This window comes from Solanum lycopersicum, chromosome 10, assembly GCF_036512215.1.
Source record: "Solanum lycopersicum chromosome 10, SLM_r2.1".
Classification (NCBI taxonomy): Eukaryota; Viridiplantae; Streptophyta; class Magnoliopsida; order Solanales; family Solanaceae; genus Solanum; species Solanum lycopersicum.
In genome coordinates, this window is record NC_090809.1 from 32,575,459 (window position 1) to 32,719,637 (window position 144,179).

The following is a 144,179-nucleotide window of genomic DNA, read 5'->3' on the forward strand; positions in this document are numbered from 1 at the left end:
AATACTACGTGTCGATTCGTGACACCCGATCCATATTTACTATCCTGGTACCGGAACGTGGCACCCGATCCCCTAATCTCACTACTTTCGTTCATCAAGCCTTCTTTTATACCAAGGTATCATCATTAACAAAGTAGATTAGGGTTTTTCAAGATTTAGGATTCAATAGCTTCATCATGCTTATTTTATCACAATTATATAATCACATTTATGCAAGCATACAATTAAGCATATAGAAGGGTTTTCAACACTACCCAATACATATCATTCGCTATTAAGAGTTTACTACGAATAGCTTAAACCAAAACCTACCTCCACCGAAGAATTGTGATCACGCAATCTACTTCTCCAAAGCTTTTCTTTCCTCTTCGTTCCTCTCTCTCTCTCTCTCGCTCGTTTCTCCCTCTCTCTCTGTTCTTTTTCTTTGTTTTATTCAAACCCTCTCTCTTTTACCCTAATTAGCATAAAATTAAGTATGAAAGATGGTAAAAGTAACCCACTAATTAATCCAAGGTTATCTCCTTTAACCTCCAAGAAATTGAATTATTAACATTAAACCCTAAATTAAATAATTATAAGCAGGAATAGTCCAAAACGCCCTTAAGTATTCAACAAAATTTCGACCCAGTCAGGGTCACGCATCCTGTGACGGCCCATCGTTCCTGCGACGGTCCGTCCTACTGAGTCGTCACAGAGTTCAGAGACTGAAATTTACTGAAGGGCCTGTGACGGTCCGTCGTGCCCACGACGGTCCGTCCTGCCATATCGTCGCGAAGTTCAGAGAGTTGTTCTCAGTACCCAATTTTTTCAGAATTCTAAGTGTTTTGGAACGACACACCCTCGACGGTCCGTCGTGCCCATGACGGTCCGTCGTGGGATTCGTCGACTCAGACTGTAATTACCAGAAATAAGCTCTACTGCTCAAAATGACTAACAGGTCATTACACTATTCTGGCGAACAGACGCTAAATCCACCCATCACAATCCTCTATTCCATCGAAACAACATCAACAGAACCACTCCATTTTTCTTGTCATCCACCAGCAAAGCCTCCAAATCGCCACACAAACCTTTCCGACCACCAGAACTCTGACTAAACTACCCCATCCCTCACCCATTTCCTCTCCAAAAACAACAGGTCACACCACCAAACAGCCAGCCAACCACCATGTTTTCCGACCAACAACAACAACAACCAGCGAGCTGAGAATCCTCAACTCCGGCAATCTTGAAATCAACTCCAAAACCACCGCAATCCCTTCCCTTTTTCATATTTTTTTTGTTATTTGTTTGTTTGTTTTGTTTCTACTTACATCTATTTCAGCTCTAATTGCTCAGCGAAACACCAAAGCTCGACCAACCTCCATTCCTCTTCATTTTGTTCAAATCTTGCCGGCAAAGACTTACCTCCGGTGAGCCTCTTTCATTCTTTGCCTTTATGCATATTTGAGTCTATATTTTGGTTGCTAAATGATTTTATCTACTGTTGGTTTCGTTTTTGATTCAAAATTTTTGGAAGGTTCTTGTTTTATTTATTCTACTCTTTTTTTTTTTAGTTCTGTTTGTAAGGTTAAGTTTATTGTTTTATGCTCTTTTTAGCTGATTCATTTTTTGGCGGAATGGTCTGGTGGACCCTTATACTTGTATCAATTTGAATGTTGAATTTTAATAACTTATACCTTTGTCATTTAGACCCTTACACTCAATTAAAATGAGACTTTTAAGCCCCTTCAATCATGAGTGTAACTCACTTTGCTTTATATTGTTGACAAGTCATATCCACATAAGATAAATTAATGCCATATCATAATTATTTCATAACTATTTTAAAAATTATTAATCAAAATTATTCAATAAAGTGTAAAATAATAACATTTTAATTTATTATTGTCATTTCTAATTCTCCCTATTTTCACTATTTCACGACCAAAAGAGCCATCGCCCGGGGTCATCGCCATTTTTGCCGGGAAAATCACAAGGAAGAGAATAATTCAATGTAACACACCCTTATACTCGGCTGTAGCAGCGGTTGCATCCGTCCAAAACCCTCTAGCATTTTTCACTCAAAACCCCTAACAGAAAATCCCCAAAACTCGAACCCACAACAAAAATTACTCAAATTTTATTCGTCTTGCAGTTCATGGATACGGAGATAACATTTTTCTCCCCACATTTTGACTCTACAACCAACTAATCTTTCAATTTCAGAACCTCAGAAGTGAACTTAGAAAAAGCTACAAATTAATTTAAGTAAAAGTTAGGAACTGAAGCTTAAGCTCGTCGTCTTCCTCCTCTTCTCCTCTCTCCATTCCCGTCGTGGAACAATCGTCGCCACCAGCAAAGAAAGTCGTCGCTACCCCAACCATACTCTCTTACTCACCATCTTCACCTCTGTCATTGAATAGGTAATTTTTAAAACAAAAAATACCCAATTCCCGGCGAGCACCACTAATTTTTTTATTTTTCTTTGCTAATTATGTTCAAATTTTTTTTGCCCAATTTCATTTTTATTTGGGATAAAAAAAATTAAAACAAAAAAGAAGTTGGAAAGGAGCGAAGAAAGGAAAAAAAGAGAGAAATCGAGGTTTGGGAGGGGAAGAATAGGGAAAATGATGATTGAGTAGGAAAAAAATGGGGATGGGTGGGGAGAAGAAGAAAGAAATGAAAGAAAAATGAAGATAATGATAAAATGAGGTTGGGGTTGGGGTGGCTGAAAAAAAGTAGTGTGGGGAAGCAGATGGAGTTTTTTCCTTTTTAAATTTATTATTTCCTTTTTTTAAAAATAATTTAAAATTAAAAGTTAAAATTTTAAATATGATGTTCACTTGCTTTTACAAGCGTGTGACTACACTCTTTTGCCAGCTCATCTATATTAATGTCACATAAGGATGATCAATGGTCAGAGGGGTTTAATATATTTTTTTATGTTGAGTATAAGAGTTGAATTGACAAAATGTTAAGTAGAAGAGTTCGCAATACAAACTTGTACAAATATAAAGGTCCATCAGACCATTCCACCTATTTTTTTTCATCTTATAATGTGGAGTAATAATTATTAGTTCTTCATTTACATTATTTTAAGAGTTTAATTTTGGTGACTTGTTGACACAATTTTTATTATTATTGAAGTCGTTTTCATTTTATGTGAATTTATTACTAATTGTATTGGCACTGTTAAGTTGAAATCCATTTATTTACTTTATTATATATATGTGTTTCGATTCATTTACTTATGGGCCGTTTTGTTACGGTATAAGAGGCATTTTATTCATGTATAAAATATTGAATTAGTTTTACAATGTTTGGTAAAAAAATTTTATTAGGTTGAAAAGTCAACATGACTTATACTAGGTTTGGTTGCATTTTTTTAATCTTACATAATACCAACATAACTTATGAGGAAATCTATGTATAAAGTTATGCAGGGTAGAAGGTGATATAAGTTATGTGGGTATTAGTTATACATGTATTAAAGTGATAAATTACATATTTACCCTATTAATTTATTTTATTGTTTGTAATTGGAAACTTTATTATTTTCCTATATATAGGTTTGTTGTTTTTATTTCTTTTTTATATTTAGACCATTTTTATTTCTTTTAATTTTTATTTTTTAATTGAAAACTTTATTGTTTTCTATCAACATGTGTTGTTTTTATTTCTTATTATATATGGATTATTTTCATTTCTTTTTGTATACTTACCATTTTGATTGATTTTCAAAGATAAATATCTTTTTAATATTCGAAATTGATTGTATATTTTTTAACGGTACATATGCTAATCAAATATTAGCATTATATATTACTCAATACATTTCACATTTTATTAGTATGTATTATCATTTTGTAAATAATATATATATTAATAATTTACAGCAAGTTTATATTCAATAGTTAGTAGCGGTTTTGGTGACCACCATTACCTGGACCACCGCGTCCTCCAGAATGACGACCTCTTCCATAACCACCTCTACCTCTAACATTTGGAGGTCTGTAACTCTGTTTTGGACAATACTTCTTAATGTGTCCAGTCTCCCCACATCCATAACACTCTCTGGGTTCAAGCATAGGTCTCTTAGAGAATTGTTGACTGGTCTGAGGTGGACCCCCAACTACAGTCTGTAGTGAAGACTGAATTGGTCGGACCGAGTAACCTCCTGAACCCTGTCCTCTAGAGTAAGAACCATTAAAATCACCTCCCTTTCGAAACTTTTTGATGTAGTTGCCATGGTGAAGTCATCTTGCTTCACTCCCTCTACCTCTATCACGAAGTCTACCACTTCTTGAAAAGATTTCGCTGTAGCCGCTACCTGTAAGGCTGAAATCCGCAACTCTGATCTCAACCCCTTCACAAAACGGCGAATCCGCTCTTGTCGACTGAAACATAGTTGGGTGGCATACTGGGATAATGCACGAAACTTAGCCTCATATGCAGTAACCGACATCCTACCTTGCTCTAGGCTCAAGAACTCATCTCTTTTCCTATCCCTCAAAGTCCGGGGGATATACTTCTCCATAAACAAGCTAGAAAATGATGTCCAAGTCATAGGTGGTGCCTCTGTTGGTTGACACTCAACATGTGACCGCCACCACATTTTGGTGTTTCCTTGGAACTGATATGTCACAAACTCAACACCAAACCGTTCTACTATACCCATCTTGTGTAGTAGCTCGTGACAGTCAACCAGAAAATCATAAGCATCCTCAGATTCAGCACCCTTGAAGACTGGAGGTTTCAATTTCAAGGACTTACTGAAAAGTTCATGTTGATCATTAGGCCCTGTAGTCAGACGAGGAAACGTGCCTATTTCTAATGGAACATCCATGCGGGGAGCCACAGTAGCCGCATGTTGTACCTCCGGAGCCTGAGCTGCTGGTGCAGAAAATACTGGAGGTGTTTGACCTTGATCAGATAACCCACTAAGATAAGCAAGCACCTGATTTATCATCTCTAGGGTAGGCTGGGGTGGAAATCCCTCATTCTGCACTTGTTCATTTTCCCCATCCTCCCCTCCTCTTATTACTTCCTCAGTCGGTGGAGGAGTCACTGCCCTATTATCAGATGGGCTAGGTGCTCGTCCTCTTCCCCTAGAGGACGTCCTCCCACGACCTCTTCCACGGCCTCTTGCCGCTAGTCTTCCTCTATCTACAGCCCCAGTGGCTGGCTCAGACGCACCCTGTTCCGCCGGTGCTGGTGTTGGCGCGGTTGTTGCTCTAGTTCTAACCATCTGCGAAATAGAGTGAAGATGGTAAGATACCAATTTGTATCACCTAGATACCAATTGGTATCCCCAAGTAATAGCACGAAAGAAAGAAAGAATGGAATTTTTCCTAAAGTCTTATAGCCTCTCAAAGAAAAGTAAAGGCGTCCCCCTACCGTTCCTTAAGACTCTACTAGACTCGTTCTTGTGTGATGAGACCAAGTGCATCTCCTTGGGGTGCTCCGGTTTTGTTTGTGAAGAAGAAGGATGGGAGTTTTCGGATGTGCATAGACTACCGGCAGTTAAACAAGGTAACCATAAAGAACAAGTATCCTCTTCCTCGCATTGATGACTTGTTTGATCAGTTACAAGGTGCTTGCGTCTTCTCTAAGATTGACTTGAGATCCGGTTATCATCAATTGAAAATACGGGTCACGGATGTGCCAAAGACTGCTTTTAGAACCAGGTATGGGCATTACGAATTTGTAGTGATGTCTTTTGGTCTTACGAATTCTCCTACTGCGTTCATGAGTTTGATGAACGGGATTTTTAAGCCATATTTGGATCTCTTTGTAATCGTATTTATTGATGACATACTGATATACTCTAAAAGTAAGGAGGAACATGAGGAGCATTTGAGAATGGTATTGGAAATGTTGAGGGAGAAAAAGCTTTATGCCAAGTTCTCTAAGTGTGAGTTTTGGCTAGATGCGGTGTCCTTCTTGGGGCACGTGGTTTCTAAGGATGGAGTGATGGTGGATCCTTCTAAGATTGAGACAGTGAAGAATTGGGTAAGACCTACTAATGTATCAGAAATAAGGAGCTTTGTTGGTTTAGCTAGCTATTACCGTTGATTTGTCAAGGGATTCTCTTCCATTGCTTCCCATTGACGAACTTGACTAAGCAGAATGTTCCATTTGAATGGTCGGAAGAATGTGAAGAAAGCTTCCAGAAGCTCAAGACTTTGTTGACTACCGCACCAATCCTTACCTTGCCAGTGGAAGGTAAGAATTTCATTGTCTATTGTGATGCATCCTATTCGGGTTTGGGTGCAGTGCTAATGCAAGAGAGGAATGTGATTGCTTATGCTTCAAGACAATTAAAAGTGCATGAACGTAACTATCCAACTCATGATTTGGAATTGGCCGCGGTAGTGTTTGCATTAAAGCAATGGAGACACTATTTATATAGGGTTAAGTGTGAGGTCTATACGTATCATCGTAGCCTACAGTATGTCTTTACTCAGAAAGATTTGAACTTGAGACAGAGGAGATGGATGGAACTACTGAAGGACAACGACATCACTATTTTGTATCATCCGGGGAAGGCGAATGTTGTAGCGGATGCTTTAAGTAGAAAGGCGGGAAGCATGGGAAGTCTAGCTCGCTTGCAAGCTTCTAGACGCCCATTGGCTAGAGAAGTTCAGATTCTGACTAACGACCTTATGAGGTTAGAAGTAAATGAGAAGGGAGGATTGTTGGCTTGCGTGGAGGCAAGATCTTCGTTTCTTGACAAGATCAAGGGAAAGCAGTTTAATGATGAGAAATTGATCCGGATCCGAGATAAAGTGTTGCGAGGAGAGGCTAAGGAAGCACAAATCGATGAGGAAGGTGTTTTGAGAATTAAGGAAAGGGTATGTGTACCCTGCGTCGATGATTTGATCAACACTATTCTGACAGAGGCTCATAGTTCAAGGTATTCGATACATCCGGGTGCAACCAAGATGTACCGTGACCTAAAGCAACACTTTTGGTGGAGTAGAATGAAGCGGGATATTGTTGATTTTATTGACAAATGTCCAAACTGTGAACAAGTAAAGTATGAACACCAAAGGCCCGGAGGAACACTTCAGAGAATGCCCATTCCAGAATGGAAATGGGAGAGAATCGCAATGGACTTCGTGGTTGGTCTTCCAAAGACGATGGGTAAGTACGACTCTATTTGGGTGATTGTTGATAGGTTAACTAAGTCTGCTCATTTTATTCCGGTTAAGGTGACTTACAATGCCGAGAAGTTAGCCAAGATCTATATCTCAGAAATCGTTCGATTGCATGGGGTTCCACTATCCATCATATCAGATTGAGGTACGCAGTTTACTTCTAAGTTTTGGAAAACATTGCATGCGGAATTGGGTACTAGGTTGGACCTTAGTACTGCGTTCCATCCTCAGACCGATGGTCAGTCTGAGCAAACGATTCAAGTGTTGGAGGATATGCTTCGCGCATGTGTGATAGAGTTTGGTGACCATTGGGATAGCTTCTTACCCTTAGCGGAATTCTCATACAATAATAACTACCACTCAAGCATTGATATGGCTCCATTTGAAGCATTGTATGGTAGGAGATGTAGGTCCCCCATTGGTTGGTTTGATGCATTCGAGGTTAGACCTTAGGGTACTGATCTTTTGAGGGATTCGATAGAGAAAGTGAAATCTATTCAAGAAAAGCTTCTAGCGGCGCAAAGTAGACAGAAGGAGTATGCAGATCGGAAGGTTAGAGACTTGGAGTTTATGGAGGGTGAACATGTCTTATCGAAAGTTTCGCTCATGAAAGGGGTGATGCAGTTTGAAAAAGGGGTAAACTAAGCCCAAGGTATATTGGTCCCTTCGAGGTTTTGAAGCGCATAGGGGAGGTGTCTTATGAGTTAGCCTTGCCTCCAGGGCTGTCCGGAGTACATCCGGTATTCCATGTGTCGATGTTGAAAAGATACCATGGGGATGGAAACTACATCATCCGTTGGGATTCCGTTTTGCTTGATGAGAATTTGTCTTATGAGGAGGAGCCTGTTGCTATTTTAGATAGAGAAATTCGCAAGTTGAGATCAAGGGAGATTGCATCCATCAAAGTTCAATGGAAGAATCGACCAGTTGAAGAAGCCACTTGGGAGAAGGAGGCAGATATGCAAGAAAGATACCCACATCTGTTTAAAGTTTCAGGTACTCTTTCTCGCCCTTGTTTTCCTTCTTGGGATCGTTCGGGGACGAACGATAGGTAAATTGGTATCTAATGTAACGACCTGTTTAGTCGTTCTGAACAGCAGATTTTATTTCTGGAAAAACAGGCTGAGACGACGGAACCCACGACGGACTGTCATGAGCACGACGGACCTGTCGAGGGGTCTCGTTTCAAAACACTTAGAAATTCTAAAATTGAGTGCTGAAATCGACTCTCTGAACTCTGTGACGGACCTGCAGGATGGACCGTCACAGGCACGATGAACCGTCGTGATCCACCGTTTCAAAACACTTCAACTCTTGAGAATTTGGTACAGGGAACGATTCTCTGAACGTCGTGACGGAAGTGCAGGACGGACCGTCGTAGGTACGACGGGCCGTCACAGACTCCTTAAGGAAATCGAGAGTCTGATGAACCTGCATGATGGACCATCGCAGGCGCGACGGGCCATCACAGGTTGCGTAATCCCAGTCGGAGTCGGATTTCTGGTTAAGTTTAAAAGGGGCGTTTTGGACTATTCTTGCTATAATTATATATTTCGTGGGTTTATATTAATAACTCAATTTCTTGGGGGATAAAAGAGGTAACCTTGAGTTAAATTGTGGGTTATTATTGTCATCTTTTACACTTAATTACATGTTAATTAGGGTAAAAGAAAGAGGGTTTGAATAAGAAAAAGAAAAGAACAGAAAGAGAGAGAAGGAGAATCGATAGAGAGAGACGAACGAAGAGGAAAAACACAAGGCTTTAAGAAATTCTTGCTTGATCACTAGTCTTTGGTGGAGGTAGGTTATGGTTTCTCTTACGATATTCGTAGTAAACTCTTAATAGCGAATGATATGTATTGATAATATTGTAAACCCTGCTATGTGCTTACTTGTATGCTTGCATGAATGTGGTTATATAATTGTGATTATATAAGCATGATGAAGTTATTGAATCCCAAATCTTGAAAAACCCTAGTCTCTTTGTTAATGATGAGGCCTCGGTATAAAAGAAGGCGTGATGAACTAAAATAATGAGATTGATGATGCCTTGGTAAGAAAGAAGGCTTGATGAATTGATAGAAATAGATTAGGGGATCGGGTGCCACGTTCCGGTACCAGGATAGTATATGAGGATCGGAGTGTCACGTTCCGATACCAGGATAGAATATGGATCGGGTGCCACGTTCCGGTACCAGGATAGTATATGAGGATCGGAGTGTCACGTTCCGACACCAGGATAGAATATGGATCGGGTGCCACGTTCCGGTACCAGGATAGTATATGAGGATCGGAGTGTCACGTTCTGACACCAGGATAGAATATGGATTGGGTTCCACGTTCCGGTACCAGGATAGTATATGAGGATCGGAGTGTCACGTTCCGACACCAGGATAGAATATGGATCGGGTACCACGTTCCGGTACCAGGATAGTATATGAGTATCGGAGTGTCACGTTCCGACACCAAGATAGAATATGGATCGGGTGCCACATTACGGTACCAGGATAGTATATGAGGATCGGAGTGTCACGTTCCGACACCAGGATAGAATATGGATCGGGTGCCACGTTCCGGTACCAGGATAGTATATGAGGATCGGAGTGTCACGTTTCGACACCAGGAAAGAATATGGATCGGGTACCACGTTCCGGTACCAGAATAGTATATGAGGATCGGAGTGTCACGTTTCGACACCAGAATAGTATACGAGGAGCGGAGTGTCATGTATCGACACGAGAGGAATAAAGATAATGAATCTTGAAAGATGTTAATATACTCAATCTAATGAACCTAAATCCCAAATGAGTATGATGAGGAGGCGTGAGTCCTCATTGATGAGCTTGGTGTTGTAACCAAGGGTTATGGTAATTGTAAATGCTACATGTTGAGTATCATAGTTGATTTTATGATATTACTTGGTATATGCTGTTTTCTATTTTGAGTTGGCCGATGATACCTACTCAGTACTTGTGTTTGTACTGACCCCCTACTTTCATGTTTTCTTCTTTGTTATTTGTGGAGTGCAGCAAACGTGCCATCGTCTTCAACTCAACCGCAACTCTAGCCAGTCTTCATTACACCGGATTTCAGGGTGAGCTAATGTTTCTAGCTTGGACTGGATCTTCCTCTTCATGTCTTGATGCCTTGAAGTTCCGGCATGGACTAGCTTTTATGTATTTTTTTTTAGTTTTTTAGAATACTCTTAGTTTAGTACTTTGATCATAGATGTTATTGTGGTGATGACTTCCAGATTTTGGGGATAATAATAGTTATTGATTTTATTAATGAGTTTAAGTCTTCCGCATTACTTTATGTTGATAGTACATTGAAATGTTAAGGTTTAGATTTGGTTGGTTCGCTCACACAGGAGGGTAAGTGTGGGTGCCAGTCGCGGCCCGATTTGGGTCGTGACACTAATCAAATATTAGCATTATATATTACTCAATACATTTCACATTTTATTAGTATGTATTATCATTTTGTAAATAATATATATATTAATAATTTACAGCGAGTTTATATTCAATAGTTAGTAATTCATGTATTGTAATCTCTACGTAACTAAATAATATCTACATAAGTAATATCCACACAACTTATACCCGCATAATTAAACCCAACATAACTTAACTTGCATAAATAAACTCTGCATAACTAATGTCTGCATAAGTAATATCTGCATAGCTAATACCTGTATAATTAAACCCTCCATAGCTATTTCCTGCATAACTAAGTCCTGCATAATTAATACATACATAATTAAACCTGCATAACTAATACATGCATAACTCTAACCAGTAACCAAACAGCCCCTTATTGTTATCGTGTCTTGTCCTAGTGTTTGCTATTTTTTATTTCTTTGAACTAATATCATGGTTATTTTTATTAAAAGAGAGAAAAATAAAAAGTTCCCAATAATCTATATTGATATTTTTTTTATCAGTATTTAGTTACTATGTTGATGTTTTATTACTATCGAATGTCTACTGTTGTTTTTAACTTATTACATATTTTTAATATTATCTCTTGTTGGTTTAATGAGATTTTGTGTTTGAGACCTCAACATTTTAAAGGCGGAAATTTAGTTTAGATTTATATATTTTGTGTTAAAAGTGGCCAATGAAAAAAAATTTCCCCGGTTTTGAAGGTCTTTTCATTTTAAAAGACGAAAATTTAATTTAAGTTTATAGATTTTATTTGTCAAAATTGGCCAATGAGAAAATCTCTCTGTAGGTTTTGAAGGCCTTTCCATTTCAAAAGATGAAAATTTAATTTAAGTTTATACATTTTAGTTATTAGAATAGGCCAATGAAAAAGCTCTTCGTCGATTTTGGACTTCCCATTTTAAAAGAAATAAATTTTGTAATGCTCTTCCAATTGTTATGGTTGTGTTGGCCTCTGTTCATGTTGACTTAATTTAGATTGTTCTATTTCATTTCGTTTATTTATTTCATTGCTATTTCTATTTTGACTGTAAATTTGATGTTCGTTTTATTTTAATTAATAGTTTATTGTTTTATTTGTGATATTCTCCATTGATTCTTAAGTTAAATTATTAGTTTATAATTTATTTTATCTATTAGTTTATAATTTATTTTATCTCATTTAATGGCTGCCTTATATTTTATTAGTTTTTTAATTGTTGATTTTGTTCCATCTACACTTGTAACAAGAGATAAGATTATATTATTTATTTACTATTATTTTCATACTTTATTTTTAAGTTAATTTGGACATCTTTTTCTAAATTAGATTTTGTGCTCGTTTATAGTTAGTTCTTTTAAATTTTATTTTTATATAATTTTACGCACATTCTAATTTTTTTACTTCAAGTTGTGTTACTGTTTTAGTTGTTATTTAGTTATTGTTGCATTTTATTGGTTGTATTTTGCATTACTTCTCGTTGGTTTTATACGCTTTCGTGTTTTTGGAAATATTATAATAAGATTGGTCAATGAGAAAATTTCTCCGTCGGTTTTAGAATCCTTCACATTGTAAAAAACTGAATTAAGTTTAAGTACATATTTTTGTATGATAAAATTGGCCGATTAAGAAATTATCGTCGATTTCCAAGGCCTCCCATTTTAATAAGACGGATTTTTATTTTTAAATTGTTATTTAATTTATTTATTTTTGTCATATATATTTGATACTAACATTTTTTCTAAGTGTGTTTACTGGTACCTCGGAGTTGCTTCTCATCGAAGTTATTCCAATGAAACTCAAATGTATTTAATATTCATTATTGTGTATATCATTGACGTTAGACAAACATTAGGCCGATACTTACATTATTATTTTATTTTATTATTTGTGTTATTGCATGTTAATTGTACTTGTATATTATTTTTATTTCCTCCTCAATTTGAAAAAAAGAATTCAGTCGGGACCCACAATTGGGAATTCCGAAGGGTACCTAACACCCTCTCTTCGAAATAACGTAAGTATATAGTGTTTGTAATTGAATTTGTCGATGAATTTTGTGGTACATTTTGTTATTGACTTCAATTAATAGAAATACTAAAAAAGAATGATCCAACTTCACAACAATAAAAACAATCAAGAACGTAACTTTATTTCTATATACAATAACAATTATCGTAATGTTATATTCTAAATATTGAAAGTATTTATTAAAAAAATAATTTTAACTCCACAACAATAAACACAATCATGAAAGAAATTTTATTTTATATATAATAATAATTATCGTAATTTATATTTTAAAGTACATTAATTATTATTTTTTTGATTCTACACTCCTAATATTATGTCGTAAAGAAAACTCTAAATCTTACCCCCATAAAATAACCAATATACTTTTCTCGGGTTATTTTTTCCTAATTTATTTATTTATTAGTTGTTTTCTTCCTTTATATTTCTCAACTAAATCTTTTTCTATTGATATTTTCTTTTATGGTTTTTTTAACTCCTTATTTTTCTTTAGTTTGAATTTTCATATTCATAAGAATTTGAATGTATATTAACGTTTTTCTCTTGTCAAATTTTCTCTGTTAAATAGTTTATTATATATGATATCAAGAAAATATAGAAACGAAAATTTTATATTTTTTTAATCTTTCAATGAATACATTATCAAATTATTGATTTCTTGATAGTCAGATATTATTCATTCTTTTAGTCACGAAATTTTATATTTTCTTCAAATTAATTAAAAAAATAGTGATATGTCATTTAGAAGACTATTTTGATATGATCAAGATACGAATTTAGTGGTCGTATTATGTAGCATAATATTCAAATATCTTTACGCAATAATCCTTTAAAGATTTTCCTGGAACAAAATATTAACTATTCATACACATTTTATTTTTATTAGTTCAAAATTTTCTTTAAAAAATATGTAAAAACAAGCTTGACATTTATTATTGTTTGTAAGAAGTTAATTAATAGAAACTCTTCATTTTAACAAAATTACAATAATATTCTTATGGACCCATGACAGAAATTAAGACATGCATGAATTTTTCTAGATTTTTCATTTTGACCATTAATTACACTGTTTTGTCCTTAAATGATATTAAAATTACTAAAATGTCATCGGTCGTCCTTCTCATGGCTCTTCTAAATAATAAATATATAGTAATAACTAGATAATTGAAGGCCCGTGAATGAGCCCAATATAATTAATTGTCCTTACTATTTTATTTTATTTTACCAAAATTCACATATTATTTTATTATAACTTCTAAATTTTCTAGCATTCAAAAAAATTACAAAAATCAACTATCATATACATTTCTCTTCTCTGTCAGATACATCACTATTTTCTCTTGAATACATCTGCATCCCCTCTTGAATACATCTCTATCGTCTCTTGGATACATCTCTCTCTTCTGGGGTACATCCATATTCCCTCTCAAATATAGCTCTCTCCTCTCAGATTCATCCGTGAGCTATGTGTCTGCAAGTTTCCTGAATAGCAATGTATCATGACCGATGTATCCACATTTCCGATGATAAATCTAAATTTTTTATAATTTGAAAAAGAGTAGAGATGTAATGTAATTAACTCTCAAACTATGAAAATTTATGTCATTTTAACTTTAATTTATGTGACATTTTTCTCAAGAATGATGTATTAATATATTTAAAACATTTTGACTTTAAAATAAAATTTTATTCTTAAGAAGATTTATAGCCATATGAACATCTATGGTTTGTTTTAGACCACAAGTTTTAAAAATATATATTTTTTAAAACATTACATAAATCGAGATGGAGTGAGTACAAACTTTAGTTAAGTTTTTTTTTAAAACTACTTTTCTCTTTAACAAAATTTAAAATGAAAATTCTAAACCTTTTTCACAATTGTATTTTATAGTTTTTTTAATCAATATATAGTCGATAAGAACCAAAATTGTAATATAAATAAGGTAATGAAGTAACATAATTCTGAAATTCAAGTATTGATATTAATTGAGAAAATATTTATTTATAGATTGTAAAGCATTCATAATCTAATATTTAATATTCTTCGTACTCTCGACTAATAACACTAATTTATCATAATTCAAGATTGTAAGTAGAAATTAAGACAAAAAGTGCAGATCACTATTATATGAAGGTCAATCCGTAGTTTATCTATTGTCGAAGTTTCTCAAGTATATGATATATAATTGTCACGACCCAAAATGAGTAGTGAGCGGCACCCACACTTAACCTCCTAGGTGAGCGAACCAAGGAATTCAATCCCAACATATACCAAAAATTCAACTATAAATAACAAAATAATGCGGAAGCTCCAAAATTTATCAACTACCATTTCCCAAAACCTGAAAGTCATCACAACAAGGACATCTAATCTCCATTTACTAAGTCTAAGAGTATCAAAGACAACAAAATAAATGCAATAAAGTAGTTCATGTCCGAAACTAAGGACATCAGGTAATGAACGAGAAAATCTAACCCAAGCTCGAATGAATAGCTCACCCTTGAACCTGATATGCCGAGACTTGATAGAGTTGAGGGCAGTCAAATTCTCCGGTACACTTGCAACACTTCATAAAAGGAAAACAAAGAAAAATACAAGTAGGGCTCAGTACGAGGCAAGATGTACTGAGTAGGTATCATCGACCAACCCAAAATAGTAACTAATATACAAAGAATAATAGTATAAAATCAACTATAACACTTCATAGGTGACAAGCAATAAACAACATGAACAAGTGACAACTGAAGCAAGTACGTAACCAATCGTAATATCAAGCACACACGAGGACTCATGCCTCCACACCAAGTTCATTGGGAAATGAATTGTTTGAGATTGAGTACATTAAATTAATTCAATATCCTTTTCCTTTCATGTTACCGTGTCAGAACGTGACACTCCGATCCAATTATACCATGTCGGAACGTGACACTCTGATCCAATCATACCGTGTTGGAACGTGACACTCCGATCCAATTATTAATACTACCCACTAATTTTATAATTATAATTACGAATAGTCCAAAATACCAATTCGAAATTTGTCGGAAAGTATTTTATGAAATAACAAAGTCTAATATTTAAAACGACCAAATGGATCGTTACATTAATTCTATGACAAAATTAATTTTTCATCCCATATATTTATACTATTTCAAAATTTATTCCGTTAATTGGTATGTACTTAAACTACAATTATGCGGTCATTACTTATCAATTTTTACATCATCAACTCTACATTCTTTTTTTATCTGTTTAGAATTGTGCTATTTTTATTTTCTTATTTAAGTCACAATTTTGAAAGATAAAATAAATATTATGTTGGATATAAAATATGTTAAATATATTTATATGAATACTTATGTTTAAAAAATATTATATATATTAAAAAGGAAATTACATGCATGGATTAAGATAAAATAAATATTATTTTTGAGATAAAATATGTTAAATAAAATTATATGAATACGTATGTTTGAAAAATATTGTATATAATTAAAAAGAAAATTACATGCATGGAAGATTGCAGGATTATACTGAATATATTGTAGTAGTAATAAACATAGATGAACGATAAATTGTCAAGTATAAAATAAAATTATTTTCACATTATTATTATAATCAAACAAATACAAATTGATTTTTTAAAATAAAATAAAATGAATTTGTGGGTCACACATGAAACAAAACTTTTTGTGACTTTTGAAAAAAAAATTGAAAACTTCTAGAAAACTATTTTGACAATTAATTATACAAAAATTGTCATTGATCGTCCTATCATGGCCCTTATATATAACAGAATTATATATATATATATATATATATATATATATATATATAAAGGGTGAAATATTTAATAAATATATTAAAAGACTTTGATGTATTCTTTTAAAACTTATATCTTATCCCTAAGTTTTTAAAATGTTTAAAAAGCCCATGATACCCCACACACTTTCACACTTTGGGAAAAATGATAAATATACCCCTAAATTATTGTAAATGATAAGTGTTTATCTTTGTTATACTTAGAGCTATCAAAACGGGCCAACTCAGCCCTACCACGCCCAAGTATCGCAGGCCAAAGAATTTGAGGGGTCGAGGAGGGCCGACCCTTCATTTCAAAGGGCTGTAAAATGGTCAATCCGTCCCAACCCTAGAAGGGTCAAGGGCTGGGGTGGGCCAATCTTTCTTTTTTTGTTTTTTATTTTATTTTATGTCAAATCAATGTCACAAAAAGTATCATTGTTTCAATAAGTCAAATAAAATCTAACAATAAATATTTAAAGAGAAAGATAATAATCTCTTAGGTTAATAATATATGAAAAACAAACTAGTAAACTAAAGAACACTTCGAATTAAAACTTCAGTTAGCAATACATAATTGTTGAAAGTATTTTGTTAAATGAAATAAAGAAACTAATTACCTGTTCAAGCCATAAGACATTCAATCACATATAATTTAAATAGCGTTTATAATTCAAGTCTTATATTCAAACTAAATGATAAAGAAATTCATGAGGTAAGCTTAAAAAATCTCCACAAAAACTTATCACGTATCCAACAGTATTGTATCATCTTCTTCAAGAATATTTCAATCCTCGTGTGATAAAGTTTTATTAACATCTCCATCTCCATCTAAATTCATGTGCTACATTATTTGGTTAAATATTAACAAACAAGAAAACCATAAAAACTAATAGTATCATCACATAAATAAATTACCTCTTTGAGCTTGGATGAATTCGTGCAATCAATTTCAAGTAACAATCAATGTTTTGCACATTTTTATGATTAATAGAACTTCTATATTTGATAAGAATACGACCACCAATGCTGAAAGTTGACTTTGATGCAACAGTAGTAATTGGAATACTAAGTACAACACGCACCATCACAGAAAAATCAGGATATTTTTTACTATAGTCCTTCCAATACATGATAACATTCTTTTCTCCAAACTGTCACGAACCAAACCGGGTTGCGACTGGCACCCACACTTACCCTCCTATATGAGCGAACCGACCAATCTAACCTTAACATTTCAATATAATATCAACAGAAAGTAATGCGGAAGACTTAAACTCATTAAATAAAGACCAATTCATTAACTTCTAAAATTCAACATCTATTATTTCCCAAAATCTGGAAGTCATCATCACAAGAACATCTACGATCAAATGACTAAACTAAGAGTATTCTAAAAGCTAAAAATACATAAGAAGCTAGTCCATGCCGGAAGTTCAAGGCATCAAGACTTGAAGAAGAAGATCCAGTCCAAGCTAGAAGCATTAGCTCACCCTGAATTTCCGATGTAGTAAGACTGGCTTGAATTACTGTTGAGTTGAAGACGATGGCACGTTTGCTACACTCCACAAATAAACAAGAAGAAAACATAAAAGTAGGGGTCAGTACAAAACACGGGTACTGAGTAGATATCATCGGCCAACTCAAAATAGAAAACAATATATACCAAGTAATATCATAAAATCAACTATGATACTCAACATGTAGCAACAGCAAGTACTATATCATTAAAAATTACCATCAAGTTCACACATGAGGACTCAAGCCTCAATACCATACTCATTTGGGAATTATGTTCTTTAGATTGAGTATATTAACATCTTTCAAGATTCATTATCTTTATTTCTCTTGTGTCGGTACGTGACACTCCGCTCCCTCATATTCATTAATCCTCTTGTGTCGGTACGTGACACTCCGATCCCTCATATTCATTAATCCTCTTGTGTCGGTACGTGACACTCCGATCCCATAAATCTACGTGTCAGTTCGTGACACCCGATCCCCTAATTCTACGTGTCGGTTCGTGACACCCGATCCCCTAAATCTACGTGTCGATTCGTGACACCGATCCCCTAAATCTACGTGTCGGTTCGTGACACCCGATCCCCTAAATCTACGTGTCGGTTCGTGACACCCGATCCCCTAAATCTACGTGCCGGTTCCTGACACCCGATCCCCTAATTCTACGTGTCAGTTCGTGACACCCGATCCCCTAAATCTACGTATCGGTTCGTGACACCCGATCCCCTAATTCTACGTGTCAGTTCGTGACACCCGATCCCCTAAATCTACGTGTCGGTTCGTGACACCCGATCCCCTAAATCTACGTGTCGGTTCGTGACACCCGATCCCCTAATCTCTTTCTATCAATTCATCAAGCCTTCTTTCTCACCAAGGCATCATCAATCTCATTACTTATGTTCATCAAGCCTTCTTTTATATCAAGGCATCATCATTAACAAGAGATTAGGTCTTTATCAAGATTTGGGATTCAATATCTTCATCATGCTTAATATAATCACAATTATATAATCACGTTCATGCATGCATACAATTAAGCACATAGCAGGGTTTTACAATACTACCAATACATATCACTCTCTATTAAGAGTTTACTATGAAAGCATGAAAACCATAACCTACCTCCACCGAAGATTAGAAATCAAGCAAGCAAATTTCCAAAGCTTTGTGTCCTCTTCGTTTCTCCTCTTTCTCGTTCAACTTTCTCTCTCTTTCTCTTGTTCTTTCTATTTTCTTTATCAAACCCTCTTTCTCTTACCCTAATTAGTATATAATTAAGAATAAAAGATGGCAATAATAACCCACTAATTAACTTAAGGTTACCTCTTTTAACCCCCAAGTAATTAGGCTTATTAACATTAACCCACTAACTTTATAATTAAGGCAAGAATAGTCAAAAACGTCCCTTAAAACGTATCAAGAAATCCGACCCAGACTGGGATTGCGCAACCTGTGACGGGCCTTCGTGCCTGCGACGGTCCGTCCTGCAGGTCGTCGCAGAGTTCAGAGACCCAAATTTCCACCAAGGGTCTGTGACGGTCCGTCACACCTGTGATGGTCCGTCCTGCCATTTCGTTACGAAGTTCAGAGAGTCGATTTTCAGTTTTTCTAAGTGTTTTGAAACGAGACCCTGCGACGGTCCGTCGTGCCCATGACGGTCCGTCGTTGGGTCCGTCGCCTCAGCCTGTTTTTCCAGAATAAAATCTGCTGCTCAAAACGACTAAATAGGTCGTTACACAAACTTTTCAAGATCAAGCTTTGGTTCCTTTAAATAAAGATTCAATTCCAATTTTTCATCATTACAGACAGATTTGTACTCATGCTTTGAACTCTTATAAATAGAAGGTAGACTAAAATATGAAAATTCATATATCAATTAATAAATAATAGCAATAAAAAATAATGTCATTACTATTACTATATAGAGTACTACTACTAAAGAAGTACCACTACTCTGTTTATTCTACAACAGTACGAGTACTACTACATATACTACTACAACTGATACCACTACTCTGTTTATTCTACAACAGTACGAGTACTACTACAACTAATAATAATACTGAAAATACAAAACTAAAAAGAAACAAATATATAAATAGAAGCATTTAATTTACATCAAAATAAAATTATTTACGTCAAATATTCGTATTCACTCCTTTAGACTTACTTCTTGCTTCACTTGATGTATTCAAAGCATTAGAAGAATCACTTGCACCATTTTGCTTAATTACATAATGATCATAGAGTTTGTATAACTTATTCTTCACAGCTTTTATCTTGTCTTGGAAAGAAACTGGATCCAACTTAGTGTAACAAAACTTTAAAACTTGCAATTTCATGCGGATCAAGGATTGCTCCAAACGCAAGTACTACACTACATAAATTTCAATAATTGTTAAATTTTTCATGCATTTTGTAGCCATTTACTTAATAACACCATCCTTATTATTCAAATGCTCTTTGAGAATGCATTCAAATTCTCTATATTTGCATAAAATATAAGTTGGAAGTTGGATAACTTGAACAAGAAATTAAGTTAGTTGTCTCATAAAAAGGCTTCAAGAATTGACATATTTTTTCTATCCTTCTCCATTGATTGAATGTAGGACAATAAGAATAATTTCTATCAATCAGATGTAGACTAGCAAAAGCCTTTTCATACTGAAGTGCATTATCAAACATTAACTATGTCGAATTTCATCTAGTGGACATATCCAAACGTAAACCAAGATTGGTTTCAATTCCAACTTCCTTAACACGTTGCTCAAACTTGTGGTTTCTCCAATCCGATCCTTCAACATAATTACACTTTCTCTAATTGCAAATAAAGAATCACTAGCTGCTTTTAAATATTTTTGAATAATCAAGTTCAAAATATGAGCGGAACATCTCAAATGAAAGAACTCGCCATCACATAACAAACTCTTTTACAATCTAAGATGCCCTTTCAAAATATCTTGTAAGTTATTATTGGCAGTGTCATTATCCAAACTGATTGAAAATACCTTCTTATCTATACACCATTCTTTCAAAATAATGTATAGTAGTAGCTAATTCAACTCCAGTGTGAGGTGGATACATGTTAAAAGTTGTACAACATCAGCCCCTATTGTTTAGTTTAACTAAGTCTGCAGTATAGCTATGTTTTAGCTTTCAGTTGGTAGTTTTTTTCTTTTCACGTGATAGTTTTTCTATTGTGTAGTATTTGCAGAATTGTGTTCCTAATGTTTAGGTGAGTTGGCTTAGTGGAATTACAGTAGTGGTTTAGTGGGAATATGTTTCCATAATGTGTAAACCTATATAAGGCTACATAGCATATTGAACCAAATCATCCAGTAACAATCTCTGCAACAAAATATGGCTATCTTTTATTCTTCCTGTTATTTCCATTTTCAATTATTGACTTCTCTATCAAAGTTGTCTTCATCATTTGGCATCAGAGCAAGGTTTAAAAGAAAGAAAGAGAAGCGACACATCTATTGCGATGACTGATTTACAAGCCATGGGTGGAGTTAATAAAATCAACCATCAGAATTACAAAACATGTATGACTTCCTAAGTGGAAGGTCAAGAGTTTTGGGAGGCCGTCAATGGAAGTGAAGTCAAACTAGGTGAATAAGACCCAAATGGGGCATTGAGAGAATGGAAGATTAAAGCAGTAAAAACATTATTTTCCCTCAAGATGACCATCGAAGAAGACGTGTTGGAACATATACGAGATGCTAGAACACCAAAAGCAGCTTGGGATGCGCTGGATGCATTCTTTTCAAAGAAGAACGACACAGGACTACAACTTCTAGAAAGTGATTTATTGTCGATAGCTCAAAAGGATATGAGCATCGCACAATGATTTGAGAATGGCATACGACTACAACTTCTAGAAAGTCGATATGCCGTGAAATTTCAGAATTGGAACCAACAGCTCCAATCGGGGAAATCAAGAAGAAACGAATAATCATTTATTGTTTGAGATCTGAGTAAAGAAACATTGTCATTGCAGTACAGGGATAGAAAATTCAACCATCACTTGTGGAGTTTGAGAATACAATTGTTGGCCAAGAAGCCATGTCTAAGCAAATGGGCGAAATTTCACAAAAAGGTGAGGAGGAAGTACTCTATATCAACAAAAGAAGATGGAAATCCAAGAAGTACAATGTATTTGGGATGAAAAGAAGTAATGATAAGGAAAAAAAATCATCAAGGCGAGGGGAATTATCGTCCAGGGGGAGCTACAATGAACTATTGGGGAAAAAACAAGAGGTTTGAAGGGAAGTGTCGTCACTGCGAAAATAAGGACCACAAGGTTGTTGAGAGCAACAATGCAACCACTTCTAGTCCAAAGGAAAAGAGTGAAGATGATTTGGATACTGAAGCATTTTTTGTTGTAGAACAAGAGAAGTAAGCTCTTATGTAACAACCTCTAAAAAAATTGATTATGAGAATGATCTGATCATTTACTCAGGGCGTTCAAATCATATGACTGACAACAAGGAAAAATTGCAAAATCTAACCATGTACAAGGAAAGTCGTGAGGTGGTGACAACCGATGATACAAAATTATCGATAGCTCATATCAGTAAGACTGTAGTGTCATCAAATAGTAGTGCTGATCTGATATTGCTTAAAATTTTTTATCATGTCCCAGGTTTGAAGAAAAACTTTCAATAGCACAACTAACATCTATGGGTCATTTTTATTCTATTTGGTCCGCAAGATGTAAGAATATATCGTGATCTTGAGATTAAAAAAGAGCCAATGATGAAGGGACAAAGATTGAATTCTGTCTATGTAATGTTGGTACAAACCAAATATATAGACAAGAAAAGGAAGAATGAAACTACAGACTTATGACATATGCGGTTGATCCACGTTAGCTACTCTAAACTAAGTGTCATGATTGAAAAGTCAATGTTGAAAGGTCTTCCAAAACACTCAGTAAGGAAAGATGTTATATGTGCGGGTTTCCAGTATGGTAAAGCACATCAGTTGTTGTATGAGGAGTCAAATATAAGGCCAAGGAACCATTAGAGTTAATTCACTCTTATGTATTTGGACCTATCAAGCAACTCTCTGTTTGTGGGATGAAATATATGTTAACCTTCATTGATGATTTTTCTAGGTATGTATGGATTTATTTTTTGAAGAAAAAGTTTGATACATTTTCAAAATTCAAAGACTTTAAAAAGGTTTGTGAAGTAGAAGTTGGCAAGAAAACCGTTTGCCTGCAAACTGAAAATGGTAGAGAATACACCTCATATGAATTCTCTTAATTCCTTCAAAAGTATCAAATACGTTGTCCACTCACATGTCCAAATACGCCATAACAAAATGGTGTACCAGAGCGAAAGAATAGACAACTAGCAGAAATCTGTCGGAGCTTGCTTCACGCAAAAAATATTCTGGGACAATTTTGGATGAAAGCTATGAAAACTGCAGCTTTTGTGATCAATAAAATTCCCCAACATAGGTTAAGTTTTCGTTTAGTTTTTGAGGATTTATGGAATGTGAAACCATCAGTTAGCTATTTTATTATTTTTGGATGTGTATGCTATGTATTTGTTCCTAATCATTTACGTAGCAAGATGGACAAAAAGGTTGTTAGGTGTATCTTTTTAGAGTATGATAGTCAATGAAAAGGGTGGCGTTGTTGTGACCCAAACACGAAAAAGTGTTACACTTCTCGAAATGTGATATTTGATAAAGCTTCTTCATGATGGTCTTCAAATAAGGAAATCCTGCTAGATTCAAATGTTCTCAAAGATGTATTGGACTCGTCCCATATCCAGCTAAGTCTAGGCAAAGCTGAAGATGAATCTAACAAAGATATTTATGAAGAAGGCTTGGCTCAAAATCCTTGGCAAACTGGTGTTTATCAACAACAAAGTGAAGCAGATGAGCTAAGTATAAATAACACACCCAGTCTCTTAGAAAGTCATCAAGGATCAGAAAGCTTAATCCACAGTATGCCAATGCCGCTGCCATAGTAGAAGAAGAATACAAAAATAACCAGAGAATTTTGAGGAAGGATTCAAAAATCCAAATTGGATCAAATCTATGAAGGAGGAGATTCATGCGCTTAAACTGAATCAAACTTGGGAGCGCGTGGTAAAGCCAAGTGATGTCAAACCTATTTATTGGAAATGGATTTATAAGATAAAACGTCACATAAATGGGTCAATTGAAAGAAACAAAGTTCATATTATAGCCCGAGGCTTTTCTCAGCAATTTTCACGACTGGAATCTAGACCCCAGACGATACCGGCGTCGTTGACCTCATATAGGTCGCAGACAAGCCTACATACGTCATTCTTACTTCATCTAGGTTAATTTTAGCTGAAAATTTGAACTTTTTGTTTTCTTATTTCATGATAAACATTTTAAACTTAATATCATAGGCGTTCACAAATCCACCATCTAATATAGAGATAATCAAAAGAAAGAAAAAGTTCTTAATTGCATTAAGCGTATTCTTGCCAAAACGACACCAATATAAAGTTTGAAATGAAAGTGGAAAAAACACTAGTGGAACATTATCCACTAGATAAATCCTACATCTAAGCTAGATAATAACGGTATACATCCTCGAAAGCATGAGGGCCTACCAAGTCCAGATGAAAGCTCCATGTCGAGATAGCTGCCACGTCAACCTATAAGCTCTAGCGTCCACCTGTGTCGGCACCTAAAAATATAGAGTTGTATGGGATTAGTACACTTTTGTACTAAGTATAGGCATATGCAAGCACACACCAAGGACATGCATGAGTAAGAATAGCTCTTTCCTAACGACATGATTATGGAAAATCAACTCAATGGACTTGCCAAATTGGGATTAGGAAAGTTAGTGACCTTTCAAAATTTGGATTAGGAAAGTCATGCCATAAGAGTAACAGGCATCATCATACTTATCATATTGCACACAGCACATAACATCTTGCACATAGCACATAACATAGTGCACATAACACATAACATTTTTCATATCATTTGTTCATATGCCATGAGACCTTGGAATCATGGACTTGACATCAAGACTACCCAAAATGAGGGCTCAACATATGGGACCTCAACTAGGGAGCCTTCTTTAGAAAACTTAGATTCTGCTTCATTCATACATACGTACTTCATTTCATTTCATTCATAGGCTAGTGTGAACACCAGCTATACCTAGGATGTAGTTTAAGACTTTCATCGGGTTCGCTGTGCAATGCAAGAATGACCTAGTGTCATTAATTGAGTCTATCTCACCTCTTGATTATCTTATCCTAACACCTTTGGTATCATTCATTTCATTATGTGCATCATTTGACGCTGGCCTCATTCATTTATTGGGAACTTTAACTTTAACCGACATAGATCATGTGAGCATCATGAAATTCAGTGTCTCCCCCTCACCAAAAACAAGTGGAATCACTGGCCAAAGTGACCCACAACATGCTAGCTTACATGGGAATTGAACCCCTCTAGATCCCTATATTAGCAGTATAGGTTCAAAGACTAGGAGATATAAGGAGACCCATACCCGTTATGCCGGATAGTCTCATCTCATGAGAGTTATGTGAACCTTTGCCCTTTCCGAAACAAGGCATCACCGCTCATAGATAGTCTATCGGTGCTCAGTATAAAGTTCCATTACATTAAGCTCATACATCACAAAATTTGTCTTCTACCATGAGATTCATAGAGACTGATCTCTTCATTAACTTTACACTCTCACAGGTGAGTACGTTTTGGTAACATTTACTTAGGCTCATTTGAGATTGGTTTCTTCTTTTACATTAGCCTCATATCATGTTGTCACCACATTCGTTGACATTCGCACATTTGCTCTTCATAATTACTCACCCTTATTTACGCGAATGTTCATTTCATCATATGTCAATGCACTTGGCCATTTAGTGTGTTTCACACTCTTACTTAACCCTTCTAGGGTTTCATCATTTAATTGTTCATTTCATCATTTCATTAATCATTTCATCATTTTATTGTTCATTTCATCATCTCATTGTTCATTTCATCATGTGCCAATGAACTTGGACATTCAATGTGTTTTACACTTTTACTTAAACCTTCTAAGGTTACATCATTTCATTACATATATTTTAGGTTCACTTATTTTTAAACGTATGCTAGACTTATGGGTCTATACATACAAGCCATGAGGCTTCGTTCGTAGTTCATTTAACTGATTCATATCTTTCTAAGATTATGTGGGACAAGACTTATACATCTTGTATGTATGCCAAGATCTCGATTTCGATCTAAGTAGGCAGCATTAGTCTTGAATATTTGATGCACGTATGACTTATGCATCAATACAGAATTTGGGCAAGGGCACCCGGTTTGGAATGCCTTGGACAACACCTTTATTTTTCATTTATTTTTATTTTGGTCCACATGGCTTGGGGACCCAAGATCAAGCCCCAACGCCTTTATTTTCTTTTAATTTCTTTTCTTTATATTTTCTATCTCTTGGTTGAGGGGTTTTGGGACCAAACCCCCACAACCCATTTTTATTTTAATTTCTTTTTCTATAGCTTCTTCGAGTTGACCATGAGGTTGTGGGATCAAACCCCCACAGCCTCATTTTATTTTTCATTTAACTCTCCTTTTCCGCCTAGAGGTCGTGGGTTCGATCCCCACACCTCACACTTATTTTCTTCTCATTTTTCTTAAGCTTGACCTAGAGGTTGTGGGTTCGAATCCCACTCCTCTCATTTCTTATTTTCATACTTTATTTTCCAGCCAAGACCATGGTTCGAATCCCTTCACCACATCCCTTTTTACTTCTTTATTTTCATATTTTTTAACATGGTGAGGTCAAGGGTTCAATCCCCAGTGATCTCACATATTTTAATTCATTTTTTCATAACATGAAATTTCCCCTAGCTTTGCCAAAACACAATAACAAGATGCTGGAAATTTTTGCAGCCTATTTTCTCACTTCTTTAACATTAAATGTTTAGACGTTTTAAGTAGTTTTTAGTGAGTTCTTTAGGTGCATTTTCAAGATTTCATTCGATTAAGAATTGCACTCAAATCAACATCTTTAATTATGAACATCACGATTTACATAAGCATGTGTGCATGAAATACAAAGAACCAACATCACATTTTAGAGCCTTAAACCGAGGCACATAGTTATGGTTCACATTGCACACACATGCACATAGTTTCGGATCACATAGGTGATCCTTCATAATATTTCAAACGCACATTCATGAGCATATTCATCACGAAAACACAATACACGCCTAATATCAACCAGCAAACATACCTAACCTATGAATCATTGGGAGCTAGTGACAGGGACATGCAACGGGGAACAACTTTAGTTTTCGGAATAGATTCGTCTGAACCTTAGAGGTCTCTTGGGAAAGGGACAAGAGTGAATAGAACTCATACCATTTTGATATTCAAACCTCGACTTTCTGCCCAAAAAATTTTCAAAACACACGTCTAAGACCAAAAGTCCAACATTCCACTCGACAGGAAAACCTTCTCTTTGCTTACGTGATTGATTAACGTTTATTTTTTCTTATATTTTCATGTGAGATCTTCAAGTGTGAAGAACCTTGGTAAATTTTCTGTACTTGAATGTTATTTGGCAGAGAGAAACGTGAATGGGGAGAGAGAATGATCGTGAATATTTAGGAGATAGACGTGAGAGAGTGAGAGTTTTATTAGGCTTAGAAGTCTAGGTTAGGAATTAGTCAAATAAGGTTTTTATTAAATGATAAAAAATCTTATTTCCCTTTTATTTAAAATCAGATAATAAATAATAAATAATAAATATTAATTAATTTACCAACTTAAATTAAAATAAATTTATTCTTTGCTTCCACCTAGGTTCGAACTCGGGTGGAGCAAGACTTCACTCTAAGAGCCAATTTTCGGTCCTTTCTCCCTAAAATTCCCCTCCACCTTATTAATTAAATAATTAATCATATATTTAGGGTAATTACGATACTATACTTAGCCTGGAAAAAGACCATTTTACCCCTAGACCCTCCAAACTTTAGATTTCCCCTTTTTAAGTCCGATAAAGACTCATCCGAGTAAATCTTCATATTCGGGATCCCTACATGGATGGACCCAACCTTTCCTAGCTCAAATAACTCCCCAAATTACTTGGCTTTGCTGTTCTAAGGGTTCAAAGGTCTGGTTCTACGCGCATCAATCCATGTGAACCCATTCTAATCGTAGCCATTCTAGACACGTTATGCATTGCCATTTTTTAGGTTTGTTACATTATCCCCCCCCCCAGGAACATTCATCCCCGAATGAAACCACTAACTATTTTGCGTAATGCCAGTCAGATCATAACATAGTTACTGTACACAATCAAGCAATAGCAACAAAGAATGAAGAGATAAGGAAACTTAGATTTAAAGTGGGAAGTCTAACCATGAGAGCTGAAAAGATGGGGGTAGCGGGATCTCATATCGGCCTCGGACTCTCATGTAGCACCCTCAACAAGATGATTCCTCCACAATACCTTCACTCTGGCGATCTCCTTGTTCCTCAGCCGCTTTACCTGTCTGTCTAAAATCTCAACAGGTACCTACTCATAAGACAAATTTTCATCATCCCCCAAACCTTCAATAGGTAGAATCGATGAAGGATCACCTAGACACTTCTTTAACATAGCGACATCAAAGACTAGATGAACAGAAGCTAGTTCCGCAGCCAATGCCAACTCATAGGCCACCTCTCCCACACGTTGTAGGATCGAATACGACCCAACATACCTCGGACTCAATTTTCCCTTCCTGCCAAACCTCATCACCCCCCTTCATACGTGATATATTCAAATATACCTGGTCACCAACATCATACTCTAAGGGTCATTTTCTGTTGTCTGCATAAGACTTTTGCTGACTGTAAAAAGCAGCCAACATGTCCCTAATCACCCTGACCTTTTCTAAGGCCTCATTAATGATCTATGGACCCAAAATGGATGACTCTCCAACCTCGAACCACCCAACTCAGTGGACTTTACAAATTTTGATTAAGAAAGTGAGTGAGCTTTCCAAATTTAGATTAGAAAATTCATGCCATGAGAGTAACATCTATCATCATACTTATCGTATTGCACACAACATGTAACATCTTTCACATAGCACATAACATATTGCATATAGCACATAACATTTTCATATCATTTGTTCATATTCCATGAGACCTTGGAATTATGGACTTGACATCAAGACTACCCAAAATGAGGGCTCAACATATGGGACATTAACTAGGGAGCCTTGTTTAGCAAACACAGAATCTGCTTCATTCATACGTACTTCATTTCATTTCATTCATAGGCTTGTCTGAACACCAGCAATACCTAGGATGTAGTTTGAGACAATCATCAGGTTCGCTGTGCAATGCAAGAATGACCTAGTGTTATTACTTGAGTCTAGCTCACCTCTTGATTATTCTATCCTAACACCTTTGGTATCATTCATTTTATTATGTGCATCATTTGAGGTTGGACTTATTCATTCATTGGGAACTTTAACTTTAACCAACATAGATCATGTGAGCATTATGAAATCCAGTGTCTCCCCCACACCGGAAAGAGGTGAAATCACCAGTCAAAGTGACCCAAAATATTCTAGCGTATATAGGAATTAAACCCCGCCAGATACCTATATTGGAAGTATAGGTTCAAAGACTAGGAGATATAAGTAGAACCATACTCGACATGCCGGACAGTCTCATCTCATAAGAGTTATGTGAACCTCGGCTCTTCCCGAAAGAAGGCATCACCGCTCATAGCTAGTCTATCGGTGCTCAGTATAAAGTTCCATTACATTCAACTCATACGTCATGGAAACTGTCTTCTAGTATGAGTACATCATAGCTCAATAGATGATTTCTCATCTCATGATTAGTATTAAGTGTGTTAATCTCAATACTTTCATTAGAGTGTTCATTGAGAATGGTCTCTTTATTAACTTTACACTCTCATAGGTGAGTACGTTTTGGTAACATTTACTTAGGCTCATTCGAGATTGCTTTGATCTTTTACATTAGTCTCATATCATGTTGTCACCACATTCATTAACATTAGCACATTTTCTATTCATAATTACTCACCCCTTATTACGTGAATATTCTTTTCATAATATGCCAATGCACTTGGCCATTTATTGTGTTTCACACTCTTACTTAACCTTTTTAGGGTTTAATCATTTCATTGTTCATTTCATCATTTCATTGTTTATTTTATCATCTCATTGTTCATTTCATCATGTGCCAATGCACTTGGCCATTCAGTGTGTTTTACACTCTTACTTAACCCTTCTAGGGTTACATCATTTCATTACATACATCTTAGGTGCAGTTATTTTTAAACGTATGCTAGACTTATGGGTCTATACATTCGAGCCATGAGGCTTCGTTTATAGTTCATTAAGATAAAAAAATTACACTCAAATCAACATCTTTAAATCACTTATGAACATCACGATTTACATAAACATGTGTACATGAAATACAAAGAACTAACATCACATTTTAGAGCTTTAAAACCTGAGGCACATAATCATGGTTCACATTGCACACACATGCACATAGTTTCGGATCACATAGGTGATCCTTCATAGTATTTCAAACACACATTCATGAACATATTCATCACGAAAACACAACACACGCCTAATATCAACCAGCAAACATACCCAACCAACGAATCATTGGGAGCTAGTGACAGGGACATGCAATGGGAAACAACCCTACTTTTTGGAATAGATTCGTCTGAACCTTAGGCGTCTCTTGGGAAAGGGACCAAGAGAGAAGAGAACTCATACCTTTTTGAAGTTCAAATATTGACTTGCTTACTAAAAACTTCTCCAAACACACGTTCAACACCCCACTCGACGAAAAACCTTCTCTTTGCCTACGTGATTGATTAACGTTTGTTTTTTTCTTATATATTCCTGTGAGTTATTCAAGTGTGAAGAACCTTGGTAAGTTTTATGTTCTTGAATGTTATTTGGAAGATAGAAACGCGAATGGGATGAGAGAATGATTGTGAATGTTGAAGAGATAGACGTGAGAGAGTGAGTTTTATTAGGCTTAGAAGTCTAGTTTAGGACTTTGTCAAATAAGGTTATTATTAAATGATAAAAAATCTGATTTCCCTTTTATTTTAAATCAGCTAATAAATAATAAATATTAATTAATTAAATTAATTTACCAAATTAAATTAAAACAAATTTAATTCATTGCTTCCACCTAGGTTCGAACCTGGGTGGAGCAAGACTTCACTCTAAGACCCAATTTTCGGCCCTCTCTCCCCCAAAATGATCCTCCACCTAATTAATTAAATAGTTAATTATATATTTAGGGTAATTAATATACTACCCTTATCCTGTAAAAAGACCATTTTACCCCTAGACCCTCCAAACTTAAGATCTCCATTTTTTAAGTCCGGTAAAGACTCATCCGGGTAAATCTTCATATTCAGGAGGCCTACATGGCTGGAACCAACCTTTACTAGCTCAACTAACTCCCCAAGTTAGTTGTCTTGGTTGTTGTAAGGGTTAAGAGTTCTATCCTACGCGCATCAATCCGTGTGAACCCAATTTAATTTTACGCATTGTAGACACGTTAAGCATTGCCATTTTTTTAGGGTTGTTACAGCAATATAGACTAGATTATGATGAAACATTTAGTCCAGTGGCTAAGCTTATGGCAGTCCGGATCATACTTACACTTGCTGCCAGTAAAAATCGGAACCTATGGAAGATGCACGTAAAGAATGCCTTGCACAGAGAGTTTGATCCGGGAGATCTACGTGTGTCAACCGATGGGCTTTTAGAGTCAAGCTCATCTTGAGTATGTATATAAGCTCCGAAAGCGCTATAAAGCAAGCACCAAGGGCGTGGTATGGTAATATTTCTGAAGTTCTTACTCATAGTTGTTATTCTATACCACCGGCAAATACCAGCTTGTTTGTGAAAGTTGTTGGAATGAAACTAGATATTGTGCTAGTATATGTGGATGATCTAATCCTAACAGGAGACTGTGAAGAAGAAATTCTTCTAACAAAGAAGAATTTGACAGTTTGATTCCATATGTAGGAACTTGGACAACAACCATTTTCTTGGATTAGAGGTTGATTTTAATGAAGAAGGAATTTGTTTGAATCAGAAAAGATATTCTAAAGATCTGTTGCAAAAGTTTGGGATGTTGAATTTCAAACCAATATCAACACCATTGGAGACAAATGCTAAAACGTGTGCACATGAAGGAAAAGACTTAGCATATGTGATGATGTATCGACAATTGGTAGGTAGTCTGATTTATTTAACTCAGACTCGACCTAATATTTTTTTTGAAATTGATGTGATGAGTCGTTACATGCACAATCCAAAGAAGCACCAAATGGAGGTTGTTCGACGAATACTAAGACATGTGAAAAGTACAATTGATTATGGTGTTTTGTATTAGAAAGGTGAAGAATGCAAGCTGGTCGGATATTTTGAATCTGACTATGCATGGGATCATAGTACCCGACATTCAACAACTGGCTATGTGTTTAAAGTTGGAGCTGAAGCGATTTCTTGGTGTAGAAAAAGGCAACCAACTGTAACACTGTCAACAACAGAAGCAGAGTATAGGGCAACAACAACTGCAGCTCAAGAAAGTACGTGGCTTATGCAATTGCTGAAGGATTTACACCAACCAGTTGGCTACTCAGTTACCTTGTAGTGTGACAATCAGTCAGCGATTTGCTTGGATGAAAATCCTGTTTTTCATGCTAGGACAAAGCACGTGGAAATACATTACCACTTCATCAGGGAAAAAGTATTGCAAGGAGAGATTGACTTGTAGCATATAAAAACAGAGCAACAAATTACAGCGGTGTTCACGAAAGGCTTAAGTGTCCATAATTTTGAAAGTTTATGTCTACAACTAGGCATGGTTAAGACCGGAGCTGATGTTGAGATGGGTGTTAAAAGTTGTACAACATCAGCCCCTATTATTTAGTTTGACTAAGTCTGCAGTATAACTATATTTTAGCCTTCTGTTGGTTGTTGTTTTCTTTTCAGATGATAGTTTTTCTATTATGTAATATTTGCATAATTGTGTTCTTAATGTATAGGTGAGTTGGTTTAGTGGAATTACATTAGTGGTTTAGTGGGAATATGATTCCATAATATGTAAACTTATATAATGCTACAGAGCCTATTGAATAAAATCATTCAGTAACAATCTCTGCAATAGAATTTGGCTATCTTTTATTCTTCATGTTATTTCCTTTTTCAAATATTGATTTCTCTATCAAAGTTTTCTTCGTCAATACATACGACATAAATTTAGAATTTTACATACTAGCCTTCAATTTTCATCAAAAAAGTGGGGAGTTAAATAAATACATCCCTCATAATTAGATGAAGTCCAACAATTAGAGGTCAAACATATCGTATTAGGAATTTTAGCTAAGGTTTGCTTCAGTTTCTCTTTCTCTCTAATATAGACTTTCTTATTATCTGCGACACAAGTGTTCCTAGAAGGTAACATAACATCTGGACTTATATAATTCACCCACGCTTTAATTCCATCATATTCAACCAAAGAATACGATAACTTATGCTTAATGGTAGCTTCAGCAAGTATATCAAGTTGTATCCATTGATCAATTTCTCTAGACTGCATTTTTCCTTCTTGAATTAACGAACATTTGACTTAAATCATAAATTTTAAGCATTGAACACTTACCTATTTGACGTTGTAAATGTGATGTCTTAGAACTTTTACCTTGATGATGAGGAATTGAACCACACTTGAATGATTTTTTACATCATCTACACACTGCCCTTTGAATTCCATGTTTAGCTCTATCTGTTCTTTCAAAGTAGTGTCAAACAACTTATGTCAACTTAATTTTTTTCTAATTAGGTTCTTCAAGAATAGTGTCACCACGTTCACCATCACGTGTGTTATTTTCATCCTCCATTAATCTATTTGTAAATAAATATATAAAAATGAAAAATTATTTGCAAAAGAATTTAGAATGATTAATATTACTAGAAAAATAAATTAACTATCTTAAAGGTATTTTATAAGTTACAACAAACATATATACTGATATAATTAACAAAAGCTAAAAACATTACAGAGAATTAATATTTGTTAAAACTGTTAATCTATATTCTCTAAATAACTAGTCATAGAGAGATGAATATTAAAAGAGAAAATCTTCACATTTGTGACATTGTCCACTATCGTAGCATAAAAGAGACGAGATAGAGAGTCGTATTCAAGAATTTAAATATTAGGGTTTAGGGACTTAAGTTTTTAAGAGTAATGGGCTAAGGGCTTTGTCATTTATAAGGCTTTAGACTTTTAATTCTTCACGTTAGGTTAGAGAGTTTTTTTTAATGAAGACTCTTAGAGATTACATTTAGGTTTTCTGGTTTTTATTTTTATTTTTTAATATTTATTTTAATTTTTTTTAGCACCTCATCTCATCCCTTGAGATTTAAAACATTTCATATTTTCATAGATTGTGAAAAAAAATTTCACTTTATCTAATCGAGATTCGAGCGATTGATTTCACGGCTCGAAAAGTAAAAATCAAAATATTTATTTTCTTGATAATCCAAAGCCATTAGCCAATGCATGAACAGCAGGATTAACAGCCAATTGCCCCAAAATTCCCTGTTTATAAGGCAAAAAAGTCTTCTTTTTCAAATCTGATGAAAGTGCTCTGTTTACTGTGTAATGCAATTCATGAGCTGAAACATTTCCCTTTTTTGTTCTAACAATTGATTTTGATGGAGAAGAAACAGAGCTTTCATTTCCCCGAGAAGTCAAATTTTTTCCTTCTCTGTAACCAGCAGCTGTATAATTCTTTAATAGATCTTTATCTGATGCTCTTCCTTCTGATGCACTCCTAAACAAGAAAAAATCTTTGAATTTCCATTTTTTACTTCCTTTAGATGATGATGAAGACAAGATTAAACATGTAGACGCGTTCGATTTCGAAGATTGACTTTTCATTTCTTCATCTTCCTCTTCTTCCCATAGATACTGTGATATTCTCATAGGTGAAAGTGATCTTGCTGATCTTCTACTCGATGAATTCGACAACCCATTCGACGAACCTCTCTGTTTTCCCCTTCTTTCCTTCTCTGTTACACTACTTTTTCTTAAATACTCTGTTTCTTGAACTTTTTTGTTTTTCGCAGAAACTCCTACTCTGTTTTTCTTCTGAGTTTGCAAAACAGGGGATGGTTTAATCATACCACCATCAAACAATTCTTCAGCTGAAACAGAGCCAATTTCCAATTCTTGACTAACATCGAAAGCGAATTCATCAACATGGCTATTAATTTCACCATTATCATCCACATCAGTAACGAATAAACTTTCAAATTCGCTATAAAATTGAGAGAGATGAGTTGGGCTTGGAGGAGCACTGAAGAAAAAATCTCCATTAAAAGGCTTTGGTGTTGATGGTGGACTAGTAAATGGGGTTGATCTTGCACTATTGAAATCAAAATTATCCATATCGTTAAATGGAATCATAACTTCCATTTTAAAGTTAAATAATTTGGCCCATGGGCCAACCCCGGCCCGACCCCGATCGAGCCTCGAGGGCTAAGACCATCTCCAATCCCACTCTATTTTATTTCTCATTCTCGATATTTGGAGAGTAAAATAGAGAATGAGCTCTCCAATCACCCTCCATTTCACTCTTTATTCTCTATATATAGAGAGTTGAATTGTAGTACTACAAATTTGGAGAACTACTATTTACACTCTCTATTTCACTTTTTCATTATTTTATTATTATTTCTATATTTTTGACATATTATTTTTTATATAAGGATATGAATTAAGTTTCAAATATTTGTAATTCTTTTTATATGTAATAAATATATTTAAAATATGTGTATATTATTTAATATATACTACATAAGTTCTGAATTAATAATAATTTTTTATTTAATATAATTTAATTTTATTATTAATTTTCACTATAAAGAATGCACAATTTTAAATTGTCTACAATTGTTAAAAATATTTGTAATTCACATTCTCAAAAGAAGAAATATTACACAATGAAATAATAATCGAGCCAAAAAAATATTTTGAACATACATTCGGAGGTTTGCAATCACGTTCTGCATTTATTGTAGGATAATGACGTTTTTGGAAAAAAGGAAGTGCTACATGATAAAATAACTACATGTATTATATTGCACAACATGAGGATGAACGTAATCTTAATACACCAATTCAATATGTCGTAGAGGCTCCAATTGCAACGACAAAAATGGTGGTAGATGAAAATCTATAAATTGAACAACTTTTAGCTAGACATGAAAAAATTACGTACAAAATGTTCATTTTAAAATCCAGAATGCGTGAGCAACGTAATAATCTTAAAAGTTGGGTATTTATGTAATGCTTGTATAATCATGTTTCATTAATGATTTCACTTTTATTTTAATTGTTCATTGATTTGTATATTATATGATATTTTCTTTTAAGGTATGTTATTTAGAAATTTAGAATAAAATATAGTTTTATATTAAAAAAAGAATTTGTAAGAATAAAAATTTATATTACATGAAAATTATACAAAAAAATGATTATTTCGGGAAAAAAAGAAAGAAGAGATCTATATTATGAATAAGAAAAATAAGAATGAAATAGAAATAATAAAATAATATTGAGGAGAGAGAAAAAGATTTTTTTAGAGAGTAAAATAGAGAATGGATTGAAGTTGGTTGTCTGAAAAAATAGAGAATTCTATATTTGGAGAGTGAAATAGAGTACAGGGTTGGAAATGTCGTAAGGGCCTAAAAGAGTTGGGCTTATAAGCGTCGGTTAAAAAAGGGTTTGAAAAATCATATCCCAACCCTACCCCAATAACAGGTTGGGTCGGACCGGCCCATTAGTTAAGTCCTTTTGACGGCTCTAGTTATACTTTTAGGATGTTAGTGCCCTCACCATCCAAATTTTTGTGCATATATACACTCTATACTAACGATGGTACACATGTCTCAATCTTAACTGTCGATTCATTCTTTGTTAATTTTCTGTCCAAATTTGAAAAAAGCCCTATAATCCAACCCCCCCCCCCCTCCCCCCAAATTAATTCAATAAATTTCAAATTAAGAGACTTGTTTAGTAGAGTAACATCCTTTACCAATCTTCATCCCCAAATCATCCTCATTCTCAAGTGAAAGTCTCTTATAGACAAAGGCCGAATACTAAGCAACGAATCAATCCAAGATATTCAAGCTCTAAAATGAGCTTAAAAACCGATCCTTCTCAAATAGAAGCTCAAGACTCAAAAATCCTAAATTAACTCATGAACCACATCTAATTGCAGCCTAAAAAGAACCTTTGCGATTTGGCCCTCAAAAGTATTACTAGTCGTTCAATAAGAATGTGATGTTCCTGATTTGGGGATTTATGTTGATATGGTCTTAACTTTGACCTAGGATTGACATATCAATGAATTGATTTGTAATTTGGAGAAAGCTGGAACGATTGAATGTGATGATAAGTCGTTGACAAGGTTGGCGAGGGTGTTGGTTTAAGGTGAACAGGTGGAATCTATTGTAGGGTTTATGAATTGATGAAAAAGAATAGATGGGTTCTAGATTTGCGATTGATGAATTCTGAAGAAGTTGATCAATAATTACAGAGATTGTTGAGATTAGTTTAGGGAAAACGCTAAATTTTGATAACTTTCATTGATTTTGTTTTGTTTGGGTGTGGCTATTATTTATTTGGGTGGATTTTCAATTAGTCGGGTGAACTTCTTTTTGGCTAAATGGTCCGATGGACCCTTACACTTGCATTTGTTTGTATTATGAATATTCTAACCGAGCACTTTGTCAACTAATCATTTAACTCAATGAAGCTCAACATTTTAAATCCTTTTGGCTTTGTGTGAACTTCAATGGCCTGATGAAAATGACACATCATCATCCACATCAAATTTTATATGACACGTCATTCATAATTTATTTTCTTAAAAATCATTTTTTTTCTTCTTTTTCACTCCATTACTCCCTTCATTGTTAGTTGAACAACTTCTTTAACCCTTTCCTCCATCGATAGTAGTGAATCACCATTAAAATACCTTATTATTTACACACAATTTTACATAATACGCTTCATCTAATTTCATAGAGATATTTAAAAATTACTTTTCACCATTTAAAATTACCGGGTCTTTTTGAAAAAAATGACAAATCAAGAATAATTTTGACAACAAAAGAGGTCAAGTAACTAATTAGAGATATTTCTTTCGATAACTATATTTATTCCACTAATTTTCTAAATTTTTCTTTGCTGATTATGTTCAATTTTTTTTGTACAATTTTTTTTTCAATTTGAGGGAATATAAAAATGAAAAACAAAAAGAAAAACAAGAAAGAAGTTGGAAAGGAGCGAGGAAGAGGAGAAAGGTCTGGGAGGGGAATAACATGGAGAATGACGATTGAAGAGGAAAAAAATGGGGATGGGTGGGGGGAAGAAGAAAAAAGTGAAACATTTATTTTTAATTTTGTTTTCTTCTTTTTATTCTAATTTTCCTTTATTTTAATTATTTTTAATTTAAATTCTTATGTTTACACTTCGCGTGTTGAATCACATATTTATTCCAACTTATTGATCAAGTTGTCACATAAGCCTGGTCAACAGTCAAAGGGGTTTAAAATGTTAATTTTCATTGACTTAGAGGGTTCAATTGACAAAGTTCCAAGTTGAAAGGTGCAACATACAAATGGATACAAGTACAACGGCCCATCAAACCATTTTGATTTTTTTTTTTAGAAATTTATAAAATATCAGGTCGACTTATAGGATTATGACATATGTATCACCGTTAATATTAAGGGTATATATGCACCAAAATTTGGACGATAAGGATACTAACATCTTAAAAATATAAAGAAGGGTATATACATACCATTACGATAGTTCGGAGACATATTTGTCCTTTTTTCCTTTTCCTTTTTAAACCCTAACTTTAGAAAAAAAATCAAAAAGAAATGTTGTGGCTATTAATAGTCTTTTTAAAAATGTTTTTAGGGCAAGTTTCAAGGCGTGGCGTACCAAAAAGTCCCCAGGGAGTTGATTAAAAATATAAATTCATAAGGCGAAAGTTCTAAAATTTGAGGTATAATCCTCGATCATAAAAGCATAAGACCTAGGCGTAAAACGTATGCCCATGCTTTTCAATAAAAAATTTACCTTTTTTTGTTTAGAAACATATTTTATTGGGATAAAATTCTGAATAATATCCGAACTTTGACCGAAATTGGTGTTACAATACCAAACTTTGGAAATGACCTTTTAACCTTTGCAATATTTAATAGTGTATTTTAAAGGCATATATGTACCCATGTGGACATCATAATATTGCATCATTATAAATAGTAACGACGGCACACATATATCTCTAAAATACATTATTACTGGTTATTACTCTCTCTGTTTAAAAAAGAATAATCTCCTTTCCTTTTTAGTTTGTTTAAAAAAGAATGATCTCTTTCTTTTTTTAGTAACATTTTAATTTCAGCTTTCCACATGACATGTTTAAGCCACAAGATTAAAGAGCAATTTTGTACATTTGACATAATTTTAATTTAGGATCAAATGATTTAAAAGTCTTTATTTTCTTAAACTTCATGTCAAATCAAACTAGACAATTCTTTGTGAAACGGAGGGAGTAATATTTATCTAAACAAAAATCATAATATATTTTATATGCATTGTAGTTTTTTTAAAAAAAATTATTTGCAAAATCATTGAAAGGTTTATTTTTACCTATTTTATTAATAATAAATTATAAAATTGAATATACATGAGATTATGCCCATAGATCCATGGGACTTGTGCCTCATGTCTCGAGGCTTACGCCTTACTCCGTACCGTATAGAACGCCTCAACCCCTTTTAAAAAATCGGTCTATAGTAACTACACTAAGTTATACATTCAAAACAAAAAATTCAACATAATAGTCTTATAGCAAATTTCAACATAGCATACATAAATATGATTTATTTATTTATTTATTTTAAAAAAACATATGCGTATAACCTTACTTAACAATAAATTCTATTTTAATTTAAAAATTAGAATACTAATAAAATTATGCTAATGTAAAAATAAACATGACATAAAGAAATGATAATACGAAAAAATTGCATAGAATCACGTGAAGTTGGGTGGAGAACGAGAAGAAAATGAAATATAATAATATAATATAAAAAAAATTAACTTCTAGAATTTTTTAGAATAATAAAAATAAAAATAGAACTTAAAATAATAGAAGTAAAAAAAAATCAAAAAGGAAAAATAGAATTAAAAAAGAATTAGAAGTAATCAGGTGGTAATTATATTATGTGATTACCAACAACTAACAGTCTCTGTTTGTGAATTTAGAGATTATAATTAATTGGGAAAAGACTCAAATATGCCATTGAGCTTTCCAAAAAAGGTTCATTTATGTCATCAATTAAAAGTTTGGCATTACCGTTAAAGAAAAGACTCATTCATGCCATTATTTTTTAACGGTAATTTCGCAAAACCATTTTTGACTCGTGACCAATTATAATTCGGCCACGTCATCAATTGTTTTAATAAAAAAAATAATAATTCTAAAAAAATTGAATTTTTTTTTGATTTTTTAATTAAATAAATTGATTACCTGACCGAATTATAATTGGCCACTTCATCAATTTTTTCAATAAAGAAAAGATTCTGAATAAAAATTGATTTTTTTTTTACTTTGCAAAATCACCGTTAAAAATAATGGCATGAAAGAGTCTTTGTTTTAACGATAATGACATAAATGAGCTAAAGTTTTAACTAATGACATAAATAAGTCTTTTGTGAAAGTTCAGTGGCATATTTGAGATTTTTCCCAAATTAATTAGATCAATTACATAATTATAATGTCCAACCAAACATGATAGACTTTGTAATTACTTCAATTACACCGAATCTAATTATACAGAAAAGGGCCTAAAATACCCTTGAAGTATTGAAAATGGTACAAAATTACCTTTCATCAACCTATTGGCTCCAAAATGTCCTTTTCATCCACCTATTGACTCCAAAAATAGCCTTGTCATCCACTTTTGTGTTCAAAATTGACCACTTTTTTAATTATTTTAAAATTAAACTCTTTAAATATTTTTTAAGATATTTGGCGTTCAACTGTTGGTTATAATTTTGATTTATTAATACAATTTATAAACCAACCCATTACCCACTCATTACTAACTAAACCTCACTCAATTAGTAATTCAATTATAATATCAAAATCTCCATAAAACACTACTAAAACACGATGAAATTATAGATTCCTGAAAACGACATTTGAAATTGTTCGAGTTCGAATCGAAGCCGCAATTAAATTTAGGTTGAGACGCTTATTTAGGAGGACACTTTCTTTCAAAATTGAATTAGAAAAATTTATGATTAAAGGTACAGAAGTAATACATCATGAATTAATCCATGCACTTTTTTAAAATATAATTTTATAAATATTTATGATTTGTTTAAAACCTTTAATATATTATTTTGAAAAAAAATTACTTATGAAGTAACATCACATAATTGAGCCGTAAGAATAATTAAGATGAACATAGTCAGACTTTTAAGTTTACCGATGATTTTTATTTAGCCACTTGAATGTATGATAATTTACTTTTATAGATATTTTCGCCTCAAATTGGCAGTAGCTTGCATTAATAATGTGACGAGTTTATTAATTTAGAGGTATTTAATTAGTAATGGATGGGTAGTAGATTGATTTATAAATTATATTAATAAGTTAAATTATAACAAATAGTTGAGCGTCACGTATTTTAAAAAATATATAAATAATTTAAATATAAAACTGTTAAAATAAGTGGTTAATTTTGAACCAAAAGGTGGATGACAAGGATATTTTGGATTCAATAGGTGGGTGGAAAGGGTATTTTGAAGCCAATAGGTGGATGAAGAGTAATTTTATATCATTTTCAAATATTTTGAGTGTATTTTAGATATTTTTCCGCTAATTATAAGGGTATACGGCAAATCTAATTATAAATGACTTAGATGGTGGAAGTAAAAATATTTTAAAAAGCAAGTAAAAATATTTTAAAAAGCATTTGTGATAAATTTAAAACATTTGAAAGCACGTGAATGATGATGATGTTGTTTCGTTTAGAAAGCAAATTTTTTCCAAAATCTGACTACATCTACTCCAAGCTTGTCGTTATCTATTTATTTGGAGAGTGCACACCAACTGTTTGATCATTTAACCCCCAAACATGTCATCCCTACAAATGAGCCTCCTCTTCACTTTACCAGTAAAAATCCAATTCCAAAGAAATGATCCAGATTTCTTACGCAGAAGCAAAATTTCTATTATTTGCTCTAATCCTGGACCTCACAAATTGGTTCCAGATCGCAAGTTGGACAAACATGTTGTAAAAAACAACAATATTAGGTTCGTATACAAGCTCAAAACACTCTTACTTTCAAAACCAAAGCATTTCATGCCTATCGATGTTCTCTACAAATGCCGTGGCTATTTAACTCTTCCTAAACCTCGCTCTATTCTTTCAATGATTCAGCGTTATCCAACAATATTTGAGCTATTCACTATACCAACACCCCCTACACCCTTCAATGCCACTAAACCACTTTCTCAGCTCTGTGTTCGACTCACTCCTCCTGCTGCTGCCCTCCTTGGTAAAGAATTCCAACTCAAATTGGCTCGTTCTGATTTCCTGGCCGCTAAGTTACAGAAGCTTCTAATGCTTACTACGCACCATAGCTTATTGCTATCCAAGCTACTTCACATTGCACCTGATCTTGGTTTGCCTGTTAATTTCAGGTCTCGCCTTTGCAGTGATTACCCTCATAAGTTTCAGATTGTTGACACATCTCTTGAGCTTATTTCTTGTGATCTAGCTCTATCTAATGCTTTACCGTCTCATGAAGTTGACCATGTTTCACTTGGATTGATTGTAGATCGGCCATTAAAGTTCAAGCACTTAAAACTTAGAAGAGGACTAAATTTGAAGAGACGGCATGAAGAGTACCTTATAAAGTTTAAAGAATTACCGGATGTATGTCCTTATAAGACAAGAGTGAATGATTTCTATAAAGAGTCTATTAATGCTGAGAAGAGGGCTTGTGCAGTGGTGAGAGAAGTTTTAGGGATGATGGTTGAGAAGAGGACTTTGGTTGATCACTTAACACATTTTAGAAAGGAGTTTGGTTTGCCAAACAGATTAAGGGCTATGCTAATAAGGCACCCTGAGTTGTTTTATGTCAGTAAGAAGGGGCAGAGAGACTCCGTCTTTCTGGTAGAAGGGTACGATGATAGAGGCAAACTTTTGGAGAGGGATGAAATGCTGGTCATGAAAGATCACCTGATGGAGCTTGTTAGGAAGGGAAAGCAAATGAGAAGAGAAACAAGGAACGTTTTTGCAAACTTAGATGATGAGAATGAGTATTTCAATCAAATGGGTGGCGATGACTACTTTGAACACTATGATGGTTTGGATAAATTGTTTGAAGTTGAAGACTTTAAATCAGGGAATGGCACAGATGATGATGGAGATTTTGATTTTGATGATGGCTCTAACAGTGATGAAAGCACCAAATTATGGGCTATCCAAGATGAAACACAGTTCTGGACAACTGAGGCGCATACTGGTGGCGATTTAGCACCTTGGTAGTCTTTCCATTCTGGTGACTGCTACTTGTAGTTAAAGATTGTACTTATCCTATTTGTTTTCTTAAAATTCCTACAATATTTATATATTCATAGAAAGAGTGCATATATAGTATTTCAAAAAATAAAAGAGTTGTGGTTTAAGGATTTTTCTCTCTATTGTTTTATTTTAATATATAAGCTGGTAGATTGTAAACTTTGCTACTAGATGAGAGAGGAATGTATTGTTTTCAACTTACATCTACTAGCAAAGTGTATTCTAAATATAATATTGTTTTATTATAACCATCTGCCGAGGTTATAATAATTTACTGATATTAATTTGCAAGCCACAATATCCCAAACCAAAAGCTTTTCATTGATTGTGCATATACAAAAGTAAATCAATCATCAACCCATCCCTAAGAGCTAAATTCGCTGTTATCACAATGATATGTATTTACAGTCACAAGTATAAATGGAATGTGCAACACTAGTTCTGGAGCAAGATAAAAGTCAGACTTCAATCTTCCAACCAGACACTCTTTTTCCACTGCAATCATTTTATGATTTTGAAGGTTGCTCTCTGAAGCTCTTCTTACTACTCAAACCACATAGGATGGTCCTGGAGCAGAAATGTTATGAGGTCTAATATCCCTACAGCGCATGTATGTAAGAAACTGCCCAGGTAGTTCCTCTAAAAGAGCTTCAACAACTGAAATTTGCCCGCCTGCAGAATAGAGTAAACATCATATTTAGAATCAAGCTTATGAACAATCATAAAAGGGAATGGATTCATTCTAACATACAAATTATTTAAGGAAACAAAGATCAAGGAAATATTTCAACAATTGAAGATGTCTTATATGTTGAATCATGTTAAGAGGAGAAATACGTCCAAAATTGAAAATTCTTAGCATGCCCTAGATAAAATCATGGAAATACCTAACCACACCAACTGACATAACAATTATTTTACACATCAGAAGTCAATTACCCAACTACTTGTGTAATGCTAACTTTGCCTCAAAGGACAGTGTTGTGTTATTCTCTGGTATGAGAACAGAGGGTATTGGACTTACTATGTACTTCTTGCATTGGAACAAATTGAACAATGTCTCGTGTAACTACCCTTCCTGTGGAACTCTCTAATCGATGTCCATTATCAGTATCAAGGATCTGAAAGGAAATATTTAATGTGATTTGTTATCTATATCACTACAACTTTAGTCTAGATAACAGGTGGACATCCTGCAGTCTAATTAGAGGATTGAGTGCTGTGGTAGAATTATACCTCCATCTGTGTAAAATCTGCATTGCCAACTCCTACAATAAGAATTGAAAGTGGCAGGTCTGACGCCCTCACCAGAGCATCTTGAGTTTCTAACGTATCGGTAATGACACAATCCTATAAGTAGTGAATGATTAAGATCACTAAATAAAATTGAAGAAATCTGACATCTAAAACTACTCCTGCTTTCATGTAACAACCCATTTGGTTGTTTTAAGTACTATAAATTTTTTTGATAACATACTTTTCGATAAATTTTAAAAGAGTGTTTTAAACCATTCATAATTATAGTTATGAAATTAGTAGGGTAATTTTAATAATTTAGTTAGTTAGTAATTCAAGAAAATAACAATTAAATTAATAGTAAATCACTTTACTATTTTTATGGTTAGTCTTTAAATAATTAGGATAAAAAAATTATTTGTAGAAAAAACAAAAAAGAGGCGGATGCCATGATTCGGCACCACAAGCAAAACCACTCCATTCAGGTAGTAGCTTTATTTTTGAAATCATTAAATTAAATATGTAATAAATGTGTAGTGGGAGAATAAGGAGAAGTGCAGTGGTTTCGAAGCTATTGCTTCTTTTAATTAAATTACTAATTTTGTTGTAAGTGAGTTGTTTGAATTTAGGTCAAGCTTTAGTGAGTAATGAGAGATAATTATTTCAAGGATTATGAATATTCACAAGGTCTTGAATTTGACTATTAATTAATGATTGAAAAGGAATTAGTTGCAATTGGTCATTGATGCTTGGGATTAGTATATAGAAATATATGTTATCGGGTATGAGGTGCTAGAATGATTATCATTCCCATGAGTTGTTTATAAGTTGTTGTAGCAATTAGAGAGGGTCATATATGTGTGTAATTGGATGGTTAGTTATAAGGATGATATGACGATTTTTATATGATTTGTGCATAAAGGTTATTACAAGCAGTGGGGGATGAACTTTATGGATACAATTATTTAATTTTCACTTGATATTATAATTAACATTTATCATTAGATATCTATTGAATTGAATGCCCGGTATAAGACCAATATTTTGGAAACGTGTGATTTTAGATTCTTATTATTTTTCTTTAGTTATCATATTATAAATAATATTTTGATATATTGAGATAAATAATTAAATATTAAGGTATTGTACTATTTGAATTCCATTAAAGTTATGATAATTTGAGAAATTAAGATTTAACCCTAAACTTGCAACTTGAGAAATACGAGAATGGACATATTGGTTGACATCGAAACTTAGGAAAGCGATTATAATGATATAGGTTCCTATAAAATTCTTTACTTACAAATTATGCATATATACTTGATAGATTGGAAAGGTTTGGAGGCATAGAGGAAAGAAAAAGTATTGGAGAAGTAGCTTGCTTGAATTCGATTCTTCGGTGGAGGTAGGATATGGTTTATGCTATTTGATATTAAACTCTTAATAGTGATTGATATACATTGAATGATACTGTGAAGTTCTCTATGTACTTATTGTGTGATTGTGTGACTTGGTTGTGTGGTTTGTAATTGGTCTAAAATCCTGAGGCCGTGGAGATTTATAATCTGAAAACCTCTCTCAAAGTGATGCCTTGAATAAGGAAGACTTGATGAAATATTATCAATAAATTGAAAGTGGTGATGATAAATGATAAATTAACAGTATGATTGGATCGGAGTGTCATGTTCCGACACGATATAATTGGATCAGAGTGTCACGTTCCAACACGGTATAATTGGATCGGAGTGTCATGTTCCGACACGGTATAATTGGATCGGAGTGTCACGTTCCGATACGATATTCTTGTATTGGAGTCACATTCCGATACGATATTCTTGAATCGGAGTGTCACGTTCCGACACGGTATAATTGGATCGAGTGTTAGGTCCCGACACGATAATATTAAAGGAAAAACATATTGAATTAACGGAATATACTCAATCTCAAAGAACTCAATTCACTAAATGGTTTGGTTGGAGGCATCAGTCCTCATGGATGATCTTGATATTATTGACTTATTATATACTTACTTTAGTGTTATTTGTTGTTAATCACATGTTATGTTTTATAGTTGAGTTCATACTTATTATTCATTGTATATTAGTTTCTATTTTGGGTTGGCCGATGATACTTACTCAGTACATGTTGTCCCGTACAAAGTCCTACTTGTGTTTTCTTTGTTTTCTTTTTATAGAGTGCAACGAGTGTACCAATGACTTCGTATTTCCCTCAGCTCTAGCAAGTATCGGCATATCAAGTTCAATGGTGAGCTATTCATTCAAGCTTGGGTTGGATTCTCTTTGTCATTACCTGGTGTCCTTATTTTTCGGACAGAAATTACTTTAGTTTATTTATTTTGGTGTCTTTGATACTCTTAGACTTAGTAATTGGAGATTAGATGTCTTTATTCTGATGACTTTCAAATTTTGGAAAAACGAGCTTCCGCATTATTTTGTTTTTCGTAGTTGAACTATTGATATATGTTAGGATTTGAATTACTTGGTTTGCCCACCTAGAAAGTTAAGTATGGGTGTTAGTTACGACTCATTTTGGTTCGTGATATTTCATCCATTACTTACCGTTATAATGAGGAGGACAAAATATTTATGCTGATTGTATTTTAGGGACTCGACAGCAATTTCTGCAGCCTTGTTAACTACATGCCCGAATAATGTGGGTCTAGAAAGAGTAAAATTCTGCAAAGCACTAGCATAAGCAGCCATAATGCCTGCAACACCTTCCACTTGTGAAAAAAAATCAGAAAAAGGAAATTATTCATCAAAATGAAGGGGAAGAAAAATGCAAATTATCAAAGGCATTGCACTGCCATGGAAAACTGAGTTGAGGTCTAAAGGTATCAGTTGTGAAGGCCATAACGGAACCACATAACTAAATACTTCTATTATAAGAACCCCATGACAGTTTTCTAAGGGATATATTGGTAAATATATATATATATATATATATATATATGGGAAAAGATATTTTAGTCTTCAAGAAAATAATGTTTTGCATTTGCTAATTTTAAGAAGAATTTTTTTTTATCTTCTTCCCAACAACAGAAAAACTGTTTCTGGTTAAAAGCCGTTATGAAAATTTGCCAAACAATATTTTTTTTTCTAACAAAAGAAAAAACACACTTTTTATATCCCAACAGCAATGGCAACAGGCTCTTACTCATGTCTCTAATATCATTGCAAACTTCAGCAATGCTAATTGAGCAGAAACTAGAGCCACAATGTTGAAAATTGTTTTCAGTAATTTTCTTTTTAAAACAATTAGTTGCAATTTTTAGGATGATTTGAATAATAAATTTGTATATGGTTGTTTTAGTTAAGATATTTTTGGATTTTTGAATTTAAAATGATGCAGATGTTGTGTTTTAAGTTGGCTATTTAAAGCTCTTATATACTTTAGTAAAATTATTGAGAGACATATTTCAATCAATACTTATACCCTTTTCTGTTGCACCATCTTTTAAGAAACCAACACACAAGCTACTCCTGCTGCCACTTTTATCCGTCATTTAAGGGCCGTTTAGCCATAAATTTTCCAAATAATATTTGGGAAAAATTTGGCAAATAATATTTGTCTATACAATTTGTTATTATTTGGCAAATATTTTTGGCAACTATCCCAAATTTCCAAATACTAGTTTTTTCTAGTATTTGGACCAAATATCATTATTTGGAATATTTTAAAAATTAAAACTTTACTCCAATCTTTTATCTTTTACAAAAACATCCTTTCTAGTAGTTGCTTGCGTTGTATTACATCATTTTTTACGTGAACACCAAAATAGTGATGAAATATTTAGTGAATATTAAATAATGATATGATTGTTGATGAAAATTATTAAAAATTGGCTTTAGGTAACAAAGTCATGTACTTTATCTACTTCACGATGTATGGAATAATTCTTGTTGCACTCACTCCAAATTACCACATTGCTTCAGTGTCATGGACATTATTTGTTATTGTTGTAACCAACATTCAATTGACTTGTAATACAAACTTTTAATTAGTTTTGATAGTTTTTAAAACTTGTGTGTATAAATCATATTTTTCTAAAAAGATGAAATATATTTTCCAAATTTTATGGCCAAACACATGGTGAAATTTCACCCAAATTTTCACTCAAATAATATTTGCCAAGAATATTTGGAAATCTATGGCCAAACGCTAGCTTAAAGATTTGGCAGACACCAATTAAGAAATCCAGTAGATAACATTAACAATAATGAGTATTTGACTAGATTACCCTAACATATTCCTTAAGGGTGATTAATGACAATGTGCCTTCTTAAATTTGTAGTAAGGATGGAATTGAACAAACAATTAATGGCTTTTTAATTTCTAGAATGTAAAATATTTTTAAACAAGTCTTTTTATGCCCAAGTGCAGATAAAAAGAACTCGAGAAATATAACATATAAACATCTCTAAGTAGCAGAGCTGATTACCAAATACCTCAACAGCACCGTGCTTCCAGCTTAAGTTAAAACAGTAAGATACTGTTCCACCATATGCCCTGCCACCAAAGCCACAAGTAGGAAAGCACTTGTCAGAATCATAGAATTGTATGACATCTCCAACCTCCATAATAGCCTGTAACGAATACATGACCAACTATCAGCATAACTTTTCTTGCATGACATTAATTTCTGATAGTTAGCAAATGAAACGGCTTCAAAGAAGAAGTTGGGATTCATCCAGCCGAACCCAACTTTGTTTAAGATTGAAGAGTAGTTATTGTTGTTTGCATAGCCAGAACCTAGGATCTGTAATTGATCAGAAACTTCAAGTTATATATCAAACTTAAATGTGTCTAATTTCATATTCGAAACCAACAAAGCTCAATCACTAAGATTAAATTGTTTTTTGCGTGTACCTATTGGACAAATTCGTTACTAGAGCCTAAAACATCATAAATTGCAAGGAAACCAAGAGCACACACTAGATTACAAAAATCATAGGTCACAATATTCTATTTTTTTATGACCCACAGCTCATGAAATTCTTCAATTTCGGCTTCTGTTTTCGCTGGCATATAAATAACAATCAGTTGTCCTGTTATAAGGCAATGAAATATAGGAATGTAAAGAACATGTAGTCAGTAAAGAAGAAGGTGATATCCCCTAACCCTCTGGTAAGCATTCAAACGGCCAGAAGGATCAATATAGTGCAAGGAATCAGGACTGCGAGGATCTCCATTAGAAGCTAGGCATTGCATGTTCAAATGCATCTGTAAAATAGTCTTAAACCAGGCCAATTAAAATAACATGATAATATTTTATAGTGCTTTTACCAATAAAATCCACAGTAACCATAAAGCTAAGCTCAAATCCATTAGAGATGTAGTCAAGAAAACTATAGAACTGCTTCTCAGCATATCCTTCAACAAAAAGTTGACCTTTCAGGAGCTGAAAGAAATCAAACAGGTGTAATTATCATATAAAGGTAGCAATCAACCCCACAACCCAAAAAAAGGAACCATCAACTACTCATGAAAGTTTACCTTTTGTTATTTGCAGTTTTGATAATTTGACAAACTTAGGGATCTTGTAAGATACCAAGTTTCTTACTTGAGTGTTGAAGATGAAAAAAACCCAGGGACCTTGTAAAGGTACCATGCTCTCAATGTGACAAGGCAGTTGACTGCCAGTTGGAGACGGTACAGAAAGTAGATGTATTCTTCCCAATGACGTCAGAAAGTGAGACTTCTCCAACCAATGACAAAGAGTTTAAGGAAAGTGACTTGTCCATATAAAAGACACTTTCCTAAACATCATTGGTGATTTTTGCAACTTGACAAAGAATTTTTCAAGAACACTTGCAAAAGCTACTAGCAAACAAAGGCAGAATTATTCCAAGAACAACAGTAATCTCTGGAGCATTTAGTGTAGCTGTTTAAGAATATATTCTCTTGTTCTTACATTGTAAACTATTCCTGAAACTATAAAGGAATCAGTGGGTAGTGTTAAAATTCTAAGTTGTCCAAGTGGGATAGCTTAGTGGGTAGATTGATTTCTACTTAGGCTTGTTAAGCAATAGAGTCTATTGCTTGAACGTGAGATTAAAAACTTCTTCTCACATTTGTTGTAATCGCGTTTTACTTTTTCTTTTGAAGATTAGTGAAAATGATTGTAAATCCTGTGAGACTGAGACAGGTCGTGGTTTTACTCTCTTAAGCAAGGAGGTTTCCATGTAAAATTGTTGTGTTGATTTAAACTTTATTTAACTTTCTGTTTATACTCATTAGTGTAGTAAGGGACCTGGTCCATTGTTCTGTTAAGTGAAGACATATATTCTATCAAGTGGTATCAGAGCAGACACTCTCTATTTGGTTAACACCAAGGAAGTGATATCTGTTTTAGAATGGTTGCTCCACTTAATCTAGATGAAGGTCAGTCTTCAACATGACCTCCCCGTTTCAATGGACATTTCTACAGTTGGTGGAAAGTTAGAATGCATGATTTTCTCATGGCTGAAGATAGTGAGTTATGAGATATCGTACTGGATGGACCGTTTATTCCAATGATAGAAGAAAAGGATGGACAGAAAATCAGTCTTGTTCCAAAGCCTAGATAGAAATACGATGAAGCTGACAAAAAAAAGATAGAAAAGGGCTACAAGGCAAAAACTCTTCTTGTCTATGGGATAGGACCTGATGAGTTCAATCGGGTTTCAGCTTGTGAGTCTGCTAAGGAAATTTGGGACTGTTCAAAGACTGCTCATGAAGGAACTGAACAAGTCAAAGAATCAAAGATTGATATGCTTACCTCACGGTATGAAAACTTCAAAATGAAGAAAGGAGAAACAATTCATGACATGTTCACAAAATTGTCTTCCATTACAAATGAGCTGCGAAGTCTTGGTGAACCTATAAGCATGAGCAAACAAGTCAGAAAAGTACTTCGAATTCTTTCAAAATCCTGGGAAAGAAAGGTTGATGCCATCACAGAAGCCAAAGATTTGAAGGTGCTGACTATGGATGCTCTCATTGGAAACTGAAGACACATGAGATGAATCGAAATCACGATTCATCAAAGAAGGAAGTCAAAAAGGATAAGTCATTGATGATGAAGTACAAATCAAATGAAGATTCCAGTGATGATGATATGGCATATCTCATCAACAGATTTCAAAAAATTGTGAGAAAGAACAAAGGTTTTAAAAAAAGAACAAATGGTCCTCAAAATGCTACTCAAAGTGATACATGCTACAAGTGTGGAAAAACTGGACACTTTATTAGAGAGTGTCCTCTGCTCAAGAATGAAAACAAGGAACATCAAAAACCAAGAAGTGACAAAGAGAAGAGAGAGGACCTGGTACTCGATAAGAGTGATCGAAAAGCTGATGCTGACTATGTGGTCAAAAAGGATCTTGCTGCGTGGGGTGATTCTTCAAGTGATTCAGAAGATCTTGATGATCCAAATGATGTGTCTATGGTGGCTATACATGAAGAGGAAACCATTTTCAATGAAATGTTTGCTCTCATGGCTCATACAGAAGATGAAGAAGAGGATGACAAGGTAACTCTTCTTGATATGAAAAATGATCTGAATAATTATTCTCTTAAAAAATTGAGAACAATGGCAAAAGTCATGATTGATTCTGTAATTTAGTTAACCTCTGAAAGAGACATCATGAATGCTGAACTTGATAGTTTAACTGAAAAAAAAGTTAAACTGGAGGAGAGAATGTCAAAAATGGTGTCTCTAGAGTCTGATAACACTGATCTTAAAAAACAGTTGAATCAGATAACTGAAGAAGCTGAAAAGCTAAATGGAATGTCAAATGATTTACGAGTTGAAACTGAAGAAAAATTGAAAATCTCTGAGAAAAATCTGGTATTGTCTTTGGAGAAAAGCAACAGATTAGAAAAGGATATTGTCAAACTTAAGGAAGAGCTTGAAAAATCTCTTAAGTGGACAAAATCCTCTAAGTTGTTGTCAACTGCAACAAATCAGAGTAATTTCAATAAGAAAGGACTAGGAAGTTTGAATATTACTCCTCCCTTTAATCCTCATAGTAAGTATGTTTTTGTGTCTGACAATCTGCTTTGTCTTCATTGTGGTAAAAATGAGCACTTAAAGGGAGAGTGTCCTGGATGGAGAAATTCCCAGGAAAGACTCTCAAATTATGCAGAAAGGCAAAAATTTTCAAAAGAGAGACCTGGTCCTCCAAAACTCGTTTCAACTGATAGATTTTCAAAGAAAAGATCTATCACTGCTCTGATGTCATTTGTTAGAAAGTTTCAAAAACTGCCCTATTGGACTAAATACAATCTGATCACTCCTCTGTCTGTCTTCTGGGAACTCAAATTGAAATGGGTTCCCAAGCTAAACAAGTGATTCTTGGTGCAGGTGAGTGAGAGGAGCAGCAGTCAATGTTGGTATATGGACAGTGGATGCTCTAAACATATGACTGGTGACATCAAAAATTTCCTCTCACTCAAGACACTTTAGGGAGGAGGCGTCTCTTTTGGTGATGGAAAGAAGGGGTACATTTTGGGAGTTGGCAAAGTGGGAAAGTCTCTTGAAGATTCAATTGACAATGTGTATCATGCATATGGGTTGAAGTACAATCATTTGAGCGTGTCTCAAATTTGTGACAAAGGAAATGAAGTCAGGTTTACTTCTGAGAAGTGCACTGTGGTAAGTCTAACTAGAAAGAAGGTAATTCTCACTGCTTTCAGAAGTAAAAACATGTATGTGGCCAACTTAGAAACGTCTCATGGAGATGACCTGCCATGTCTTAGTGCTAAAAATTAGAATGCTGATCTTTGGCATCATAGGCTAAGGCATGTGAGCTCATCTTTATTGAACAAACTGATTTCTAAGGACTGGTCCGAGGTCTGCCAAAGCTGAAGTTTGTTGAAAATAAAATTTGTGAAGGTTGCGTTAAAGGAAAACAAATCAGATCATCCTTTAATCCCAAAAAACAAGTAACCTCATCAAGAACACTAGAGCTGCTACACATGGAATTGTGTGGACCTTTGAAGGTTCAAAGCAGAAATGGCAAGAAATACATTCTGGTGATAGTTGATGATTACTCGAGATATACATGGACAAGATTCTTGAAATCAAAGGCAGAAACACTTGAAGAATTAGTGGTGTTTTTCAAAATGATTCAAACTAAATTGAATCAAGTCATTTGCAGCATTCGATCTGATCATGGTATTGAGTTTGAGAACTCAAAACTAGATAAATTCTGCATGGAGAATGGTACGACTCATAATTTTTCTGCTTCAAGAACTCCTCAACAAAATGGAGTAGTGGAAAGAAAAAACAGAACCTTGGTGAACATTGCCAGAACTATAATTATTGAATCAAATCTTCCTCAAAATTTCTGGGCTGAAACTGTCAACACAACATGTCATGTTACCAACAGATGTCTGATAAGAGCTGTTTCGAATAAGACTTCCTATGAGCTGCTCAACAACAGAAAGCCTATGCTAAGCTATCTTAGAGCATTTGGATGTAGGTGTTTTGTGATAAACAATGGAAAGGATGATCTGGGAAAATTGATCCTAGGAGTGATGAAGGAGTGTTTGTTGGATATTCTTCATCGAGTAAGGCTTACAGAATATTCAACAAAAGAACTCAATGCATTGAAGAAAGCATTCATGTTGTATTTGATGAAGATGGAAGCTTCAAAAATACTGGATTAAATGATGAAGATGATGTGATCAAACTATTCAAATCACAGAAAATTGAAGGAAGTTAAGCTGATGCAGAACAACAATTGAAAAATGACTTTGATGATCAAAATCATAGTATACCTGAAGAGGCTGATGAAGTGAAAAAGTGTGATGATGTACCTGGTACTACTCTGAATTCCAGTCAGAGCACTTTAAACTCCCCAGAAAATGATGACACTCTGGATGAAGAAGAACATGCTGATCAGCTCAACCAGTCTGCTCCAAGACCAGGATGGAAACATAGTTCATCACATCCTCTTGATAATCTTATCTCTCCCTTGAACTCTGGAATTCATACTAGATCAAAAACAAGAAATCTAGTTGTATTTTCAGCATTCATATCATCTATTGAGTCCAAGAATATGAAAGAAGCATTAAGTGATGCAGATTGGATCAACTCTATGCAAGAAGAACTTCATCAATTTGAAGAAGCAAGGTATGGTACCTGGTTCCTCTACCTACAGGCAGAACAGTAATAGGAACCAGATGGGTGTTCAGAAACAAGCTAGATGAAAATGGAGTGATCACTAGAAATAAATCCAGGTTGGTGGTTCAAGGATACAATCAAGAAGAAGGAATAGATTATGATGAGACTTTTGCACCTGTTTCCAGGATCGAGGCTACTAGAATTTTAATAGCTTCTGCATTCATGGGATTCAAGATGTATCAAATGGATGTCAAAAGTGCATTTCTGAATGGAGATCTGAAAGAGGAAGTATTTGTCAAACAACCTCCTGGTTTTGAAGATGCTGAACTACCAGATCATGTGTTCGAATTGAATAAGGCTCTGTATGGTCTGAAGCAAGCTCCTAGAGCATGGTATGAGAGGTTGTCAAAGTTTTTGCTAAAGAATGGGTTCAAAAGAGGAAAAATAGACAATACATTGTTCTTATTAAAAAGAGAACAAGAATTGCTTATTATTCAAGTTTATGTGGATGATATAATTTTTGGAGCCACCTCAGAACATTTGTGTGAAGAATTCTCATCACTAATGGGAAAGGAATTTGAAATGAGCATGATGGGCGAACTGACATTTTTTCTTGGTCTACAAATCAAGCAATCATCAAATGGGATTTCAATATGTAAGGAGAAGTACATTAAGGAGCTACTGAAGAATTTCAATATGTTTGACTCAAAACCTATTGATACTCCTATGGGAACAAATTCCAAGCTTGTAGTAGAGGAATCTGATCCTCTTGTGAATTAAACAATGTACAGAGGAATCATTGGATCCTTGCTTTATCTGACTACTAGCAGACCTGATTTTGTTTATAGTGTTGGAATGTGTGCCAAGTTTCAAGCATGTCCTCGTGATTCACACTTGAAGGTTGCAAAATATATTCTTAGATACATGAAGAAAACAGGGGACCTGGTTCTCTTCTATCCAGCAGGTGATACTTTTGATCTAGTTGGTTTCGCAGATGCTGATTTAGGGATTTAGTGTATGTGGCAGTGGAACTTTATTGACATGCAATGTGGCATCCACATGACATTTAACAACTTCTATTGATAAGAAGGGCACTTTTGACTCAATAGTTTGACGGGAAGGGTAGTTTTGAGCCAAAACATAGTTTAAGGGTATATATGAGCTATTTCAAAAAGTTTAAGGTTATTTTTGGCCTTTTTCCGTAAAAATAATACAAAAGCCAATCGGAAGAACCGTCAGTTAGAATAATACTGCACCTGACACATGTAAAGTTAAAAATAATCAAAGGTATCAATGGTCAAAGGGTGATAGAGTGTTCTAGCAGATAATATCAACCAGAAAGCAGTTCACCTTCATTTGAAGAAAAAACAACCTTATTAACAAATTGTTGCATAGTTAAACAGACAGGCCTTCACATGGGGTTCAAGTTATTATCTACGACTTTTATGTTGCAAATTGAAACCGAATCACCTTTTTCAACAATCCTAGATATTCTCAAGAAAGAATCCTAAAAGAACAAATATAACACAAGAAGTGAGATAGAAAATACCAAGAAGCTCCATAAAAGAAGTACAGTTTGTGCTATACATATATTTTTCGAGAATTAATCCTTGTTTTCCAGGTTGGTACTGTAATAATTTAAAATTTATTAAATATAAATTTATGAAATGATTTGGATTATATTGAATTCATAAATATATTAATCCAAATAAATATTGTGGATTGATATAATTGAATTAAATATTTAAGCCCAATAAATATGAATTTAATTAAAATCTAAATTAATTGATTTGGGTTACATTGGATGAACCCAATTTGTTAAACCCAATCCCATCTCATTCTAGAGCCCATATTGCCGCCACGTGTACAGCTGATGTGGCATGCCAAGTCAAATAAGAAAACCAATAGAATCATGATATGTGTCAAAGATGACAAGCCCGCTCCATAAAGCCCAAATGCCATGTCACTTAAATCTGATTGGCTGAACAAAATCATATTCCAATTGCAACTCCTCTATTCTAAAACTATAAATAGGGGTCCTCATAATTCAGAAAAGGGAAAGGAAATTCTAAACAAGAAGCAAGAGAAACTCCGTGGTACAAACACCATTTAGTTCTCTACAAATCTACAAGTTTAAGAATTCAATCATTCAAGTTCAAGAACGATCAAGATCAAGACCACCATATTCAAGAACAAGCTCAAAGCCCTTGAATTCAAATAAAAGTCAAGATCAAGATAAAGTTCAAGTTCATCATAGATTCAAGAACAAGCTTTAAAGCCCTTGAAGTAATATTTGAAAAGGCGAATTTAGAGGAATTATAGAGATTGTAATACTCGCATTTGAAATATTAAAATTGATTGTTGCTATAATTTTCCGTTCTTGATTATTGTTTTCTCGATGCGAATTTTATTGTCTACAGGTACATCACAATGTCATCTCTACAGCAGTTCGTGAAGTGACTGTTTCTTCTGCAAGAACAGTAAGTTGCCCTAAGTTTTTCAGGACATGGTCATTCTTGTTGTGCAGGTCCAGTGTTAAACTTCGATTGCGCTTGATTTTAATCTGCCATAAGATAAAAAGGTAAGGAAGTGTATAGAATTTCCATCATTATGATGCAAACGAATATATGAAATTGCAGTAGGTAGCGAATTTGAGGTGAAGTTGTTGTGGATAGTTAAATGATAAGCGCATCTCATATACAGGATGCTGCAAGTAAAATCTATCAGGAAATTTAATACACAGAAATGTTCCCCCTCAACGAACACAACAGGCTGTGTAGGAGTCCTGTGCAGATTTGGACGACTTAGAAACTTTTAAATACAACAGCTAACATTACTGCATCGGTGACCCTATATAGTAGTTCTAAGAAAATATCCTTTAAAGCATAGATCTTTGTAATCAAGGCAGCTAAGAAAGCTGATTCACCATAATATAACTATGATGATGACAGGCAAAACATAAACCGAAAAATACAATGGATGATATCATACACTTCTAAAAAGAAATATGAACACAAGATCTTTGATCTAACAGTGTACTAATATCCTTTGATAGTCTAAATACAAAAACTTAAGATCCACCTATTCCACTAAGATCATGAGTCAACATCACCAAGAAGCAGCAGAATGAAGGTTAAGAGATGTCGAGGGATATTATAGAAATTGAGTAACCCAAGTAAATGCAATCAGCACACCTCTGAAAGAACATAGATGCCTTCACCAAGGAAATCTTGGTCCTCCAATTTCAGATCCTGCAGTGCAAAAAAATTAGGATTTAGCCATAATCCTTGGCAGATATATCAATGAAAAATAGAAACTTGTTTGTTGATTAATAAAACGTATCACACATAAAATATGTAAAGATGGTCAAGGGGAAAGAAAATATTATCAAACTGCTCTCTGGATCCCAACCAGCATAAAAATATCATGTGTAAATTCAACTTCAACTTTCAGTTTCAGAACTTACTAATTTCTGCAGGTTTATTTCATGTAGTCTACTACTGGATTAGAATTTAATATATGAATAACTCTTCTTTAACCAGCAACCAAACGAACTCCAATAAATATTATTATGGAGACTAAGGGCTTATATTCAACCCATTCCCAACTGATTCTATTCACTCCAAATCCCCTCACAAAGGAGGAGGAGAAGGCGGAAAGTGATACCTAAACAAAAGCTAAGCCACTTCTTTAATTTATACAAGCTGCTCTAAAGCAAATTTCTCTATCCCTTATATGGACAACAAGGTTCTGGAAACTGTAAGCAATTGCCCACTTGCAGAAAGTAAGCATACGTTAACTGGTATGTTATGATATTTTGTGTCTACATCATAGACATACAAACTGAAAATAAAAGATATAAGATGGTAAAGTGTGTCAGTGACTCGTTTAACATAATAGACATCCAAAAATTCAAGGAGAAAATAAGTCCGAATAAAGAAAAACTTACATCCGTGTCTGCACAGTCTCAAATTGGTACATGATATTAATTTTCTGTATCCATAATGGATCCAAGTTATTCATTATTAGTTCTGTTCAATCAAGCTCTTCTAGTGTGCCATCTCTTTTTCTGGTAGATACCACTGCCATTGGATCACTCTGAATTTACGTGGAAGACACAAAATCAATGATGATGGAAAAGAAACATTTGAACATTAAGAAGGACGATATAAAAACAAAGGAAATGATAATTTTGTTGTAAAAAAATCAGAAGCAGCTACTATGAGGTTGGTGGTTAAAATTTCACACTGGAACTGTTTATAATCAAAGCAGAAGAGAAATTGACCGTAAGAAAAGATGTAAAGTTTTAGGCTTGATGTAAGCTTTTGCGTTTACACTTCAAACAACACAAGTATTAGTGTGAAATGAACAACACAAGTATGAGTGTGTAAAGTTTTAGGCTTGATAAGTTTTTTGTTTCCAATTCATGAATCTAATAAATTCTATTAATTAAAAGTCTTTTTCTTTCAAAACTTTTTATCCTATAAATTAAGTTTCTTTTGGTTGAAAAAGATAAGCATTCAAACAAAAGTACTTTCCCTTGAAAACACTTGTGAGACTTTAATCAAAAGGTGAAATCACCAATTCAAGAATAGAAGAGCAACATTCTTGAATGCTACTTGTTTTGTGGCTTAGTTGAATTCCGAAGATAGAGTTATTATTAATTCTTCCGATTGCTCGTGGGAGAGACTCCAACTACCTTCAAGAAACGTATTAAGGTGCCTCTAAGCCAAGCAAGTTTTATTTTGTATTCCTTGTAAATTTATCATTCTTGTTCATTTGTTCTAACAATTTGAAGATAGTTGTCTCTATGACATTCACATCAATGACGAACACTATTCCATCTTTGCCTAATCCTAATTTTAAAATATTTGATGGAAAAGGCTTTTCTAGATGGCGTGAAAAGATGGAATTCTTTTTAAGACGAATAAAGTTAGCGTATGCTCTTGAGAAACCTTTTCCTGAGGCTCCTAGTTCTGAGGTAGCAAAGGACGAGGCTACTTTAATTAAAGAACAAATTACCAAATGGCAAGATGATGATTACTTATGCAAGAATTATATTATTGGAGGAATGTCCAATAAATATTATGATCAGTATTTTATTAAGTGTAAATTTGCTAAGGAGATTTGGGATACTCTTAAAGCTATTCATTTAGCAGAAGAGGCGAGTTCAAAGAAATTTCTTGTTTCAAATTATATGAAGTTCAAAATGGTTGATGACAAGTCAATCACTGAACAAGTACAAGAATTTCAACTTATTGCTAATAAAATTGTTGTAACTGGAATTGCTCTTGATGAAAACTTTCATGTTGGTTAGATTGTCTCAAAACATCCTCCATCTTGGAAAGAGTACAAAAGCAAACTCTTACACAAGAAGGAAGATTTGACTCTTGAACAATTAATACAACAATTGAAAATTGAACAAGAGACACGATACCGCGACAATAACATCTTGAAGGAGCCCATCATGAAAGCTCATGTTGTTGAAGAAAAGATCAAAAAGGAACCTGTCAATAATAAATTTTTGAAGGCAAAGAAGAGTAAAAATTTCAAGCGTGTTAATTCAAATTCTAAGTCGATTGAATGTTATCATTGTCATAAAATTGGTCATTATGCACGTGATTGTAAAATTCTTAAAGCTGAAAAGAAGAAAGAAAATGCAAATAACAATACAAAAAATGAACTGGTGGCAATAGCCACAGAAGCATTTGTAGCGGGAGATCAAGTGAAAAGGTGGGTAGACACTTGTTCAACTCGTCATATATCAGGTAATCAAAATTCTTTCACGACATATGAATTAGTGGGGGCGATAAAGTTTTGCATATGGGAAACTCATCTTCTGCTAAGGTTGTGGGAAAGGGAACTGTTGAACTAAAATTCACTTTAGGAAAGATGGTCACATTGATAGACATATGGCATGTTCCTGATATTCGAAAGAACTTGGTGTCAGGTACGCTTCTTTCGAAACATGGTTTTAAAATAATTTTTGAGGCACATAAATTTATTTTGTCTAAACAAGGCATGTTTGTTGGAAAAAGTTATGCTACAAATGGCATGTTCAAACTCAATATTGTAAATGAAAATATTTCTGCTTATACTGTGGAGTCTTTAGATCTATGGCATGAACGTCTTGGTCATGTTAATTTTAGATCCATTCAACTTATGATGAGAAATAGATTAATTAAAGACTGTGGAAAGGATCATGTTGCTAAGTGTATTACTTGTAGTAAATGTAAAATAACAAAGAAACCTTTTAAGTCTGTTGAAAGGATATCCACACTTTTGGAATTAATCCACACTGATATTTGTGAGATGGATTGTTTATCACGTCATGGAAAGAGATATTTTATCACTTTTATTGATGATTACTCAAGGTATACATGTGTCTTTCCATTAAAAACAAAAAATGAGGCATTTGAGACTTTAAAAACATATAAAGCAGAAGTTGAAAATAAATTGAGTTTGAAGATTAAATAAATTAGATCTGATAGAGGTGGAGACTATTTAAAATATAATTTAATTGATTTTTGTGAAAAAGAAGACATTGAGAAGCTATTGACTATGTCTTTTACACCACAACAAAATGGTGTAGCAGAAAGAAAAAATAGAACTCTCATTTAAATGGTTAACTCTATGCTTTATGGTTTTGGTATCACTGAAAATTTGTGGACTAAAGCCTTATTTTCTGCATGTCATATTTTGAATCGAATTCATTCTCAGAAAACTGATTCATCTCCATATGAACTTTGGATGAATCGAAAGCCAAATATAAATTATTTTAAAGTATGGGGTTGTTTGGATCATGTTAGATTACCAGATCAACAATTGACTAAGATTGAATAGAGAGGAGTTGATTGTGTATTTATTGGTTATTCACAAACCAGTAAGTCTTATAGACTTTTGAATCTTGAGACTCCAAGACCTCACACAATTATTGAATCGTTGCATGCTAACTGTTTTGAGCATATATTTCCTAAGAAAAAAGAGTCTTTGGAACAAAATACAAGTTCTTCTACATCTACTCTTAAAATAAAAATAATTGAAACTTTGTAAGAAATTCAACCAAGACGTAGTGCAAGATCAGCCATTCCAAGAAACTTTGGACCAAATTTTCAAGTCTATTTAGTTGAAAAGGATCCTGAAAGTTATGCTGAAGCAATGGCTTCACATGATGCTCCTTTCTGTTGGAAGCTATTGATGATGAAATGCACTCCATTATGTCAAACAATACATGGATTTTATCAGACCTCCCTCTTGGATGTAAGTCTATTAATTGTAGATGGAGCTTTAGAAAGAAATAAAAATCCGATGGAACCTTAGATAAGTACAAAGCTCGTTTGGTGGCAAAAGGTTTTACTCAATTGAAAGATATTGATTATTTTGATAATGAAAGTCTAAATTAATTGATTTGGGCTACATTGGATGAAGTTAATTTGTTAAACCCAATCCAATCTCATTCTAATGGCCATCTTGGCGCCACGTGTGCAGATGATGTGGCATGCCAAGTCAAATAACAAAATCAATAGAACCATGACATGTGTCAAAGATGACAAGCCCGCTTCATAAAGCCCAAATGCCATGTCACTTAAATCTGATTGGCTGAACAAAATCCTATTCCAATCGCAACTCCTCTATTCTAAAACTATAAATAGCGGTCCTCATAATTAAGAAAAGGGACAGAAAATTCTAAACAAGAAGCTAGAGAAACTTCGTGGTACAAACGCCATTTAAGTCTCTACAAAGCTACAAGTTTAAGATTTCAAGCATTCAAGTTTAAGAACGATCAAGATCAAGACCACCGAATTTGAGAACAAGCTCAAAGACCTTGAATTCAAATAAAAGTCAAGATCAAGATAAAGTTCAAGTTCAAGTTCATCATAGATTAAAGAAAAAGCTTTAAAGCCCTTGAATTAATATTTGAAAAGGCAAATTCAGAGGAATTATAGAGATTGTAATACTCGCATTTGAAATAATAAAATTGATTGTCGCTATAATTTTTCGTTCTTGATTATTGTTTTCTCGACGCGAATTTGATTGTGTACAAATTCTGGCACGCCCAGTGGGACAATTTTTACATCTCATCTTAACTTTTCAAACGTCAAAGAATATCGAGATGACTTCCATGAAGCTCGAAGTTTTCTACTGATGTTGAAGACATTCTTGGTGTTACCTTTGGAAGTTTTGGAGCTGTTACGAGAAGCAAGGCTGCTACACTAGGACAACAAACACTTCAATTGTCGTCTACGTCAATTCCTGTACTTGGGTCTTCGAGTACAAAAGGAGAAAGTTCCTCCACAAATGCTCTAGCAAGAGGAAGTAGTGTTGCTGAAAAGATCAAGAAGACATTGGCTCTACTTGAGCAATCTGGTTCCAAGAACTCTACCACAAGGGAGAACTGTGATTCAACTTATGAATCATCTCCACGTATATCGCGTAACGTGAGTCCACTGAAAATTAACTTACGCGACAATCCATGTTACTCTCCTGCATCTCTGATGATCATGCAAACGATGGTGACTACTGTTTCCTCTCCTGAGGAACAACTTGCAAATCTAACAAAGTTGGTTGAAAGATTGATGAAGCATGTACAACACCAAGAATCTCGAATTGACAAGTTGATGGACAGGATAGAAGGACTTTTAGATGGAGATGCGAGCCATGCACCTAGAAAGGGCATTGATGTTCAAGAAATCGAAGATCCTGCTAAGAAAGCCCCGTTTGTTAAAGAGATGCCAGTTTCTTCTAAAGGAATGATTCCACTCGATCTCTTGAAGGAGTTTATTAAAGGCACTATCAAAGATAAGTATGAAGTCTCCACCAAGTCTTCTCATATGTATGCTATGCCATACACTGCTAGGAATGATAACTTTGAAATGCCTGCTGGTTATCAACCTCCCAAATTTTAACAATTTGAGGGAAAAGGAAATCCGAAACAACATGTCGCGCACTTTGTGGAGACATGTAATAATGCTGGAACATATGGATACTACCTTGTCAAACAGTTTGTCCACTCTCTAAAAGAAAATGCCTTTGATTGGTACACGGATCTGAAACCTAACTCTATTGATAGTTGGGAGCAACTAGAACATGAGTTTCTCAATTGCTTCTATAGCACAAGGCGCATGGTTATCATGGTAGAACTCATGAATACTCGCCAAAGGAAGGATGAACCGTTCATAGATTTCATAAATCGATGGAGGAACGCGAGCCTAAATTGCAAAGACAGGCTTGGTGAAGCTTTTGCAATAGAAATGTGTATTCAAGGAATGCACTGGAGCTTCATTACATCTTGCAAGGAATAAAACAAAAATCTTTCAAGAATCTAGCTACTCGCGCTCATGATATGGAGTTGAGCATGTCATCTTCCGGAAAAGATATAAATATTATCCATGATCCTTGCAAAGGAAGGGACAAGCAGGAACTAAAAAATGGAGCAAGTTTCTTCCTAGAAATGACAGCAGAGAATCCATGAGTGTAAATGTGTCACCCGCAAAGTTTACCACGAATGAGGGCGTAAAACAAAATGTGAGAACAACTTTCCAAGCACGTTCAAATCAAAAGTCGACACTAAGGGAGATGAAAGGAAAAAGTATTCCTTCTTGGATTCTGACGTTTCTAAATTTTTTGATGAATTGCTTGAGTTAAAGCTCATTGACATGCCAGAGATAAAGCAACCCGATCATGCTGGAAAAACTGATGACCCAAATTATTGCAAGTATCACAGACTTGTGAGTCATCCTCTTGAAAAATGTTTTGTCTATAAGGATAGAGTGATGCGATTGGTTAACGAAATAAAATTATCCTTGGTAATGAGAAGGCTAGTTCTAACCAGATCTCTATCACGTTTGGGTCACTGGATCCGGTCCAAATATATATTTTTGAAAAGCATGAAGAAGAGCCAGTACACCAGGACATTGACATAGATGGTGGTGAGAGTTGGATTCTTGTAACTAGATGAAGACGCAACAAGTCAAGCTTACGAAAAGAATTATCCGAGCAACAGGTTAGAGGAAAAATAGTGAAAGCAAAAATCAATCAAGCGCCCCAAAAAGGCAAAGGTTGAAGCTCATCATTACGAAAAACCTCAACGTCTTGTGACTCTGGAGGAATTCTTGCCAAGCTCGTTCGACACAAAGTCTACTCAAGACAATGCGAGGCATCATGTTTCAATGAGGATAAAAAATAAACAATGAAGGTGCCTCCTACTGTAAAAGAAGGAACAACGAGTGAATCCTCACCAAAAGTGTCTCTTAGGTAAGAAGAAAAAGAAATAAGGGAAATCTCAGAAATGATGTCTCTTTCATCTTCTGAAAAATCTATTGAACTTTCTTCCCAAGAAGCACATGTCTGTGATACTAAAATCACATTTACAGATATTGATCTTCTATTTGGTAAAACACTACACAATCGTCCTTTGTATATGGTGGGTCATGTGCTAGAGAAGAAGATAAATAGAATCTTAATAGATGAAGGATCTGGAGTCAACATTTTTCCTATCCACACATTGAAGAAACTTGGCATCACGACTGGGGAACTTAGTGAAAGTCGTTTGTTGATACAAGGATTTAATCAAGGCAGACAGTGGTCCATAGGCTATATTAAATTAGAGATCCACATGGAAGATTTGTGATCAAGCGCATGGATGCATGTGATTGACGCAAAGACATCATACAATATATTACTTGGCAGGCCCTGGGTACATGAGAATAGAATTGTCTCATCTTCTTACTATCAATGTTTGAAATATCTTGAAGGTGGAATTGAAAGAAAGATAGTTGCATATGATGATCCTTTCACCGAAGTGGAGACAAACTTTGTGGATGCGAAATTCTATTTGAGAAGTTATGTTGTTAAAAGGGTCAAATCCAATGACGTTAAATCAATCAAGATTGATAAGATCATAATCAAAAGAATTGATGCGGCTATCGAAAAGGTGAAAATTGACATTAAAGACACTTGTCCCATTCTTAATAAAGGGAACATCCTGTCTTCAAAGAAGAAGCTCACTTCTAGGCTTTGTTATGTTACAAAAGCGAAGAAAGAACAAGATCAACCATCTAACCTTAAAAAAATGCATTGAGAGGGCTAACTCTTCCTATCAGACGGATTGATACAATAAAATTATCTTCAAAGTTACCAGAAAAGTCAATCGCTCAAGATCAAGTGCGAGATATGGCTTTCCCTACAAAACGCACCAGAGAAGGTTTTGATCCCAATGCCTACAAGTTATTTGTGAAGGCATGATACAACCCTAGTGAGCCATCAGCACTAGGGAAACTACCATCAGAAGATACAACTAGGAAAGCACGTGAAGGCCTAGGTTATTGCCAACCACCATCAATTTGCATTTCCATAAGAAGGGCCAGTAATAATCATATAACTTTTGAAGATGACGTCACTGCTTCCAATAAAAGGCCTTTCGTCTTTGATCGACTTGGTGAAGCGACAATAAGAATTTCTGTGTTTGAGAGGTTAGGTCCTTTAAGAAGAATAACAAGAACTTGAGAAGTTATTTAAAAGTAACAACACCTACTTCTCATTTGATTCGAAAGGATTTCAGAAGTTTGATTCCTTCTAGGATAAGGCGATGAGTTGAACTTGTGGTTTCCTGTAAAGAGGAACTCCAGGAAAAGGTTCATACTGTGGTTTACACCAAAGAGCGCGAGGAAAATGAAGAAAGTATAGGTTCCTCAAATCAAGTTACAATTCAAAATGAGTACGATTCTTTGCCTCAAAAGAAAATTGAGGAATAGGTAAAAGATATTGTCTCGTGTTGTCATATATCGGTCAATGACAATGATCCTATGGAAAAGGAAGATGCTAAAGATGCTCCACCAGAACATGAAGGAGTAAAGATCACAACAGATCCTTTGGAGGATGTTAACCTTGATACTGATGAAGACCCAAAGCCAACTTACTTGAGTGTGTTTTTAGAAATTGGTGAAGAAGTCGCTTACATGAATATACTCAAAGAATATAGAGATGTCTTCGCTTAAAGTTATGAAGAAATGCCTGGATTGAATCCTAGAGTAGTGGTCCATCAATTGGCAGTAAAAAATGGTTCTCGTCCTGTTAGACAAGCTCAAAGATGTTTTAGACTAGACTTGATTCTATTGATAAAAATGAATTTAATTTATTTGTGAGGTCAAATATCCAACATGGATTTCAAGTATTCTTCCTGTGAGGAAGAAGAATGGTCAAATTCGAGTTTGCGTTGACTTTAGAGATCTCAATAATGAAAGCCCTCAAGATGAGTTTCCTCTTCCCATTCCAGAGTTGATGATTGATGCCACCACTGGTTATGAGGCAATGTCGTTCATGGATGGTTCTTCTGGATATAATTTTATCCGCATGTCACCCAAATATGAAGAACTCACTGCATTTCGCACACCAAAAGGTATTTATTGCTACAAAGTGATGCCATTTGGTTTGATGAATGCCGACACCACATATCAAAGGGCTATGCAAAATATCTTTGATGACTTGCTCCATAAAAATGTTGAATGTTATGTTGATGATTTGGTAGTAAAGTCAAGGAAGAGGGGTGATCATTTGAAAGACTTAACGATGGTGTTTGAGTTACTCCAAAGATATCAACTAAGGATGAATCCATGGAAATGTGCCTTTGGAGTTACTTCTGGAAAGTTCCTTAGATTTATTGTGAGACATCGAGGAATTGAAATTGATCAAGCCAAAGTCGATGCAATATCAAATATGCCTGAACCTCGAGATATTCATGAGTTAAAAAGTCTCCAAGAAAAGTTAGCCTACTTGAGAAGGTTCATCTCAAATCTAGCGGGGAGATGTCAACCATTCAATCATCTCATTAAGAAAGGTTCTCCATTTAATTGGGACCAAACATGTAGTGAAGCCTTTAAAAGTATCAAATCATATCTAGCGAAACCTCCGGTTTTGGCAGCCCCTATACCTGGAAAACCATTGATACTATACATTGCAGCACAAGAAAGGTCTGTAGGAGCCCTATTAGATCAAGAGAATAGTGAAGGCAAAGAAAATGCTCTTTATTACTTAAGTAGAACGATGACGCCAAATGAGCTAAATTATTCGCCAATTGAAAAGTTATGCTTGGCACTGGTCTTCTCAATTCAAAAGATAAAGCATTATTTTCAAGTTCATGTTGTCCGCCTCATTTATAGAGAAAATCCCATCAAGTTTGTTATGTCAAAACTTTTCCTTAGTGACCGACTAGCAAGATGGTACCTCAAATTCCAACAATTTGAGACTGTGTACATCCCTCAAAAATCTGTGAAAGGACAAGCACTAGCGGATTTCTTAGCAGATCATCCTATACCAAATGATTGGGAGTTAACTAATGAGTTTTCTCATGAAGATGCGATGTTAATTGAAGTTAAACCTCCTTGGAAAATGTACTTTGATGGGGCTGCACATCGCGACGGAGCTAGTGCTGGCGTGGTGTTCATCACTTCACAAGAAGAGATTCTACCATTCTCTTTTACTCTAAAACAATGTTGCTCCAATAATGTCGCTGAATATGAAGCACTGATACTTGGACTTGAAATGGCCGTTGACATGAAACAATTACATTTACAGGTCTTTGGTGACTCTTAATTGGTGATTAATCAACTCTTGGGGAGTTATGAGGTAAAAAGGCCTGAATTGTGCCCTTATCATGATTATGCTCAAAAGTCGATAAGATGGATTGGAGATGTAACCCTTCAACATGTGCGTAGAACAGAGAATAAGAAAGTTGATGCATTGGCTACTCTAACTTAAACGCTAACCCTTCATAATCAAACACAACTAACTGTCTGTCAAAAATGGATAGTACCACCATCAAATGAGGAAGAATATATTGAAAATGAGCTTGATCATATTTTTGCCATTGTTGAAGTCGTGAAGGAAGATTGGAGACAACCCATCACTGACTACCTTTGTCATGGGATACTTCCAGAAAATCCAAGAAGAAGAACTGACATACGTCATCATGCACCTCATTTCCTTTACTACAAGGACACATTATATAGGAGATCATCTGAGGGTATGTTATTACAATTTTTGGGAGAGGAAGAAGCGATTCAAGCTCTGCAAGAATCACACTCAGGAGTTTGTGGATCACATCAATCTGGACCAAAACTTCACTTTCACATAAAGAGGATGGGGTATTACTGGCCAACCATGGTGAAAGATTACTTATATTACGCGAGGAGTTGCGATGCTTGTCAATTACATGCGAATTTTATTTATCAGTCACCCGAAGTATTGCACCCAACCTTCACACCTTGGCCATTTGACGCTTGGGGACTGGATATTGTAGGACCATTACCAAAGTCTTCTGGTGGACACTTGTACATCTTAGCTGCAACTGATTACTTTTAAAAATGGGCTAAAGCTGTCGCTTTTAAAGAGGTGAATAAAGAGAATGTTGCAAATTTTATCCGATTAAATATTATCTATCGCTTTGGCATCCCTTTCTATATAATAATAGACAATGGAAAACCATTTGATAACAAGTTAATGAACAAGATTTGTGATCTTTTTGACTTTAAGCAGCGTAAATCTTCAATGTACCATGTTGCCGCTAATGGTCTTGCTGAAGCATTCAATAAGACTCTATGCAACCTGCTCAAGAAAGTTGTCTCCAAATCCAAATGGGATTGGCATGAAAGAATGGAAGAAGATTTGTGGGCATATAGGAAAACATATCGCACACCAACTCAAGCAGCACCATATTCACTTGCTTTTGGAGTTGAAGCAGTCCTGCCACTTCAGCGTCAAGTACCCTCCTTAAGACTTGTTATTCAAGAAGGGAACAGTGAGGAAAAAAAATGTTCGATTGCGTCTTGCTGAGTTAGAAGCACTTGATGAAAAGAGGTTAGAAGCCCAACAAAACCTTGAATGTTATCAAGCTCGTCTATCTCGTGCTTTTAATAAGAAGGTTCGCTTGAGGTTCTTTCAAGTTGGATATCAAGTTCTCCCGGTAAGAAGACCCATCCTTACTTCGCACAAGTCCGGGGGCAAATTTACCTCAAAGTGGGATGGACCATATGCCATACAAGAAGCATATTCAAGTGGTGCTTACAAGCTTGTTGATGCTGATGGCTTAAGGATCGGTCCTATTAATGCCAAATTCCTAAAGAGATACTATCCTTGAAGTAAAATGATTCTCCTTAAGTACGAGCCTAAACTGGATGTCACTCGTGGCCCACTAGAGTATAAACTATGTACGGCACAACCACAAAAAAATCACTCAAATTTCCAGAACTACGTTGTGACTTGATACTCTTTATTGAGGTACGTAGGCGCTTAGAACCATATTCTAAGTTCAGTTGCATGAGTGTCAAAAAAAATGTTCCCACTTGATTTATTGCATGAAAGTCAAAGCGATATGTATTTTATTTTATCTTTTGTCTCATAAAACTTTAGGCTTGTACAAAGTATTGATGGGTCAATGGATGGGGCAAACCATTATAAAATATGAGTCTCTTATTAGTATGGTTGAAGTCTTTAAATTAGATCAAGTATCTAAATTGAAGTCTTTATATTCTTCGAGTTTATTATTTGAAGTATCCGAATTCTCTAAGTATTGTGGTTGAAGTATTCAAATCCTCTAAGTATGAAGGTAAGACTTCAAGTATGAGTAGAAGTCTCCAAATGCGTATGTAATTGAATTCCATGCCTTAAAGTGCGTGAGGTTTGTCCCTTTGCACCTTAGTCTAGCTTTGTTGCGGATTATCCCTCAATAGATCTTTGAATTTCTATGTTTTAAGGTGGACAAACTTGTCCCTTTGCACCTTAATCTAGGCCTTTTCACGGGTGTATACATAAAAGAATCTTTTCAAATTTTCATGCCTTAAGGTGGACAGGATTTGTCCCTTTGCACCTTAAGTTGACCTTTTCACTGGTGTAGATTTAAAAGGATCTTTAAATTTCCATGCCTTAAGGTGGACGATTTTTGTCTCTTTGCACCATAAGTTGACCTTTTCACTGGTGTATATTTAAAAGGATCTTTAAATTTCCACGCCTTTAGGTGGACAATATTTGTCCATTTGCACCTTAAACTGGTCTTTTCATGGGTTTATCCTGCCTCAAGTTGGTTAAGTATTGGATACCTTGTAACACCTTGAGTTTATTTTCAAGGGGGGACGATATTCTAGTAAAGCTTCAAGTTGGTTAAGCATTCAGGACCTTGTAACACCTTGAGTTTATTTTCAAGGCGGGAGTCTTACACGGTATTCTAGTAAAGCTTCAAGTTAAATAAGCATGCGAGATCTTGTAACACCTTGAGTTTATTTTTAAGGCGGGAGCATTACACGATATTCTAGTAAATCTTCAAGTTGGTTTAGCATTCGGGACCTTATAACACCTTGAGTTTATTTTCAAGGCGGGAGCGTTACACGATATTCTATTAAAGCTTCATGGTTAAAAAATTGGGACCTTGTAACACCTTGAGTTTGTTTTCAAGGCGGGAGCGTTACACGAAATTCTAGTAAAGTTTCAAATTAGTTAAGCATTCGGGGCCATGGAACACCTTGAGAGTATTATTTTTAAGGCATGGACGTTAAACACATATTATGTGATAAATCCTTCCATTATGTAGCCTCCGTAAAATATAAAATTTCTTTTGTTTGTCTACAAAAAAAAAGAAGAAGGAAAATACAAGTGAAGGAGAAATTGTTACCCGCAAGATGTTTGAGACCCGGAAGGTATTAAATATTGAATTTTTGATGTGTTGTAGAACTTTATTTCTAGATTCGGAATAATCAAGCGCATTGTGATTTTGTTGTACCTACGTCAAGACACGAGATTTTTAGTAAGTCACACAAATTTGAAAATTTTTAGCACGACAGAATCTAGAGCTAACTTCAAAAAATCATCTAGAAAGATTCTGAATGTATTACATTTTTTGGATATGTTAGAGATTGAAAAGTCTAGTTTCTGCAAAATCAAACGGTTCATGATTTTGATTTTTCTACAATGAGATATGAATTTTATACGACGGACATGTCAGGTTGTAAAAAAAAGTGACGAATTTTTAGTATGACAGAATCTAGAGTTAACTTCCAAAATCCATCTAGAAAGATCATGAAGGTATTAAATTTTGAATTTTGGATATGTTAGAGATCGAAAAGTCTAGTTTACGAAAAATCAAACGGTTCATGATTTAAATTTTTCTACAATGAGATATAAATTTTCTACGACAGACATGTAAAGCTGTAAAAAAGTGATGAAAATAAATAAAAAAGGAGGAAAATTACCTTGAGTATACCCTTTTCGTCGTAGGCTCACAATCTGTAATTGACGATAAAAATATGGAGACAATGTATCTATTTATAGATGTCATGTGGTGGGATAAAATCCTTCTCCCAGTTCAATTACAATTTCTTTTTGGCTTGGGCAATAAAACATGTACATGAATATGAAATTGAGTAGGATTACAATTCCTAGTTGAATTATAATTCCTTTTTGGTTTGGGCAATAGACCATATATATATATATATATATACATACATACACACACATATGTGTGTGTGTGAGAGAGAGGATGAAATTGAGCAGAATTACAATTGTTAATTCATTTATAATTAACTTTTTAACTAAGGTAAATTTAGTTACCGGTTTATGCTTCAAGCCTAGACTCTAAAAGATAAAATATTCCGACAAGACTTGAAACAGGGGGCATTTATAATTATTTAAAATTTATTAAATATAGATTTATGAAATGATTCGGATTATATTGAATTCACATATATATTAATCCAAATAAATATTGTGGATTGATATAATTGAGTTAAAATATTTAAGTCCAATAAATATGAATTTAATTAAAATCTAAATTAATTGATTTGGGTAACATTGGATGAACCCAATTTGTTAAACCCAATCCCATCTCATTCTAGAGCCCATCTTGGCGCCACGTGTACAAATGATGTGGCATGCCAAGTCAAATAAGAAAACCAATAGAATCATGATATGTGTCAAAGATGACAAGCCCGCTCCATAAAGCCCAAATGCCATGTCGCTTAAATCTGATTGGCTGAACGAAATCATATTCCAATCGCAAATCCTCTATTCTAAAACTATAAATAGGGGTCCTCATAATTCAGAAAAGGGACAGGAAATTCTAAACAAGAAGCAAGAGAAACTCCGTGGTACAAACACCATTTAGTTCTCTACAAAGCTACATGTTTAAGAATTCAATCATTCAAGTTCAAGAATGATCAAGATCATGACCATCGAATTAAAGAACAAGCTCAATGCCCTGGAGTTCAAATAAAAGTAAAGATCAAGATAAAGTTCAAGTTCAAGTTCATCATAGATTCAAGAACAAGCTTTAAAAACCTTGAATTAATATTTGAAAAGGCGAATTCAGAGGAATTATAGAGATTGTAATACTCGCATTTGAAATATTAAAATTGATTGTTGCTATAATTTTCCGTTATTTATTATTGTTTTCTCGACGCAAATTTTATTGTCTACAGGTACATCGCAATGTCATCTCTACAGCAGTTCGTGAAGTGACTGTTTCTTCTGCAAGAACAGTAAGTTGCCCTATCTTTCTCAGGACATGGTCATTCTGGTTGTGCAGATCCAATGTTAAACTTCGGTTGCGCTTGATTTCAGTCTTCCATAAGATAAAAAGGTAAGGAAGTGTATAGAATCTCCAACATTATAATGCAAACAAATATATGAAATTGCAAGAGGTAGCGAATCTGAGGTGAAGTAACTACTTGGCAATCCAATCGAGGAAAAAATTGAAGTTTTTATGGATAGTTAAATGATAAGCGCATCTCATATACAGGATGCTGCAAGTAAAATCTATCACGAAATTTAATATACAGAAATGTTCCCCCTCAACGAACACAACAGGCTGTGTAGGAGTCCTGTGCAGATTTGGACGACTTAGAAACTTTTAAATACAACAGCTAACATTACTGCATCGGTGACCCTATATAGTGGTTCTAAGAAAATATCCTCTAAAGCATTAAATAGATCTTCGTAATCAAGACAGCTAAGAAAGCTGATTCACCATAATACAACTATGATGATGACAGGCAAAACATAAACCGAAAAATACAATAGATGATATCATACGCTTCTAAAAAGAAATATAAACACAAGATCTTTGATCTAACAGTTCACTAATATCCTTTGATAGTCTAAATACAAAAACTTAAGATCCACCTATTCCAATAAGATCATGAGTCAACATCACCAAGAAGCAGCAGAATGAAGGTTAAGAGATGTCGAGGGATATTATAAAAATTGAGTAACCCAAGTAAATGCAATCAACACATCTTTGAAAGAACACAAATGCCTTCACCAAGGAAATCTTGGTCCTCCAATTTCAGATCCTGCAGTGCAAAAAATATTAGGATTTATCCATAATCCTTGACAGATATATCAATGAAAAACAGAAACTTGTGTTGATTAATAAAACGTATCACACATAAAATATGTAAAGATGGTCAAGGGGAAAGAAAATATTATCAAACTGCTCTCTGGATCCCAACCAGCATAAAAATATCATGTGTAAATTCAACTTCAGCAGTTTCAGTTTCAGAACTTACTAATTTCTGCAGGTTTATTTCATGCAGTCTACTACTGGATTAGAATTTAATATTATGAATAAGTCTTCTTTAACCAGCAACCAAACGAACTCTAATAAATATTATTATGGAGACTAAGGGCTTATATTCAACCCATTCCCAACTGATTCTATTCACTCCAAATCCCCTCACAAAGGAGGAGGAGAAGGCGGAAAATGATACCTAAATAAAAGCTAAGCCACTTCTTTAATGTATACAAGCTGCTGTAAAGCACATTTCTCTATCCCTCATATGGACAACAAGGTTCTGGAAACTGTAAGCAATTGCCCACTTGCAGAAAGTAAGCATACGTTAACTGGTATGTTATGATATTTTTTGCCTACATCATAAACATAGAAACTGAAAATAAAAGATATAAGATGGTAAAGTGTGTCAGTGACTCGTTAAACATAATAGACATCCAAAAATTCAAGGAGAAAATAAGTCCGAATAAAGAAAAACTTACATCCGTGTCTGCACAGTCTCAAATTGGTACATGATATTAATTTTCTGTATCCATAAAGGATCCAAGTTATTCATTATTACTTTTGTTCTATCAAGCTCTTCCAATGTGCCATCTCTTTTTCTGGTAGATAACACTGCCATTGGATCACTCTGAATTTATGTGGAAGACACAAAATCAATGATGATGGAAAAGAAACATTTGAACATTAAGAAGGACGATATAAAAACAAAGGAAATGATAATTTTGTTTTAAAAAATCAGAAGCAGCTACAATGAGGTTGGTGGTTAAAATTTCACACTAGAACAATTTATAATCAAAGCAGAAGAGAAATTGACCGTAATAAAAGATGTAAAGTTTTAGGCTTTATGCAAGCTTTTGCGTTTACACTTCAAACAACACAAGTATGAGTGTGAAATGAAACAACACAAGTATGAGTGTGTAAAGTTTTAGGCTTGATAAGTTTTTTGTTTCCAATTCATGAACCTAATAAATTCTATTAATTAAAAGTCTTTTTCTTGCAAAACTTTTTATCCTATAAATTAAGTTTCTTTTGGTTGAAAAAGATAAGCATTCAAACAAAAGTACTTTCCCTTGAAAACACTTGTGAGACTTTAATCAAAAGGTGAAATCACCAATTCAAGAATAGAAGAGCAACATTCTTGAATGCTACTTGTTTTGTGGCTTAGTTGAATCCCGAAGATAGAGTTGTTATTAATTCTTCCGAATTCTCGTGGGAGAGACTCCAACTACCTTCAAGAAACGTATTAACGTGCCTCTAAGCAAAGCAAGTTTTATTTTGTATTCCTTGTAAATTTTTCAGTCTTATTCATTTGTTCTAACAATTTGAAGATAGTTGTCTCTATGACATTCACATCAATGACGAACAATGTTCCATCTTTGCGTAATCCTAATTTTGAAATATTTGATGGAAAGGACTTTTCTAGATGGCGTGAAAAGATGGAATTCTTTTTAAGACGATTAAAGTTAGCGTATGTTCTTGAGTAATCTTGTCCTGAGGCTCCTAGTTCTGAGGTAGCAAAGGACGAGGCCACTTTAATTAAAGAACAAATTGCCAAACGACAAGATGATGATTACTTATGCAAGAATTATATTATTGGAGGAATGTCCAATAAATATTATGATCTGTATTTTATTAAGTGTAAATTTGCTAAGGAGATTTGGAATACTCTTAAAGCTATTCATTTAGCAGAAGAGACGAGTTCAAAGAAATTTCTTGTTTCAAATTATATGAAGTTCAAAATAATTGATGAGAAGTCCATCACTGAACAAGTACAAGAATTTCAACTTATTGCTAATAAAATTGTTGTAACTGGAATTGCTCTTGATGAAAACTTTCATGTTGGTGCGATTGTCTCAAAAATTCCTCCATCTTTGAAAGAGTATTGAAGCAAACTCTTACACAAGAAGGAAGATTTGACTCTTGAACAATTAATACAACACTTGCAAATTGAACAAGAGATACGATACTGCGACAATAATATCTTGAAGGTGCCCATCATGAAAGCTCATGTTGTTGAAGAAAAGATCAAAAAGGAACCTGTCAATATTCTGGGAAAGGGAACTGTTGAACTAAAATTCACTTCAGGAAAGATGGTCACATTGATAGACATATTGCATGTTCCTAAAATTTGAAAGAACTTGGTGTCAGGTACGCTTCTTTCGAAACATGGTTTTAAAATAATTTTTGAGGCACATAAATTTATTTTGTCTAAACATGGCATATTTGTTGGAAAAAGTTATGCTACAAATGGCATGTTCAAACTCAATATTGTAAATGAAAATATTTCTGCTTATATTGTGGAGTCTTTAGATTTATGGCATGAACGTCTTGGTCATGTTAATTTTAGATCCATTCAACTTATGATGAGAAATAGATTAATTAAAGACTGTGAAAATGATCATGTTGCTAAGTGTATTACTTGTAGTAAATGTAAAATAACAAAGAAACCTTTTAAGTCTGTTGAAAGGATATCCACACTTTTGGAATTAATCCACACTGATATTTGTGAGATGGATTGTTTATCACGTCATGGAAAGAGATATTTTATCACTTCCATTGATGATTACTCAAGGTATACATATGTCTTTCCATTAAAAACAAAAAATAAGGCATTTGAAACTTTTAAAACATATAAAGCAGAAGTTGAAAATATATTGAGTTTGAAGATTAAATCAATTAGATGTGATAGAGGTGGAGAATATTTAAAATATAATTTTATTGATTTTTGTGAAAAAGAAGGCATTGAGAAGCTATTGACTATGTCTTATACACCACAACAAAATGGTGTAGTAGAAAGAAAAAATAGAACTCTCATTAAAATGGTTAACTCTATGCTTTATGGATTTAGTATCACTAAAAATTTGTGGACCGAAGCCTTATTTTTTGCATGTCATATTTTGAATCGAATTCATTCTAAGAAAAATGATTCATCTCTATATGAACTTTGGAAGAATCGAAAGCCAAATATAAATTATATTAAAGTATGGGGTTGTTTGGCTCATGTTAGATTACCAGATCAACAATTGACTAAGATTGAATATAGAGGAGTAGATTGTGTATTTATTGGTTATTCACAAACTAGTAAGGCTTATAGACTTTTGAATCTTGAGACTCCAAGCCCTCACACAATTATTGAATCGTTGCATGCTAACTGTTTTGAGCATATATTTCCTAAGAAAAAAGAGTCTTTGGAACAAAATACAAGTTCTTCTACATATACTCTTAAAAGAAAAATAGTTGAACCTTTGGAAGAAAGTCAACCAAGACGTAGTGCAAGATTAGCCAAACCAAGAGACTTTGGACCAAATTTTCAAGTCTATTTAGTTGAAAAGGATCCTGAAAGTTATGCTGAAGCAATGGCTCCAAATGATACTCCTTTCTGGCGTGAAGCTATTGATGATGAAATGAACTCCATTATGTCAAGCAAAATATGGATTTTATTTGACCTCCCTCTTGGATGTAAGTATATTGGTTCTAGATGGATCTTTAGAAAGAAATAAAAATCTGATGGAACCTTAGATAAGTATAAAGCTCCTTTGGTGGCAAAAGGTTTTACTCAATTGAAATATATTGATTATTTTGATACATTTGCACTTGTAGCTCGAATGACTTCTATTCGACTCTTGATTGCTTTAGCCGCAATTCATAGTCTTGTAATACATCAAATGGATATGAGGACTGCATTACTGAATGGAGATCTAGATGAAGAGGTTTACATGAAACAACCAGAAGGATTTGTCGTTCCTGGTCAAGAACACAAAGTTTGTAAGCTTCTTAAATCTCTTTATGGATTAAAACAAGCTCCAAAACAAAATAATGAGAAATTTAGAAGAGTAATGATTTCTAATGGCTACTCAATCAATGGTGGTGATATTTGAATATTCATCAAATTTTTAAAAAAATCTGGTGTTATAATATGTCTTTATGTAGGTGATATGTTGATCTTTTGAACTGATATTGAAAGAGTCAAAGAAACAAAAAATTTTCTAGCTTCTCAATTTCAAATGAAAGATCTTGGAGAAGCTAATGTAATTCTAGGTATTAAAATTATAAGATCAGCGAATGGCTTGACTCTTACTCAATTAAGTTATATTGAGAAAGTTCTAAAGAAGTTTGGTCACATTGATGACAAACCTGCTCCTACACCATTTGATCCTAACATCAAACTAATGTGGAACTCTAGTGATGTTCTCGACCAGCTGACATATTCTCAGATTGTTGGGAGTCTTATGTAAGCCATGCATTGTACCAGACCGGATATTGGTTACGCAGTAGGAACTTTGAGAAAGTTTACTAGTAATCCCGGGTTGAACATTGGAATGTCTTAATTCGTGTTTTAAGATACCTGAAGGGTACAATTAATGTTGGCCTGCATTATTCTACATTTCCCATTGTTCTTGAAGGCTATAGTGATGCTACTTGGAATTCTGATCCGAATGACTCTAAATCTATTATTGCTTGGATTTTCACTTTGGCTGGAGCACCGATCTCTTGAAAATCAAAGAAGCAGACATGTATTATTCATTCAACCATGGAGTCAGAATTTATAGCTATGTCTTCTGCTGGAGAAGAAGCTGAATGGTTGCGATCAATGCTGATAGATATTCCTTTATGGAGTAAGTCAATACCACCTTTAACTATCTATTGTGATAATCAAGCTTCTATATTTCGGGCTTCAATTGACTGCTATAATGGCAAGTCGAGACAAGTTCGTCTCAAACATAATCATGTCAGGAGATTATTGGAGGATGGCGTGATATCTCTTCAATATGTGAAGTCCAGATTTAATTTAGCGGATCCTTTGTCTAAAGGGTTAGGCAAAGAGTTAGTGGTGGATACTTGTAATTGGATGGAAATAAAGCCTGTTGTAAATTAATTGTACTTTATGGTAACTCTACCTAATGAAGTAATCTTGGGTTCAAAGGGAAAAACAAGTAAAGTTACAATTGTGAAGCACATTAATAAAATTCTCATGTTCAAAATAAAATGAAATAAGTAGATGTGCATGATTGAGATTCCTTTCTCTTCATAAATTTATAAGACCGATCTATATTGGAATTAGTAAGAAAATTCTTGATAATTTTTTTCGATATTCCTGCTGAAGAGAAGGATGAGATTATATTCTCTTAATAAGTCTATAAATCGATTTCGATTGGAGTGTGTAGGAGTACTATTGATAGATTTACCGATACTTTCTGTAAAGGAGAATGAGATTAATTTCTCATGATGAAGTTCATAGACTATTTGGTCGGAGTATGCAACGTTACTCTTGATGAATTCATCGCACTAAGTGCGAAGTGGAGGCCGCTTCAATACGATTTTAACAGGAAAATCTTAGAGCCCTTGGCTAAAAAGAATTCAGGATACATGGTCGTAAGGTGTCAAAGGATTTTGATTTTCACCGGAACATAGCGATTTGCGTAAAGTATTTCTCTGACTTCATTCAATGAAGCACTTAGTTCAAGATTTGTTCACTAAGTAGTCAATGATTTAGAAAACCTACACTAGCTAATGGTTCAAGTCCAAAAGATACCATTATTGATGCATGCTGCTAGATTAATGTCTAAAAATATTTCTTGGATTTTTCAAAGATAAAATTTCTTGAAACAAGTGGGGAATTGTAAGAGTTAGAATTTCAATTAATTTTGAAACAAATTCATCCGTTTTGAAATAACAAATACATGAATTTGAGTTGTAACAATCATTTATTTTAATTCTATGTTATAAACATTTGCAAGATTTTTTTTTTAATTCTACGTTATGGGTTTTTGAAAGATAAGTTTTTTGTTTCCAATTCATGAACCTAATAAATTCTATTAATTAAAAGTCTTTTTCTTGCAAAACTGTTTATCCTATAAATTAAGTTTCTTTTGGTTGAAAAACATAAGCATTCAAACAAAAACACTTTCCCTTGAAAACACTTGTGAGACATTAATCAAAAGGTGAAATCACCAATTCAAGAATAGAAGAGCAACATTCTTGAATGCTACTTGTTTTGTGGCTTAGTTGAATCCCGAAGATAGAATTGTTATTTATTCTTCCGATTGTTTGTGGGAGAGACTCCAACTATCTTCAAGAAACGTATTAACGTGCCTCTAAGCCAAACAAGTTTTATTTTGTATTCATTGTAATTTTATCATTCTTGTTCATTTGTTCTAACAATAAATACATATAATTCATTTTTGGAAATGAATTATACAATCTCGTTAACACAATTTACGGCATGCATGTTATCTCCACATAGTTTCAACTTTCAAATAAGATGTTCACTAATAACTTAAAACGTAAAGCCAGGGATTGACGCCACAAGTATGACATAACACACAATACAGTACAAAGCATGATAATACAAAGATTGGCAATCACTAGATTATTGTATTTGTTATTTGATTTTTATTTTTTGTTACAAAAGTTAAAGCATGTGTTGGTTTTAAATTGAATAGAGATTGGTTTCCACTAAAAACAAGCCTGATATTAAACTTCATCAAATCCAGTATATGTTTTATTATACCCCTTCAGTCTTTAATATTAGTGACATAGCATGAATCTGTATATAGTTTAAGAATGAAATGAAAAAAATTTGAGACTTCTGGTCCAAAACATGCCATAACATGTATGGCTATAGAACTTTTGAAACTTGTAGCTGTGGGGTTCCAGCCCCATATTTTTTTTGTCAAAGTCTTAATTTGGTACAACAACATACCAACTAAATCTTACCAAGATAACCTACGTAAGTTGCAAAGTTTGAAACTTAAGTATGTTGTAAATTTCTTCTATAAATAGAGCATTCTTTCTCATTTGTAAAACACATCAAGTTATAAAGAAAAAATTATTTTGAGAGCAAAGTGAGGTATTCCATAGACTATACAAGAAAAATAGTTTGTGAAGAAAGATAGAGTGTGAGCGATATTTTAGTAAGGTAGAAACCAAAAGAGTGTTATTCCTTTTTAATGTCTAGTAGTCACTTTGAGTATTGTATTCGTGACTGCACAGTGTAAAGTTCCTTACTATAGTGATATCAGATGCTCCTCTTGGCTCGTGGTTTTTCCCTTATTTAGAAGGGTTCCCACGTAAAATTATTGGTGTCATTATTTTTCCATTTTATTTCCATTGATTTTACCTTATATATTTTTGTGTTTATCCGTGTTTTGCCAACAAATTGGTATCAGAGCCAAGGTTTCATCTGAGTATTCTTTGTGGTTGCAGCAGAGTCTGAACTTATACATCAGAAAATATTTACTTTGATTTGCAATAACAATATTTTTTTGTGAAAAGAATGGAAGTCAACACAAGTAGAATGATCACTTTGAATGGCGTTAATCATGCCATTTTGAAGGGGAAAATGAAAGATCAGATTTATGTCAAGAACTTTTACAAATCAGTATTTATCACTGTAAAGCCTGATAATAAAACAGATGAAGAGTGGAATCTGTTGCATAGACAGCTTTGTGGATTCATTAGGCAATGGATCGACGATAATGTGTTGAACCATATTTCTGGAGAGACACATGCTCGAACCCTATGGGAGCATCTTGAAAGTTTGTATTCTCAAAAGAATGGCAACAATAAAATATTCTTAATAAAGCAGATATTGATTTTAAAATATCATGATGGTTCTCCGATGAAAGACCATCTGAATAATTTTCAGGGGATCATGAATCACTTATCTTCTATGTGCATCAAATTTGATGAAGAAATTCACGGCTTACTTCTACTCTGTTTCCTACCATATTCTTGGAAAATATTTAGAAATTCATTGTCAAATTCTACTTCGAATGGTGTAATCTCTATGTATTCCGCCAAAAGTAGTGTCTTGAACGAAAAGATGAGAAGAAAAACTCAAGGTCTTGTTAATTAGATGTCCTGATAACTGGCCCAGGAGGAGAAATAAAACTCGTGGTTCTCAGTATAGAGAACAAAATAAGAGAAAATCTAGAGGCATACTTAAGGATATTGAGTGCTATCACTGCCGAGCCACCATCACGACCAAAGATCTTGTTACCGTTCTTAATGCAGACATGATAAATATTGCTTGGGATGAGTCAAACTGGGTTGTGGACACTGGTGCCGCGTCTCATATGACATCAAGGAATAATTTTTTCTCTTTCTATTCTCCTAGTGATTTTGGAACCTTGAGTATGGGTAATAAGACTATTTCTAGGGTGGTTGGTATTGGTACAATTTGTTTGGAAACTAGTGTTGGAACTAAACTAGTTTTGAACAAAGTGAAACATGGTCCTGATGTTCGTCTACACCTGATCTTTGTTGGTGTTTTAGATGAGGAACGATATGTTAGTACCAACGGTGATGGAAAATGGAATCTCATTAAGGGTTCCTTCATTGTGGCTCTTGGTAACAAACATAGTGGTCTATACTGAACTACAACACCTGCTTGTGTTGATATGGTGAATGCTGTTGAGAGCAATAACTCTTCAACGTTATGACATAGAAGACTTAACCACATCAGCGAGAAAAGACATAATGTTCTAGCCAAGAAGATTTTTTTATCAAATTTCAAAAGTGCTAAATTAGAAAAGTGTGAGCACTGCTTGGCTGGTAAACAAAATAGAGCTTCATTTAAGTTCTTCCCCTCTTCGAGAAAGATAGAGTTGCTTGAGCTGGTGCACTCTAATTTATGTGGTCCAATGAAGACAAAAACATTGGGTGGTGCACTCTACTTTGTCACTTTCATTGATGATTGCTCAAAAAAACATTAGGTCTATATCTTGAAGACTAAAGACCAAGTGTTAGGTGTCTTCAAGCATTTTCAGGCTTCAGTTTAAAGAGAAAGTGGAAAAAAACTGAAATGTATTCGTACTGATAATGGTGGTGAATATTTTGGACCATTTGACGAATACTGCAAGCATCAAGGTATTAGAAACCAGAAGAATCCTCCCAAGACTCCTTAGCTTAATGGTTTGGCTAAGAGGATGAACAGGACCTTGATGGAAAGATTTAGATGTTTGCTCTTTGAAGCAATGTTTCCAAACTCATTTTAGAGTGGGGCTCTATTGACCGTTGCATATGTTATTAATCTATCTCCTGCTGTTGCTTTGCAAAGTGATGTACCAAATAGTGTTTGGTATGGAAAAGATATTTCCTATGACCATTTGAGAGTATATGATTACAAAGCTTTTGTTCATGTGCCGAAAGATGAGAGGTCCAAGTTAGATGCCAAGGCAAGGAAATGCATCTTCATTGGATATGGTCTTGATGAATTTTGTTATAGGCTATATGATCAAATTGAAAAGAAACTTTTCGTGATACTATTTTCATGTAGAATCAAACAATTGAAGATATTGAAAAAGTGGAGAAGGTAGAATCTTCAAGTTTTGATGATATAGTTCATCATGATGACGTTCCTCACACAAGTGTGCATGATGTTATTGGACTTGATTATCACGATGACACCCAGAATCATGTATCAAATAAACATGTTGATGTTGATAATAACAAGGATATTGTTATTCATGATCCTGTTGCTCATCAAGTTATGGACTAATCAAATATTCCTCTTTGGAGGTCCACAAGACAGTGATTTCGTTCCTCCCGTTATTCACTCAATGACTATGTGTTACTCACTGACATGGGAGAACCTGAATGTTATGAGAAGGCCATTGAAGATGAGCACAAAAATCAATGGATCGAAGCCATGCAAGAACCACACTTATGAGTTTGTAAAATTGCCCAAGGGCATGAGAGCTTTGAAGAACAAGTCGGTGTTCAAAGTTAAAGTTGAAGAACCCAACTTGAAGCCTGGCATAAAGCTAGATTAGTTGTTAAGGTATTTGGTCAAAGGAAGAGTATTGACTTAGATGAAATATTTTCTCCTGTTGTGAAAATGTCCTCGATTCGCACAGTTCTAGGTTTGACTGCTAGTCTTAAGTTAGAGATTGAGCAGATGGATGTGAAAACAATTTTCCTTCACGGTGACCTAGAAGAAGAGATTTATATGTAACAACCTTAGGGCTTCAAAGTAGAAAGTAAATAAGATTTTGTGTGCAAGCTCAAAAAGAGTCTTTATGGCCTAAAATAAGCTTCGACGGTGGTATAAGAAGTTTTAATCTGTTATGGGGGAGCAAGGCTATAAGAAGACTTCTTCAGATCATTGCGTATTTGTACAAAAACTTTCTGAAAATGATTTTATCATCCTCTTGTTGTATGTGGATGATATGTTGATTGTGGGCAAGAATACTTCCAAGATTGACGAGCTGAAGAAAGAGTTGTCTAAGTCTTTTTCTATGAAAGACTTGGGTCATGCCAAAAAAATTTTGGGCATGAGAATTACTCGTCTCAAAGTTGAAAAGAAGATAGTTGGATCAGAAGACTTTCTCTCACATCCCACTCCCTTCCATGAGATAGTCAATTTTAGCATCTTTGAAGAATTATTTGTCACATACGAAGTACATTGTACGTGTACTGGAGCGCTTCAACATGATGAATGCTAAGCCTATTACTACACCTCTTGCTGGTCATATGAAGTTGAACAAGAAGAAGTGTCCTACAGCTAGGGAAGAAAAATAAAACATGGCCAAAGTTCCATATTCCCCGTCGTTTGAAGTCTAATGTATGCAATGGTATGCACTAAACCTGATGTTTCTCACGCAGTTGGTATTGTTAGCAGATTTCTTGAAAATCCAGGAAAGGAGCATTGGGAAGCTGTGAAGTGGAAACTTAGGCATCTTAGAGGAAACTCAGATGAATGCTTGTGTTTTGGAGCATCAAATCCAATATTGAAACACTATACAGATTCTGATATGGCAGGTGACTTTGATAACAGAAAATCCACTACTGGATATTTGTGTACTTTTTTAGGGGGGGCTATATCATTGCAGTCAAAGTTGCAGAAGTGTGTTTCATATTGCGGCTACTGAAGCCAGCAAGGAGATGATATGGCTCAACCTATTTATTCAAGAGCTTGGTTTGAACCAGATGGAATATATCGTATATTGTGACAGCTAGAGTGCAATAGACTTGAGTAAGAACTCCATTGCCCGTGATAAAACAAAAAAAATTAACGTCAAATAGCATTTGATTTGTGAGGAAGTGGAGAGTGAATCATTTCACGTCAAAAAGATTCACACAAGTGAAAATTCTGCAGATATGCAGACCAAGACAATACCGAAAGACAAGTTCGAGTCATACAGAAAACTTGTGGGCATATTGCGGCTACTGAAGCCGTCAAGGAGATGATATGGCTCAAGCTCTTTATTCAAGAGCTTGGTTTGAATCAGATGGAGTATATTGTCTATTGTGACAACTAGAGTGCAATAGACTCGAGTAAGAACTCCATGTACCATGATAAAGCAAAAAACATTAACGTCAAATATCATTGGATTTGTGAGGAAGTGGAGAGTGAATTATTTCACGTCAAAAAGATTCACACAAGTGAAAATTCTGCAGATATGCTGACCAAGACAATACCAAAAGACAAGTTAGAGTCATACAGAAAACTTGTGGGTATGAGCTCTCTCTAGAAGATGAAGATGCCTCCTTCCAGTGAATGGGACTGGAGGGGAAGATTTGTGGGTTCCAGCCCCATATTTTTTGTCAAAGTATTAATTTAGTACAACAACTTACCAACTAAATCTTACCAAAATAACTACTTAAGTTGCAAAGTCTGAAACTTAAGTATTTTCATGATGTCATTGGTGATATCATTAGTTGTAAATTTCTTCTATAAATAGAGCATTCTTGTTGAGTTGTAGAACACACCAAGTTAGAGAGAAAAAAATATTTTGAGAGTAAAGTGAGGTATTCCATAGACTATACAAAAAAAATGGTCTGAGAAGAAAGATAGAGTGTGAGCGATATTTTAGTAACTTAGAAACCAAAAGAGTGTTATTCCTTTTGAGTGTGTAGTAGTCAATTTGAGTATTGTATTCGTGAATACACATTGTAAAATTCCTTACTATGGTGATATCAGTTGCTCCTCTTGGCCCGTGATTTTCCCCTTATTTAGAAGAGTTTTTACGTAAAATTCTTTGTGTTGTTATTTTCCCATTTTATTTCCATTACTTTTACTATATATATTTTTATGTTTATCTGTGTTTTTCAAATAGTGACCTTAAACATGATATACATTTGTATGCTCATAAAAGTTTCTTATTGAGTGTAAAATGAGAAGTGTAAAGTTAATTATTTCTAAAATTAAAAGTTTGTCATTCTTTTTGGGGTGTCCTAAAAAGAAATGTGTTACCTAAAATAAAATGGTGGGGTAACAAAATTTATAAGTATCTTTTTTATTTTCTCAATATAAGAATAATTTAACCTGATCCATTAAATGGTGTACACTGAAATATGAAATAATAAAAAATAAAATTAGCAAACAGTAGTATTCCTCTTTTAAGAATGAAAAATTTGTATTTGTTTATTGGTTTGCTTTTTCTTTCCTCAATTCCAGTTTGAGTCTTTAGGTGGATTGCTTTCTTGTGTTTGGAGACCAAATGGGTAAGAACCAAGGCACGGGATGAGGACGAGTATAAATACTGTTAATAGGCTTGATATAAAGGAATGGCATAGACATTTTAGTTAATAGAGAATTAAGGGAGCAAGTAAGTGAGGTCCAAAGGGTCAATAACAGGATGATGGCTATTAGGTTAGTCGTCGGAGGGCTCATTTTGAACATTATTAGTGCATACTCATTCGAAGCTGGCTTGGAAGAGGAGGATAAGAAATGCTTATGAGAGGATTTGGACAAAGTGGGGGGAGGGGGTTATTACACACACTAAGGAGATTTTAATGGACCTGTTTGGTCAACTCTAATGGGATATGAAGATGTGCAGAGAGGAATTGGTTTTACAGAAGGAAAAAGAGTCTCACTTTTTGATTTCGCAAAAGCTTTTGGGTTGGTGGTTGTCAATTCAAGTTTTCCTAAGGAGGAGTACTTGGTAACCTTCTGTATTTCGGTGGCCAAGACTCAGATTGGGTTTTTTCTCCTTGGGAAGAATTAAAGAGGCATTTGTAGAAATTGTAAGGTTATTCTGGGTGAGAACCTTACAGGCCCAATATAAACTCTTGGTGATAGATTTGGCGATCAAGAGGAATAGGATAAGGAGGGTTTTTGATCAACGACCAAGGATCAACAGTGCATGAAATAAGACGATCAGTTGCTGTAGTGAAGCTGCTAGAGAGGTAATAGGGGTCTCGATAGGTGGATTAATTAGGCATCGCGGAAACTAGTGGTGGAATGGAGTATTCCAAGGAAAGTGGAATCTAAGATGGTGGCGTATGCAAAGTTGGTGGAAACTAGAACTATGGACAAAGAGAAGTCGTCAAATAGGAAATGGTATAAGATGGAGAAACAAAATGCATTTACGGTTACGGTATCTAAAACGATAATTATTTAGCATTTGTATGTAGAATTAGAGGAAAATGGTAGGGATAAGAAGTTGTACATGCCAGACAACATAAAGTAGAAGAGGGAACGTGACCTAGACCAACTTAAGTGCATCGAACATGATGATGACAAGTACCGATGGAGAGACTCACTAGACAAAGATGACAATCATACTCCCATAAACTTTTGACGAAGAGGTGGACATAGACATTGTGTTGGGAGACTTAGAGCCCAGATGAATAAAGTAAGACTGAGATGGTTCAGATATGTGAATAGAAGATGCACAGATGCCCCAATGTGGAGGAGTGAGAGGTCAGTTATGAAGGTTGGTTCAGATATCTAAAGAGAAGATGCACAGATGCCCCAATGTGGAGGCGTGATAGGTTAGTTATGAAGGTTTTTCTGGAAGTTAGACTGTAAAAGCGTTGTGGTGAGGTAATTAGATAGGACATGACAGTTTCAGCTTATCGAGGATGTGAACTAAGATAGAAGGGTGTGGATGACATGAATTATAATAGAAGGTTAGTAAGGTAGTTGTGCATTGTTATCGTAGTATTGCAATAGCAGTTTCTTTTCCTTTAAAATTTTTTACTATTTGTTTATATTTGTTCATTCCTTGTATCTCAACTATTGTATTATTTTTTGTAGTTTCTAGTCTTTTACGATCTACTCTTTTGTTATAAATTAATGTTTTTATTCTTTCGTTAGGATTTTCATTGGATTGGTTTGAACTATTTTTTCTTGAATTGAGGGTCTTATAAAAAACAACCTTCATTACTATAAGGTAGGGGAAGGTCACCATACACTCTACCCTCCCAAATCCCCACTTTGTACTTTGTGGGGTTGCATAGTTATGTTGTTGTTGTTATACTTTCTTATAATTTTACGGTCAATACAACCAACTTTATTAGAAATAATGAGAAATAATAAGAAATAATAAGGAAGAAATGGTTAATTAAACAAATAAATTAATGGATAATTCATTTATGTGATTGCTGCTAATATGTGTATTGCTAATCAACATTGAATTATGTTAAAATAATTCAAAATTTTATGCGTCTGTAACGGAAACAAAATGGGAAATCAAATGCTTGATTAATAATACGAAGTTCTATATGGAGATTGTTGTTTACTTACACCTCAAATTTGCGATCACCACAAATAACTTATCAAGTCTTTGCTTCTACCTATTATTTGTTAGCCATACTTCCTTGATTGTCTGGACATTTACAACTGATCTAATCCTATGATTCCATCAACAAGTAAATAATCTATGCTTGATCCAGCAATTAGAATTTCAGTAAACAAACAAATCATTTCCATGTCACTATAAAGAAATTTTGAGAAGCAAGTATACCATAATATTCTGAAAGTTAGAATAAGTTCCAAGGAGAATGACTTGGAAATAGACATGACCAATAAACTAGAAGATAAACATTAGAAGAGAAGGTACCTTAGAAACTACATACAGCCCTGTAGCTTTGAAGCTGATAATGATAACTGCAGTTGACAATTCAAATCACGTTATTATGTTCGGAGCACAACACAATGTTCTTATATGCATACCAATAATGAAACCAATACCATGGGGAAGTCTTCAACAGAAACTGCTAGGAGAGCTCAAGAGTTGAGGTCAACAGTTAGTTGTACATCAATTAAAGATGTCAAAAAACATTAGCATTCGTGAAACTAACACAATTACGTATTGGCATAGAACGTGTAAAAATGTAGTGAAATGGACATTGAAGATCCACATAACCAGAGGCGGATCTAAGAATTAGGGTCACTAGTAGCCAAGCAGAGACGGACCCACATGATTTGATAGGGATGCACGTGAATTCGTTAACTTCAAAAAATTTACGTGTATATATGTATATCTATTGTGAGAAACTGACATAAAGTAGGGTATAATCAACTATAATCAACTGTGCACCCATAAGAAGCGTAGGGATGCCCTTGTTTAATTGGTAAAAGCCAGAGGAACCACTCGCGAGAATACAGTTCAGTCTTATTTCATTATATTTATTTTAAGTTTAGCTTATAAATCATAATCGAGCCACTAGTACCAATGAAATACTACATTATTCGTTAATTGTAGTAAAAATTTTGTTAACTACCTAAATTAAGATAAAATTATTCATCTTGTGGCTAGACGAGAGAGCAGGTTTGGGCCATAGACGAAAGTCTGAAGCTTTAACTAATGACAACTTTTTGTTATTCAAAAGTTTAAAGGAGGTTTCCAAGGTGAAGAGAATTTTTGTAATATATTTAATCATGTAAAAGAAAAGTCAAAGAGTTAAATTAAATTAGTTACAAAATAATTATTAGTTAATACTTAATAGGAAGTTAATAAGTAAAAAAAAATCAACAATCAAAAGAGAATGTGGTAGTAGTTTAAAAAAGAAACGATGCCTATTAAAACAAAAAAGAGCTACTGCCTAGAATAGATCACTTGATCAAAGGATTGCAAACTGGATGGCCTACCATTATGCCAACGATGCATTTGTTCTTTGGGTGGCACGAGTTTTATTTATTCATATTTGTACAAAAATACTTTTATATAAATAGAGTTTCTGTCGAAGCTCGTAGGTGGCGTGACACTCTCACGGGCTATTTTAGATCAACTCCTGCACATAACCAATTCCATAAACTAAGGCTTCCTTTTTTCAAGTTAAGATTAAGATGTTGACTCTAGATTTTAACATTGAATGATTAACATGTTATTTAACATCCGAATATGCATAATCGGTTTTTAATACACATAATAAATAAAAAAATATATAATTTAACTAAAAGCTGATGAAAAATCAAATCAAATAAAAGTTTATCATTCAAGCCCCACAACACAATGAGGGAATTTCAAATTCAACAACATTCAATAATGGACAATCAATGTTTATAGTTGAGACTATTACCGAAAGAGATGATTAGAGAAGGAATGTGTTTTTCCTACCGTGGAACAATAGTTACCTAAATCAAATGAGATCTTAAGAGATAATTTGGTTTATTGATTAAACTACATATCAAGATATTATAAATCAGATCTTCGTATAATAAATATTGTAATTTTATGTTAAAATGCGGAATTCATAACCACAACACTCATATTTTATTATTATCAAGAGATAAAATTGGCCATAAGTTTCGTAATGCAACGAAACCATGAAAAATTGATGGAACTTTGGCGTTGATAACCACAACTCCAAATGATGAGGTTGATATATTTTGGCCTAACATAAAGTAGCGTGTGAGATTCAGCATGTGAATGTCCATAATATTAAAAGAATGAAGTCAAATTGATATTGAAAAAAGAGACTTTGATTGGAGTGCAAAGGGCGTGAAGACCCTTTGTCATGTAGAACAAGTCAACAACATCATTGGGCCCTCCACCAGCACCACCGACGGTTGTTGGGTCCATACGGTGCCCCATGACCTGCTTCCCACCATTAACATCCGACAAACAATTCCCCATCCAAAACAAAAATAAAAAAACAAACTATACTTTATTATCGAATCCCCTTTAACCTTTTCATTTATGTATCTACGAGGTAAAACATAAGGAACTTTTGTTACTAAATATTTAGGGGAGGCATGCATACATACAAACATTTCTTTCACCACCATTTTGAACAATAATCCATTGCTTCGCTTTGAATTTTATAATTCAAAATTGGCTACTTCCTCTTACCATATTCACTTCTTCTTTTCTTTCCAGAAACTTTAATCTAACCGTTATCTAAAATAATACTCTCTCCCCCCTCCCCCTCTAATTATTTATTCACTTTTAAATTGAAATATCTAATTTATTATTTTATTTTTATTAATTATAAAGTGAATGAATTAAAGATTTAAATTTAATAATTTAAAAATTGATTAATTAAGAATATAATAAATAAAAATAAATTATTTTTTTCTTAATTTGTTAAAATAGAAAAATATAAAAAAAATGAACAAATAATTTAAATGGTGGAATATTGACTTATATAGGTCTATCAAAAAATATAGAGGCAACTCTCTCAGTTTCATTTGTTATAACAGTAATTTCCCTTAAGTTAGAATAATATAGAGTCAACCCTCTCTTTAATTTCAATTGTTGTTAGAGTAATTTCCTTCAAGTTTTCATGATTAGGAATATCTCTTTTCTGTTTTTAAGACAAGAATATTATTCGAGTATTTTTTATTTTCTTCAGAATATACTCCATAGTTGATACAAAAAAACATATCGTTCTCCTTTTTAATGGAATGACATGTCATATTACGATCAAAGTTACCCCTAATCTATGTAAAAAGGGTAAATACATAAAAACATTAAAATCATGAACTTGACACGGAAACTTACTTTAGTACTTAAACTATACGGGTTTTTATATACCCCCTTAACATGTTTGATGTGAATTATTTTCAACCCTCACAACACCAACCCAGTTGAAGCCTGAGCATTGTTACACACGTTTGTTTTTAGTGGTCCACATCACTAAGAGTTTAGAAAATATCTTACCTATTTTTAATAATCCACCCGTTCCCAAAATACAACCCGACCCACTTATAAACAAAATATCTCTAAATCTCTGATTACTGATTCTCATTCTTTTCTCTTCTCTCAAATACACAAGACCTAAATCTGAAGATTTATCTTTGTTAGCGTGAAGGATTTGGTGACAATAGGGTTTTCGAGAAAGAAACAAAAGATTGAGTGAAGAAACAAAGTTACCAAGTTAGTAATCTTCATTTAGATGATTGTAGCATTTGATCGGTTTTAGAGTTTTAGTAAAGCTTAATTTTTTTTATCTTTTTAGTTTGATGATGGATGTGTATGTTACTTTAAGTTTTCACCATTTTGGAAAACTACAATACTTATGTAGCCATGGCTTTGGCCATTTTAGCAAGAATATCCCTCATCTCCACATCTGTTATAGGTGGAGGGTTAGTCGGGGCTTGTTCAACATTAGCATTTTCCTCTAGTAGAGGAACTTGCTCATCATGGGGAGGAGCTCCCACATTTGAAACATCCTCCTCAAGTCTTCGAGCCACATTTCTTTTAGTGTTCATGCTTCCTATAAGCACGACAATATGATAAGATGCAAAAGCACACATGAGTGTACTCTATTGACACAATATAAGATTTCCAAGAAATAGAGTGATTCCTAAGCATCCTATAGGTTCGTACTCATAAGTGTGGTGCGCTTCACAATTATGAATACAAACCTACATAGACGCGGTTGAGATAGACGTCAATATCAAGGATATTCAACATATATGGGTTTACCCCTAGACATAACCGGCGTCTTTGCCCTCTTTGACGACTAAGACAAGCCTCTTAGTCTTACATCATTGCATTCATCGATTAAAAATACGAAAGAATTTTAAACTTTTCCAATAATTCTAATCGGAGGTTTACATAGACCTCTACATACACATAATCATAATAATATTGCGTATACATAGACTCGTTTGTATAAGAGGATTACATCATCTTCTACTTCTATTTCACACTCTTATATACTAAAGAAATAGAGTCATCAATCCATCTCATATCACAAAAAATTCTAAGCAAGGACAATAATATTGGGCATAGCCCTACATCAATAAAAGTAAGCCATATATAGGCTTTATAAAACTTTTAATGAAATAGGAAATGGAGTCAATACAAAAGTTGTAGTAACTAAGTAACTTCGCAAATAGAATATTGGCATCGTCCTTGGGGAAAACGAGGACCTATCACTTGGATGATAGATATCCCAGTCTTTCTTCAAATCACCTCAAAACAACTTCAACGACCGGAAACTAAAATGTTTGGGGAAAAGGGAGAAAATGGTGTTAGTATGCCACATGTACTTGGTATGAGACCATATGCCCAAATACCAACAAAGTATGCTAGAAAGGGACATTTAATGAAATCATGTTATTTAAGTCAATCCTTCAAACATACTAAATAAATTAATTATAGCATATGCACATCATCATACTAAATGCATAATCTCATGTAACTTTATCGTCACGTAATACTGTCACAAACATGAATAAGAGTAAACCACATAAATAGCAAAAAAAAAAAAAAACAACCAACTGTAATCCTTAAGAAGACACAAGTTCAATGACCAAGCAAAGCCCCATAGCCCTACTTAATCAAGTAACCCACCAAAAATCATAATTATCAATTCACTTCACATATCATTGTCTTCTATCTCATATATTATTCTTTGTTAAACAATGATAACCAATTTCATATTCAGAAGCATCTCACTCAACATATAATGTCACTTGCATTATAACGTTATTTATATCCATAACATAAACTTCTCAAAGCTTCTACCAAAGCAAACTAGTGAAAGTCATAGGTACATTTCCATACCCCTACCTAAGCTAAAGTAAAGCCGCTCAAGTCACTTCAATTAGTATATACTTCATTCATTCATTTTAGTTTAAGGAACTCTGTCCTTAACCGACATAGACCATATGAGCGAATGTGGAATCTGGTGTTATGAAACCTTACACCAATGGAAGGTGGTCTACCGTCCAAGCTAGAACCTAACATAAACGTAGCTATCTAGGTGGATCTTCTAGCTAGTAACCTATAGTGTAAACATATTTTATGGAGCTCGGGGAATAAATCATGGAAATATCCACTCTACACCCTACCTTTGGTCATGAGTCTATCCATCCCGTGAGGACCATAGTGAACCCTACCTTCCTTATATAAGAAGATGTCACCCCCTCACATATAAGCACACTCGATTCTAAGCGAGGTCCCTTAATTGAAATGTCTTTAGTCTTGTTGTAATCATAACTTAGTTTAGGTCATAGGTCTAACCTTTGTATAATCATCATCAACAATAGCTCAATAAGAATTTTATGAGTGTAAGCCCTTTCATCACAATCCATATAAGTGAGGTTAACACTTAAGCATTTCATAACATATTAAGGCACATTGATAAATTTCACCATCCTTATAGCACATACACCTTAATCTACCTCATAAAATAATCAATCCATTTCAATTCAACGTCATACCACCCTATAATCTTAATATAAGGCATACTCCAACGTAATTTCATATCTTAACAACAATTAATCACAATCGGAAATAAAGATAAAGATTATAAGACATACCAAGTCTTTCTCGTAGTTTACCATCAAGGTCTAACCATCAACCCAAAACTCAATCCAACTTGGGGAGTAACATCATCACACAATTATAATCAATAGAATATCAAGGCCAATTGCATCTCTATAACACAATTCATCTTAGATCACAACTTGAGACAAGATATATAGGCTAATTGCACATTACAATTCATAACCAAAATTACATCCCAAGAACTAGCATGATAAGCCTATAATTAATCTTTATTCAACCATAATAGCACCATAGCATAGTAATTTAATCAACAAAAAACTCAATTGAATGATCAACAGACAATATAGGTCAAGATCACTACCTAGGGTTAGGGAAAGGATTATGTTCTTCAATTTGACAAAACAATCAACAATTATCATAAACAAGTTGAATTACATGTAAATATAGTCAATATAACCCTATGAATCCACTAACAACTCAATCCATAACTTCAATTTCGTAATTGAATGAAACCTATATTAAAACTCAACTTTTTAATATCCATTTTGAAGGAACCCTTTGAGAAAGGATCTCAATAGTTAATAGAACACATACCTTAATGTTTCTAAAAAATTTGATGAAGAATCCACCCTTTTAAAGCCCCCAAACCCTAATTATTGCAATCCTTCAATAGTGATTTCTTATACATAGAGAAATAAGAGAGAAGGAAGAGAGTTTATTTTGAGAGTTGCATTTAGGTTAATGAGGGTTAAGTGTATTTATAAAGGGGTTAATTAAGTTAATTAGCTTCCCTTTAATCATTATCTAACGCCTAATCCATTTAATTATTTTAAATCAAAATCATGAAAATCCATCAATTAAATTTGACCCTCCTAGACGATACCCATCGACGGTTCGTCGGTAGGTCGACGGACAGCCCCCCCCTCTATTCTGCACTTCCGTCTACTCTATTCGAGACTTTTCAGGTGAGGATTCCTCCAATTTTTCTAAGTATGGGATGAAGGTGGCCTCGACGCCCCGTTGTCCCCTTTCGTCGAGTGTAACAGTAGCTAGATAAACAAGAGACTTCATAATCTTTCTAAGTGAGGGATGATAGTTTCCTTCGACGCTCCGTTGGGACACTTTCAGATCGTCGTCTGCCCCGTTCATGCACACTACTAGTCAGTGTTGCATCAAACTGCAAAGGTTCTCCTCGAGGACCCTTGGTTGGTCCTTAGCGAGTCGTACCCAAACGTTCCAAATTATGAAACAACTCAAACACCCATTAGCTACCTTTCCACCCATATCCATATAAATTTTAGTAAAAAGGCTAAGGCACACTAACATCTTTTTATACCAACTTCCCGGATATTTTGGTTCTTAAACCTTCTAAATGACCTATATTCATTAAAAATGGACATAGAAATAGTGTTTATACTCTATGACAACTATGTTAGGCCTTTCCATGAGTCTTGGATTTTCAAGGTATTACAATTGTGAAACATCTCGAGTGGGTGTAGGGTGTTTACTTATGCAACATCGGAAGGTGATATCTTATGCTTCTAGGCAGCTTAAGGTGCATGAGAGAAATTATTCAACTCATGACATTGCGTTAGCGGCCGTGTATTTGCCTTAAAAATAAAGAGGCATTACTTGTATGGTGTCCATGTCGATGTGCATACCGACCATAAGAGTCTTCAATATGTGTTTACCCAAAAAGAGTTGAATCTTCATCAAAGAAGGTTGTTAGAATTGTTGAAATTTTACGACATGAGTGTCCACTATAACCCTGGCAAGGCCAATATGGTTGTGTATGCTCTAAGTCGTATGACTATGGGCAATGTGTTTCACATATATGAAGCCAACAAAGACCTAGTGAAAGATGTTCATAGGTTGTCTAGGATGGGTGTGATGTTTTAAGATTCTTGAGAATGGCAGTTTCATGGTCCATCATAACTCTGAGACATCATTGGTAGTTGACGTGAAGTCCAAACAACACCTTTACAAAATCATTGATGAAGTTGAAAGAATAGGTCCTTGGCAAGCTAAATGAGGCATTCTCCTTATAGGGGATGTTGTTTTGAGGCACCAGGGAAGATTATGGGTTCCCAAGGTAGATGAGTTGAGGAACCAGTTCCTTGAGGAATCCCATGGGTCCCGCCACTCCACCCGAGTTTGACAAAAATGTACCATGAAATTATTTTGGTGGGAAGGTTTGAATAAGGACATAGCGGAGTTTGTCGCTAAGTGTCCAAATTGCCAAAAAGTGAAAGCTGAACATTAAAAGCCAGGTGTTTTCCTACAAGAAATCAAAGTTCCTACTTGGAACTGGGAAGACATCAACATGAATTTTGTAGTGGGTTTACCTCGGACCTAAAGTCAACAAGACTTTATATGGGTGGTTGTGGATAGCTTGACCAAGTCTGCTCACTTTATTTCCGTCAAGTCTATTTTTTCTGCAGAAGATTATATTAGGAACATCATAGAACAGATTGTGTGTTGCCATGGTATTCCGTTATCATCATATCGGATCGGGATGCACAATCCACATCTAGGTTTTGGAGGTCATTCCAAGAAGTGTTGGGTACTAAGGTGATGTTAAGTACCGCTTTTAATCTCCAACGGATGGTCAAGAAGAGCGTACTATTCAAACCCTTGAAGATATGCTTAGAGATTGTATTATTGATTTCAAAGGAAATCAGGATAAGCATTTGCCTTGGTTGGAGTTTGCTTTTAATAATAGTTTTGATTCATCCATCTCCATGGCTCCCTATGAAGCCTTATATGGTAGGAGGTTTAGGTTTTCTATTGGATGGTTTGAAGTGGGTGAGCCTTCCCTTCTTGGTCCCGATTTGATTTACAAGACTTTGAAGAAAGTTCATATCATAAGGAACCGGTCGACAACGGCCTATATTAAGCACAAGTTTTATGCAAATCATTGGAGAAGGGATTTGGAGTTTGAAGAAGGTGATAATGTGTATTTGAAAATTTTGCCTATGAAAGGGGTAGTTAGATTAGTCAAGAAAGGGAAGTTGACTCCTCGTTATGTGGGTCCCTATGAAATCTTGCAAAGGGTTGGTAAGTTTGCCTATGAATTGAAACTTCCAAGTGAATTGGCTTCGGTTCATTCGGTTTTCCATATTTCCATGCTTAAGAAGTGTATCGGTTATCCCGAGTCTATTTTTCCTATTGAGGGTCTTGGCGTGAGGGATAACCTCTCCTATGAGGATGTTCCGGTTCAAATTCTTTATAGGCAATTGAAAATGTTAAGGACTAAAGTGGTGGCTTTCATAAAGGTGCTATTAAAGAATCACCTAGTTGAGGGTGCAACATGGGAGGCCGAGGCCGACATGAAGTCCCGTTAACCTCATCTATTTGATAACTAAGGTTAGTAATTCTTACTAATGATGAAAATAATGACTAATATTAAAGTTGTTTTGATTTTTAATGAATTTTTGCAAAAGGTGAAATTTTGATATGCTTACAGTGATTCACAGTAAATATGCAATTTAACTTGAAATTTTAAACGTTGGCTTGATTTAAGTTATGTTTTTTATTTCGATGTGGTAATTCTCTATGAAATAATATGTGGCCCTGTTGATTAGTTGAACTTTGATATAATTGACTCATAAATGCTATGTTGAGCTCTTGTTGTTGTGAGAAAGAGATTCCTCATAATGTAATGTTGAGACTTATGTGTGGTAACTGAAGTTTTAAATTACCTTATTCCTCATAATGTAATGTTGAGACTTATGTGTGGTAACTGAAGTTTTAAAATACCTTGTGTAAGAGATATAGTTGATGTTGTTATGTATTTTTGTTTGTTAGGCTGCTAGTCTTGAGTCTATTCCTTCCTTCTAAAGATTTTTAGTGTCATTCGAGGACGAATGTTCCTAAAATGGGGATACTGTAACACTTCAAAAATCCAAGATGTGTTCTATAGCCTAACATAAGTCTCATAATGTCTAGACACTTTCTTAAGGTCTATTATAATATTTATAAGTCATTTAGTAAGTCTAGGAACCAAAACGTCCAAGAACATCCATGACGTCTAGAAAGTACTTCAAGGAGGTACTAGCGTGCATTAGCCACGAGTCAGAAAATTATGAAAATTGATGAAAGGGTGTATAACATTTATTTAAGTAGATTCATGGTCTACATATCCGGTTACGACTCCCCAAGGACCAACCAATGGAGCTTGAGGAGGACCCTTGCAACTGCAGTCAAACACTGCCTTGGCAGTAAGCACCCACGAAAGGGCACAAACAGGGCGTGTGTTGACCGACATGGCATCGATGCCAACTGTCAACTCGCACTTATTCAATTTGCTGGAGGCCCTCACCTGCACAATCTTTGACAAAATCTACGAGTGTGCAGCACAGAAGAGGGACCAGTCGTCGACTCACAGATGGACCATCGACGGGGTCTCGTCTGTGAGGATCCATTTTTCTTGCATGTTTTAACGTAGTTTAAAACAATTAATTAAGGGTTTTGGTAGTTTTTTAGGGATTAAGGGAAGACTAATTAACTTAAATAACCCCCATATAAAGACCCCAATCCAATCATTTGGATCAATATTCTTCAGTACCCGCAACTTTAAATGTAAAACGTGACTCAAATTTGGGAACTTCTACTTTTCAATTGGGGAATCTTAGGGGAATTCCATGCATAAATAAAGTTATAATACCTTTTTATAAAAGACCAAAATAATGCAGAATAGAGACTTGACTTTGAGACCTAGCTTCAACCTTCTTATTCTTCTTCTTCATGTTCCAGAGAGAAGAACTTTTGATTTCTTTTGGGTTTAGAGAATAATGACTTGAATGGGTGAGTTTTGGGGTTCAATTTGTAAGACCTCGCAAAATAAGTTAGGTGAAATAGAGCCTAACATGGTTTTAATGATGGTATAAGGTCTTAAAATTATATATAATGTGAGATTGAGGTAGTGTCTAAGAGTTTAGATGATTTTGAAGTGAAACGTCAAGGGACGACTAAGACGTCCGAAGACTAAGTCACATATGTTTCTCATATGTGGTTCTATGTGTTTATATGTGATGAATGATGTTATAAGGTCCCTAATTGAATTATTATCTCATATATAGGCAGTGTGTCAAGTTTCATGAATTTTGGAGGTCAAACGTCCAAGAACGTCCATGATGTTTGAAACGTTTGCGTTGAAATGACCTTTTGTGGCTAGGCATGTTTTGTTGAGTTTTACGTGTTCGTCTTTGATGAAATTCACGTTAGAGGTCCTAAACTTGTATAAGATCATGTTTGGATTGGAAACATTTGCGCAAACATGTCCAAGGACCATCTAAGGGTCCATGAGGAAGGACCATTCATGGTGCCCAAAACTGTCCAAGACAGCCTAACCAATGGTTGGCAATCGACGTCCAGTGGGTTAGTCGAAGCCCCGTTTGTGGGGTCTCATCAATTGAGACATAGGCGTGGGGGATATGAATCCCAAGATAGGCCTATGTCCCACACCACGAACCAACAAGACGGTCTATTGATAAAGGGACAGATCGTCAATGGGCAACCGTCGATGGGGTGTGTCTCCTATGCAGGTTCACTGCCAAGTGAGGGGTGAACTTGTAAATTCATCCCACTTACAAATAAGAGGTTTAGAGTTTCATAAGGGATCTTTTGGGTATTTAAAAATGTATATAATTCTTTAACACTCAGAAGATTTCATTCTTCCAAATCAAAACCCCAAATCCTTTAGAAATACCCTAGAACTTCATTGGAGCCAAAACTCAAGGAAGGTTTTGGATTGAAAAATTTAGTGGACATTCTTCATCAAAGTGAATAATTAGTTTCATCAAGGTATGTATTTTAATTCCTGAAACTCTCTTCATCAAGGATCCCAACTTTCAAAGATGTTTTCTAAAGTTTTAAAATGTGAATTGTCTAATTTTATGATCTATTCCGTGGGGTCTTGCATTAATGGTTTCTAAAAATTGAATAATGATTGAATTGCTATTGTATAGATGATTTCAAACTAAAATAACCAATGTGCCGATGAATTGGATGAACCCTATTTTTTGACTAAGTTATGGGTTACTTGATATTGACCTAATGTTGATGAATTCTAATGTAGTTTCATGTAGGCGATGGCTGATTTAATTGAGTTAGACATGGTAGAGTTTGATGTCACTCTTGGTATGGACTGACTTCATGCCTCTTATGCCTCAGTTGATTGTAGAACTTGAGTAGTAATGTTTCAGTTTCCAAATGATTTAGTCTTACCGTGGAAAAGTAGTTCAGCAGTTCCTAAGGGTCATTTTATTCCGTACCACAAGGAAATGATGTTAGATTCTAAGGGGTGTTCTATCACTTAGTCTGAGTTAATGACTCTACTGTTGAGATACCTCCTATTCAGAGGGTTTTAGTTTTAGTAGTAACAGAGTTTCGTTAATTCTTTCCTGATGACCTACTCGGAGTCCCTCATGATAGAGAAATAGACTTTGACATAGACATCATTCCAAATACTCATCCTATAATTTCCGCCACACTGAATGACACAAGCATAGTTGAAAGTTCATGAGCAAAATTACCCAACTAATGACTTAGATTTGGATGTTATAGTATTTTCTTCTAAAGATGACACCATTATCTTTATGGTGTTTATGTCGAAGTGTTCATTGATCACAAGAGATTTTGGAATGTGTTTATTTAGAAAGAGCTTAATCTTAGGCAAATAAGGTTGTCTATGAGTAGTACCACACATTTTGAGGAAGATACGAAAGAGTTAGCAAAGGAGGTGCACAGACTTGCACGATTAAGAGTTCTATTAATAATTCAAAAGAAGGAGGAACATTGGAGGTTAATGGATCTGAATAAACATTAGTGTCAGAAGTAAAAGGCGAGCAAGAGCAAGACCCTATCTTGCTTGAATTAAAGGAAAATGTTCATAATCAAAAAAGTGATGGCTTTTTAACAAGGGGGAGATGGTGTATTCAGATATCAAGATAGGTTGTATGTACTAATGATATATAATTGAATTACTTGAAAATTTCACCTGTAACGACCTAAACTACCCCCAGGCATTACGGGCGTCGTCGTTCATGAAGAGGACTAAGATCCCTAAGCATTCAATTACATTCATAGGTCAAAAAGTGCGGAAAATTTAAAACTTTTTATATATTGAGCTTTACATAGACCTCTCACATACTACATATGGAGTTTACTTAGACTCTTCGCATATGAAACTTACTTAGGCTTCTCGTTTAGACAACATAAGCAATACATAGAAATTTAGTCTAATAATTTGTTTCACATTGAACCATCTAAAATGAAGTAGAACATTCGGGCATAGCCCTCATACAAATCCACAATTTCCACATAGCGTTTACAACAATTTGTTCAACAACAGGATGTAAATGAATGTCTTTAGACTATAACAAAACTACTACTAAGATAGATCAAAGGCACCATCCTCGAACTTGGAGAACTCACCAACTACTTGGAGGAAGAAATCCATGTATCCTTGCAAAGTGGTCTAGAAGCTCTTCAATGATCAGAACGTACAATGTTTGGGGAAAAGGGAAGAAATATGGGTTAGTACAAACCAGATGTACTAACTATGGTTCCTATGCATAAAATCATCAATGCATGAGAAAAGACACAATTTAGTCAAAACCATGCTTTATGTTCAATAACTCAACATAAACATATGTGGAACATTATAAGTCAACCCAACATGATATTAACCCAATACATAAGAAAACTAAAGCAATACTAGTGCAATGCCAAGAATAAGACCCCAATACCCTATCCAAGGCTAAGCATCACATTAAGTCACTTGATACATGCATACACCATAATATCATACTTTATCATAACATTGTTGACTCATAATTTCATATAAATCTTAACATACATAACATCAACACTTGATCATACAACTCACTACTAGAATCATCCTTTAGGATCCCACATGTAGAATGAGTAAGAGAAGTTCCATACCCTTCCTCACCTTATGTAGTAACCTTTATGACAAACCCTAGTAAATAGTTCACATACTTGACTTATTCATTTAACTTATTACATTAGGGAAAATAGTGCGATAACCTGTGAGACCATGTGAACAATATGGAATCCGATGTTTTCCTCCCACATAGAAAATAGAGGGTTAACACTTGCCTAAGGTGTAACCAATATTACATAGCTATATAGATGGATCCACTAATCTATGGTCCTATTTGAGATCATAGTTAAGTGTCAAGGATGTTGTTACTAGAAACCATGACTTACTAACGTGGAGGTTTCCATCTCATGATACAACACATATCTTGGGAATCCGGACTTACTAAACCTTGAGAAACCCATATGGGAGGCGGACTTGCTAAATGTGAGACCTCTATCTCATTTACATTCCCTTTAGGTGATAAGATTTTTTAGTAATCGTCATACTCATCATACAAAATCTATGCATTGCATAAGTATAACTTCGGGTTACTTATTAGATGGTTGTATTATGCTATGATGATTTATATGTGGAATATGCTTATGTCATATGCTTTTAAATGAATGTGCATGGTGATTCTCTAAGTTGGTAAAGTGCATGGTTTTCAACTAAAATGTCATTTTTAGCACGTTCTCAAGGTTTAACGCATCGTTATCATACTTAGTATATTTTTAACTAACCCATATTTTCCTATATTTTTCTATAAGTTTAGGGTCCGGTAATCAAGTCGATATTCTCTTGGTTCAATCTTGGATTGACTATTCTCCTATCTTGTGGTGAGTCCTCAAGATTTGAGAATGTATGATTCATTTTTAGTTTCTTTCTAGTTATTTCATTGTCGACTATGTTGTAACGGAGGTTTTCCTATTTGATTCAAATATTGTATTAGATGTCTAACTTAGACAAGTCTAGACTTGCGCTTGCTTTTATATAAAACTTTGATCGTATGGATAATGTTTTAATAAATCTACATTGTTTTTTATTTCTATGTTATGATATGCTAAGGGCTTGTATGAGACTCCTTCAGAGTAAAATACATTTTTTTACATATAGGGGTTACCCCTAGGTCGTGAAAATTTGATATGCTTCCTAATGTGTTGTTACATCCTTTCTCTGTCTATACTCATTTTTGTGATTCTATTGTTCTTAGGAGGGTCTATAGAAAGTATCGTGTTTCCTTATCCCATAGATATACTCTTGTTGATTTGGTAGAGCATGATATGCTAGATTTTGATGTTATCCTTTGGATGGATTGGTTACACCCCTATTATGCTTATATTGATTGTAAAACTCGTGTATCTCAAGTTTTAGTTCCCGAATGAGCCTTTCCTAGAGGGGAAATGTAACAGTTATAAATTCCAAGACGTGTTCTAGATCCTAACATGAGTGTCATAATGTGTAGACACTGTTTTAAGGTCCATGAAAATGTGTATAATTCATTTAGAAAGTGTAGGAACTAAAACGTCCAAGAACGTCCATGACGTCCGGAAAGTAGTTCAAGGAGTAACTAGCGTGCCTTACCCTATTTGAATAGCTTTTCGGTGTTGGAAAATGATTGAAATTGGTGTAAGGGTGTTTAACATGTGCCTAAGTAGATTCATGGTCGAAACATCCGGGTACGACTCCTCATGGAACAACCAAGTGCCCTTGAAGAGGACCTTTACAAGTGGAGTCAAACACTGCCTAGGCAGTGTGCACCCATGAAAGCGCACAGACAGCGCGTGTGTTGATCGATGGGGCGTCGATGCCAACCATAGAAAAAACATAGACAATTTGTTGGAGGACCTCACCTGGACAGTCTCTGACCAAATCAACGTGTGTGTAGCACGGAGGAGGGACAAATCATTGACTCATAGATGGACCGTCGACAGGGCCTAGTCTATGAGGGTTTAATTTCGCTACATGTTTTAACTTAGTAAAACACATTAAATAAGGGGTTTTATGGTTATTTAGAGATTAAGTTAATACTGATTAACATAAGTAACCTCCAATATAAAGACCCCAACCCCATTAGTCTAATTAAAACTCTCAAAAACAAAACTCACTTTCTTTTCTCTTCTTTCTCTCTCTATTGGAAGACACCATTGAAGACAAGCTAGAGGAGGGATTTGGGAGTTGTAAAGGGATTATTTCATCATCAATTCTTCATCAAACATTGAGGTATGACATCTAATTCACCTTTGAGACATCTTTCCTCAAAGGGTTCCTTCAAAGAATATTCAAAAGTTTAGTTTTCATGTGGGTCTTTCTCAATCTCTAAAATTATGTTACGAATAAGTTTGTTTAAATTTTATATCGGAGAATATGAATTTGTTAGCATGTATTATAACTCAATTATGATATATCTTCACAGTTTGATCTAGTTTGTAGATGATGACCCTTAGCCCTTAACCCTAGGTTGATCTTGATAGAATTAAGATGTATTTGATTTAATTAACTTGATTATTAGTTGAATTAAAACTAGGAAATGTTGTTACACTAATCATGAAAAAATTTAGGGTGATTGGTAGTTTTTCATGCTATTTCTTTCGAAGATTATCTAGGTTATAATTTGAATTGACCTAAGTATGTTGTCTCAAGCTGTAATCTAGTATTGAATTGTGATGTAGTGATTCTTCTACTTTTGTTATCATGTTTATTATTGACTTATGATTATTTATACCCAAATTGAGTTTAATTGAGGGTTTATTGTAGACCTTGATGATGAACTATGAAAGAGATTTGGTAAGTCTTATGATCTCTATCCTTTACTTCAAATTGTGGGTAATTATGATTAAGTCATGATGTTGATTGGAGTATAGATTGTATTAAGATTGATATGGTGGTATGATGTTAAATTGATATGTATTTATTATTATTGTAAGGTGTTGACTTAAGATTTAAATGTTTAAGGATGGTGAATTATTTACCAATGTGCCTCATCATGATATGAAGATGTTAATTTGCTAACCTTACTTATATGAATAGTAATAAAAGGATTTATACTCATGCAAATATTATTGTTCTATTGATGATGATGATCATACAAGCGGTATACCTTATCACCTAAACTAAGTTATGATTGATAGTAAAGGCTTACAACTATTTCAAAAAGGGACTCTAGCATAGCACCGAGTGAACTAGATTGAGGAGTGTCCCTTACCACATAGGGAAGGTAGGATCACTAATGTATTCTTGAGATTGCAGACTATAATGCATGAAGCATAAAGAGGGTCCCAACTATATCTCCTAGTTCTTGAACTATGTTGCCGTCATAGGAATACTAGATAGTTAATCCACGTAGTTGCTATGTTTCATATTTTAGCCCTACCTTGGCAAGTAGTCTGCCTTCCTTCAGTGTAGGGTTTTATGACACCGGATACCACACTAGCTCATGTGGTCTATTTCGTTTAGGGAAAGATGTTTCCAAAAGGTAAAATGAACTAAAGAATTGAACTCTACGATGATAACCTAAGGGGTCTAGCTTAGTCTAGGTAGGAGTATGAGACACTAACTAAGCATTGCACTAGTTAGACTTCAAGGGAGTCTTAGGAGGATGTTCTCATGTATGAGCTTATAAAGTTATATGACATGTATATGATGAACTTGCATATTGTTGATACGATATGTTGATCAGTTCACTTATGAATATGTGTTGGTTTTATATTGTTAAAGTAAGATGATATGTACGACTAAATTCCATGTTAGGTGAAGTAGTATGTTAGTCATGATTCTTGTTGGCTTACTTGATTAACTAAGGTTATGGGGATTTACTTGGTCATTGCACTTGTTTACTTGATAGGGGTTCATGGGTAATTAGCTTGCTTTGTTTATAATAAAATGTACTCTTATTCATGCGTATGGTTAATATGATTTGATTATAGAGTAATTTGAATATGTATCTAATTATATGTTATGCATGTTAACTTTACTAGACTTGATGATATTGGTGTGGTAATGTACATGCTTACGACATAATGAGCATGTCCTATGGATTAGTATGGTTTTGTTAAACATGCATAAGTATTTTCAAACAAAATTGTATATCTTTATGAAATGTCCTTTTTCATAGCATGTTTTCAAAGTGTGCATGTACATGGTCTCATACATAGTACAAATGGTGTACTAACCCCATTTCTTCCTTTTCCCCAACATTTGAGGTTGGTTCGTTGAAGCATTTTGAAGGCGACTTCAATAAGTTTTGAATATCATATTCATCCAAGTAAGGTAGGTCCTCAATTTCCGAGGACGATGCTACTATCTAGCTTATGGAATTGCTTTTCGTTAAAGACTTCTATGGTTCTTTCTTTGCATTTAGTATAAAACATTATATAGCCCATGTGAGGAATTTTTACTTTGATGTATAGGTTATATCCAAGTTCTTATACTCTTATTAGATGGTTATGAGATGGGATGACTATTATTACTATTATGTCTATGTTATATTTTATGTACTTATGTGCAATAAAAGTAGAAGACTAAGTAATCTTTCTATACGAAAGGTCTATGTGTACTCAACATATATATATATATATATATGTATGTATATGTATATGTACATATATATGTATGTAATTATGCAGAGTCTATGTAAACCTCCAAGTATAAGTAATGAAAAGTTCAAAATTTGACCTATGAATGTAATGATGTAAACTAAGCGGCTAGTCTTCGTCCTTGAAAAGGATGACGACGCCGGTTACGTCTAGGGGGTAAACCCGGATGTGACAAACTTGGTATCAGAACATGAGTTTGAATTATCGTTGAGTCAATGTCTCTCTCAACCACGTCTATGTAAGTTCGTACTGATAATTGTGAAGTGCGCCACACTTATGGATAGGAACCTACCTTATGCCTAGGAAACTCTTACCTTTTTGGAAATCAAATATCGTGCCATTAGAGTATACTTATTGTTTGCTTTTTCACCTAATCCTATTGTTGTGATTATAGGAAATGAACACTCGAAGGAATGCGACGCAAAAATTTTAAGACGAAATTGCCAATGTCGGAGCTCCTCCCGTGGTTATCAAGTTTATCAAGTTACTCCTCTTGAAGAATACACTAATTATGAACAAACTCCGATCAATCCTCCACGTTTGACGGATGGTGACATAAGGGCTACCCTTATCCAATTGGCTCAAGCCGTCACTACACAAGCCCAAGTTATGAAGGCCTAAGCTAATCGGGAGGTTGTACCCCGTCAAAATCAACAAGTTATTAAGAAGACTTCCCGTCTAAGGGATTTCACTCAGGAGATTCCTCCTTCCTTTTACGAGACCAAAGTTGATGAAGACCCATAACAGTTCATCGACGAAGTCTATAAGATACTCTTGGATATGGGGTTATCCACTAGTGAGAAGGACGAGTTAACTACTTATCAACTCAAGGATGTGGCTCAGCATGGTATGTACAACGGAGGGATATTAGGCCATTAACCCGGTGACTCAGGAGATCTTCATGAAGGCTTTTTTCTTAATCGGTTCTTTTATAGAAAGATGAGGGAAGGTAAAGTGGTGGAGATCATCAACCTTCGCCAATGAGGTATGAGTGTTAATGCTTGATGGTGAACAATTATAAATCTAACAGAATTATTAGTATATATGTTAAGAAACAAAAATTTTCAAATTTTTCGCTAAAATTAACCTAGACGAAGTAAGTATGACGTAAGTAGGCTTTTCTACGACCTCTAATAGGTCAACGACACCGGTCTCGTCTGGGGTCTAGTCTTCGGTCGAGATAAAGGTTGTATCAGATCCCTAGGTTAATTTTCGATAATAATAAGTTTATATAAACAACATTGAGTTGTTTCTAAGTCAAGGTAGTGAAGTGCACCACTATGTTGGATTAGAGACTGCATGATGCGTAGGAAAATTTTCCTTCTTCTAATATTATCGTGTATTCTCTTATATAGGATTCTTGGTGTTAAGAGCGTATCTAACATCAACTCTTGATGTTTCCAAAAGATGAATACAAGGATAAAAGCAGGCGGGGAGATTGGAGGAGCGGCTTTTAGGGTAATTCAAGTTTCTCCGGAGGCTCCAGCTGTTGGAATATAGATGCCTCTTAACTCAGCTGGGTTGAAAGATGGAGAAGTAAGGACAAATTTGGTACAGGTGGCCAAAGATAGCACTTTACAAGCTCAGGCAATTGGTTTTGATTGATGTGGAGAAGTCTGAGTTGGCATCCTACCAACTAAAGGATGTAGCTCAATCCTGCTATAAGGTGTGGCAGGATAGCAGAGCCTTAGGAGAGGGTCCTATTACTTGGATATTTTGAAGAATACTTTTCTAGGGTGGTTCTTTCCCAAATAAATGAAGGAGTCTAAGGTTAAGGAATTCATCAACCTTAAGCAGGGCTCAGCGTAAGTCAGTGATTACTCCCTGAGGTTTGTAAGACTTTACAGCCAAGGAGAGGCCACCTTGTAGGAAGTATGGCATACTGCATAGGAGAGAATGTATGATGGACTCTAGATCTTTTTACAATTGTGGGGAACCGGGTCACATGATGAAGGATTGTCGGAATATGAGAAGTAAAGAACAAGGGAAGGAGAGAGTTCACCCTAATGATCCAAGTGAAGAGGCTCCAAGGAGGCAACAATTCTTCGCACTCAAGTCTAGGGGTGAACGGGAAGGCACCTCTGGTGAAGTCTCCCGTGCGTAGCCTTAATTAGTCCTTCAGGTATTTTACTGTGTATGGTGTGTATTCACTAGTATAAGGTTAATATGTTTGAGACAACATGTTGGTTGCTGATTTGTATGACTTGCATGTTTACTTATGTTGTATGCTTTAATTAGACTAGTTTAGGAAATAGTTCCTTAGTCCTTTAATGTGAAGCTACTAGTAGGTTTCAAAGATGTTCACCATCATGTTAATATGTGAACCAGATATTCACCAAAGGGGAGTATTGGATTACATATACATGCGTACGTCCTATAGATGACCTACTTACTGTTAGTAAAGAGTAGTGTCATTCGGGGACGAATGTTCTTAAGGGGGGGGGGGTATAATGTAACAACCCTAATAATGTATAAGTTAATTAATGCTTAATGTGTCTAGAATGCCTACGATTCGATCAGGTTAACACAGATTGATGCGCGTAGAACCAGGCCATTGAACACTTGACACAGCCAATCCAACTAACTTGGGGAATTAGTTGATCTAGGAAAGTTTGGGTCCAGCTATGTAGGGCTCCCGAATATAATGATTTTCCTTGATGAGTCCTTACTAGATTTAAAAAAAGGAAATCTTATGTTTGGAGGGTCAGGGGTAAAATAGTCTTTTTCCAAGCTAAGGGTAGTATCGTAATAACCTAAATATGCAATTAACTTTTTAATTAATATGGTGGAGGGGAATTATGGGTAGAACTTAATGTATGAATACCACCTTGAACTAACCTTGAAGAAACCTCGAAGAAACCTTGAAAATCATCTAAGAAATTTTCTAGTTTTTTTTCTTGTGTTTTGTTCACAGTTTTTCTCACACTTGTTTTCAGGTTTTGGTCGTGTACTTGTTTGAGTTTAAACTTGTTTTTAAATTTTAGGAACTAACCTTGACTTATTCAACTTAGGGTTTAATAAGTATATTAAATAAATTATTTAACTAATTACTAAAAAACCCTCCTAAGTTGATTAAAGATAGGAAAACATAACACTTAGTCAAATCTGGAAATTGGTGTTGACTAAGGTTTTGGTAAACATTTTGACTTTAAATTAATCCATTAAATCCTTAATTTAATTAATTTAGGTACCTAGGGTAAGTAATAAAGTACCCTCAAGTCATTGGAACCAAAATTAACCCTTTTGAACCATCCTAGATTAAGTACTAGGATGTTTCTTGAGTTGTAGTAGGTTAATGTATGAATTTCGTTTTGACCCCTTTAATTTAATTAATTAAATGGATAATTTAATTTATTAAGTGACGTATGGTAATTAATAAAGTACCCTTAAGTTGTTATAACCATAACTAATCCTTTGAACCATCCTAGATAAGGTACTAAAGTTGTCTTTTTCTTGTTTTAACCGAAATCTAGAAATTATTTCATGATTTTGGTTTTGCCCTTTTAAAATTAATTAATTATATAAACTATGGGAATGAATAAATTACCCCTAATTTGTTAGGACCATAACTAATCTTTTGGACCATACTAGGTTAGGTACTAGATTGTCTCTTTAACAAGTAATAGGTTAGTGTCAACCCGGTTTTGGTCCTAGCTTGTCAGGTGCACTAATGGGTCCAAATCGGTTAGTCATCGGATAGTTAGCTATTCGGGGCAATAGGTTAGAGTGTACAATTTGTTAGGAAGTTAGGCCCCACATGGAGTGGTCCCCTATGCACGTTTTTGTTCCCTTAATCACCCTAACCGAATTCGGTTAGGGTTGTCCCCTCCTTTTTGTGCTTCTTCACATGTATTGCACATGTTCTTTCACAGGATTAGTTCTACTTTCCTAACTAACTATTAATTCATGGTTACTTTGGGAATGCTTACTTATTGTCCCAAGGACCCTCACTATGTCCTTGGGCACTGGTTAATTTACATGATCATTTTAAATGGTCATGTGGAATGAAACTAGGCTTGATACTTCGAAGCCTTGTACTTTGTGTGCAACTATTCATAATATATTTTCTTTTAGCTTAGGTTCTTTTTTGCAGGTACATTTATGAAACATCAATCTTGGGTTGGGGTATGACAACCCAAAAAGTATATTTCTTATTCGTATATATAATATTGTCTAATATCCCGCAGCCAATTTTTCTATTTTATGCCCAATATTTCTCAATATTGGGCATTGGGGTGCCTATATACCCCTAATAGGCTATCCTAAGGGCATACTGGCTTTTCATTAGACAAATGATTACCAGAATGTTACATTATCCCCCCCTTAGGAACATTCGTCCCCCAATGACACTTATATATTATTTAAACAAAGAGGGTGACTGCGTTTGTCATACTTAAACGTATATCTTTTGTGAATATGTAATACACACTTATTTGGATGATGCATATAATTCAAGATCATTTAAAGATCTATTTTTTTTTATTGTCGAATTTCATTCTCAATCACGCTTAACTTAATGCACATCACAAATCATGAAACACAGGAAACATGTCTATGCTACATAAAAACAGCACATGAAATGCAAACAAAACTTTGTTTCAACTCACATAGTGCTATTATAAGACATACGATTAGTGACCTATTACACCAAATCGACTAAAGCACTTAAGCTTATAGTTTCTTAAACATAAACAAGACTTAGGAAGAGTATATATAAACCCCTAGATAAAATCTTGTTGGCCTTAAGATTTGAACCTAATGATGCCCAACTTAATTTCAAAGGGACTTGCCACTGGCCATCTACTTCTCTACATACCCCTTCGGCGTTAACACTATCTCCCATGTGAGTACTAACTAGAAACGGTTCATGTAAGATCTCAGGCATTTAGTCAAATTGATACGTGTAGAACCACACCTTTGAACCCTTGCAACATCCAAGCCAACTAACTTGGGGAGTTGTTTGAGATATAAAAGGTTGGGTCCAGCCATGTAGGCCTCCTGAATATGAAGATTTGCTAGGATGAATCTTTACCGAACATAAAAAGGGGAAAATCTTAAGTTTTGAGGGTCTAGGGGTAAAATGGTCTTTTTCAGGCTAAGGGTAGTATCGTAATTACCCTAAATATGTAATTTATTATTTAATTAATATGGTGGAGGGTCATTTTGTATAGAGAGGGCCGAAATTACCCATTAAACAAAATCTTGCTCCACCCGGGTTTGAACCTAGGTGGAAGCAATGATTTAATTTGTTTTAATTATTTGGTAGATTAATTTAATAAATTATTAATTAATGGCTGATTTAAGAAAATATGAAAATCAGATTTTTATTTATTGATTATTAATTAGTAATTAATTTGACTAAGACTTGCCAACAAGTCCTAGTTCTAAGGGGACACTACCTCACACTTCTCACTTTCACGCTTATCCATCTACCTATCACATCCGGTTTCATGCTTTCTCTGTTGAAAAGCAGCAACAAAAATCAGAAATAAAAAAAAAGTTCTTCACACTTGAATAACTTATAAAAATACAAACGACAAAAATAATTCATCAAAGTAAAGATAAACTTTACATTCTCGACGATTAAGGTGGGAGTTTCTTTGTTTGACGTTGGGTTGGTGAAGATTCTGGGCAGCAACTTTGAGTGGTGAACCACACCAACAACAGGTATGGGTTTTCTCTCTTGAAATTTTTTCTCCAAGAGAAATTTCTTTCTACATTATTCAACGTATGAAATTATGGTTGTCCCGTTTATTGTCGAATTCCTTGTCCCTAGTGTCCTTCCTATTTCAATATAAATTAGGTTAGAAATCATGTTGTTGGTATGGTTTCTGGCAGCTAAGTGTGAAATATGATGTTCTTTGTTATTTTGTGTTTTGAAATAGCAAGCATGTTCAATGATGTCAACCGAAAATGATTTGGTGCAATGTGTAAAATGTTTGTTGTTGTTCTCCGTTTTGAAGCTTTAAGATGGCTTATTTAATGATTGGAATTAAGGTACATACGATGTGTAATTTGTTATGTCTAAATTAAGTGTAAGGTGGATGATATTAAGTGGAAAAATCTAAGCTAAAACAATAATTAATCTACAGTTAAAAACGCCTTAAATAAATTGAGAAAATACCACAAAACGAATATATGGATCTTGTTAGATCAAGGCAAGAAAATTTAGTCAAATTTCCAGCAGTTGGTGATGGATTTTCAGCCAGAACACTTGGGGTTTGAGAAGTTTAAAATAAATTTAAAACATGTGAGGTCAGTGGGGATTGAACCCAAGACCTCACTGCATGAAAGCTAAAAAGTGAGAGGTGTGGGATTCGAACCCACAACCTCTCGGCCAACAAGAGAGTAAAGAGAAATTTTAAAATAATTAGAGTAATGAGATGAGTAAGATTCAAACCCACCACCTCTTCGCATAATGAGAAAGCAAGGAGGTAATGTAAATTAAAATAAGGTGAGAATGTGCGGATTCGAACCCACAACCTCTTGAATGGATGAGAGAGTTAGGAGAAAAATAAAGGAGAAAATAAAATGTGTAGAGTGAGGATTGAACCCTCAATCTTTTGAATGGATGCGAGAGTTAGGAGAAAAAAAGGAGAAAATAAATGTGGAGAGTGGGGATTGAACCCAAACCTCTTGGATAAATGAGAACGTTAAGAGATAAATTAAATGAAAAATAATGAGATTGTGGGGGATTGAACCCACAACCTCTTTTTCATAGAATGAAAAAAAAGGGGAGTAGAAAACAAGAATGAAATATTATGGGGTTGATGGGAATCGAACTAGGGTCTCCCATATCTGAAAAATGCAATTATCAAGTTTAAAATAAGATTAAGTGTTGTTCAAGGGATTCAAAATTGGGTTCCCTTGCCCAATTCCGTATTAACACATAAGTCATACATAAAAAAATATTTAATGAATGCTCCCTCTAAAGATCAAATCAATATCTTGGCATATCTATAATATGCATAAGTCTTGTACTACATAATCTCGAGTAAACATGAATCACTTAGACAAACTATGAATAAAGCTTCATGGCTTGTATGTGTTGAATCATAAGTCCAGTATAAGTTTAAAAGTAACTGAACCTAAGATGTATGTGAAGAAATGATGCAACACCTAGAAGGGGTTAAGTAAGAGTGTTAAACACATTAAATGGCCAAGTGCATTGGCATATGATTAAATGAACATCCATGTAAGGGGATGAGTAATTATGAAGAGCAAATGTGCTAAAGTTAATGAATGTGGTGACAACATGATAAGATACTAATGTTAAAGATGAGAGCTATCTCAAATGATCCTAAATAAATGATACCAAAACGTACTCACCTATGAGAGTGTAGAGTTAATGAAGAGACCAGTCTGTATGAACACTGTAATGAAAGCATTGAAGTTAATGCATACTAATTACTAATGATGAGATGAGAAATCATCTAATGAGCTATGATGTCCTACTGCTAGAAGCCAACTTATATGATGCATGAGTTTAATGTAATGGAACTTTATATTGAGCACTGATAGTCTAGCTATGAGCGGTGATGCCTTTTTTCAAAAAGGAAGGAGGTTCACGTAACTCTCATGAGATGAGACTGTCCGGCATGACGAGTATGGGTCTATTTATATATCCTAGTCTTCGAACCTATACTGACAATATAGGGATCTAGCGGGGTTCAATTCCCATGTACGCTAGCATGTTTTGGGTCACTTTGGCGGGTGATTCAAACTCTTTTTGATGTGGGGGAGACATTGGATTTCATGATGCTCACATAATCTATGTCCGTTAAAGTTAAAGTTCCCAAAGAATGAATAAGCCCAGCCTCAAATAATGCAGATAATGAAATAAATGATACCAAAGGTGTAAGGATAGGATAATCAAAAGGTGAGCTATACTGAAGTAATGACGCTAGGTTATTCTTGGTCATTGCACAACAAATCCGATGAGAGTCTTAAAAACTACATCCTAGGTATGACTGGTGATTACACTACTATATGAAAGAATGAAAAATGAAGTACGTATGAATTTATGGTGCAGACTCTCTGTTTGCTAAAGAAGGCTCCCTAGTTGAGGTCCCATATGTTGAGCCCTAATTTTGGGAAGTCCTAATGAGTCCATGATTCCAAGGTCTCATGGCATATGAAAGAATTATATGAACTACGCGATATGATTTGTGAAATATGTTATGCGCTGTTTGCAAAATCATAAATTTGATGATGCATGTTACACTCCTGGAATAACTTTCCTAATCAAAATTTGTAAAGATCATAAACTTTCTTAATCCAAATTCGGAAAGTTCACTCACTTTCCTAATCTCAATTTGGCAAGTCCACTGACTTGACCTGATATAATCATGTTGCTAGGAAAGAGCTATTCTTAGTCATGCATGTCCTTAGTCTGTGATTACATATACCCATACTTAGTACAAGTGTGTACTAACCCTATACAACTCTAAAATTTTAGGTGCAAGCACAGGTGGATGCTAGAGATACAAGATCAACGTTGCAGCTATGCGGACGTCGAGCATTCATACGGACATGGTAGGCCCTCATGCTTTCGAGGATGCTTTCACATTTACATTATAGCTTATTTGTAGGATTGAGATAGTGGAGTATGTTCCACTAGCGTTTTTTCCCGTTTTTCTTCAAACATGGTATTGGTGCCATTTTGGCAAGTACATCTTTATCGTTATAATAAAAAAAATTCTTTCAATTGATGATCTTAACGTTAGATGGTTGATGGTGAACAATTATATATGTAATTGAATGTTTAGTAAACATGTTAGGAAACAATAAAATTTCAATTTTTCCACTAAAATTAACCTAGAAGATTTAAGAATTACGTATGTAGGCTTGTCTGTGACCTCTAAGAGGTCAACAACGCCGGTCTCATCTGGAATCTAGATTCCGATCGTGACAAACCCCAACAGATTCCAGTTCTTTGCGTTGAAAGGAAGAGAGGAACAAGAGAAGTCCATATATGTAGATAATGGTAGCTTTCTTGTCTTCTCCTTTCCTGTTTATGCATTATTAGATCAAGGATCTACCTTGTCTGTTGTAACTTCTTTTGTGGCTAATCAATTTGACTTAATTCCTGAGATCTTACATGAACCGCTTTTTGTTAGTACTCCCCTAGGAGAAAGTGTTAAGGCCGAAGAGGTATGTTATGAAATAGATAGCATAGTGGCAAGTACCTTTTAAATTAAGTTGGGCATCATTAGATTCAAATCTTAAGGCCAACAAGATGTTATCTAAGAAGTTAGATGTACTCTTTCTAAGTCTTGTTTATGTTTAAGAAACTCTAAGCTTAAGTGCTTTACTGTATTTGGTGTGGTAAGTTCCTAATTTTATGTCTTATAATAGAACTATGTGAGTTAAAACGAAGTTAAGTTTGCATTTCTGTTGTTGTTTTGTGTAGCATAGGCGTGTTTTTTATGTTGTATGATTTGCGATATGCATTATGTTATGTGTGATTGAGAAGGAAATTCCATTATTTCAAAATATGAAGCTTCCGATGAGCTTTAATGATATGAAACATCCAAATAAGTGTGAATCAGATATTCACAAAAGAGAAATATTTAAGCATAATTGAGTAATCGAAAGTCACCCTCTTGTTGAAATGATGTGTAGTGTCATTCGGGGATGAATGTTCTTAAGGGAGGGATAATGTAACATTCCAGAAAAATTATATGTCTAGTGAAGATCCCAATAAGTCTTTAAGAATGGTTATTGGGGGTACATAGGCATCACAATGCCCAATATTGAGAATTATTGGGCATAGTATAGAAAATTGGCTAAGGGGTATTAGCAAATTTCTATATAATACCCAAAGAAGAAAAATATTGGGTATATTAGAAAATATTGGCTTAAAGGGTGTTAACCAATTTTCTAACATTAATGTGCTTGCTTAAGAAATGTACCTGCATTGAAGACCCTAATCTAAAAACATATATTTTCTAGTATTTGCAAAATAAGTATTAGGCATCCAAGTGTCAAGCCTAGTACCATACCACATGATCATTTAAAATGATCATGTAGATTAAACAATGCCCAAGGACAATAGTGAATATCCTTGGGACAATAAGTAAACATACCCAAATGAACCATAAATAATAGTTAGTTAGGAAAGTGAAACCAACCGATATGAAAGCACATGTGCATGACATGTGAAGAAGCTGCAAATGGAGGGGACCACCTTAACCGAACTCGATTAGTATAGTTAGGGGGAAAATGTGCACAATGGACCACCTAGTACCTAACCTAGGATGGTCCAAAGAGTTAGTTAAGATCGGAACGACTTAAGGGTACTCTATTAATTACCCTATGATACTTAATTAATTAATTTAGAAAATTAATTAACTAATTTAAATGGGGGAAAACCGAAATCAGAAAGCAATATCTAGATTTTGGTTAAAACAAGAAAAAGACAACCTAGTACCTAAACTAGGATGGTCCAAAGGATTAGTTATGGTTATAACGACTTAGGTTTACTTTAGTAATTACCCTTTTTCACTTAATTAATTAAATTAGCCATTTAATTAATTAAATTAAAGGGGTCAAACCGAAATTCTTACACTAACCTAGTACAACTCAAGAAACATCCTAGTACTTAACCAAAGATGGTCCTAAAGAGTTAATTTTTGTTCCAATAATTTAGGGGAACTTTAATAGTTACTGTAAGTACCTTAATTAAATAAATTATCCGTTTAATTAATTATAAAGGGTCAAAACGAAATTCATTGGAAAAATTTAAGATTTCACCAAGTATTGTGTTTTCCTTGTTCTAGTCAATCTAGGAGGGGCTTTTTAGTAATTAGTTAATTAATTTATTTGAATAAATTATTAAAACCTATGTTTAATGATTAAAGATCAGTTATAAAACCTAAATATCATGTTCAAACTCATAGACAAAAAGGACGCAAAAACAGTAAGCAACGAACGCAAGAAAAAGGCATAAAATTTATCGATTTCTCTAGGGCAATTTCAAGGTTTCTACAAGGTTTCGTTCAAGGTGGGATTTGTAGATTAAGTTCTACATAAGTTTTAAGTTTATATACTGGAATTTCTTCTCCAAGAGAACTTTCTTTCAAACTATTCAAAGATCTTGAAAACTAGGGTTGTTCCCGTGTTCTCATCGAACTCCTTTGTCCCTAGTATCCTTTTCGATTCCATGTTTAATAGGTTAGATATCATGTTGTTTATATGTGGTGCTGGATGATCTTATGTGTAATGTTGTTGAATTATGAATGTCGATTAACCTATGAAGTTGTGATCGTATAAAGTTAAGAGCTTAACACGTGAATCATGTATCAATGATGTGTTAGTTACACCCGTAATTGTTGTAAGTGTTCATGTATTTGTCTTAATGTTGAGTTGCTGTTATAGTGACGTTATGAAGGTGTTAAATTCATTAAATATTAATATGATGCTTTCCAATATGTCTTTAAATGTTACCTTTAAGTCGCGAACCAAGATTGGTTAAGAGAATGATACTATGTTAAGATGTGTCCAAAACTATTATGCTCTAAATATGACTTTATGATGATGTTGTGTTCTTAAATGATCATATTATATTGTTCAATATGTGTAAAAACGTTCTGCCTAGAGTTATTTTATAAGGTTGGCTAAATAGATGTCCATGAAATCATAATTTGAGTGATTGTTTGGCTTATGCCAATAAAATGGCTAACAATACATTGTTCAAAAGGGATGCATCCAAATGGCTATAATATTATATTAAATAATTAAAAGATTGTCTAATGAATAATATACCTATCCAACCAAGCATGAAAGAATGTAAAATTTGGCTTATGCCAACAAATAAGGTTACGTAATCTATAGACAATTGTTTATGCAATACTAATCGTACGCCAATAAAATGGCTAACGATACATTGTCTAAAAGTAATGCATGTAAATGTATAGAATATTATGTTAAATAATTAAAAATTGTCTAATGATTCATACATATTAAATTTAAATATGAACATATGTAAATTTGGTACATTCAAAAAAATGGTTATGTAGTTTAATATTCAAAGGTTTAGGCCAATACTAATCATATGCTAATCTTGTGTAGTTAGAGTATCAAATGATAATATAATCACTTCTAAAATAATCCAATGAACCCATAATCAAGGGCATGCCACTCATTGGGACAACTCCTAACAAGCTCTAAAAGAATGACATATGAACTCATTAAACTCATTGAAAGAAGCGTTCATCGTCCATAAACGATGATATGAATCTGCTACACTAAAGTAAGTAAGTAACGTGAGTTATAACATAATTAAAGGGGTCTAAAGTAAGTATGTTACAAGAATGGGTTGTTAAAAGAAGTGAGACAAGTCTCACTTACACCTAAGCTACTATGTTAAAAGAATACTCACGTATGAAGGTGTTAGAAAGTATGAGCCAGTCTCATTAACACCAAAGGTAGATATGTAAGGAAATTTCACATTTCATCAATGTAAAATAATGATGACCAGTCATCAATGCAGTAAGTAAATCTCAATCTAGAAGCAAGCCTCCATAATGCTTGAGTCAAGTCTAGAAGATAAAGAAGAAATGAACATTCACGTAAAGGGTTGAGTAATTATGAAAAGTAAATGTGCTAATGTTAATGAATGTGGTGACAACATGATAAGAGGATAATTTCAAAGTTGAGATCAATATCAAATGAGCCTAAGTAAATCTTACCAAAACGTACTCACCTATAAGAGTGTAAAGCTAAAGAAGAGAAAAGTCTCTATGAACACTCTAACGAAAGTATTGAGATTAATGTATACTTAATACTAATAATGAGATGAGAAATCATCTATTGAGCTATGGTTTCCTCATACTATAAGCCAACTTTAATGATGTATGAGTTGAATGTAATGGAACTTTATACTCTGCACCAAAAGGCTAGCTATGAGCGGTGATGCCTTCTTTCGGGAAGGGCGGATGTTCATTTAACTCTCATGATATGAGACTGCCTGTCATGCTGGGTATGAGTCTCCTTATATCTCCGAGTCTTTGAACCTATACTGCTAATATAGGGATCTATGAGGGTTCAAATGTCGATGTACGCTAGTATGTTTTGGGTCACTTTGGCCGGTGATTCCACCTCTTTTCGATGTGAAGCAGACACTGGATTCCATGATGCTCACATGATCTAGGTCAGTTAAATTAAAAGTTCCCAATGAATGAATGAGTCCAACCTCAAAGTATGAAAGATAATGAAATAAACAATACCAAAGGTGTTTGTGCAAGACAATTAAGAGGTGAAATTAGATTCAAGTAATGACATTAGGTCATTCTAGGTTATTGTACTTCATGATCCCGATGAGAGTCTTAAACTTCATCCTATATATATTTGGTTTTTGCATCATCCTATGAATAAATGAAATGCATAATGTGAAATACAAATGAATGAATGATGGAGACTCTGTGTTTGCTAAAGAAGTCCTTCGGGTTGAGGTCCCATATGTTGGGACCTCACTTGAGATGTCTTAATGCTACATCAACTATTCTGAAATATCATGTATATGAAATGTATAATATATAAAATAAGAAATTAATGAAATCAATGACATGATCAATAAAGAGTTTCTTTTGAAAGGTAATGAATATATAGTGTAAAGAATGACTCACTATAAGGTAGGGAAATCATTCCTTAGTTCTTGGATTACTTCCTTGAATAATTGTGGGTATGGGACTACAATGAATCATTGCACTTGTAAGTAAAACATAGGATCAAAAAAATTATTGAACTACACAACAAGAAGAAGAAAAAGACTGAAAAATAAAATAGTCTTGTGCCAATATTAGAGTGTGCATAAATGCCTCAAGGTATATAAACTGGGTTAATTACCAATTAATGGGCATAGCCAATAAAGATTGGCTTATAAATACATTCATATCCAATTTAAGAATGAAATATTTATATTGTATGTAAGGTAGACAATAATGGAGTATGTATTATGAATCAACTAAAGAATGGGCATAGCCAATAAATATTGGCGCGCACACACACACACATGGATATATATATATATATATATATATATATATATATATATATATATATATATATATATAATCATACCTTAAGGAAATAAGAATGAAGAATCTAAAGTAGAGTAGGCAAATCATCTCCTTCGTCTTGTGAATTGCTTATTCGATTCATTGTAGATATGAGACTACAATGAACCATTGCACGTGTAAGTAATACATAAGAAACCTTGGGAACACGTCTCAAAATATGATATGGGCCTACGAAGCAGAAACTAAGCTTCCCTTTCTTGTCAAACCCATGACACCCTTCATAGATGATATTATAAAGTAAGACCAATTGTGAACACCAAAATCAATATCTCTTGATCTAACATTAGCGTAGGACTTGTATTGACTTTCGGCTTTTCTCAACCTCTCTCGAATAAGTCATACTTTTTCCATAGCCTCATGAACTAAATCGGGTCCTATCAAGGAAACTTCACCCACGTCAACAAACCTATAGGATATCTGCACCTCTTACGTTGAAGATCCTCAAATGGAGGCATATTAATACTAGAGTTATAGCTATTATTATAAGCAAACTCAATCAATCCCAAGTGATTGATATACCGTGGTCACAAGTTGTTTCCAATGCATTTTGCTTTAGAGTTGTGTGTCTAGAGCCTTTTGTAGTAGTTTTAACATGCTTTTCTATTTGTTTTGCAGGAAAGATGTTTAGTTTGAAAACACAGAAGGCAACTGAAAAAAGTGCAGAAGACAACCTACGAAGGCCATCGACGGCCTATTGTTCAATCAACGGTCTATAATGGTGACCATAGTTCTCGTCGTTCAATGAATGATCCATAGATGGTGACCGTCGATGTGCACTTCAGGATAAGGGAGAAAATCAAGGAAATCTAACTAAGTATGGAACCAATATTTGACTTTTCATAATTCTAAGTGTGGAACGACGGAGGAGCATCAAAGGGCCGTAGATGAGTCCATGGACCGTATTATAGGTCCGTCGTTTGATTCAGATAAGATGCTAAGTTTATGAAGAAAAATAATTCTAAATTCTGACTGACGGAGGCAGTCGACGGACCGTCAGTAGGTCCATCGATTAAAGTCGCGTCAACTGAACAAAATTTCCTTATTTTAATTCCTTTTTCTTTAGGACAATAATTTCTATAAATAGGGGATTAGAACCTCATTTTGAGGTTATAAACTCTTAGTATTGTTTTATTTTTTGTTGGAGATTATTGGTTGCAAATTTTAGTAATTAATCAATTTTCAAATTTGTGTTGAAGGATTTTTTTTGCAATTTCAAGTTGAATTTCTAGGTTTCTTCTTATTATTGAGTAAGTTCATGAATTCTTTGTTAAAAACTATGCATTGTAATCTTTCTTGCATGGGTAAATAAATACACAACTAGGGTTGTGTGAATCATAGGTAATTAACAAAGTAAACATAGCAAATAAGTAACTCTCAAATAGGTTCTTGCATGTGTTGATAATTCTTTAATCTAGAAAACCTTTTAACGAGTACACACATTACAACTTTCCTTGTTGATACTTGTCGGACCAAGAAGGTAGGAATAAGAAAAGAATCATCAACATCTATTTAGTGTGATACTATCTAAAAGGTTAGTGTCTATTGGTGCAAAGTAATAACTAAGTCATACATTGATTATGATGTCTAATGTGAGGTAAGGGTAAGGGTTAGTATCTTATGCACGCGTAGACGGACCAAGGTACGGGGTGAAATTCAATAGATGTCGGACCAAGGATTTTGGAGATACATAATTTACCACTTATATGGAAAACACTAGAGAAGAATTGCTATTGCTAGGAATACGGCGTTATGAACCAATGGGGAGCACATATACATTAGTTTGTCTCACAACTTGTTAAAACTCAATCTTTTACTTTTTCACTTGTTAACTTAGAAATGTTTAAGAAACTTGTTTCATAAAAACCCCTCCTTTAATTACGTATTTTCGGTAAGACCCTGTCTAAATAGCCGTGATTGTTAGTTCAGGTTAAGTCTAAATAATTTTCCTAGTGGAATCGACCCTAACCTACTAATTGGGTTCTCTACTTGATTACGACCATTTATACTTCTTTATGGAGGTGTAATTTGAGCGTATCAGTGATTATCCCAATTTTTCTTGAAATTTATTATAGACGCTGTCAATAAATCATCTAATGTTTGGATAGAACATTTCGGTTGCCAATTAGTTCGTGGATGAGAAGTCATCCTAAGCTTCACTTTAGTGTCAAGAACCTTTTGGAAAGACTTCCAAAACTGAAAAGAAAATTGAGTACCTCTATCAAAGATAATGGACAAGGGACACGAATAAGAAACTTTGACAAAAATGAAGTGAGCAGATGTCGTCATTCGATCTACTATAACTCAAATAAAATCATATTGTCGCTAGGTGCGAGGATCACCAACTATAAAGTCCATATTCAAATCATTCCACTTTCAAGTAGGAACGCTAATATCTTGTGATAAACCTCCCATAATCTAATGCTCAACTATCACATGTTGGAAATTAGGACACTTAGCCACAATATTCTTCTTCATGCTATTCAACAAATAGACCTCCCGCAAATCATGGTACATCTTGTTGGATCCTCGGTGAATGGTATACGGAGAACTATGATCTACTGACACAATTTATTCGCGTAACTCATCAACATTTTGAACACAGAACGACCTTGATATCTTAGTATACCATCTCTCCATTGGGAGAAATCCTCCACGAACTTTCTATGTAACGCTTCTTTCAATTTTACCAAAATCAGATGAAGACCTTGCGTGGCCTTCACATCCTCCATAAAAGACAATTCTGAGCCATTGTGAATCATAACACCACCTTTGGTAGAGTCCTTTAACCAAACACCCAATAGGGCCAATCTAAGCACATTTTGTACCAATTCTTTCTTATCCTTCTCTTCATGGGATACACTACTCAGTGATAATCGACTAAGAGACTCCGCTACCACATTTTTCTTACCAGGGTGATTGAGGACACTCATATTATAATACTTCAGTAACTTAACTAACCTCCTTTGGCAAAGATTAAGATCTTTATAATCAAACACATATTGCAAATAATGCCTCCAAATGATTAAGTCAAATATAATTTGTGGGTAGGACATTTCTTCTCATTGATCTTAAGTTGCCTTGAAGCATAGGCAACAAATTTTCTATTTTGCATAAGCACACATCCTAACCCAGTTTTGAAGGCATAACATTAAACTACAAAACTATTTGTACTTTTTGGTAAATTCAATACCGGAGCGGAAGTAACAATATAGTTCAATTCCTGAAAACTCTTCTCATAGGATTTAGTCCATATGATCTTATCATTCTTTTGAGTCAAAGCTTGTCAATGGAGAGATAATTGTAGAAAACCCCTAAAAAACCTTCTGTAGTAACCAACTAAACTTAAGAAACTTTTAATATCCAAACATGATAGAGGTCTAGGCAAAATCTTGGTCGTACCCATCTTAGAATCTACCTCAATAGACTTACTTCAAACAATATGACCAATAAAAGCTACGTACCTTAGCCTAAAATCCACACATTCTTAACTTTTCAAAGAGTTGCCGATCCTTCATAATTGGTAATACAATCCTCAAATGATCAATATGCCCATCTTCACTTCTTGAATAAATCAACGAACACAATTACAAACATATCAAGGTATTGTCTAAACAACCTATTCATCAAATCCATAAATGCCGTCGGAGCAGTAGTGAAACAAACAACATTACTAGAAACTCATAATGACTATACTGAGTTCTAAAAGCCATTTTCCGAATATCATCTTATTCACCCTAAAATATTTTAACCCGACCTAAGATCAATCTTATAAAAGTAACTCACTCCTTGGAGTTGGTCAAATAAATCTTATATTATTGGAAGATAATACTTGTTATTAATGATCACCTTATTCAATTGTCTGTAGTCAATATACATACAAAGCAAAACATCTTTCTTCTTCACAAGCAAAATTGGAGAACTCCATGGAGAGAAACTCGGTCAGATGAAACCCTTATCCAAAAAGATATTTCAATTGTTCCATTAAATCTTAAGTTTGGCCGAAGACATACGGTAATGAAGAATACAGATAGGTTACGTATCTTGGAGAAAATCAATACTGAATTCTATTTCACTTTTGGGAGAAATACTTGGTAGATCATCTGGGATTAATTCTGAAAACTCATTAACTATGGTGAACGACTCAAGACTAGGGGTTTTGGAATAAATATCACTCACCCTAACTAGATGGTACAAGAAACTCTTAAAAATTACATTTCTAGATTTAAGAAAAGAGATAAACCAACCATTCGGCAAAGAATTTCCCTCATCCTGTCATGTTAGGGTTTACCCCACTAGACGTAACCGTGTCGTCTTCCTCTTCAAGGATGAATACTAGCCATTTAGTTTACATCACTACATTCATATGTCAAATTTAGCATAAAATATAAAATATTTCATTACTTCTACTTGGAGGTTTACATGGACCTCTACACACACACACAAAAAAAAAAATATATATATATATATATAGATATATATATATATCGAGTATACACAGACCCTTCGTATAGGAAGATTACTTAGACTTTTACTTTTATTGTACATAACTTAATAACATATAACATAAACATAATAGTCATATTAGTCGTCTTATCTCATAACCATCTATTAACAGTATAAGAACTTTGGTATAACCCATACATCAATGTAAAAATGCCTCACATGGGCTATATAATGTTTCATAAGAAATGGGAAAAAAGAATCATAGAAGTCATTGATCCACAATCGGATAGGCAAGTGAAGCATAATATCCAAACATTGGAAGATATGTTTATAGCTTGTGTGATATATTTCAAAAGTAATTGGGATGATTATTTTCCTTTGATTTAGTTTTCATATAACAATAGTTACCATTCGACTATTGGTATGGCTCCATTTGAGGCATTATATAGATGGAGGTGTAGATCTCTTATAAGTTGGTTTGAGGTACGTGAAGTTTCTCTAATATGCCCTTAGTTGGTGCATGTAACTATGAAGAAAGTTTGACTTATTAGAGAATGTTTGATAATTGTTCAAACTAAAAAAAATTCATATGTCGATGTGATAAGAAGAGATGTTAAATTTGATGTTAATGATTGGGTTTATTTGAAAATCTCACACATATCAAGTGTAATAGGTTTGGTAAAAAGGGGAAAATTAGTCCCCGTTATGTAGGCCTATATCTGATTTTGAGGTTGTGCTAGTAAGGTTGCTTATGCACTTCAATTGATTAATGAACTAACATCGGTGCATCCAGTTTTTCATGTCTCTATGTTGAAGAAATATGTTGGTTATCCGACATTCATAGTTCCTTCAGAAGTTTTAAGAGTTAAGAAGAATCTTCCCTATGAAGAAGTTCCGGTTGAAATTTAAGACTAACAAGTCAAGAACTTAAGAAATAAAGAATTTGTTCCCGTGAAGGTGTTGTGGAGGAATCATTTAGTCAAGGGAAGTACTTAGGAGGCCGAGGAAAATATGATGTCCCCATGTCCTCATCTCTTTCCTTCTACCCATACACTTGCTTGAGGTAACGAGTTCTAGATGGTTTACACTTTTGGTGTCATGCGTCTTAGATAATCCCATCATTTCATCATCTATACATGTTTAAGTTTTAAGAAAATGAGTCAACTTGATTTTTCTACATTTTTATGTGCATTTTAGTATGAGTTTCATATAGACTTCATTACATGATGTTTTAAACATACTTTATCTTATAGTTCATGTTTCCTCCTCTGATATGTGCATTTATATGATTATATGCTTGATAAGTTACTAATTAGGAGTTGTTTTCTTCATGTGATATCCTGGATCCTATTCAAGGAGGAATGTTCCTAATGGAGAGATAATGTAAAACCCCAGAAACCTATAAAAGGGAGGAAAGTGGGAGGTAACTAGCCCTCCACTAAGCCATTCCACCCTTCCTGGAGCCATTCACGGGATATGAAGGGAACCACGACTCATGGTGATGCCTGTGGTCAATGAAAAGTGTCCTCCCCAAGGCCAAACTCCTTTCACGAGCTCCTACATGGCTCATGAAGATCCAAACGATTCATGGTGGTTGTCCTGAAAGGGAGACCAGATCCCTCCAAGACACTGGTCTAGGTTCACGACTGCCAAGATGACTAATGGACTCTAAGACGATTCGTGTGGGACTCCACTTGGATGTTCGCATCAGGTGTAAATTAAGGACAGTTGGGTTTTTATGAATTATTTTATCTTGATACTACATCATATTTCCCTTACCTAGAACCCCTATATAACTTATTTTAACCCCAAAAATTATCCATTCAAGTCATTCTCTTAAATTTTCCAAAGAAGATCATTTTCTTCCTCTCAACAATATTAATCTAGAATAAACTCATCATAAAAACTTTAAATCAAATATCTCAAAATGAAAAACTCGTAAATGTTTATAGATTCATTTAACTGGCATTAAGGGCGAAGTCTAGAACATAACAATTTAAATGAACAAGACTCATAAATAGCTACTATCTATCTTTTTATGAATCCTCTTGTCCTATGAGGGATGTAGCAACACGACCTCTAATCATCCTAACAGACAGAAATAAATGAATATATATAAAAATTCTACTGAATAAAGGAGGCTCACGAAACAACTCTAGAACTCAACTCAATCTGAACTCATTTTACTGTGAAAGCAATAACAATAATTCAATATAAAGAAAATCTTTTGGAACAGTAAATAGAAACTCAATGTATTAGAAAATACAATATAATTTAGTTTGTATATAAAATTACAAAATAAACTTTGTTTGGTAGATTCTCTAATCGACAATAATCATTGTGATCTATGTGATGACACAACGTCTCGCCCACACTACCGAAACTTACCTATACGTTTTCGGGTTATGTAAATTTTCAACAAAGTTGATCCACTAGTCTATGTGTTAAGTAGTAAAGAATAGTCTAAAGAGTATGACCCTTTCTACCCACGTTAGCAATGATCCTTTCTATCAACATTGGCTACATGGTGTATGGGGGCTTTGAGTTGTATGAACTCTCCCTCATATCGGTGCTCAATAGTAGTCCTAAAATATAACATAACTCATATGTTTTAAAAATAATTTCTCTTCGTTCAACTTTGAGATTATTACTCAAAAGATTTTTCTTAAAAGAGATAGTACTCAAAACTCCCCATGAACTCTTTTGGAAATCGATGTTTCCTATCATCTTAAATTTAAAAACATTTACTCTCAGAATACTTAGTTCACATATATCATTTTTTAAAAAAATCAACTCTAGACTTCCTCATACTCAGGTACTCAAGTCTTAAAACAAGATTTAAAATTTTCTAAAAGACTTCTCAAAATGACTCAAATGAACTCTCAAGTTCTAACCCTTAACTCTACCTTTAATTTGAATTATGGATTCAAGGGTTATGATTTCATGTTATGGATGATTTCTACCTGTTTAGGAGTATTTTAGAGTAGCTAGAACTAATAGGGAATGAAGGTACACTAAAAAAGAAGTCAGATGGATCGGTTGACTAAAAATAGATTAGGGCACGCAACCTTGGCACACTAAGTGGCGCCAGAATCACCCTGGCGTGCCAGCCTTTGCCCAGAAAGTTCTAACGGATTTTCTTCCCTCATTTTCTGATCGTGAATTCTTAGAACCGAATGGTTTCTTCTCTACTCACTTAGATTCGAATACTAAATATAATTACACAATAATATAATCAAAAAAACTTTCAAACCACTAACTTTCATCTCAATAACTTTTCAAAACCAAACATTTCGATATTGGAAATGGAATTTCAAGAAAACTCATCAAGAACTCAATTCCTTCAGTCCCAAAAATGAAATTGCAATAAAATAGCATGATTGATGTGTTGTTAAATGAACTTAACACTATGAGAACTCGCATACCTCGTAGGGATCAAACCCTTGGCGAAACAACCTTCGATCCACAAGAAATTTCGATGAACGCCTCGAAACTTCCCTCTTTTCTCCTTTTCTCTTTTTGAACTCTCTTTTTAGTCCTTAAGAATAAATTAGGATTATAAAATTGAACCAAATAAGTTTAAACCGCTAAAACTTTACTAAAAATGTTTTATCCAGATAGGGTAAGGAAAAGACCAAAATACTCCTCACATTTTCCGATAACCATTAACTGGACAGACTAACTTCAAATGGACATAGCTCCCTCATACAAGTTCAAAATTTAGGAAACTTGGTGGCGTTGGAAAGTGTCTTCCAAGAAATCTCATTAGATATCTTACGGGACACCTAACTCAACATGTATTGAAAGTTATGGACGTTTTGAAGATGATCTAAAACTCACAACATAAGCTTAACTTGAACAAAACTAATATAGGGTCTTTCGAAATCAGTTCTTTCTATTTTTAGCTCTTTCTAAGGCGGGATGACACATTACACCTAGGGGATATCTTGGGTCGTGACATTTTTATGGTGTCAAACTAAATAAAAATATGACAAGAAATATAAAGGATGATAGAAATAGAAATAGGAAGATATGAGATGGGAGCTTTTCTTATTCTTTCAAGTACGACTTTTATGCCTCTTTTTATCGTATTGCATAGAGGCATACAAAAGGTTAATCATAAACATGTCACGTTCATGAAGATAATGGAGGAGGTTATGGAGATGTAAGGTTACTAGAATAATGATCATAAAGGGTACAAGTTATCTTCATAATGAAGGAAAGTAATGGAGATAATAAGTGACAGTAGCTTTTTGGTGTAGTATACATCCACACTAAAATATTTTATTAAACTTTAAAATTAATAATTATTTTGATCATTTCTCAAATCACTCATTTTATAAGTTCTTTAAAAATGTGCAAAGTGCACACTCTTATTGACATGTCATGTCACATTATTCTTTTTTACTAAACAATAAATTATTTTTTAATTGCGTTTATAATAATTACTTTAATTTAGTTCTAGAATCTCTCTATAGGTGAAATTTAGTTTCCACTTCCTCCTTTAATCTTTACATATTTACTTGTTAAATATTAATATAACACGTCTCTTAAGAAATAAAAGAGAAACATAAAGAAGGTGATGTGACACCTCTCTAATATATATATATATATATATATATATATTTATATACAAGGAGTTATAAAAAAATTACATCCATGTATTTACAGTCTCTACTTAAATTATTTGTCTCTTCAACTCATTTCTAATTATACTTATAACTTTTGCAATCAATAAATAACAATCATCTATAGAGATGTTGAATGTTTATTTTCATTTTCTCATTATTTCATTTCATAAGTATAGTTTTCCTCCTTTTAGTTTTTCTTCTTTATCCTTTTTATCAATTATATACATAAAACAGATATTGCAATGATGTGACCTATATTTTGATAAAATCATAGGTATATTCTACAAATGTACATCAAAAAGATGTTCACGTTAATTTGGTACAAGTTCATCAAAAGGAAGAAAGAAGATTAAGATCTTGAAAGATTCATAAAGAGAGGTAGTTATATTAGTGTAGTTGTTAAAGTATGGAACTCTACCCCCACCCCACCACCACCTCACAAACTCACGCACGCCCACATGCACGCATAAGGATCCTATTTATGTTTATCTCAAATTTTTGACATTTTTTTCTGCAAAATTATTTACACATTACTCTTACATCACTGTTTCTAAAACATTGAAAGGTATGTGATAATGCTTGTATGCATGTTGTTGACTATAGTTGTTATAATGATGTATGAGGTATATGACAATGCTTGTGACTTCTTTGTTGATTTGCATCATTTGTGTGGGGTTATGGTACTTCACATATGCATTGAACTAGTAGACTTAGATTGGGGTTATGAGTAAGATCTTGTGATGTATTGATGTATGGACTTATATATTGTTCTTGAAATGTCCATAAAGGCTAAATGGGTTATGGCTAGGGCGTAATGAATGAATGAGTTCTTATATGAGTTTTATGAATCATGTTGGTCTTATGTTTAAAGTTAAGTGAATGTGTTGTGACTTGTTGAATATGATGAGCCTAGTCTAGGGTGACTTCATATGAACACTTAGTGTGAGTAGTATTATGGGATGCTATTTGCACATTTCACTAGTGTGACTTTGGGTTGTCTTATGGTTCTTATGTGAAGTTATGGTTTATTATGTTCTTATGTATTTATGAAGTATGTGGTTGGATTGATGAAGGTTGTATGAATTTCCACCTTTGGTGACCTTAAGATGATAATTTGATAAGAATGATGGAATGGAAAACTATTCATGCATTGCACTAAGTATTACTTAAGTGTTGCTTGAGGTAAGGAGTTAAGGTAAAAAGGAAACGGTAATTTATTGGAGATATTGAATCTGTCCTAAATGTGATAAATGGTTTTATGTGTTGTTGTTTCTCTAAAATGACATTGATGAATGGTTTCCAACAAAATGTCATATTTAAAGCATGCTTTGTTATGTTTATCACACTTAGTGCATTCTTGTATTAATATCATTTTTCTTCATCTTTTTAATAAAAGTGTAGGTGGAGCAGGCTAATGGAATTTTCTTAGAATGAAGAGCTTGGATTACTATTCCCAAGTTCGGGTGTGTCCTTAATGATTTAGGGACTCTTATGTTAAGAGTTTCTTTAAGTTCATGAAATATACTAGTACTGTATATTTTGTATTGTAAGGGTCGTGTCCCTATTATATTGAACTGGTGTCTAAAATGGCAAGATGAGACTTAGTATCCTAACTTTGTATTTGGTTTCAAAATGAGATGACTTTTTAGTCTTGTGTTATATTATGAAAAAAAATTAAATTCCACACTTTTTTTATGAGAAATGCGATGAATAAATGCTAAGGGATTGTATAAAACCTTTGAGAGGTCGAGTACGACGTGTTACGACTAGGGGGTGCTCTGTGTCGTACCATCAGGCTTCAACTTCAGCTCTTTTTCATCCTTTTTGTTCCATTTGCACCTAAGTGTCCATGCTCGCACTAAAACACCAAATACCTTAAACATAAGAGTTTTCATCACGTACTCAGATAAAATGAGCAATTGAGGACACTATTTATATTAAAATAAAGCCCTAAATAAGTCCAATTTGAGGATTCATCAATACCCCCAACTTAAACATTTATTTGTCCTCAAGTTCAGCAGTTCAAATAGATAGTCTCAAAAAGTGATACACATGGCTCAATCATGAAAATACATAACAAGACTCAAATTACTCATGCATAGCTCAATTGCATACTCAAAGACTCAAGTTGTGATGCACTATTGCTAATAATTCTCTAGCTCCCAATATTTGCTACTAATGCAAGTTCAAGCTTTAATGGAAGTATCTGAATTCCCTCAAACAAGGAATGATTCCATTTTCATACGTAAAAATTAATCAGTTTAGGATCGGAATCAGATGCAATGCTCACACTCACAAAGAGGAACACAATTTATTTTTTCTCCCATAGGTTTTCCCTTAATTTCCACTTGACCTTAGATTCGGCTTACTCAAGATCAAAAAGGTCATTCTAAGGCTTGTGATGGGGCTGAATGCAAAAGATAATGTAATTTAGGCTCAGTGACTTTTTTCTCCAATGAGATGTGATTTTCTCAAGACATCCCCTTTCTTCCTTGATCAATACTTAGTTAAGTGCCCCTAAGTCATCTTTTTATTCTTCTTCATAGATTGCTTTGAAATCCAATTTCATTTTGTTCTTCTATTCCACAACCTTATTTTTCTTTTTCTTCTTTTTCATATGGAGGGTTTCCATTTCTTTGCATTACCATGGGTTTGCGAGACTATTCTTGCACTTTTTAACTTTTCCTTCTATTCTTACCACACCCTAAACTTAGGCATTTGACCTATCTTGGCTATTCACATATATCACATTTGAAAAGTATTATAACTGCTGGATAACGTATGAATTAGGTTTCATCAAGGATTTTCCAAAGAAAATTTAAGGCTCAAAGGGTGTTCATGAGAGTTTTACATGCTCATGGGTAGGCCAAAAAAGAGAGGTATATGTCAAAGTTGGCGTACACTCTTTAAGAGTTGTCTAAGATCGTCACAAGAGGACACCTTTCTAAATCAATCAGACAAACGGGGAAAATTCTAGGTTTATTCATCAAAGGTTCAAAGTAAGCTCATTACAAAGGACATCTACACTTAAGTGAAATCAGATTATACATTTTCCATAGAATGCAATGGTCATTGCAATAGAATCTATTCAATAATTGGCTAATCAAAACTAGATGCAAAGAGTTTACACATTGTCTATGTAACTTCATTCGTTCTCATTGTAGCCACACATTAATTTGTATTCAACTGAGAGCACTATTCAAGTCATTGGTATTGATCGAAACCGAGACTTAAATCTGCTGAAGAACAACAATTTTCAACACAAAAGGTGGCAAAATTTTCAACAATGAAATTTTTTTTGGAAGGGTCAAAATTATTTTGAAATTAGGACCCCAAAAAATGAGTCATAACCTCAAAGAATTGCGAAAACAGTTTTATAAACACAATTAAAAGCAGCCAAGCCAAATATACATAATAAGGTAAAAAAGATTATTTCTCAAAAGCGCACACAAAAGTGGGCCTCACCCCACCGCAAAAGAAATGTATTTGTACTCAAGTGAAAATAAACTTCATTCATAATTCTAAAAAATAATCCAAAGAGGTGAGTAAATAGAGGATCCTGTCGATGCAACTTCTTTATCTGACAGGGCATCATCACCCGAAGCATCATTTTTAGAAAACAATGGCTCCTGGAGTGTTTTCACCCTTTGTTTCATTGTTTTTAGCTGCCTTATCTTCAGTAGCGATGTTAGCTGCTACCATTCTTTTTATATTATGTGTTGCAAAAAAGGCATTTACTGCATTGTATAATCTAAGATGACACGGAGGGATGGTGGGATCAACGCAAATCCTTATTTTGGCTCTCGCTTCCTTGGTATATTTCCGTTGTCTGGCTAGATCCACTTTCTTTTCATCATGTTTAATATCACGTGCTCTTCCGTTACATGGTGGTCCGTTTCATCCTGTAACCTTTGGTCTCTCCATTCATGAAAGAGGCTATGAATACATAGTCAAACAAAAATTTAAATAGGATCTAGGAAACGTCCTACTGTAGTATCGTGCCACCAAACCATTTGGTGAGGTTCTTACTTAGATTATGTGAGCCTGTAGAAAATGGTGCACAAACAGTATACAGTTGCATACAAAGAGGGAAATTATGGAATCATTAAGTGGATCGACGAGTGATTTTTTGTGAATAAAACTTATCGTCGAACGTTACCAACCAATCAGATACATGCAATCTTTACTAATAGATAGCGAGCAATTGTGTTTATCTAACTGATTCAGCTAAGCGTGTCTATTTTCAACCCATTTCTTTTAGTGTCTAACCAACAGCCTAATAATGCATTTTAAGCTTATATCACACCATCTAAACAAAGATTTATAGGGGTATCACTATCTCCACCACAGTAAAGGTGTAACTTAAAGCACAACCAAGTTAAAGCTTCTTAATAGATGTTGAAAAAATTTAAAGCTTCTTAACTAACGTTGTAAGTTATGAACCACAATCAATCATACATTCAAAACCCAATAATTTAGATTTATTCAACCGAGATTTTATGCTATTGATCAATCATGCCAATGAGTATGACTTGCAGTAACGTACTAAAGTGGTTTGGGTACCAATCTTTTGATGTTGACTGAAATAGTACCAATGTTCTAGGCGACAATGCAACCCAAATTCGAAAACAAACCAATAGATGAAATACTAGGAATACACAAGAGATAAACTACTATAGTGCAAGGGTGAGTTTGTGACAATGGAAGAAAAAATGTTCAATAGGGTTTTAAAACCTATTACATGTAACAATCCAACTTCTACCATTTTGGCGATGTTAATTGATAACTCTCAATGATCGGTGAAGCGTTGAGTATCTATTTCATCGACAAATAAAATAGAAGTTCCAACTATAACGTCAATCATGTCTGCGGTCTTTGTTGAGATCGTCCACTGATTTGGAGATTCACCGACAAAATTTTCATTTCGCCGAGTTTTACATAATCAATCTCTGTAGGGTATTAAGTCAAACGGCATTAGCGGTCGATTACGTTGAACATTTTGGAGTTCCTATAAAAGTACTTGTTGCCCTTCACTTTGCATATTTTCATGACCTTTCTTCCTTGATCCTGCACAAGCAACATACTTATTTGATAAAGGTAAGAAAATAAAGTAAAGGGTTTTGGATTGCCTCCCGAACAGAACCTTAGCAAAAGTTGGGGCATGATGCAAGTTGCTTTGTTAGGCTCCATTTTGGTGGTTTCCCACACCGCCACCATGTGGGTCTCTACTTTCTTACAAGTGGAGAAGTAGCAACTGTTTACCCATGAGATTTTCAAGCACTTGGAGACCTTAGAAATGAGACGAAATCACCCATTTCATCCCTTCTATATCTTCTTTTATATCTTCCAATGCTTCGTATTTATTGTTGACCTTTATGAGAATGTTTGAAAGTATTTCCTCAATACGTTTTGCCTCACGATCTTTGGGGTTTTTATTCTCGTGAGGGGGAATATACTTATTTTTTCCCTTATACTAAGCTTGAACCTTTTTCAACGTTTTTTCTATCTCAAACATCTAGGTTATCAGTCTGGCAAACAAGAAGTCTTTTTAAAATTCTAGGTTCATCTTGACCACATCGTCGAGCAACTATATTGCTGCATATGGTTGTTTAGATAAACCGCATGGACTAAGACCAGCCTCTTGGTTCTGAGGCTAAGACCTCGATAGAAGTAATTGATAAGTATTATGTCGAGAAATCATGATCCGAGATTTGAGTGATCAACCCTTTAAATCTTGACCAATTTAATAGTTTCACCTTTCGTTTGTTTGAAGGTTATGATGTCTCTCTCGTGATCATTATCTCTAGTGTAGGCCTTCCCATCATGTTACTACCGTTATTACTCATGCTCGAGAGAGTGAACCCTAGACACTTGTAATGGAAGTAGTGTCATTGATCATGATAACAAGAGTCAATCATATGTGTTATACATTGCTCAAGAGCTAATGTATGTTGATATTGTGAAATTTCTTGTAACTGAATTTTTCCCATATAGTGCATCTATGCACTAAAAGAAGTATTTGAGTAGTGATGTGAGATTTACATATGGAATTGTTCATTATTATTCAATCAAGGGTCGGATCAAATAGTGGGAAAATGTATAGCTGAAAATGAGATGAGGCAAGTGTTGGAGAGTTGTCTTTTTTCACCATGGGGAGAGGAACAATGCGTAAGGTATTGCAGTCGGGTTTCTTTTGGACAAATTTGTGTAAAGATTCTGCACATTTTGTGAAGGGTTGTGATCTGTGTTAGAGAAGGGAACCATTTCAAGATGGCATGAGATGGCATTGAGTAATATTCCTAAGGTTGAGATATTCGATGTATGGTAGATAGACTTCATGAGCCCATTTCCTACAATAAATGAGAATCAATACATTTTGGTGGTAGTGGACCATGTGTCCAAGTGGGTTGAGGTTGTTACTTTACCTACTAATGATTCAAAGGTGGTGGTAAAGTTCTTCAAGAAACACATATTCACCAAGTTCAAAAACTCAAAGAGCTATAATAAGTAATGGAGGTAAGTACTTTATAAATTATTTTGTGCAAAAACTTTTGGCTAAGTAGGGAGTGTGAGACAAGGTAGCTGTGACCTATGATGCTTAGAGTAGCGTTTAAGTAGATGTATAAAATCGATAGGTTAAGCAATCTTATAATAAACCGTGAATGCATAACGAAATGATTGGGTAGAGATGTTGATGATACATTGTGGGCTTATCAAATAGTGTAGAATACCAATAAGGACTTTTACCTATCTTTTGGCATTTGGAAAATCATGCCATGTTCCGGTAAAATTAGAACACCTCGCATATTGGGCCATAAAGAAGTTGAATCTTGATCCATAATTAGCTGCCACGAAGATAATAGTCTTGTTGTTTGAGCTTGAGGAATTTAGACTCCGCGCCTATGAAAATGCTAAGTTGTATAAAGAGAAGACGAAGAAATGGCATGAAAAGCATATCGTCCCACGCACCTTTGAGTCAGGACAACTATTGTTTTTATTTAATTTAGGATTGAAGTTGTTCCTTGGAAATCTTTGATCAAAGTGGATTGGACCATCTGATGTGGTGAAAATGATACAACATGGAGTTTTGATGCTAAAGAAAAAAGATAAGATTTCAACTTTTCTATTGAATGGGCAAAGATTCAAACATTATTTCAAAAATAATGGGGACCGAGATAAAGATATATTCGAGTTGAATGACGAGTAAGTAATTATTTGGGTCAAGCCACGACGTTAAACCAGGGTCTAACTATGAGGCAACCGTGATTTTATGTATTAGATTGTATTTTACTGTTTTCTTGTATTTTTTATCATTTGTCCACTAATTTTCATTTTCACTCATTGTAGTTTGAATATAAAAAAGTATAGAGCTTATAAAAAAGATTAGTCAAGCCACGACCAACACTAAGTTGCTAAGTGGAAGGCAACCCATTGATTTTTCTAATTTTTGTATTATTCTTGATAAGTTGTTGGGAAAAGGAATTTGTATCTAAATCTTTTCATGGATTTTTATAGGATATTTAATTTCACTAGAGATTGATTTCCCATAGTTAACCCAAAGATTCTGTACTAGAATCGCGTTATAAGGCAGGGTTACAATTTTGATTTTGACGAGAATTAATTTTTCTTGTCAAAAGTAATGGAGAAAGTAGTCGGTCCATATCGCAGCGTTGGGTTGACATTTATATCACTAAGAAGTAACTTTCAGTGCAAACCACATAAATTTGTATTGCGCGTCGTGGACCAAGAAAAGTAAAGTCAATTTTCATTAAATCGGACGTGTTTTACCTGTCTTAATTTTTCCAAACCCAACCCATCCTATATTTTAACCCCTAAACTCACTCAAATCCTCCATTCTTTTCCCCAAAAATATACCATTTTAGCTATCCCTTCTCCCATCACAACTTTCCAACTCGAATATGTAATACAAAGACGCCCCACCATGTTTTCATTCTCAATTTTCCCCTTCTACCGTGTAATAGGTATGTTCTTTTGATATTTTTTATTAGTGTTGAAGGTTTTATGATGATGCATTATATGGGGCGTGGTGTTTGAGGGATTTGTTTTTTTATATATTATGGGTCTTCTAGTTCTATGAGTGCTTGGGGTATGCAATTTAGTGTGTGACTATCATGTGGTGTACTTAACTTATTGTATTCTTAAAATGGTTTATTTCGGTGAATTTTGAATTTTAGAAAGCTTTGTGTGGTTAGATTGGGTATGGATTTTGGGTTGCGTGTGAAGTCTTGAGTAACACCTTCATATTGATTTAAGTAGTTGGGCATGATGTTTCGGTTGCACCATGTTCTTTATGTAATGGTAGTATTCTTGTGGAGCCATTATTTTCTTGCGTGTAGTGGTTGTACGAATGATGTGTAGGTATGAATGTTATGCGTTGAATTGATCTGTTTGTGCCATCCATGGGTATAATATTGGGGAAGTTTGTGTATCCTATTGTTTAGCATGGCTATTACATATGAGTAAAGTGTGGAGTTGTCTTCGCACCACCAATACTTCTTGGTTATTATGTGTATTCTGGTGGGCAAAGTTTCTTATGTATGGTTGGCTTCATTGTGCAGGTTATTATGTTAGCAACTCAACACCCCGGTAAGGTTGTAGCTCCCCGAGCCAATGGAAAGATCTTGGAGTGGGGGTAAAGTCCCTCCCACGTCGGAAGTCCCTCGTGGGTAAATACGTCATTTTTTATCAACGGTTGTAAACAAAAAAGGTAAAACATGGTGGAAGAAGCACATATAAGATCGATACTTCTCTTATATGTGCATTTAATAGGACAGTCTGGCTAGAGAATTTTCTCAAATTGTGAGACGTATGCAAGAGGTCCATATGGATTTATGTTTTTGAGCCTGTGAAGTGCAACTTGCTCGTGGTTTGATAATATTATGCCAATTTGGTGACTCACTCAAGATCTATTTTTTGAAGGTTAGAGGAGTTAAGGTTTCTATTATACCAGTGGTCCTTAAAAAAATTCTAGGCATGATTGACACTAATCCCTTGGTGTTTATAGCCTTGATCATTCTTCAACTCTTACATGGACATCTGACACACTTTTTGTGGGCCTAATCTTAGGGTTCCTTGGACTAAGAACAACTCTAAGAGATTACATAAATCACTTCCTTATGAACATATTTGACTAAGAAATATTGGGTGTGGCTAAATATCATGATGAATTTCAAAGAGTGTTTCACCTAACCTTTGTACTTGATGATTCTAATGTTCTGTAGCACTGGGACAGTGCTAGTTTTTAAAGTTTGGAGTTAGGTGTGAATTCATCTCTAATGTATATAGTAGTTTGAATAATGGTAGATTTGCTTTATTTAAATTTTTATTTTGGGTTCCTTGGAGTTTATTTTCGATTCTTTAGCTTAGGATAGTCCCTTTGAACCATAAAAAATACGAAAAGCTTTTTCTTATTAGGATTGAGCATATCGTCGTAATTGATTCGCATTTCCCTATGATAGATCGATGACAAACGTCTCAAGGGAAGTTTTTTTTATTGAGTTTGTAGATGTGGTTTTTCTTCTAAACATGAACTATAGAAGGGAATTTTTGTAAGAAAGCATGTGGGGAATATATCTGGATGCCTTTGAACTCTTGTGTTTGACTCTAAATTGCAACATAAGCTTAATTTAAACTTTTACATTAGCTGATTGTTGTGCTTGACGAAAAATCTTATTTGAATTGGACTACATGTGGGTGAGACTGTGTATTTGTTGTACTGCACATAGTTATAGAACTTGTCATGCATGTTTTCAAAGCAAAATGAGAAGTATTGTGTTGGTTAGAAGATGAGAAGAAGCCTCCTTTGATTTGTTCAAAAAAAAATTAGCCTTATTAGATATACTATCACTAGTATCCCCTTTGAACTTGTAGTCTTTTGTTGGTAGCATCATTTTTTACTTGAACTAATTTTACTGAATTCCTAGTTGCTATTACCAAATAACAAATAGACGATTCATAATTAAGGTAGATTCAAGAAGCAATTACATAACAAACATTAATGTAGTCAATCAACATATTCATCCTCTTCACTGTTCACCATTTCAATTCAAGGTTTTGATGAAATTGGGGAAATACATGAGTCTATGGGAATCTTGAGTGAATAACAAGAATTATCCTGGAATATATACTTAAACAACATTAGTTGACCATAATTCATCACAATTGATTACTAATTTTTTTTTTCAAAGTAGAGCCATGTTTACAGAATAACCCTACTTAGCGAAAGTTTAAGAATATCTTTCAATGGACCTCTTGGGGAAAGGAATCCCAAGAGTGAAAGAATCAATTCATTAATCAAGACTTTAGCCCCCAATATGAGTAGAAAACTTGGGAATTTGGTCTTCTTCTTTAAGCTTCAAAGCATCTTCAGTGCAGGTTGAATAGAGAGAGAAAGTAGAGAGAAGGGAGAACTTTTGGGTTTTGATTTGGGCATTTTTTTGTGGGAAATTGTGGTGAAAACTTATTTAAAATAAATATAAAACCTTCCCCTATAATATCCAAAATACCCCTCACTTATGTTGACCTTTTAATGAAGTCAAACTCAAATTCTAAATTTCAGATTTTCATTGAAAAATAAGTCCGCGTCGCGGAGCTGTTACCAAATGATTTATGAATTCAATTTTTGAACCAGAAGATTCCCACAATGTGTCCGCATTGCAGACCAAAATTTTGGCCATGGGTGTCCAAGCCCGCGACGCGGATTGGATCCCTCTATGAACAAATGCTTGGTGCCATTTGGCAGCTTGCTAGCCAAAAGGTGGGGTCCCTTCATTGACCCCTAGGGAAATCCTTAGGGGTTCATACCTTGAAGTTTTGACCCTATATACCTTATATTACCTATTTAAAGTCTTTTTACAATATATAGACTTCATATGACATCCCCAAGCCTTCACAAGACCTATAGAAGTTTACTAGTTCAACTTGCACTATTTTGTGGACGTCATGGTCATTTCTTAAAGTTTTGATTCTAATACTTTTAAACGAAGTTATTTACACATTTAGTTATAGAATCATCATAAATCATTATGTGAGGCTCTAATCTAGGTCATAGAATTTCTGGGGTGTTACATCACCCATGAAGGGTGTTATGAGATTTGGTAACAAGGGAAATCAGTCTGTAGAGAAGATACTTGAGAAGCTAAAGAGGATAGAAAGAATATATAATCACATATTTTAGAATTCGTAGAAGTTCCAAATTAAGCTACTAATCCTTTTCTTGACATTGATCTTAAGTTGGCATGTTCTTTTTATATTTAGCTGCTGAGTGTTTGAGCTGAATGTAAGATGTTACACCATAAGCATAGTAACTAGTAATCTCATTCGAGGATTAATATTTAAAAGGGGATATATTGTAACATATTGCGAATTGAAATAACTAGGAAGTAGTAAGTTCTGAAAAAAATTGAAATCTAGAAACTTTCTTAAGTTAGGAAAAATGGAGTTTTTGGTCAACTTCAAATGAGTTAGGTTTAGTTCCATATATGGTTGAAGATCGCATGGAACAATCTTTTCGCTGACACCGAGTTTGCAAAATTTTGAGCTCGTATGAGTGAGATATGTCTTTTGAATGTTGGGTTGTTGGATTAAGTGAAGTATAATCCAGATTTTGAAGGGGTAGTTTTGTCTTTTTCTTACCCAATTAATTGAATTCGTTTTTGGCAATATTATTAAGGGTCTAAACTGAACTTGTTCAGTTATTCACTTGTGGAGAAAGGTTAGGGTTTTTGAGAAAGAACACAAGAGAAGATGGATGGAAAAAGGAACCAAGATCATCGAGTTTGTCAAGAATAAATTGTTGATTTTTTTGGGGGTGATTCTTAAAAATGTATGTTAGTCTTCCATAACGTTGGGTTATTTCACCCACGTGCCAAACATGTTTGATTCAATTTGAAATTTTCCTAAAAATATTTCATTTTGAATGTTCTTGAATGTTGTTCTTGAATTTCTTCCGTTCTTGAACATGGATTGAGATCTAGGAGTTTCTTGAGGATTAAAGTATTGTTTCTTGAATTCTTTGAGTTATATCATTGTGTATAATATTTTGGTACATTAATCTGAGGAGAATTTGAGAAAGAGAATCAATTTAAAACGATTTAAGCTCATAAAACGAGAATAAAAGTTTGTCATATTTTACCTGAAGGAACAAGTAGCGCGATGCATTCCCATAGCGTTAGGATGGCTGAGGTGACGCACAAGCATTGTGCCAAAATGGTTCCCAGTCAAGTGAGGCTAGTGCGGCGCACCCTGGACGCACCCAAATTGTTGTTTTCACCCAGTTTTCGTTATTCCTTCAGTTTAAACCTTTCTAAAGTGTTTCTACACTTCCTATGAATTCCAACTATTCTAAATGACTTCAAAAGATATCAAAATCATCCAGAAAAGTGAAATTCAACCTTTAATCCATAACTTCAAATTCAAGAAAAGTTTAGAGACAAGTCTACAATGTTATTAGTGTCCTTTCAAGAAGTACTTTACAAATGCTTTTAACTTTGTCTAAGACTTAATGATAAAGCTTAGTAAAGAGAAAAGATAATTATAAGAAGTTCATTTCAAGTTTCATAAATGTTTAACAAACGTTTTAAATTTGTTTTTATGACTCAAGTTTCAAGTTAAATAAGAAGTAAAGAGTTGAGTTCGTTTCTCAAAACTTATAAGGGAACTAAGTATTCCCAAAGACTTCATCTAATGCTCAAGTTTCAAGCTAAGTAAAGAGTTGAGTTCATTTCTTAAAAGATATAAGGGAACTAAGCAATCCTTAAGAGTTTATAAATGTTCACATTTACTATAAGAGGAAACTAAGATTTCCAAAAGAGTTTCGATCAAGAAAAGAGAACATTGATTCCAAGAAAGCTTTTTAAATCTAAGTGTTGAATAATTTTCTCAACCCAAAAAAGGAAATTGTTATAAAAATACATGAGCTAACTTATATTTTTGGAGAAGTATTAAGCACTAATGTTGGGATGAGAGTTCATATTGATTCAAGTTACTATGAAAACCATGTCTCCATCATGATTATTAAAGGGTCATACATTTTAGATGATCACGTAAGTTAAGATAGTGTATCCACTTAGTTAAGTTACCTTCCTATATTGATGGAAAGTTATGGGTCGGTTCTTGGGATCGCAAGGTAAAGTGATGTATCAGAACTATAGCTCGTAACTGATGGTTATTCTTACATTAGTAGTTGCATGGTTTTCCAAGAGGTTCTGCTTAGTATGAATGGGGGTATGACACTTCATTCATGCATTGCACGAGTAAACTTTGAGACTAAGCATGATATGTCTTTTATTATGATTATGAATTGACATTAGGTTATTTTTTTTACATACATCTCATAGTTATTTTGTATCTTTGCATACAAGTAGAGTTTGCAACATGCTTTTGAACAAGTTTTCTTTATTACGCACTTGCTTTTCAATTGCTTTATATTGAAATCAGTTTAGTTAAGTATTCATAAGTTGAGAAGAGACATGGTAACTGTTCTTTCTAGAATCTCCTTCAAGCCTAT

At 34.4% G+C, this 144,179-nt stretch overlaps 3 protein-coding genes and 1 pseudogene across 3 annotated transcripts; 2 read left to right on the top strand and 2 right to left on the bottom strand.

Annotated features, from left to right (window-relative positions):
* Nucleotides 1–34,410: 34,410 nt before the first annotated feature.
* On the bottom strand, nt 34,411–35,475 carry LOC101265291 (uncharacterized). The gene has a single exon (XM_004248910.5). It carries the CDS (start codon nt 35,467–35,469, stop codon nt 34,516–34,518), a length of 954 nt encoding a protein of 317 aa, XP_004248958.3. The 5' UTR covers nt 35,470–35,475; the 3' UTR covers nt 34,411–34,515.
* Nucleotides 35,476–41,986: 6,511 nt separating this feature from the next.
* LOC101251230 (protein WHAT'S THIS FACTOR 1 homolog, chloroplastic) lies at nt 41,987–43,954 on the top strand. The gene has a single exon (XM_004248772.5). It carries the CDS (start codon nt 42,225–42,227, stop codon nt 43,641–43,643), a length of 1,419 nt encoding a protein of 472 aa, XP_004248820.1. The 5' UTR covers nt 41,987–42,224; the 3' UTR covers nt 43,644–43,954.
* A 22-nt stretch (nt 43,955–43,976) lies between these two features.
* LOC101264986 (protein BONZAI 3-like) lies at nt 43,977–77,156 on the bottom strand (annotated as a pseudogene).
* A 6,266-nt stretch (nt 77,157–83,422) lies between these two features.
* LOC138338798 (uncharacterized) lies at nt 83,423–84,101 on the top strand. The gene is made up of 3 exons (XM_069289884.1): nt 83,423–83,470; nt 83,599–83,778; nt 83,880–84,101. The coding sequence occupies exons 1-3, from the start codon at nt 83,423–83,425 to the stop codon at nt 84,099–84,101; spliced, it is 450 nt and encodes a 149-aa protein (XP_069145985.1).
* The last annotated feature ends 60,078 nt before the right edge of the window (nt 84,102–144,179 follow it).

What these genes read in the sequence shown, in the direction of transcription:
- LOC101265291 (XM_004248910.5), bottom strand. Translation starts at nt 35,469, where the DNA reads ATGGAAGTTATGATTCCATTTAACGATATGGATAATTTTGATTTCAAT.
- LOC101251230 (XM_004248772.5), top strand. Translation starts at nt 42,225, where the DNA reads ATGTCATCCCTACAAATGAGCCTCCTCTTCACTTTACCAGTAAAAATC.
- LOC138338798 (XM_069289884.1), top strand. Translation starts at nt 83,423, where the DNA reads ATGGTGGTGAATATTTTGGACCATTTGACGAATACTGCAAGCATCAAG. An exon ending in CGAATACTGCAAGCATCAAG is followed by an intron (nt 83,471 to 83,598) that starts GTATTAGAAACC and finishes AACTCATTTTAG; the next exon opens with AGTGGGGCTCTATTGACCGT. An exon ending in GGTCCAAGTTAGATGCCAAG is followed by an intron (nt 83,779 to 83,879) that starts GCAAGGAAATGC and finishes ATTTTCATGTAG; the next exon opens with AATCAAACAATTGAAGATAT.